Source organism: Erigeron canadensis, chromosome 8 (genome assembly GCF_010389155.1).
Source record: "Erigeron canadensis isolate Cc75 chromosome 8, C_canadensis_v1, whole genome shotgun sequence".
Taxonomy (NCBI): domain Eukaryota; kingdom Viridiplantae; phylum Streptophyta; class Magnoliopsida; order Asterales; family Asteraceae; genus Erigeron; species Erigeron canadensis.
Window position 1 is genome coordinate 40,009,452 of NC_057768.1, and position 144,179 is coordinate 40,153,630.

The 144,179-nt window shown below is 32.1% G+C and overlaps 14 protein-coding genes, 1 long non-coding RNA gene and 1 other non-coding gene across 17 annotated transcripts in view; 12 read left to right on the forward strand and 4 right to left on the reverse strand.

Annotated features, from left to right (window-relative positions):
• Positions 1-12,862: 12,862 nt before the first annotated feature.
• LOC122580052 (zinc-finger homeodomain protein 9-like) lies at positions 12,863-13,945 on the forward strand. The gene has a single exon (XM_043752324.1). It carries the CDS (start codon positions 13,034-13,036, stop codon positions 13,835-13,837), a length of 804 nt encoding a protein of 267 aa, XP_043608259.1. The 5' UTR covers positions 12,863-13,033; the 3' UTR covers positions 13,838-13,945.
• A 12,987-nt stretch (positions 13,946-26,932) lies between these two features.
• Positions 26,933-30,639, reverse strand: LOC122609812 (cullin-3A-like). Its single transcript, XM_043782753.1, has 2 exons — positions 30,195-30,639; positions 26,933-29,444 (listed from the first exon to the last, which is right to left on the reverse strand). Exons 1-2 carry the CDS (start codon positions 30,374-30,376, stop codon positions 27,407-27,409), a joined length of 2,220 nt encoding a protein of 739 aa, XP_043638688.1. The 5' UTR covers positions 30,377-30,639; the 3' UTR covers positions 26,933-27,406.
• Positions 30,640-31,137: 498 nt separating this feature from the next.
• On the forward strand, positions 31,138-31,209 carry TRNAM-CAU. The gene has a single exon. It is a non-coding gene; the product is annotated as a tRNA-Met (tRNA).
• A 3,185-nt stretch (positions 31,210-34,394) lies between these two features.
• LOC122580425 (HVA22-like protein a) lies at positions 34,395-36,174 on the forward strand. The gene is made up of 5 exons (XM_043752693.1): positions 34,395-34,450; positions 34,975-35,001; positions 35,356-35,478; positions 35,640-35,880; positions 35,973-36,174. Exons 1-5 carry the CDS (start codon positions 34,395-34,397, stop codon positions 36,036-36,038), a joined length of 513 nt encoding a protein of 170 aa, XP_043608628.1. The 3' UTR covers positions 36,039-36,174.
• Positions 36,175-38,561: 2,387 nt separating this feature from the next.
• On the forward strand, positions 38,562-41,629 carry LOC122611256 (40S ribosomal protein S9-2). Its single transcript, XM_043784250.1, has 3 exons — positions 38,562-38,682; positions 40,487-40,868; positions 41,267-41,629. Exons 1-3 carry the CDS (start codon positions 38,655-38,657, stop codon positions 41,448-41,450), a joined length of 594 nt encoding a protein of 197 aa, XP_043640185.1. The 5' UTR covers positions 38,562-38,654; the 3' UTR covers positions 41,451-41,629.
• A 3,238-nt stretch (positions 41,630-44,867) lies between these two features.
• Positions 44,868-46,007, reverse strand: LOC122610828 (F-box/kelch-repeat protein SKIP11-like). Its single transcript, XM_043783785.1, has one exon. It carries the CDS (start codon positions 46,005-46,007, stop codon positions 44,868-44,870), a length of 1,140 nt encoding a protein of 379 aa, XP_043639720.1.
• Positions 46,008-53,032: 7,025 nt separating this feature from the next.
• Positions 53,033-61,033, forward strand: LOC122580688 (peptidyl-prolyl cis-trans isomerase CYP23). Its single transcript, XM_043752954.1, has 9 exons — positions 53,033-53,296; positions 55,312-55,425; positions 55,510-55,658; positions 56,451-56,523; positions 56,605-56,694; positions 57,023-57,062; positions 58,485-58,567; positions 60,500-60,549; positions 60,640-61,033. The coding sequence occupies exons 1-8, from the start codon at positions 53,183-53,185 to the stop codon at positions 60,518-60,520; spliced, it is 684 nt and encodes a 227-aa protein (XP_043608889.1). The 5' UTR covers positions 53,033-53,182; the 3' UTR covers positions 60,521-60,549; positions 60,640-61,033.
• Positions 61,034-70,712: 9,679 nt separating this feature from the next.
• On the forward strand, positions 70,713-73,329 carry LOC122579176 (transcription factor PRE6-like). The gene is made up of 2 exons (XM_043751288.1): positions 70,713-70,972; positions 72,980-73,329. The coding sequence occupies exons 1-2, from the start codon at positions 70,844-70,846 to the stop codon at positions 73,130-73,132; spliced, it is 282 nt and encodes a 93-aa protein (XP_043607223.1). The 5' UTR covers positions 70,713-70,843; the 3' UTR covers positions 73,133-73,329.
• An 8,000-nt stretch (positions 73,330-81,329) lies between these two features.
• On the forward strand, positions 81,330-85,644 carry LOC122610829 (binding partner of ACD11 1). Its single transcript, XM_043783786.1, has 6 exons — positions 81,330-81,357; positions 81,964-82,038; positions 82,779-82,911; positions 83,856-83,931; positions 84,319-84,432; positions 85,089-85,644. Exons 1-6 carry the CDS (start codon positions 81,330-81,332, stop codon positions 85,518-85,520), a joined length of 858 nt encoding a protein of 285 aa, XP_043639721.1. The 3' UTR covers positions 85,521-85,644.
• A 4,695-nt stretch (positions 85,645-90,339) lies between these two features.
• LOC122578541 (sucrose transport protein SUC3) lies at positions 90,340-97,648 on the forward strand. Of its 2 annotated transcripts, XM_043750518.1 has the most exons (14): positions 90,340-90,862; positions 91,796-91,861; positions 93,606-93,704; positions 93,789-93,853; positions 93,930-94,014; positions 94,101-94,134; positions 94,260-94,359; positions 94,579-94,654; positions 94,773-95,138; positions 95,223-95,366; positions 95,557-95,787; positions 95,951-96,014; positions 96,117-96,160; positions 97,155-97,648. In XM_043750518.1, the coding sequence occupies exons 1-14, from the start codon at positions 90,587-90,589 to the stop codon at positions 97,320-97,322; spliced, it is 1,818 nt and encodes a 605-aa protein (XP_043606453.1). In that variant the 5' UTR covers positions 90,340-90,586; the 3' UTR covers positions 97,323-97,648. The 2 variants fall into 2 exon arrangements, with proteins under 2 accessions (XP_043606453.1, XP_043606454.1); XM_043750519.1 differs by lacking the exon at positions 90,340-90,862 and having other exon boundaries at positions 91,797-91,861; positions 93,814-93,853.
• A 6,866-nt stretch (positions 97,649-104,514) lies between these two features.
• On the forward strand, positions 104,515-107,170 carry LOC122578097 (homeobox-leucine zipper protein ATHB-13-like). The gene is made up of 3 exons (XM_043749974.1): positions 104,515-104,860; positions 105,089-105,492; positions 106,509-107,170. Exons 1-3 carry the CDS (start codon positions 104,725-104,727, stop codon positions 106,908-106,910), a joined length of 942 nt encoding a protein of 313 aa, XP_043605909.1. The 5' UTR covers positions 104,515-104,724; the 3' UTR covers positions 106,911-107,170.
• Positions 107,171-115,928: 8,758 nt separating this feature from the next.
• LOC122610830 lies at positions 115,929-117,179 on the forward strand. Its single transcript, XM_043783787.1, has 2 exons — positions 115,929-116,087; positions 116,232-117,179. The coding sequence occupies exons 1-2, from the start codon at positions 115,929-115,931 to the stop codon at positions 117,177-117,179; spliced, it is 1,107 nt and encodes a 368-aa protein (XP_043639722.1).
• An 8,394-nt stretch (positions 117,180-125,573) lies between these two features.
• LOC122580365 (transcription factor MYB88-like) lies at positions 125,574-129,903 on the forward strand. Its single transcript, XM_043752638.1, has 10 exons — positions 125,574-125,753; positions 126,020-126,133; positions 126,220-126,266; positions 126,374-126,430; positions 126,517-126,589; positions 126,958-127,013; positions 127,099-127,245; positions 127,330-127,592; positions 127,673-127,818; positions 129,231-129,903. The coding sequence occupies exons 2-10, from the start codon at positions 126,050-126,052 to the stop codon at positions 129,339-129,341; spliced, it is 984 nt and encodes a 327-aa protein (XP_043608573.1). The 5' UTR covers positions 125,574-125,753; positions 126,020-126,049; the 3' UTR covers positions 129,342-129,903.
• Positions 127,609-129,282, reverse strand: LOC122580366. The gene is made up of 2 exons (XR_006320780.1): positions 129,206-129,282; positions 127,609-127,896 (listed from the first exon to the last, which is right to left on the reverse strand). It is a non-coding gene; the product is annotated as an uncharacterized LOC122580366 (long non-coding RNA).
• A 1,437-nt stretch (positions 129,904-131,340) lies between the features above and the next one.
• Positions 131,341-134,184, reverse strand: LOC122578094 (UDP-galactose/UDP-glucose transporter 3-like). The gene is made up of 7 exons (XM_043749971.1): positions 133,968-134,184; positions 132,942-133,039; positions 132,708-132,838; positions 132,530-132,560; positions 132,310-132,413; positions 132,104-132,225; positions 131,341-131,968 (listed from the first exon to the last, which is right to left on the reverse strand). The coding sequence occupies exons 1-7, from the start codon at positions 134,069-134,071 to the stop codon at positions 131,569-131,571; spliced, it is 990 nt and encodes a 329-aa protein (XP_043605906.1). The 5' UTR covers positions 134,072-134,184; the 3' UTR covers positions 131,341-131,568.
• Positions 134,185-143,298: 9,114 nt separating this feature from the next.
• LOC122580308 (probable serine/threonine-protein kinase PBL3) overlaps positions 143,299-144,179 on the forward strand; it is a 2,696-nt gene continuing 1,815 nt past the window's right edge. The window contains exons 1-2 of the mRNA XM_043752584.1: positions 143,299-143,599; positions 143,891-144,179. The exon at positions 143,891-144,179 is cut by the window's right edge and continues 55 nt beyond it. Of these exons, the coding sequence (XP_043608519.1) occupies positions 143,524-143,599; positions 143,891-144,179 (365 nt within the window). The 5' untranslated portion in view covers positions 143,299-143,523. The remainder of the gene's footprint in view (positions 143,600-143,890) is intronic.

The following is a 144,179-nucleotide window of genomic DNA, read 5'->3' on the forward strand; positions in this document are numbered from 1 at the left end:
TCACCTTTAATCGCTCTTTAACCAATATCATTTGAATCGAATTCCAGTTCTAGTGCCACTCGAACATTGCATAAACTAACTTATCTAACATCTCCATAGGTTCCGCTATAGGGTATAAAGCAAGTTACTTGGTCCCCTCACCCCTTTTCCGTGTTTCTCTATCGCACAACAAATACATATTGTGTGCACACGAGAGTGGATGATGTACAAATATATAAATTTTGTAGGTCACAGTTCTGCATATGGTATAATTTCGTAAAAGAGGCTCAAAGGTGGCCGCTATTCTAGATTCTGAATGGCGGCGGGCCACAAGCATTTCAAGCTTTATAAATAACTAATGTGCTTAAATGATTAAAGAGATATATTATAACGATGATATCTAACTTTTGAAAACTAAATAAATAACAATTTATGAGGTTTTGTGGATCTTGAATATAGTTTGGGTGACTTTGACCCGTTAGACCCGTTCAACCTGCTACTATTTTTAAGCTAATATTTAAAACTTGCCCATAAAGTAAAGTAACTCCTAATACCGTCTTCCATGAGTTATGGGTCGCAAAACCGTTTTTGACATGTTTTGAAGAAGCCAATGCCCAAACTGACCCATTTACTATCAACAAGTCAGAATTACCACCTCTACAAAGTTATTACAAAATACTACTCGTAATTACTATACAGACTTGCATAGGTTTGGTGAGATGCGAATTTAAGTTTGGTCACTTGGGCTCAACTACATTTATACTATGGTCATAGCCCAGATGGTCAGATTGGCAAATTGGGCAATCTGTTACATATCATACATTTGCTACAAGTTCCTAGTAGCTCTATGGCTCATTCTTCTTTATGTATGTACTTGTTAATTGGTGTGTGGCAGGGAAGGTGAGGATTTTGATGCCACAAGCCTCAATGGACCCAAGATTTGCATTAAAGTTGGCAAAAGCAACTTCTTTAAGACCAGACCTGAGAATCTACAAGCTGCAAAGCTAACATTCACAAGTTTTTAAACAAACCATCACTTTATTTTGGATGTTGGCTAATTTGCTAAAGGCAGAATCATGCCCATTCCCCATTAGATTCTACTTTGGTAAGTATCTAACAAGTACATTACATTTAAAATCTTTATCTGTACGTACACGTACCATACGCAAAGCCCACGGTCCCACTTCCTACTTTCATCCTAGTTTCACTGACGACGTATAGCATCATTGTGCGCGAACACATATGATGAAAGCCCATGTCATCATGTGAAAATGCATTCAAACTGTTGGAAGTTAGCTTTAAAAAGATGATATAGTGATCAAAGTGATCCCAATGCATGGTAGTTATGTCATTATCATACATTAACACTTGCATTATCATCATGATTAGGAAGTGTAATCAAAAACAGATGACCAATATAGAGAAGAAAGAAAAGTGTAAAGGAACAACTATAAACTAAGACAGTTCTTTTACTACATGGGGAACAGAGCTTGGAATTCTAAAGTGAGATTTTCAAAGTGGCATATAAAGTGAATCCTTGGTTTTTTTGCCACATTTCTTTTTTGAAATTGAACATTTTTCTATCATTTTTCTTAATGATAGGCCTAACATAGTTCCCATATGCTAATTATTTCTCAAGGCTGCTCAATGTCTTTTCTTACTAACTAAGGAATAGTAATATACATAAATACCCTCCATAAATTTGTATATAGTTTCTTAGGCTAATTACTTAGTATTACTATGGGGATGCACATTGTAATTAAAATCTTAAAGTGACACAAACTAATAAAATGTTTAATCACAGTCCATGATTCCCTGTAATTTATTCTAGTTTTTATTTGAATATTTTGCCCATATCAACTTAGAATCATGAGCATGGTTTTTGTCTTTGATCAATGGACAAAAGTAGAGAAGAATGAAAAAGATGCTTGGCTTGTAGTTGGTACTGCTCTACTGCTCCAATTCCCAATGGCCATCCTAGTCAGATTCTTCTTTTTTTCTAACAGCCTTAATCTGCTTAAATAGAAGGCTTATGATTGGGATAATCTAAAACTTATTTGGCAAGTGGGTCCCTTCCTGCTTTATTCTATATCTCAAAGGCCTATATCTAAGCATTGGGTCACAAAACCAAGAGATTTAACTGCCTTACTCTAAAAAAAATATCATCTCTATTAGTCTACTTCTCTTGTTTTACTACTTATAAACTATGACTTATAGTAGTTGTAAACTATTTATAATTCTTACATGTATTGGAATATTAGCAGTTGAACCATACATGGTTTCGGGCTTCAGAAACATAGGCATTGAACAAGTCATGTATCATCGCATTCTAGAGGCAGTTTCCACCGAGGAACTTCAAGCAAAGCCGTCACCTGCATCTTTGAACAAGAGCTTGGATCCTTATGAGTCAAGTAAAAGACCGGTTCGTAAAGGGTCAGACCCCATCCATAACCGATCTTGATATGAAGGCTGAAATGCTACAATTCAAAAGACTTCAGAAGAGACAAAGGTTACGATATTCTTTTTTGTTCCGTTATAGGAGGTATTACTATAGATTGACGTGCATAATCAGATTTTATGGATGACCCGTAAGGCATGCAGTGAACTTTGTCATGATCAGAAAGAGTTCATCAAAGATGTTGCTGTGAATTCTCACAACCCAAAAGGACATATTCTTTCTTAGTTGTTGTTCAACAAGAATGAGAACATGAACATGAACAAGATCAAGAGTAGTGATACTGTTTGTTGCTTTAATTCTTACTGGTGTAGTGATATTGTTTGTCCCTAATATAATATCAGATTGTTCCACCTGTTCTGGTCTACTTAAAAATGTGTCTTTGTGTTGTAATTTTTAAAGCACAGAAACAAGTATACAACTATCAACAAAGATGAACATAAAATCATGGTACAACTCAAAAGGCTCGGTTGTGGTTGTTCATGTTGAATGTAAAACCACTTTATATATTCAACGAAAGTAACATACACACAAAAGAAGCAGAGTAAGCAAGAATTTTATTCTAAGATAATGCCTATTTTTCTACCAAAAACCTGCTCTGAATATATTTCCAGCCCCAAATATTTTTCATCTATGCTGTGTCTAGCGGTAAAGAGCAAGAAGTTCAGGATGCTAATTTGGTATCATAGTACTCGGACCTTTCTATCACCCGTGCCTTTCAAATTCTTCTGCCAAAACCTCTTCTTGCAAACCGTTCTCTGGCTAAAACAAACAGAACGGTCAAAAGCTACTATCTAGTTTCCCTAAGGTCGCTTGTCCATCATAAGCAAGAATGGTTCAAACCAACCATAAACAACTAGCCTTTAATCGAAACATATTGGAGTGTCTCAAAAAGTAGGAAACCTTTTATTAGTGATAAAAATATTGTACATGACTTTAGGATCGTTTTATCCAATCAAGAACGGCATTGGTAGGCGAGTGATAAAAAGCCATCTCTTAATAATGAAGTAGTTTGTCAATCCCAATGCGTTATTATGAAAAAGAAAACATACTAGGATTTGATCCATTTGGAAGCAGGGATATGTTCCTAGCCAAAAGGTAAGAAAGATAAACCCAAGGTTTCATAATGTAACCATAACAAGTCTACTGCAACCACTAGTTACCATATTCATCCAAATATATGAGAAGGGGGATACCAACCTATTCAAGTTTAAAGGACCACCTATGATAAGGAAGCCCAACGGCAACATTGACCCATGCTTTAAAACAGATCTGTGGATTATAATAGAATAGGGTCTGAATTATAGGAGGCTAAAGTGTCATGATTGAACCTAATTCTGCTTGAAAACCAAATAGAAAAGAGACAACCTATCTCTAGGTTCTTTCATCTTGTGATCTTAAGTACTTTTACAAGGTCATACTACCCCTCTGCATTATGGCTTTTCAGTGACATCAATGAGAGATGAGGAGAAGAAAGGTCATTCCCTTCTCTGTTATCGGCTGTTGTTATGTAGCTCGTTTAAGAAATTACATGTTGGTCATTCCATCGCTATGGTTTCCATCTATGACTCCTTTGAATGCACTCTTTATGTGAATCGTTTTCATTTCTACTGGCTCCAGTCACAGTAAAACGAAAGCAATTCTCCACCCAATTAAGTGAGTTGATTATTCTCTGATATATGTTCTATAAACAATAACTCCAATTAATAATTTGTTTGTCTCCTTTTATATGTCCCAATCTCATTATTAGGACATTTAAGCATATCAATTAGTCATATATCATTATTTTCATGTTCTCATTTTGTCTTTGCAATTTTTTCACGGAAAATCGTCTTTAAAATATTCTACAAGAATGAACCATAGTAAACAAGTACTCCTATCAAATAAGGCCATGCTGATCTGTGTATACAATCCCTTTCCAGTTTACATTCCAAATAATCATCCATTTGCTATGTCAGCTAGTACAAGGGCACTTCATGTTCTACTCTACATAGTTTATGTCAGTGTTACCTGCAACTTTTAATTTACGAGTCTCGGGTAAAAATAAAGCATTATTCGACTATGTGAATATATGGAATTGTTCCTGACAAAAGTTATGAAGATACATCTCATGATGTAACCATAACAAGTCTACTACAACTTGACTTCTACTTATCAAAAACTGGTGTAATTTTTAGTGTAACACTAAATTTCTAGGACATTTGGCACCAAATCTTACGTAAACCAAAATTCAATATTCTTCATTTTAATCATTTTATAGAATATTGCATTTTTGTTTATGACAGCGTGTTAATTAATTTGATGCATTAAAATTTGTATTTTGTCTTACGAAAATTTAGAGGGCGGTTATTGATATATAAAGTATTATTATTTTTTTCATACCCTAGTTATTATATAGTAGAATTAATATATCTATATCTATACTATATTATAAAGCAAATCTTCTCTGTTTACATTTTAAGTTTCAACATTTATTTTCTCAAAATGCCTATATATTAATTTTATATTTACCTAACACCATTTCTCTCTCCTCAAATCTCAACCGATCATTTTTTTTCTCTCTCCTCCATAAATCATTTACTCCTCCAATTTAGTCAAAATCTTTTATCTCAAAAACCGTACGTCGATAAATTATCAAAATTATATGGGTGATCTTGAAATTTCATGCTCTTTCATTAGAGATGTCATTCGATATACTTTCGACGAATTTTTAAATCTGAAGACGGAGCCCGTATGGTTAAGGCATTTGACTATCACACTCTATGACCTATTACACTTTATGACCTATCACACTTTATGACCTATCACCTCCACCAATCTCACCGCCGCAACACGCGGGTACTTACTCTCGTAATTCTTAAATGTTAAAATCAAATTTTTGTTCAAGCAAAACTTTGGAGAGAAAATAACGTTGGAGTAAATATTTGGTGTATCCATTAGAGATTCCCCTAGGAACACATACATATGAGAAAGCAAATGTCGAAAATCAACTCATGCCCTAAATTGATCTAAGACTTCTAATATGATACAGTCCAAAAATGGAATTCCCAAGTGTCATGAACTCATGATCGAACTGAATACATGGGAGAAATTGAAGATTGGAGCCCGTTAAATATATCTTTACATAAGAAAACCAAGTAAAAAAAAGGGGCACCTATTTTCAGAATTTTCTTACCTTCTGATCAAGGTAAACACCCTTGTCTCTGGAGACAGAATTTAAGCAGCATAGTTGGATCAGTGGTTAACACCCTTGCCTCTGGAGACAGAAGTCATGGGTTCGATCCTCATCCCATGCAAATGTTGGAGGGTCTTTTCTACCATTTAGGTAAAAACTGGAAGCAGCCTCTCTAAGGTCTGCCTACATCTTAACCTCCCTCATACACCGTCGAGGTATTGGGGCTCAAAACCCGTGGAAGGCAGCACTGAGCAGTTACTTACTTTCTTACATTCTGATCAAGGGTGTTAGTAATTTAGTGTAACGAGATTTAAATTGAGGGTCAAGAGATGAAGGGAGTTTAGAATAAAATAAAAGATAAAGAAAGAAAGAGAGTACACAAATATAAAAAGTATTTAACATTCCATGTAATCATTAGGAAATAAACGATAAAATGACACATAGTCATAGATACGCTTATAAATAAAAATAATATATAATCACACAAGGTCTCGGTTCGAGTCTTGGGTTTCTCAACTCAAGGTATTTTCTATGAGGAGTGAATTGGAGGTCTAGCAAATCGTTGATTAAAATTGTTTTCAACACGTCTGAATCGAAACTAACTTTAATAAAAATAATAATAAATAAATAAATATCAGTTAAAGTTAAACCTCTCGTTTCCTTAACATTTTGTTTGAGAGCGTTTTTATTACAAATTTACGTGTACTTTTTAGATGGGAGCAGATTTACATGTATACATTTAGTCATTTAGATAATAGTAAAATAGTACTCGTAATAATAAAAAGGGAGCCCATTAAGCTTCCGGTACAACAAAGGCCCATAAATAAATTTGAAATGGGAGTGGCCGGGTGGGGAAGTGACAACTCGGATTCGTCAGTGAGGAATGTTTGGATCTTTAATTCTTGAGTTTTTTACTTGAAAAGTACCTTAACTTGTCACTTTTTACTTTATTAGGATCAAAACAAAAATCTGTCCTATTATGGGGAAAAAAAACCGGCTAGGCTAAAACACCTTTGTTGAGTTTTTACCGGCTAAGACATAACATGGAGCCGGTAAACACATACCTGGCAGCCATGTGTCAATAAGACCCCACTTAATCAATCCACACCATCATATAACTTCATCCGGACATTTAACTAACAGATTCAGATAACACAATGTTGTAAGCCATTGTAGTTATAAAGTTTGAACTTCATTATGATGTTTCAGATGTTCCAAAAAACATGTGTGGATTGTTTTAACTTCAAAGAGTTCCCGTTGTTAAATACAATCTATATTCTTCACCTTTTAGTCTTTGTTTCCACTGGAAAAAAAATTGTCCTACCAAGCATGTCCTTCAATTTTATGAACCAATATTTACAACTCCATCTACATCACAGATAAGGCATACATAAATTAGGAAACGCAAGTGGTACTAATTTGCTACAGAAAAGATGAAGAACAACGGCAGCCGGAAATGTCACCACCTCACCGCGAAACTTACAATTCAGATTACTTCTTCGTTACTTCGAATTAGAAAACGAGATTAACACCAAAATGCTCAGAATCAAACCACAAACAAACCCTGACCAGAAATTAATCCGATTGAGACTCGCCGGAATTCTTAATCTCGCCGGGAAAATTAAACTTACGGTAACTTTGTTGTTTCTTCGAGTTATGACTTAAAACTTGGATCAAATTTCTCAGTTTCTCAACTTAGCTAACAAAAAACGATTATGACATTCACCGGAAAACTCAACAGTTCACCTAGAAAAGTTAACCGTCACTAAAACTTGTCCGATCTAAAAATTGAAAACATGATTCTGTTCAGAGTACGATCGTGAGTACAACCTGACATATTTCAGATCAATTCAATGAACAACGAAGAAGATATCGAAGAGAGAAGTTATGGAAGATTTTTGTTGATTTTCTTTCTTTTTCATTTTTTTATAACAAATATGAACGTGGGTGTCTTGTGGATTTATCAAAGATATAGGGGTTTTTTATATTTTTGGAGATGATGAAATATAGATATGTTGGCTTTGATCTTCACGTAGAAAAGAGAAACTAAAAAAAGTATGTATTTTGATTTTGTATTTCCTAGTGGATGTTCTTATGGGTTGTTGATTATAAAATAAATTAAAATGAAAATAAAATTAAAAAATGACTGGCTACCTGATGGAAGACCTAAAAAAGGTGTTTTAGCCAGTTTTTTTCCCCACAATAGAACAGATTTTTGTTTTGACCCCAATAAAGTAAAAAGTGAAAAATTGAAGTACTTTCCGAGTAAAAAGCCCTTAATTCTTTATACAACCATTTATCCAATAATCCATTATCAAATTGCTCCTCGTGAGGAGAGGTTACTAGAGATAATTGTAACATCTGGTGGCATCCGTTTACAGCCCACTCGAGATGCTCTTCAAGTGTTCTTGACCGAGGCCTCAAAATTGGATATCATTGCATATTTTCCACTTCTAAATGAATCCAAACACACCCAACGTTAATCTCACGACTTATATACTTAAAATTGACCTTGTTTAAGGTTCAACTGATGAATTCTGTTGATATCAAATAATTAACGATTGTACTTTGTAAGTTCATTAAATAATGACAAATTGGGTCAAGATTTAATGATTGTACATTGTAAGTTCATAGCTAGAAGGCAAGTATCACCATGCACTAAATGTCTAGAACGTCAATTCTCTTAATAAACCTCTAGGGATCTATGCCTATATAAATCAAAGTAAAATGTCCTAGTAAGAAATTGAGCATTGTTACATCATTACCCCTTAACAGAAACTTCGTCCTCGAAGTTGATCGTTCACACGGTAGTAAAAACGAATAGGCTAAAAACAAGGGTGTCTACACGGAGGCATATAATATGCAAAAGTCTAACTAGATTTCATCACGACTGTCACACCCGTCATTATAAAACCTAGATTTTTCAAAGTTTCTTTTTTCGACTAATTTCAGATAGGGTTTCGGGTTGGGTCGAGATTTGATAACAACTTTTAATTCATAATCATCATCCACAACATCGTTATGCCACAAAAGTGGACTTAGCGTTATGCCACCAATGTGGACTTAAGCATTATGCCGCAAATGTGGACTTAATCGTCAGTTCAACCCATCAGACCCGTTTAATAAACCCTGTATATGTATATGTATATATGAATACTAGATTTAATACTAGTATGATGTACGAATTGATTATAACGTATTTTTGATTGCTTTATTTATAAGAAAAAAAAATTTGAGCATTAAAAAAATTTGTACTGTACGTGGTACTAAAGTCTATTTTTGTGTGTATGTATATCTTTTAATTATATTGAATTTATATTTCCATATAAATAATAATAAATAGTTTTAACTAATAACGATAATTAGGAACATACTTTGATTAGGATTCTTTAATTGTATTAGGTAAAGATTATTACATATTTATTTATAAACAAACAAATATATGTTAAACTAACAAAAATCTATGATGCACCGAAACTCCAAATAGGTAGCCGTACCCGTTTCTGAAACTCCATGGAAACGTTTCCTCGTACGAAACACGTATGAAACATTCCCTAGAATTTTTTATAGATACCGAAACGTTTTTTTTGAAGTTTCCATACGGTTTCTAATTAATATCAAGGTTTTAAAGGACTTTTTCTAATCCCCAAACCCAAACATGCTATATTATATACAATTTGATCAAAATTAGTTTTTTTATATTCCAAAACCAATTATTAAACACTAAACATTAAATGAGTGATCACTAATCAAGCATGTATTATACAGTTCTACATATATAATTATACATAATCTCTCAAGTCTCAAGTCTTTCTTTATGAAAAAATTGATATAATTTATATCTGTATATTTTTTTATTGCCGTACTTGTATCCTGGATTTTTTAGTTTTACCGTTCCCCGTTCCCGTATCGTTCCCGTACCCGTTTCGGTGCTACATAGACTAAAATACACGTCGATCACGCCATGCGTGTCGTCTTAAAAACCTTTTAATCCTGTTTTAGTACTGGTAGATAAATCTAATTGCTAATTAAGAAACTGACAACAATGAATTTCGAAAAAAAATTGAAATTGCAATTACGAAAGTCACATATCAATCACCCCTTAGAAAACGATTAATTCTCTTAAAAATCCTCTTAAAATCTTCAAAACTTGACATGTAGATTATATTAATTCTCTTACATAATTTCATCTCTTGATCTTGACATATGTTATAATTTTGTAATTAGCAGGATTTTTAGATTGATTGATTAGAGGATATACGATTCCTTATACTTTGAGTTTTTATAATTATTTAATGGTATAATATAATATAGTAACCAGGGGCGGATCTAACTGTATAGGACCGGGGGGTAATGCCCCTGATGACTATGGCCTAGACATGTAATAATCTTGTTGTATTCAAGTTGAAAATTTAATACTTATTCAAGATGCCCCCTCCGTATAAAATGGTGTGCCCCTGTGTTTAAATGATTAACTATGAGAAAGCCAAAATAAATTTAAGATGTGGACATTAATGGTGGAAGCTCTGTTATTTAAAGATTTAGAGAACAAGGAAGAAGATAGATATCATCGGCCCTCTTCTACATTTATTTCAAAAAACCTTTATACAAGGTCAAAGTTACAAGTTTCATCATTTACTTTTTGAGTACATTCTTTCAATGCCTTAAACCTTCATTATAAATATGTAACTATTGTTTACTAGTCTATATCCCTATCAAATGACAAAAAACTACACCTAACTTATATAAGTTTTTTTATATCATTTTGAAAAACATTTTAAATAACTACTAATATTTGATAAAAACAACTATTCTAATTATAATACTTATATGAAAGCTAACGATGCATTTCATTCCAAATTTAAAAATCTTATGTGTAATTTATATATATTAAACTTATCATTTGAAGTCATCTACCAAAGTTGTAAAGTTGTTTTTACATAAATGATAAATCAATGTGAGAACGACTCATCTAGCCTAAATACATAGTTTAAGCTACAAAAAATAAATAAGTTGTTCGTTTACAAAACCTAATGGGGACATTTTCAAAGCGTTTCGTACAGGCATAAAAAATCTTATTACCTGCCCTACCCATAACTCATCGCATTCGTTTTATCACTTTTTTCATCGTGCCCCGGTATACAAAAATTCTAGATCTGCCTCTGATAGTAACATGATATAATATAATATAGTAATATGGTATTGTATAACCATTACTATTAATAGTATATTTATTATTTTTATCCATTTTTAAAAATTATGTATATTGTACTAAATGTTAATTTATGGAATTGTGACCCTTTTATCTCATTTTAACATTCTCTCTTGATTTATTTGTTTGAATATAATTATTCAAATTTCAAAAAAGCATTATTTACTTTTTCATTACAAATGTAAATGTATTTATATTAAGAACAACACTTCATTTAAAATAAAAAATAAAAAATTGTGGTTAAGCGGAGCCTCGACTCGATATACGAAGGGAACAAATTCAAAAAGACTATTTATTTTCTAAGTAGCATGAAATTATCACGAGTCAACCTTCATGATAAAAAGGGTACATTATTTTTTTTTTTCTCAAAAGCGGAACTTATCTATACTTTTTATAAAAATTATCACACCTTCATTTTTAAAAATAGTTATACAATAATTACATACGGAATTATTAGATTACCCTTAATAAACACCCACTATGGAAAGAGTTTTTATAAAATACCAAATTTGCCATTAATGAATTAATTTACACTTTAAACTTTGATTATAATAAATAACACTCTAATCCCTTATCTTTTAAAAAATTTCACCATCACAATTACATCAACCTACACCACTTGACACTATCACCACCACCAATTATATCATTACCGACACCACTAGACTGCCTTCCCCATCACTATCGTCGCATTGCGCGGATATCATGCTCGTAAGTTTATTATTTAATTTTATTTGTTGCACTTAATTTATTATGTAATCTTTTATTTATAGCAATATCTATAAAACCAAAGGAACATTAAACAGCTAAACATGCACACAGTATGCTTCATCATAAAAACACATATTTAACTAATTATAGTTATCGGTTTAATTTTATACATATAACATGTGTTTGGTAGGATGATATAGAAAAGGTGTAAAAGGAAAAGAAACACTTTTCTTGTTTAGTTGCATCAAAAGATGAAATTAAATAAGTAGAAGTAAGAATCACTTTCATTCTTATTATTCGTTACCAAATGGTGAGAAATGATGAAAACAAGTTTTTTTTTTTTTTCTTTTCTGGTGACTTTTTATTGTAGTTAATTTTAATTATTTATGTATTGATATATTAATTATATTTTGTTAAATTATTTTCCAAATTAATTTGTTTATTTCTTATATTTTGAAATTCATTTTTTGATTGCATCAAAAAATGAAATCTTTTTTCTTTTTAAATACTTATTCTCTTTTTTAATATTTATATTTTTACTTATATTTTTATTCTTTCTAATTTCCTCTAACCAAACATCCCTATTAAAAGATAAATATGATGTTTTGCACATTCAACTTAGATTAAAAAAGAAGAAGATAAATTTACAATAATTATTAGTCATCTACAACAATTCATGTTTTATGCAATTATAAATTATTTAATAGAATAGGTATATTTATTATAGATGATTAATAATTGTTATAGATTTATAATCACTATCCAAAAAAAAAAATTCACATATTAAATTTTTGATGTATTGAAAATTGATCATTTTTTCACATATACTTAATAAAATACAACTAAAATTGATATGGAAGGGGGTCAAACTAAATATGAAACAACATTGTATTCATATAATTTCCTCAAATTTAATTTTGTAACTTAATTAAGATATATGTCACTACTGTATATAATTATTTGAGTGGAAATCATGTCGATATATATAGGCATAGTCAGAGTCATGTTTAATATAATTAGATGATGAATAAATTCTCCAAGTTTGAGCATGAGAACTAAACTTTTTAACTCTTTCTTTTACTTCTTTTCGCCGAAGGTTTTTCTTTTATAAAAACAGTTTTTCTATCTTTGGATAAAAATAAGACTGTTTATAATTCATCTTCTCATATCTTATTTAGACGGTCTTTCTATCTTTAGATAAAAATAAGACTGTCTATAGTTCGTCTTCTCATATCTTGATCTTGTTTATGGATTGGATCTTGCTGTAAGTGTAATAAATTCTCTACCCCATAACCATATCCAAATTGCTTTCATTTTGAGCATGCAACAATCCTCATGTAATCTCCCATTTGTCAGAAAATTGTCAAAATCCCATTTCCTTAATATATCATCAAACTCATCTTATCTTAGCTTAAACACAACAGATTATAAACCAAACCATTGAAATTAAACTTTCTAAGATTATTTGTATTTGTTTGTTTGTTTGTAACATCAAATAACCATGGACCTAAAACACCCCACCACCAAAATCCCAAACCCTGAAAATGAAACCCCACCTCATCATTCCAAATCATTAACCAAAATATCATCATTTTCAAACGGAAATACCCACCACCAACATCCTCCGCCGCACACGGCGGCGATATATAAAGAATGCCTTAAAAACCATGCCGCCGGTATAGGCGGCCACGCTTTAGACGGCTGCGGTGAGTTCATGCCTTCCACATCATCACTCACATGTGCTGCATGTGGGTGTCACCGGAACTTCCACCGCCGTGAACCCACCACCATCGCCACCATTAGAACAACCCACTTGATAGATTTCCACCGGCCCTCCCCATCTCCGCCGTCACCATCGCCACCACCACCAACAAACCTTCTTCTGTCACTAACCACGGCAGCAGAGCATCCAAACCATGCGGTGGCGACGCCGGGGACTCCAGTGGCGATCAAGATTAGTGGCAGCAGGAATAAGAGGTTTAGGACAAAATTTAGTCAAGAACAAAAAGAAAAAATGATGGGTTTTGCTGAAAAAATAGGATGGAAAATGCAAAGAAATGATGATAAAATGGTTTTGGATTTTTGTAATAGTATTGGAATAAGAAGGGGTATTTTTAAAGTATGGATGCATAATAATAAAAACACTTTTGGTACTAAAAAAGATACCACAACTACCACCACCAACGCCGCCACAACCACCGTCACTGCCGCCGTTGCCGCAGATTTAGGACGTAGTAATGATAGTAGTCATGATCAAGAAACTGCAAGTGGTGCTACTGCTAACGGGTCGTCATCTTCATCTTGAGATGGATATATCTTCTTTTAACTTTTTTATTTTGTTTTATTTGTTGTTGTTATGATACTAATTAACCCAGTTTAGGGTGAATGGAATAAAACCCACTATTGAAGATTTTATTCATGGTCAAATTAATATGTTTTTTTTCTTTGAGGTGTGATTAATTAGTTGTTGGTAGTTATTTTTGTAAATTATTAGTTGTTATTAGTTTCTCTTAATGTTTTGCTAAACGAAACTTCGTTAAGTTGTATTACACTTAGCATAAAATTCAGGAGTGAGGTTTTAATATGAAAATGTATAATCTTTTTATGCACGTTAAGTAAATTTCTAAAGACTTTGTTTAACATTTTATATGTAAAAAATACTAAGATAGGAGACTTGTAACATTGGATTCATTTAGTCAAAGTTAATGATTAATGTGTGTTATACTATTTTAGCTCATTATGATAAGAAATTACTAGTTTAAATTAACTACTAGTATAAACCATGTATTAAGTTTTGTAATTTGAATCATATATTAACTTTATTTGGGATTAATCTAGCCGGAAGAAATCGTTGAATTTTTTTTTTTTTTGGGGGGGACTTGTTCAAAGTTGGAAAGGTCAAAGTCAAAGTAAACAATTATGTGTTCTTGATGCATTAATGGTGGTTTTGGTACTATTTGCAGAGAAGTAATGATCAACACCAACAAACTTTCCTGGCTAAAGATTAATAATCATATTGGTAGGATGACCGTATGAAAAATGAAAAATGGTAGTTTGGCATATAATTAGAGTACCTTTTGAGATTAACCCTAATCTTTTTCGTCCCTTTCTCTAATCATTACTTGTTTTATATATTTAATTCAGTATTCCATATGTGGAAAGTTGTTTAGGTTATGCGTTTATCTTATTTCTAGCAACACCTAATTCGATTTTCCAGTTCCGATATTGCCCTCGCAGAATCTAGTTGTATTTCGATTGCTTCATTCTTTGTATTTAGATGGCAAGTAAACTTAGCAAGACATCTCAAATTCAAGTCTATAGGGATGATGATGATGATAGGTTTTCTAATTTTTACTTATAATGATTTGGGTGAGTTTTCTCCTTTAATCTTTACGTCATAACGTTTTCGGTTTACATTTAAGATTTATTTTGTTAAGAATTATTTAACACGAACTCAGATAAAATAATATATTCTAGACTCTTTCAACATTTGCAACAACTCACACATTTTTTTCTTAGTTTTAAAACAATTAGATATTAAATATAAAGAAAATTCTTTCAAATTAATAAACAATTTCATTTATTATGTTATGATTTTTGTGACCATAGAGCATATAATTATTACTTGGTAAAATAGCTTTAGGCTTTAAGCATCCAGTATAATCTTCATGTATTTTGTTATGTAACTTCCAAGTTCTAACCTATCGTTAGTCTTATACAATAAAAATCTACAATTTTAATGTTAGAAAAATAAAATCTATTATAAAGCTTTCAGATAAGGATAATGATAAATTAACCTAATTGGTGTGCTTAAAGTTGTGCCTAATTGTAGGATGATGAGATGTGGAAAAATCAGGGGGCAATATTAGGAAAGAGAATTAGTGCATTCCACATGTCAACTTCTTAAGGTTTTAGACATATCTTTAAACACATCAATTAGGTTGATTAATCATTTTCTTTCTGATAAATATGGAATTACTCTGTCAAAACTTATTATCATTCATAATATCAAACTATCAATAATGGATAATCATAGTTACCTGCATGATTGGATAATGCTTAGGTCTTAGATATTTTGGGTCAAAAGTCGAGGGTTAGTTTTGGTATATGCAAGAAAATTAAAATTGAATTGATGTGACATGAGTAAATTATATAATATTATCTTCTAATCTGAACTTTAAAGGCAAGTAGTGTAGGACTTGTGCTCATCATCTTATTTAGGGCTAAATATTTAATTAGCATGGATATTTGTACCTTTGACACCTTTCCTCTTTTGGTTGGATGGTGTGGGAGGCAAGATTTCTCTTTTTATTTTATTTAATTTCTTTATTAAATTAACTTGAATTTGGGAATTATTTAAGATACAATTAGATCTAATCCAAACATTTGTATTCATAGATAATTTGATAAAATTAATATATTTTGTTATCTATTTGGAAACTACCAATGAGGTGTATGGCATTTCAAACGACACGATATATCATATGATATTAATTGTTCATTTATTCACTAAAGGGGTATATATGAGTGTACAATCCTTTTTTTTTTTTTTTGTTCTAACAGCTTACTTTTAAATCTCATCATCAAATTAATGGTGTAATTTAACTCAACAGAAAAAAATGAAGTTGTAAGTCCCAAAATTTTTGAAGTGAAAAAGCAAAGACGGAGCCAGAATTTCCGGTTGTAATTTAATGATGATAAATGTACAATTTTGAAGCTAGATTTGTAATTGCGAGCCTGCGAGACACTGACATCTTTTGTTGTATACCGAGCCATTTTCATAATATATTATCAAAGCTAGATTTGCAATTACTCGCTCGTCAGTTCATCATTCATGGTATCTTTCTAATTAACATGATCATATATTACGGAGCATTAGAGATTAGAAGTGGCGCGGTTCATAAAAAGCTTTTGTAGCAGTGGGATATGGCTAGTCTATCAACGGAAACCATGGATGGTCGGTGGGGGCTAAGCGCCCCATCCCCTCCCCTAGCTCCGCCACTGGTGAAAGGCCTATAAGTATCAATCATGAAAGTATAAGGAAATTTAGACACCTGAATACTAGCCTAACTGGGGAAATAGTTGATGTCAAATGGTGCATGAGATTAGGGGTTTCCATTCAATTGCTTTTTTTTATATAACCTCCAATAATAAAACAAAGTTACGGAGGGGAAGGCGACCACCACGTAGTATTGTAGATCAGCCAATGATAATCGGTTGTCTAAACATATTTTTATTATTATGATCCGAGCAACAGTAACAAAAAGAAAACTCCAAAAAATTTCCTAAACATTCAGGGATTAAATAAAGGGAAATGATTAATCTTCCTAACTAAATCTTTTAAAATCTTTCTAACCATAAGATTATGACAAGTGATAAAATTAAGAGTTGAAATTAGAAAAGAAAGTTAATGAGATACACATATCATAATTTGAAGATCTTAAGGGGGGTGTTTGGTAGGATGGAATCATATAGAATGAACATGTAATAGAGAATGGAAATAGCGAGAAATAGAATGAGTATTTGGGAAAAAGAATGGATTCCGTTGTTTGGTACCCATAGAAAATGAATATATAAAAAAAAATTAAAATTTTAAATAATAATACATTTATTACATATAATATCTTTAAAACTTTTTATATTTTTTTCATTCTCACCAATTTTCTACAATTTGTAGAGAATGGAGAGAATGAAATTGATTCCCCTTTCTCCTTTCTCATTCCATTTCTTCGTTGCAAAAAAACAAGAGAAGTCCTTTCCATTCTCTTTCTCACATTTCCATTCCATCATACCAAACATCCCTTATGAGTACTTTTAGGATGATATTCAAGAGAATTAATACTTTTCTTTAAATAAAATATATATTTACTATTGATTTATCATACAAGTACGGAGTACTTATATTGACATTAACTTAGATAGATGACCTGACATTTTGTTAATTAGTAGTGACCAGACATTTTGTTTTGTCTATAATTTAATCAGTAGATCGATACAATAGCTTATTTTTAATAATGATAATTGCCCGATATTACATATTCTCATTTGACCGAAATAGTTTGTTGTTTTAACCGATTATGTTATAGCTACCATGGAATAGGCATTAAAAAAACATACCACAAACCCTCTCGAGTTTACAAAATTCAAACCCTCGTATTACTAGTGGAAATCTGGATAGATTAACTAACGAAGCGCGTAACCCGACCAGGGGGAAAAGTGTATCCCGACCACCCACTATTTGCGGCGACGTCGCCGCTAATAGTGGGTCCCAGGGTCACATCCGTCTGTAACGTTAGACTGTGTCACGTGGTGGTGGTCCCCACTATTTGCGGCGACGTCGCCGCTAATAGTGGGTCCCCCACTGGCAGATTTTTGATATTTTTTGGGTATATTTATATTAAGTATAACTAATTTTTAGTTATTATTAATTTAATTTTCATGTGCTACAGGAGCGGCTTCTTGATACCCACCAAAGACTTTCCCAAGTGTCCAATACCCCGTCTACGCAGACATATGTGGACGCTTTAGGGACACGATCGGGACATACTCGTGTGGTTGGGCGTGTGGTTAGGGGAACACGTGGACTGAATGTCCCCCTCCCAGAGGATATAGAACAACCCTTCCCAGCCCAGCAGTCACCGTCCTTTAACGTCAATGATATGTTCGCCCAGGGTAGCCCTTGGACCCAGTCATCATTCAAAGACGGACCTAGCACATCATCATCCCATGCTGGGCCTAGCACGTCACGGGCCCCCACACAGCGGTTGGGTAGTGATAGTGATAGTGATAGTGATAGTGATAGTGATAGTGATAGTGATAGTGATAGTGATTAGTTTTCCCTTTTTTTATTGTTTGTATTCATCGTTTAACTGAAGTGTGATTTCCTTTTGTAATCTTGATTTGCGTGAAATTTTCACTTGTATTTTTTATGTTTTTATACATTTGTTGATAAAAAAATAATTGGAATCAAATTTAGAAAAGTATTATAAAATCAATGTATGTACAACAGAATAAGAAATTGTTGATTAAAACTTGTTTTGCAACAACAACAACTTAAATACATAAAAAAATATATACAATAAAAAAAGTATACATACAAACAACCTATATAAAACATTGAACGAATTTAATCATTTATTACAATAGGAGGGCCTGGTGGTACTCTTGGCATGTTTGCGTACAACCAATTTTGATACGCATCTTCTTGATTTGCGTACGTTAATGCTAGTCGACGTGCATGATCGGTTGCGTGAAATTCCCATTCCGGATTCTTGTAGGCCATTGGGTAGTCGCCTGCTAATTTCACTGCAACAAAATGGGTTTCGTTGTTTATCAGAGCAATACTTATCGGTTGTTTGAATAACAGCTGATCTAAGCCGTGATGCATCGGAAATACTGTGCGGGGGTCACGTAGACTAACGCAGTTGACTATTATACCCAACTTATTGGCCAGGAGGATATGGAACCACACTTTACTCATCCAATGATGTATGGGCCGGCTTCGTCCATAATAAGATGTTCGCAGCGCTGACAACATTCGGTTGCCCTCTGTTTGCCCAAACATTTGCATGTACCCATCGAGGTCAGATTCAAACTCCGCGAGCATCTGCGTACGAACCCACTCTGCACCCATCTCCTCATCTAGCCCCAAAGCTACAGCGGTAGCTCGAAATCCACAGTTACCGTCTCCTTTGACATTTTGTGCGCCTACAACGTACGGCCTTAAGTACGATGGTATCTCACCTAGTACCCAATCGTAATTTTTGGAAAGACTGGCGTTATACGGTTCCGCAACATACCCAACCCAACTGGCCGATGACTGTGCCTCTGACTCTGGATCTGAAACCTGCGCCTGCCTTGATTCATATATGGGTGCATTTCTAGATTGTGTAGGTGGTGGCCCGAAGATGTCATCTACTAAGTTGGAATATGGTTGGTCATAGTTGAGCCAATGGTCTTGGGACGTATCGCCGAATCCATATAATTTTTGTGTCACATATGGTGTATCCCCGACCCCGTAGGATTGGGACGGGTCCCCGAAAGTATATATATCATCAAGACCTGGATATGGGTGCAGGTTTCCGAAAATGTCAGAGTTATCTTTGACCCATTCTGATTCAGGGTGCGATTGATCGTCGAACAATTTTCGGTTCGGGATAACGACAGGACTGGGACGCCTCGTACGTACTGTGTCTGGCGGGCTGCGCAGGTGGGGGTTTGTTCAAATCTGGCACCTTGTATTCCCTCGGTCGACTGGACTTGGATTTTCGTAGCCCAGGTGGGTTGGTGTTGAGATCCGGCACCTGGACCATTAGTAAGAATCAGTTTCCTTAACTGAGGTAGTTATGTAAACTCTATTTATTGAATAAGACAAATATTTTTTTAGATGTATTATGTATACCTTTGGCGGCTTTTGTTTCGAGCCGACTGGTCTTCCGCGTGTGGTCTTTTGAACAAGAGGATCTTTCACTTGTGTCTTACCAGGCTTAAAGATGTCTTTAATTTTTGACAACCAATGTTTCTTTTGGGCCTTGGGTTGCTGATCCAAGAAATTCGTAAGACCATCAACGACTTTATGGACATCGTCTTCTTCGTCTTCGTCTTCTACGCATGTCCACGGTGTTAAGTCAAGCTTTTTCCAAAACGGGTCTATGACATGAGGCTGTATACGAGTCCCTGCATTTTTTTGATATAAATAAGTGTACGAAATTATGTGCTTTTGATGAAAAAATACAAGTAATAAATCGTACTAACTGCGGTGCATGTACTCGGCAATCTTGCAGGCACATGGTAGCCCGCAACTGGACTGAACCTTGCACCCACATTTGTTAACATGTCTTTTAAGGACTTTGTCTAAGCGTACAATTTCATCAGCCATGATGTCCAAAGCTTTAAGTGAAACCTTTCCCAACAGGTCCTTCATAAAGTTGTAATTATGTTTCCCCTTCCGGGTCCCGTTGCTATACCCCAGTTGGCCCCTTATTTCTGCTTCTTGACTAATCAGGACAGAATCAACACATTGGAGGATTCTAGTAAATGTGCATTTCCCCCTCAATTCTTCCTTCAGTAAATGGTGCTCGGCCTCCACTCTGTTTGTGGTGTGGTTTTGGTAGTTGAGGTGTTCATCGACCCAACAGGACACAAAGTGCTCTCGGTATGGGGACAACCAATTATCGGTCAGGTACTTGTAGACGCTTGGAAAACCCGCAAGTTTTTCCTTTCTCCTTCTCATTTGACATAAACTCGTCAAAAGTCCGAGATTGATAGACTTTTTTCCACCAAACGTTAAGCCTGTCAATGTTAACATCTTTCTTCATCCGCAATGCCGGTTCGCAGTGCTTGATTATGTTTTGCCATATATGGTACCTACACAGCAGATGTTTCGCTTCCGGCATAACAACCTTCAAAGCTCTCATCAGGGCCAGCTCCCTGTCAGTAAGAACGACACGAACGACAGAGCTATCAGCAAGGGTGGACCGAAGACATCGTAAAACCCATTGATAATTTGCCTCCCGCTCGTTTACGATAAACGCATACGCTAAACTGAAGGTCTTCCCCGTTGAAGTCACGCCGACGATCTCAACTAGCGGCATGTTGTAGATGTTAGTTTTGTACGTGGAGTCTATTTCATTAACCCAGGGAAATGCGCGCCATAGGGTCATTGATGTTGGATGAATGAAAAACAGGTTCTCCAAGCGTCCATTTTTGTTATTTGTGGTGAACTGGTAAAAGTACCTTTTCTCTTGCAACAGTGAAAACATAACCTGCGATTAATGACCAAGATAGAGTAAATAAGTCAATTACAACAACGTAGTACAATAGAATATTTAATGTTTGTACCTGCATTGGAGTACGCCCTGCTTGCCCCGACCTTCTTCTCGCTTTTAGGAAGTTCGTAATGTCTCCTTTGCGAGTCAAGTTTCCTGGAAATTCAAGTTTGAGGTTTACCAGGATCTGATGTGGGTACAAACCGTGATCCGATTGGGTCCCCACAAATTCCTTTTCTTCATCCGTCATCCGTCTGGCGTATGCATTCCCTTGCAGATTGGTAGTTGGATCATGATTGTGTCTCCAATCCTTGACAGTTAACCTCCAACCACCATCACGCCCAGGGCGGCCTATTAAAGTGAAGGGACAACCTATCTTACTGGACCGTTTGGGTGGGCCAATTAACCTTGCATCGCGCGCTCCACCGTGGTGACATATAAGTGTCACTTTATTCACCACCTCTTTTGAGTTTTTGTTCGTCCGCCGTATAACTAAAACATAACCCAAATCCATTGCTGTTCTTTGAGCCCACTCCGTTAATTCTTCAAAGGAACCAAACACCTCATCAGTTTCAAAGTCCCCAGCTTCGCATTCATATTCACCGTCTGCATCAGGTTGCTCAAACACATTATCCGGCACTTCAATACATACGTTTTATGGGTCTGCCCAAATATCCTCCAAACTATCCATCTGAAACAATTCAAGTAAACATCAACCTCATTAACTATTAATGGTGTCCATACTCTATATATATATATATATATATTTACATCTATACTCAATATATATATATAAACAAAACGCTTGAAAAAGAAAGATACACAATACCATCAACTACAAATATTGTTAAAATATATATCTTGAAACGCTTGAAACAATACGCTTGAAAAAATATATATCTATACTCAAGAAATTTTTTTCAGAAACTTATATTGTTGCAATATAGTTCCGCAACATATATAGTATCTAAAAATGATGGGATGCCATCATTTTATCCTATCAAAGAATGATTCGGTATGGCAAATTTTCATTCCCAAGGTCGACACAGTATGACATGCATGACTGAAAGCTTGTGGTCGCTGAAAACGAGGTGCCACGTCACCGGCATTAGCGGCGACGTCGCCGCTAATGCCGGTGACGTGTCACCTCGTTTTCAGCGACCACAAGCTTTGTCAGTCATTTCTACAAACACATATATTTTATATTGAGAAAAAATAAATTTAAGGTTGTCTAGCATCCAAGTTTAGGTGTGAAACATCTCACATAATAATATTTTAGTATTTCTTGTTTAATGAATAAATACTTAGGCCTTATAAATTTTGTGGTTTAAAAAATTAGTATGTGAGTGTTCCACAACTAAGCTTAAATATCCGATAGACTTATGTCCTTGTATTACCATCCTCTTCTATCATTTATATTTTACTGTAAAAGAGACGGGTTTGTTTGTTGTCGACTAGAATGAACGCAATGCTCCTACAAAGACACATGTCAAAACAATGATTACTATAATTTATTTGTATTATTAATTAAATAAAAGGAAAAGGAAACTGGAGGAGGTGGGTCAAATGATTCCCTTTAACTAATATTCAATTTGGTTTCACAAAATTTAATATATTTATCTAAAGTTTTGTAATAAAAAGGAGAGCAATGATTTAAAGAAAAACTCCAAAAAATAATACAATATCCAAAATATTTTAGAGAAGATACCAAATGATCTATGTATCTAAAGAGTCCTTGATCAAAAAATCACATTTGGTTTTAATAGTACACATTATCCCCTTTTATTTTATTTGGCCCTTTGATTTATAATTTATTGATGCGTAAAGCAATGAATATTACTGTACTTTGCTATAAAATTAACAAATAATGTTAATAAATTTAAGGTTTTCAGTAAACTAAAACTGATTTAGGACTTAATAAACTTGATTAAAAATACTTAACTTATTAAATCAATAAAAAAAATGTTTGTTTTATTTACTTTTACTTTATAAATATTAAAAAACTGACTTAATCAATACAAACACTATTTATCTATTCAATCACTTGGTTAAAAAAAATAAACCCTAAGTGTATTAAATTTGTACTTAAATGTTTTAATGGATGATATTGAGTTTTTAATAAAGAAATTAAAAGTTGCAGACTTTAGGTGATAGAAGAAGAAGATGCTAAGGCCCTTCCTTATAGCTCTTCTAACCTCCGTTCGCAGCACTTCCGACGCATCCAAGCAAGAAGACGCCAGTAGCACCAGGCGCGTCTAGGTCGGCGTCTAGTGCTTTGTTCGGTTGTTAGACGCTAGGAGATGGTGCTTTGTGGGGCCCGTTTGAGTTTGAATGTTACACAACTAAAAAAAACGTTTTTTTTTAAAAGTAGCTACAGCTAGTTGCTCCCCCCGCTTCTTTTGAATTTTTTTTTTTTGTTTTCCTATTTAAACAATACCCCTCATTCACATTTTACCACTACTTCTTCACATTTTATTTCCATCTTCCAATGTCTTACTCAAAAACTACACTTTCTCTCAACATTTCATCAATCAAAATGCCTAGGAGAATCAACAAAAACCTTCCAAACCAAAACCAAAACCAAAACCAAAACCAAAACCAAAACACAAACCAAAACCAATACCAAAACACTCTCGATGCTGATTTTGATGCGTTTTTAGGTTTGGGATCTCTTCCAGTGGGATCTCCTTCGTCTATGGCGTCGTCTAATATGACGGGGACCTCTACCAGCTTTGGTTTGATGAACCAATCATTTTCGAACTTTTTAGGTTCGCCCTGATTAACGAACAGTTTCAGCAATTCATGTTACTGCAAAAATTTCATGAATATCAAGATGCGAGTCAATCCTACCAGAGGCCAGTAGGTGAGACGTCTTCTCAACCGACACGAACTAGTGTCGCCTCTGCAGAGGAAGAAGAAGTCGAAGAAGTTCCTGCACCACCCAAACGAGTGACAAAAAAAAGGGTTGTTGCAGCGGAGAAGGCGAAGTAGTCCATGGAGGAGGCGGTTTTGTTGTCTAAGGCGTAGACACATGCTTCACAGGACTCAATTGTTGGTATTAGCCAAGATGAGACAAATAGACAATGTTTTGGCGTAAAGTGATCGAATGGTTCAACGAGCCCCCCCCAGCGGGAGAGCGAAACAATAGTCAACTACAAGAGAAATGGAACAAGATCAAGAGTAATTGTAAGAAGTTTGGAGCAATCTTGAAGAAGATGCAAGAGCAGGGACATCAGAAAGGTGCAAATGAGAGACAAGTGTACAATGCCGCTCATCAGCAGTATTTGAAGGTTCATGGACTGCGCCGATTTCAGTATGAGGTGTGCTACGATGAGCTGAAAGATTGTCCCGCCTTTTGGTAAGAACATAGTGTTGCCAAACGAAACGTAGGTGATTATATTGATTTGGGATAGTCGAGTATGGACCCGGATGTGCGCGATAGACCGGTTGTTTGGAGATGACCCAATTCGGAGACCACTGGGTCGTAATGTTGTTTACTCTAAAATTGTTGTTTGTGTTTGTAGTAAGTTTAGATTTAACAAACTGTAAATTTTTTATTTAACTAAAGTTGGAAAAAAAAAGGTAAACTGGAATCAATATTTATATGGAGTTATTTTTCATATGTTTCATTCTTTAGTTTTCATATTGATTAATTTGTGATATTGGTCATAGGGATTTAATGGATTTAATATACTTGAATTTCAATTTTTTAGTTTTGATTAATATATTTTGAGATTACCCGTCCATTGGACGGGCTTGAGCACTATAATGTATATAAAGTTAGGGATGATACTCGCGCTTCGCTACAAATATGTGTTTTCGAATGTGATAGAAAATCGAAAAAGTTTTAGACCGCATGGAAATCAGATGTTGAAAAGCAAAAATGAAGACATGGTAAAAAATTGGAAGCATATTTGTAATAGATTAAAATTAAAGCTAGGGGTAGAGATAAATAACATCAAAAAAATTTAGATGATGAAATAATAAATAGTTAAAATTTAAGATTTATTAAATTTAATGGTAAACACTAGACAGTCCTCCAAAAGATAAGAATATATGGGATGGATAGTGAAAACTTGAAGAAAAATAAAAATATAAGCTAACATGTATGAAATATGACATAATTTTGTTGGATAGTTTCATTTCTTACTTAAAAAATGTAAGTAGTAAGAAATTGCTTAACCAAATGAGTAAAATAATTTATAAATGCTTAAATCTAAACGAGCATGGTACCCGCGCAAATGCGACGGTGATGGTAGTAACAGTGATGTGGTGGCATCGACGGATGGTGACGGCGGCGTCGACCGTTAGTGGCAGCAAATGAGTCAAGTTATGTAGGTATATGATATAAAGATATTTGATTTAAAAGAGTGGTAGATATATATTAGAAGATAATTGAATGATTGTGTAAGTTAATTAATTTAGGGTAAAATGGTAATTTTGCATGTCCCAAAATTGTTAACTTTTCAACACTTTAGGAGAGAGAGTGTTATTTCTTTTATATAACGAGCATGATACCCGCGCAATGCGGCAGCGGTGGTGTAGAAGACGGTCTAGTGGTGGCGGTGATGGTACTGTTGGTAGTGGTGGCGGTGATGGTACTGTTGGTAGTGGTGGCGGTGTCAAGTGGTGTAGGTTGATGTAATTGTGATAGTGAAAAGTTTTAGAAGATAAGGGTTTAAAATGTTAAGTATTAAAATAAGGGTTTATGGTGTAAATTAATTCATTAAGGGCAAAGTTGGTAATTTATAAAAAACTTTCCATAATGGGTTTTTATTAAGGGGCAATTTAGTAATTTCGTATGTGACATATGAGTAACTATTTCTATTTTGAGAGGGGTGCATAATTTTTATATAGGAGTATAGATATATACTCTCATTTTTTACTATTAAAGTAATTTTCTTTTTTTCTCCTTTTCATCCATATGAAGTTACAATAAATTTTCTCTTTTTCTTAAACACGCCCTCTTCATAGCTTATATATGTGCCCCTACAAACATAAGATGCCTTAAAGACTTTTCATGGAAAAACAGACACCACCTTATTTTTCACGCAAGTTAAACCTGCAGATTGATTGTTTAGAATAAATCTGAATATATAATCGGTTTTACAAATCTAATTGATAATATTAAAGGGGAAGGAAATATGAGGCTGTTAGGCACTTAAGTTAGATGAAAACTAAAAAACACTTCACATACCTTATTTTAAAACATAGAAATCATGGGGCTAAACATTTATTCAAAATATTAAAATATTAGTATGTGAGGGTTTTTTACCAAAGTTGGGTGCATAACAGCTTCATACTCACTTTTCTCTAATATTAATTATATGTGACGAAACATGTTGATCAGAGCTTGTAACCCAATCCTCTAATACACAGTTTTCTTTTTTTGTCGTAATATTAAAATTTAAGAAAATGATTAATATATCTAACTAAATAGCCTAAAAATTCTTTTAATTATAAGATACAAGTGGCAATCAAAAAATAAGATTTAGAAAAAAACTATTGAAATCCACATATCACAATTTTATGGTTTTAGGAGGATTTCTACCATCATATATCTTTTCCCTTAAATTTAATATGAAGTATTTAAAATCAAAAAACTTGGTTGGTTAGTTTGTAAAATATATAAATGAACTAACAACAAATATATACAATTACAAGTTTACAACACATTACCTAAAATACGACGATAAAAACACTAACATGCTATGCAAAAGAAACAAGGCTTGTTAGGACTGCTGGTCCGAGACCGGTCCTGCTATTTTGAAAGGTGAGACCCATCTAACTCCAAACCAAGACCAAGGTGACATTGCTAAACAAGTGGCTGGTCGTGATCCAGGTTGAGGCTAGGCTTGTGCATTTGGCAAGTGATCAGTTAGACATCAAGAACAAAGAAGCAAGAGACTAACGTAATGATGAACAGCGCATAGCCCCCATTGAAACTAGCAGAAAGTAAAAATGAAACTTCACTACCAACAATTGGTACAACTTTAAGCATTATATTTTGATATAATTTTCTATCTGAAGTTCTGAACCACCCCTCTCCAAGAAACCGCGTTCAATAAGTTAAAAAAGACACTTAACTACCAACAACAGGTCTAACTTTAAGCAATATATTGATACAACTTTCTATCTGAACCATCCCTTTCCAAGAAATCACGTTCAATAAGTGACTCAATCCGTTTCTTGATCTCAGCAGGGTTCGCCAAAAACCGAGCCTGCAACTGCTTTATAACCTCTGCAATAATATTATTATGGTCCAGCACCCTTCTGGCTTTCATTATTCGCACAATTGCAGCCTCAATTTGGGGCTTCCGGTCCTCCTCCACCCTCTGTCGTGTCTCGTGTTTCTCAGGTTCAGATTCCTTTTGTGCAATCACGGTTCCAATTTTCACCTTATAAAACTTGCTTGTGAACTTTTCATTAACAGAAAACACATCGTCTTCTCCAATGTCTTTAGTCATGGGTTCTTTCTTAAGGACATTCTTACCCTTAACACAAGCCAACGATTGCAGGCACCTTTTTAAGTCTAATGAAGGGATCTCTGTAGCCTGCTCAAGTTCTTTAAAGGTGAGATGATCAGTATCATTGAACAGCATCAAAACACACATCTGGTAAGTGGAAACGGTCAGCTCATGTTTTTGACCCTTCCCAAAATTTGCTTTCACATCAGCTGTTCCCATGTTTGTTTGCCAAGATAGCCTTCGACCTGAGTGGGCCCCTAGGTAATATGACTTGAATCTGTCACATAAAGACGTGAGCTCAGCCGGTAAATTGCATGACGTACTAGGTTGAGTTGGCCATGAACCAGTGGTCAGGACTTGGACAGCCAATGTAGGACCGGCTTCTAAATCGGCACCATGCTTCATATAGAACCCCGCAATTGTGTCCTTGGAGGTTTTCATGTCAGTAAACATACCCTCGAGTTTAGACGTGAATTGGTAGCCACACTCGGTTTTTAGCTTCAGAACGAGGCTCCTCTCTGCATCATCAGAACTATCTTTTCCCGATAAAAGCCTTTTTGCCAAATGCTGTTTGTAGTACTTCTCAAACACATCTTTCTCATGCAAATACCGAAACAATGTCATAACCTTATCAAGAACATCCTCCACATCCTCCTCACTGACTCCCTTTAGACCTTTTCTCAGTTTATCATCCACAAACAATGAGATGAATTCGGGAGATCGGGGGTTCAGATTAATGAAGAATTCAAATGATGAATTCAAAGCATTTTGGAATGTTTTATCGTTGCTGAATGCTAAAGCGATGATTTTATCATACTTGTCCTTTTTATCTAAGAGACATTGTACAAACTCCACTGGATCTTTCAACTTTTCTGGATCACTAACGAGATGCTTTCCAGTTTCCCGTAGATAAGAGGTCATAACTTCCCGTATAGTTGACAGACCGTTAGGAACACGATGAAACAAACTATAAATTCTATTTAAATCTTCATACTTGTCATCAACAAGCATGTTGACCAATCCTGAATCCATGTGGACCAATCGGGTTATGTGATTTGTGATCATCTCTTTCTCTACAACATTAGTTATCTTGACCTCACTTCTAGCATCCAAGTAATGTGACACTCTATCTATTTCTTCATTTAAACGCCTTTCTGCTTTCTGTAGATAATCCCCACATACACAACACTCAATAAACTCCTGCGACTCAACCCTATAGAACTCTCCAGATACTTCTAGAAAAGGTCTTTCGAAATTCTGTTGGTAAACAGACGGTCCTAAATCCATAAGCATTTTTATTATGTTTCTCATCAGCCCTCGGTTTATAACTTCACCCGTTCTTTCTTTATGTATGAGTTGAAGAAGAGTGTTTTGAAGACGGACCTGAATCCCGCTAAGATGTATGACCTTATCCCTCCAAAGATTCAGGCCAAGCTCGTGAACGGGTATCTTATGGCTACTGGGCACGTATGTTCTGTCCATGTACATTAATATGTCACGGATCATCTGCAGTGCTTTATTATGATCATCCCATCTATTGTTAAGTTCTTCCAAAAACATTCCACCGTTGGCATTCTCTATACAATTTGACATAGTCATCAGGTGCGAAGTCATGGTGGATACAAGTCCTACGTATAGCTTTTCCCCAAATTTGTGCAACACCATATTGTAGGCATTTCTATATCAATACATAAATATAATATCAGAAATCCAATATCTAAGCAAACACAGTGCCAAATTAGAAGTTAGCATATAACTAATTCCCCAAAGAGCCTTAACCCGGTTCAAAATTCGAGGTAACCATACAATCAAGAGGTTGTGGGTTCTAGTTCTACCGGGGTAAATATGTGGTGATGTCTATGAATATTCTCCTTTTAAAGATAAAATCTTCTGAATCTTGGGTCTAGGTAAGCTATGACAGGAAATGGCAACCAAATAGCTAGGGGACTGTTATGCCGACAACAACTTTTGGTTATACACAAAAAATACAAGTAGCAGAAACACAAAACTATTGTATATCGCCACAATGCGAATTTTCAATTATGTTGCATGATCTCACTAAAACACAATAACACCGGTGACTCAACAATAAACAAGCATAGAAAATGAACGCAAACGATTTACAGGGCAGGGTACCGCCATCTCCAACTGCCGCCGCAAAAACTATCCACAGTTGACGCATCACACAGGCACTGTTCTATACCCCTTTCGGATAACGAAACTACTTTTGCCCAATTAGGGAACTAAATTATGATTCCACACCCCATTTGAGCCATTAAAATCAATTATTTATTACTTATATATAACATTTATCAGTGTCAGTATATGCAAAACTAACTTGATTGTGCATACATAAAGCATCTATATATATATAACAACAATAGCAACTATAACAGGAAAAGTAAGGGAGAATATATAGAAGACATACCTATAAAGCTCCTCAAAGCTAAGGCCACTGGCATTATGATTATAGATTTCATTAATGGCATGTTGTAAAATCTTCCAAGTTTTATCAGCATACTTTGGATCCACCACTACTTTGTGCTTAAATGCCTCTATTTGAAAGTTCCTTTTTTTCTGATTATTACCACTACTATTACTAATATTCATTTTCTATATCTATATTTTTGCAAATATAACTTAAGGGATAACAATTAACAATATATAGATACAGGGTGTTACTTTGGTATATATTAATAATAAGGATGACTGGATGATTGGAAAGAAGTGGAGATTTGTTGTTTAGGGTTGATGAACAAGGGAAGAATAATGGGTAACAGCCATTCGAGGGCAAACACTCGTAAACCCTTTCCACCAACAAAGGAAAAGAAACAATGAAGGAAAGCTGCTAAACTTAAATCAATGGATTTCTTTTTTTTAATTGTGTTTTGGATTTGGATTTTTACTTACTACCAACTATTTAGTGGTTTTGTTGGACCAGACTCGGTATGATGTGATTGATGTTACAATTTTTTTTATCACTAAATTACCATCTGGTAAAAAATTACTTATGTTTATGTACAAAAAAGAATTGCCAATGTCAACCTATATCTAGAAACTACTACCTATACCATGGCATGGTCGAAGAAGCGAGATATAACATATGTGATGGCAATCTAATCTAATATCAGTGTTAGTTATTTTAATTAGTGTGTAACGTAAAATCAAAACATATGTATATTCTTCTTTTTAACTAAACGTTTGGAATTTTTATTAAAATTAAAGTCAAACTACAATATTAATCCCAGCCAACTAGCCAAACATAACTCTCTGGTTTGTAAAAACTTTAATATAGAATGACTGTACGAGCACAAAAAACATATCCAGATTTGTCGTTATATATATAAACTTAAAGAGAAATACATCAACAAATCAGAGTGGCGCAGCGGAAGCGTGGTGGGCCCATAACCCACAGGTCCCAGGATCGAAACCTGGCTCTGATATTCAGATGAAGGCTTCCCATTTATTTTTCTCCGTTTTTGTTTTTACTTTTTTGGCATTTTTAAGTGTATGATTATTTTGCCCAAATGTTAACATAAGGATCCACTTGAGCCTCCTACTAAAGCTACAGTTGGGCTTGATTTAATTTCATACGGGCCAGTGTCAAGTTGACAGTGAACCAATCAAATGAAGCTAAATACTCGTTCAAAACAAGCTTCTGGGTATTTGGTTTTGTAGGCCATGTTTGTAACTCAAAGTTTGCATTTTTCTTAGTATGAAATATGTGTGTTTAGGACTTTTGGATATCTCCAATGTTAAAAGACGTCCTTAGAAATCTATGAGCTGACACATCATATCCTAACAAATTCTTATACATTTTTAAAAATTCTTCAAATCCTATAATTTTATTTTCAACCATACAAACATCCTTACATATTCTTTTACCACCAACTAAAAACAAAAATATATTAGGTAAGGACAAGTAAGGGCATTTTTTAAAAAATCTTTAGTTTGAACAAACTTCAACGGCAAAAGATATTCAAAGTCACCTAAAAGCACTTAAAAACACCAAAAAACACCTCATTAAACATAACCTTACTTTAGCTAGAGATACCCAACTTTAGACACCATTACATTCATATGTAGGCATATTGTCCCCCCCTCTTCAAGTGTGAATGTGTGAACCTCAATCAGATGCAATTGAATATATATCTCTATACTCTTTTTATAAAAATCATTACACTCGTCATTTTTAGAAATAGTTACATACGAAATTATTAAATTATCCTAATAAACACCCACTATGAAAATAATTTTTATAAAATACCAAATTTAACCTTAATTAATTAATTTACAGCCTGAACCTTTATTTTAATAATTAACACTTTAAGCCTTATCTTTTAAAAATTCTCACTGTTACAATTACACCAACCTACACCACTTAACACCGACACCACCACCAATAGTACAATTACTGACACCACTAGACCGCCTCCCCTCCACCGCCGCCGCATTACACGGGTATCATGCTCGTACTATCCATATATGTACTATCCGTTTAAAAAAACAAAAAAAAAACGACATACTGAAAAGTTTGAAGATTAAGTATCAATCATGCATGTCTTATTTAGCCCAATATTGAGAATGGAAAATGATTAATCCTTCTAAATATTAATCTAAAATCTTCTAAAACCATTTGAATGTGACAAGTGAATTTTACTTAATCTTTTTTTTAATCGTATCTCTTGATTTTTCACATGTCACCATCCTATGATTTAGAAGAATTTTTAGTCTTATGTAATGGCGGCAGAGGTGGTGGCAGTGACGGGTGGTGGAGGCGAGCAACGATAGCGGTGGTGGTGACGATGGCGGCGGTGCGATCGCGATAAGTATTGTAGGTTATTGATGTAATTTGGTTTTAATGAAATGTTAAAACTTATAATATTAATATAGTATATAGATATATGTCTAAATCAATATAATTAAACACATCTTCCATAAGAAATAATACATCATTTTAAAAATTAGTTTAAAAATACTTTTAAAACTATAAGATGATAGACATGTAGATTTAACTAATTTTTTAAAATTGTATTCTTTAATTTTACCGCTTGTTATTAAAGAGAATTTTCATTTTTACACATATAAAATAGTGCCTTTTATATGAGAAAATGTGACAACCCATTTGGTTGTCGTTAATGAAAAAGATTTTTCCGTAACGTGTATACTATCATATTTTTTTATTGCATACTTTCGGTGCCTCTGTTTTGGCGACTCATAGGATTCCCTTCTCCCAAAATTTGCTCCAATTTTTTCTTGTCAAATTCATCTTTACTTGCAATTTTGTTTCAACCTTTTTACTTTATATTTCTGACCTTCCCTCCAACGGTCCAACCATAGTCACCTTAATTGATTGGTAGAGTTTAAGGAATCAATATTTAAACTTCGATTATAAAACTTGTCATAAAATAATCTACTATCAAATACTAGTATGTCCAACTTTTTATGTAAAAGACTCAACTCTGCTTTGAAAGAAAATCTCCCTGTGGTGTAAAAGACTTTAATAATCAGTTTTCCCCAGAAGCAAAATTTGAATCATTTTATGTTCGTAATTCATCATCTAATTAGCATCTTAATTCTTAATATATTTATCCATACAACTACACCACTTCATATATAAACCTTAGAAAATGATATTAGTTAGATATCTTTTTGTTCAACAAAAAAAAGGTGAAAAGATAATAGTAGCCATAACTTTTATATAAAGCAATTCTCGAACTTCTTTATCCCATACTAATGTAAGACGGGTTGTGACATATATGGATCTTAAATCATTTTTAATTTAAATTCCAAATAACAAATTTGGTGAAATACTTAGATTTTTTATATTAACTTTTCATTAAATGGTTTTTCTTTGACATCAATTCTTTCGGCATTTTACACTACTAGATGGGTGTCCGCGCGTTGTGACGACACCAACAAATTACAACATGTTCTATAATTATTGTTTAATTCAAATGCTATTTACAAAAGAGTTTCGCTGTATGTATGATGATAGTTTTGGGGGTTGAAATTTTTTAAGGGTATTTTAGTTTAATTGTGTATATGATATGTAAGTAAGTAAGTAACTCCCAATGCCGTCTTTCACGGGTTTTGGGTCCCAATACCGTCTTCGACAGTGTATGGGGGAGGTTGATATGTAGACAGCCTTACCCCTACCAAAGGTAGAGAGACTGCTTCCAGGTTCCACCATAAGTAGAAAAGGACCTCCAGCCTTGCTGGACACGAGGATTGAACCCATAGAAAACAGGGTTATATAGTCTTTTTAAGTAGGGGTCTAGTTTGTTTTATACGTATAAGGGATTAGGATTATAGATTTTTATTATAATTAAACATCTAACAAAATTATTTAAATTTATTTATTATAATTTTCTAACATCATTTTTTTTCGAGTCTGTAATCAATGCTATGCCTAATGCCCTAATGCACCCATAATGCAATGTACTACACTATATGTCCTAAAATTAATCTTTCTAACCCTTTTACGTAATGGTTTTTAATGAATCTTATTTAACAATCATATATTTAGGGGTTTTACTTTTGAATAAAGTGGTAGCCATTTTTCTCAAATAGTCTTTGTTTCACATTATAAAACCCCCTGTCACTAAATTTTCGAAACAAATTTGAGATGGGCTCTCAAAACTTTTTCTCTGTGGTGGCCAAGAATATTGATGTCCTTGTTGGGTACTTTCATATACTCTTTTTAATATCTCTTATATTAATAAAGTAAAATTGTTATGACATCATCTTTTACTTACATGGCTTCTTAATATTTTATTACATGAATCCTTGATATATACTAATTTTGTTAATGTGATGTCATCCCCCTATTAATAAGGTTTAACTAAATTCATGTTTTTATATGTTACTCTTTTAACCCCATATTTTCAATATCTAAACAAAGTGTTATCGTTAGAGTTTTTTAAACAAAGGGTGTATGAACAAATAATATAGATAATTATGTATTTCTATTTGTAAAATTTTCAATTAGATGACCCGGGTTAAACCCGGGTTTACTTAGCTAGTATATAAAACATTTTTTACGTTTACAAAAAGATCTTACAAATTTTTGTGTTGCATCTATGATGTTCTTAGAAAATTAAACCGAGATACAATAAGTCAATACTCAATAACCCTATTAGAAGTAAACTTTTTTATTGGGTTTCTTTTTGGGCCTAACTTTGATATGTTTATTATTGGTTTGGCAGGCCCGTGATTGCTCTTGTGTATCCTTTGTAAGTACGAGTATTTCTTTTCTTCTTGTTCTTTGGAATATGTTTGAAACTTTGAATTGGTCTTATGTTTATAGTTCTCCATTCGATATTTTTCTATTTTGATTTATATTTTTCTATTTACATCAATAATAGAGGAAGCTGTTGGTGTTACCATTGTCTTATGACATTGTTAAATAATACAAATTTGTTAAATATTTTTTGTTATTTTGGGACAATTTCGTTACATAGTATTATTGGTATTTTCGTGACATGATTTCATCTACCTCAAAAAGGTTGTAATACTGTTTAGAAATTCAAAAGTTTTTTTAATTTTTTGTTACTTGGATTTTTGATGGGTTGTTTTGGTGTGATCAGATATGCTTCAATCAAGGCTATAGAGACCAGGTCTCAAACAGATGACCAACAATGGCTCACTTATTGGGTTCTCTACTCATTGATCACTCTCTTTGAGCTTACATTTTCCAAACTTCTTGAATGGTTAAGAAATATATATGCTATATTTATTGAACTTACATTATAGAACTGAACTTAGATAAATTTCAAGATTAACCATGATTTTATGGCTTGAATCTGGTAACACTTCATAATGACTTTTTATAATATATGTGACATTTTTTAGCAAACTGTCCATGTTTCAGGTTCCCAATCTGGCCATATGCTAAGCTTTTTGCTACCTGTTGGTTGGTACTGCCATACTTTAATGGAGCTGCTTATGTTTATAAGCATTTCATCAGACCATTTTACAGAAATCCACAAGTTCACATATGGTATTTACCGCGAAAAAAAAGTATTTTCAGTAAACCAGATGATGTGCTAACTGCTGCAGAGAAGTATATTGCGGAAAATGGACCCGAAGAGTTTGAAAGGCTTATAAGCAGGGTGAGTTTACCACTCCATTAATCGTGTTTTTTAGTACATGTCATTAGAATTCGTGGATAGGGTATAACAAAGTTTTCGGGTTTAATTTGTAGGCTGATAGAGAAGCAAGATCAAGGAGAGGAGGCTACACCATATTTGATGATAATTATGGATATTAATTTGCTTAATTAACATCTGTTGCAACATTATCCTTTGCAAAAGATTGCATTCCTCATAAAGTGTCTTTGTTTAGTAAGGGCAATCCCTATGTGAGAACTAAATTTGACGAGGTTATAGCAAATGTTTTGTAAGACATTATAGTTGTTGCTACTTGTTGTTTGAACTTGCATATTGCACAACATTAAATCAAAGAAAACCAGATAGTTGTGACATTTATTATACCACATAGCTATATACCAGAATAAATGTGACCATAACAAAGGTAATTAGTCAAAATATACCCAAAAACTAATTAAAATTTTCAAGTTACAAGTCTTAAGTATGATGAGTACCTGTGGATCACCTCCTATGTGCATATACTAAAAGTCTAGCATCTTTTAATTGAGAACATTTTGGGAGAAAATTTACATTTTCATTGACCGAAGACTGTACGAGATAGAAAGTAGTATATACACACACACTTAGTTCTTTCACTTCTATTTTTGTGCAAGAAATGTCATCTTTTATCTCATTTACACTTTTAGAGTTTTAGGCCCTTTCACTTGTAACATCCACTATATTATTTCCCTCTCCCTTTGACATTCAATATTTTTGTGGTACTAAAATTGAAAATCCACAAGCATATAACATGTTGAGCCAATAACCTCTATGTCAGCTTAGAAACCATTGTCAGAGTGATTAGGATACATAAGCGGATCACATTTTACTTGTGTGATGGTCGTGGGTTGTTTGTTTGAACACATTGCTCCGTTGTAGACTTGACATGCACGCTAGAAGCACTCACAAAGGTTTGTGGCTCGCGTCCTACTGAAAAAGATGACACGGTGATTAAAGACACGAATTTGAGTCAGACGTACATACACTGTGTGTTATAGTGTGAAACATAATGCCCCATGGGGCTAGTTGGGCGATATCAAGAACTTTTGACACAACTTGATCCAAAATATGGTATAGGCTCATTACAACAAAATGACCCAAGGGGCTATTGGATGATATCAAGAGCACATAATAAAAAGGATAACTAACTCAAAAGATACTTACAGCTTTCTTTCCACAATTCCACTTCTTTCAATCAACTTTTACACTTCAAGCTTATTGTCGACCTTCCTTTTATCCCTGTCATGGGTAACGGGCTCCCACAGGTGATCGGGGATCCGTTAAGTTTTATTTCTTATTCTTCTTTATGTTAGAATCTTACTTGTTAAAAATAGCCAATATTTTTTTGTAATATACTTGAGGTGAATGGAACACAAGCCTTGAGGTTGCTCAGGTCTGTTTCTTTTTTACTTTCAATTAAAACTAAACTTTTTGTAATGTAAACATATATGTATCAGCTAACATTTGCAACCCATAATTGAGCTAAAAGCTCAATGGTCATGCTGCCATTATTGTATGAACTTTTACTATCTTATGAACCAGCGCAGGAACTTGAACGACAGTACTGGAGGGGTCAAATTTTTTTTTTTTTTTTTTTTTTTTGGGGGGGGGGGGGGGGGGTTTAAAAGTTTCTCGTTTTTGCATCTATGTTTTGTTTTTGAGGGGGTAAAAATACATAAAAATTTTTATTTATCCTTAAATATAATTGCTAAATATTACCCAAAATTTTGGAGGGACTATAACCCCTTTGGTTATGGTCCTTCATATCTTCCGCCAATGTTATGAACTAATCATTAGTTAATTACATGTCATTAACAAGAGCTTTTAACTCTTTTTTTTTTCTTGTCAACAATAATTTCCCGTTAAATTCATCTAGATTAGCTATTAGTACTTTCTAGTTTTTAATAACAATACTGAAAATAGAAATATTATTATTATGTTTAGTAATATATACGGGTCAGGTATATGGGTTTGGGGCATGTCTGCATCCAAATCCGTCTCCGACCCTGAACCAGGAAAAAATATATTAAATTATTCCACACGCGGCCCAAAAAAATAGGTTTTAGGTTTTTTTGTTGTATATAGGTTATTTTGTCATCCATATCAGGTGGTTGACGCATTTAACTTTAATATGGGTCAAATAGTTTAGTTTAACCTACCGAAACTCGTTCACATTAATTTTGTAAATAAATGATTAAGTATGATGCCCACATCTTTATTGAGCAAATCTTATTATTTTGTCCTAACTTTTATTCATTCAATATATTATACCTAATATATCTATAATACCATCAACGATCGCAACAATCACAACCTCTCGTCGTATCCACTACCACCACAATCACAACCATCACACTGCCTCCTCTACCACCGTGGCCATCGCAACCCGCGGAAATGCGTCCTGTAAAGTATAAACATATGACCAATGACCAATAGTTATTTAGTGTTGTTATTAATTTTCAAATAGATAATTAAATACTCGTACCTAAAAGCAATATCAGTCTCTAAAGTCTAAACAAAGAACACCATTCGTGATCCGCCCAATAAAAACAAATCTAGCCCAAATACAAATAACCCAAACCCAGCCCAACAAAGTCATATTTTGATCCCTAATATTCTATATATAAATGAATTAGGGTTTCATAAGGCCGTCTCTACTTCAGAAGCAGTGTGTGTGCGGGGTCGCCGGAAGACAAAAAAAATCACAGTAGCCGCCGCCTGATCGACGTCGAACAACCATGGTTCACGTCAACTTCTACCGGAACTGTATATCTTCATCTCTCTTTTCTATCAACATATACATACATTCTTCTACATATTTTTTTATTTTTTAGCTCCTTATAACTGTGTATTATTTTCATTTCCACATTTTTATAGTTGTTAACTTACATCAGTTGTTGATTGGAGACTTTATATATAATACACATAAATCTGTACAATCCAATTCTAAAATTTTGAAAGTTGTGTACAGTTAGGTGTTTTTTTTGTGTGTATGTTTGGTTTTGTTGTTGATATTCAGAGTAACAGAGATTTGTCTATTTGATTTGTTTTATTTTTTGTTTTTGTTTTTGATTTGTAATACTGTGTTATGAGAAACATTCAATTGATAGTGTTACAAACTTACAATTTCATTAAGATTTCACCTTTTGATGTTTAGATTAGTTTTTTAATTTCTATTTGTATGATAATTTGAGTTATCCAGTGTGAAGAGTTTCAGGGAGACTGTAAAAGTCTAGCTTTTTCTACTGCCTTTCCTATTCTAAGTTTGCTTGTGGATTTGTAATAAGTAAATCTTTTATAAATATATTAGGCACTTTTAGTTAGTGGAAAATGTTTTCAAATTTCAATTATTCCCTTTCTAATTTTTAAGAAAATGAAAGGAGTTTTCATCTCTAGAAAACAAATGCAAATTCTGAAAACGCTTTCAAAACTAGAAAATGGAAAACAATTTGAGGGCGCATTTGGTTGTAGAAAACACCCCTTGTTTTCCATTTTTGTTTTCTAAGAAAACATGAAAATAGAAAACGCCTTCTAATAATAGTTTTCTAAGAATGTTTTCCAAGAAAACAGAAAACAATATTTTTCACTTTTCCATAGGAAACTTGAAAACATCTTTTTCTTGTTTTCCATTTTCATTTTCCATATCCTCCCCCTATCCCCTCACATCTCTAACATGTTTTCTAGTTTTCTAATTAGAACGCGTTTTCAAATTTTTTTTATTTGTTTTCTAGAAAATAAAAATCCCTTTCATTTTCTAAAAAATTAGAAAAGAAAAATTAGAAAATGTTTTCTATAACCAAACGGACCCTCGAGGTTTTCAAAATTTAGAAAATAGAAAATGAAAAATGGAAAACAATAAAAAAGTGTTTTCTAATTTTTCATAGAAAAGAAGAAAATAGTGTTTTCTGTTTTCATGGAAAACATTTTTGGAAAACAGTGATTAGAAACAAAAATGGAAAACAAAGGGTGTTTTTCCCAACTAAATGCATCCTTAGCTGTTTTCTGATACAGTTTTAAATTTTTGAAAGATGTGTACACTTAGGGGTTTTTTTTGTATGTATGTCTGCTTTTCTTGTTGATATTCAGAGTTTTATCTATTTGATATATAATATTGTGTTATGAGAAACATTTAATTGATAATGTTACTATTTCATTAAAGATATTACCTTTTGATGTTTAGATTATTTTCTATTACCTCTATTTATATGATAATTTGAGTTATTAAATTTGAAGAGTCTTAGAGAGACAGCAAAAGTATAGTTTTGTGTACTGTCTTACCTATTCTGAGGTTGTTAATGTGGATTTGTCAGAAGTAAATATTTTTAAAATATAGTAGCTGTTCTAATACCTCAAAAAATATAAAAAGTAATCTACCATATTGTTTTTAATTTTTTAATAGAGGCTTGCTTTAGGGATTTTTTTATTGGTATTTGATTTGTTGATTTAATGGCTGTTAATTTAGCCTCTTATAAAAATGTTTATTTAATGTATGGTTATGAATTTGTATGTGTGGTGATGTATTTTTAGACGTTTTATACTGATCACACTTGGTTGTTAAAATGTGGTTTAGATGGTAAGACATTTAAGAAGCCACGTCGTCCTTATGAGAAGGAACGTTTGGATGCTGAGTTGAAACTTGTTGGAGAGTACGGTCTTCGATGCAAAAGGGAGCTTTGGAGGGTGCAATATGCTCTTAGCCGCATTCGTAATGCCGCAAGAATGCTTTTGACCCTTGAGGAGAAGGACCCACGTAGGATTTTTGAAGGAGAGGCACTTATGAGGAGAATGAACAGATATGGTCTTTTGGATGAGAGTCAGAACAAGCTTGATTACGTGCTTGCTCTTACTGTTGAAAACTTTTTGGAACGTCGTCTTCAGACACTTGTTTTTAAAACTGGTATGGCTAAATCTATTCACCATGCCCGAGTTCTAATCAAGCAACGCCACATCAGGTATATTTAAGTACTCTTATTTAGGAATTAGGATCTTTTTGCTTAATTATTGATTATATTTTCTATTGGTGCAATTATATAATAATGGATCTTTCATAGTATATCTGTGTTGGATGTTGACTTAATCTTTTATGATGTCGTGGATCTTCTGTGGTTTTCATTTGAGTTGATATCGGGCTTCTACACGTTTTAGTTTGGTATTTCCTACTTATTTGTCTTGGGTGTTTAATCTTTATGTTTCTATATTTGTTATGATTACTGATTTTGGTAAACAGTTGTAAAATAGTTTCCAATGGTTATGTGTTTATTGTGAAAATGTTAATATCACATTCACATATGTGCTTCAATCTGTGTTGGGCCTGTTTAGTGTTTTTACATCATGATTTGTTGGTTGTCAGGGTTGGAAGGCAGGTGGTCAATGTGCCATCTTTTATGGTGAGGGTGGACAGCCAAAAGCATATTGATTTCTCACTCACTAGTCCATTTGGTGGTGGTCGTCCTGGAAGAGTGAAACGAAAGAACCAAAAGGCAGCCGCAAAGAAAGCCGCTGGTGGGGCTGCTGAAGATGACGATGAAGAGTGAGCTTGCCCTGTTGGTTCTGAACTTTGATGACTTTTGCAGTTGTGAGGCCTAATGAGTATTTATTATTGTCATAATATCTGGTTGTAGGAAGTTTTGGATGTTTTGCGAAGCTTTATGTTACTATTTTACATGTTTCTTTGTGGAACTAGTTATGAACTTATGATAGATTATTTTCTGGAGTTGCTGGTTTTCTGTGATTTATTATTCTGTCATTGTTGGTGGTTTCCAAACTGTTTAATGTTTTGTAAATTCTATATGCGTTTCTAAAACATTTGTAGCGATTGTCATGATTCTAATTTCAGAAAATTTATACTCGGGTCATGTGACTTTTCAGAAAGTTTCATCTAAGTGAAGAACTAAAGGGCATTATCCATATGAAATAGGTTTTTAAGATTGATAAGAACATGGTTACACATCACAATTAGTTAGCAGGAAGTTAAATTGCTTTAAGCGATCAATTCAAAACAGTTGAAGAATAACAGCAGTCAAGCATGCTTATTTGTTAGATATCCAATCAGTTTTGTCAACTGCATTGCAACTTCATAGGTCTCATAAGAGGTACAACCATGGGATTCATGATGAAAAATAGTTATTTTCAAGCTGTTAGTGATTTGTATAATGATAAAGTCAGATAAATGACAAGTACTTTTCTTAATATACCTTCATGGCTTCATGGTTAGAGGAGTTTTTGTTTCTTAGACTTGTGATTTGAAGAGTCATTTAGACAAACTTAAGTTTGGTTATTGGGTTTTGTGCTTATCAAATGGCATTTTATAGTTGAAGTTTCTTTGTTTTATGGCTTGTTTTGGTAATATTGTGTCCAATGTTATTTTGATGATTGAATAGTCCTTGTTTCATCCGCATCTAACTTTGCACCTTTAAGTTATGACCATGTAAGGAAATACGTGCAGTAATTCTGTAATGTGGCGGTTTTTTCGAGTGTCGTCAAATGTGTTTTAGAAGAAGCCTAGTCACTATAAAAGGAACACTGGCATTCAGAGTTGAAGCTTGCTGGAAAGTATGTATCGTCTATGTTGGACATAGATACTCTTATGACGAAGATTAATGAAAGGTATGATTTGGTACTTGTAATAATGTAATCTGAGTTTTTTGCGTATGGGTTTCAATTTTCAAGTTATATTAGGATAGTGTCAATGTGATGGCTATAACAAGATTGATTGATATATATAAATTGTGATATATGTTATACGGCTCTAGAGTGATTTTAATAGATATATGGATGGTTACAGACCAATAGAACTTGGTTTAGTGAGGTAGCTTTTATTACAGTTCCCATCAACTTGGTTGGCTTTGCTCATTATCTTAAACCATTGAAGCATTATTAGTGATTTGTTCTGGATTTTTTTTTCTTTATCATATATGACCATCACTTGCAATTAAGGTTGTTAATGCTGAGTGCTTTTACCATGCTACATTATATAGTTACCAGGTTTGGAAGGCAGGTCATGAATGCGCGTTCCTTCACGGTGTGAGCACGCAGAGAAGCACTATGTATTTTCACCCACAGCTAGCCCTTTCGGGGTGGCAGACCTGCAAAGGTTGCTGGTGGGGATGATGACGATGAGGATAAAGAAGAATGAGGTAACTTAGCTCGTTCTGAATTCGTTATATCGTCGTGAGCAGAGGCGGAGGGAGGGGAGGGGCAGGGGGTGCTGAGCCCCTGCCAATAAGCCCAATTGTAATGAAACTTTTTCAGCCCATAATCACTAATTAGTTGTCTAGCCACCCCTAATGTGCCTTTCAACAAAATAGAACCAACGAGAAGAGAGGCAGCGAAAATTTTCACAACAATCAACGGTTTCCTTTCTTTGATTCTTTCCTTTTTTCTTTGTTCTTTAATCAATTATGTATATCCTTCATTAGATTACTTCGATTTCATTACTATTATGATAAACAATATTGTAAATAATTGTGCGGGGTTTTATTTGTTACTTGAGATGACGTAGTAGTAATTAATATGAACAAGACATTCATAAACATAAGCAAAATTGGTTGTAGATAACATTTAACAAATCTAAGCAAGTTTCTTTGAAAATCGATGAAATCATCGGATATATGATTCGTTATAAGTACTATTATATACCATATATAAGCCCCCCTCAACTTATAATCCTGGCTCCGCCTCTGGTCATGAGTCTTACGAGTATTTGTTAAAATCATGGAAATTGTTTGAAAGAAGTTTTAGATGGTTCGTTGACTAATTTGTGAACTGTTTGATACATTAACTTTCCTAACACCACAAGTCCACAACTATAGTTAAAGATTTCCAAATTTTCATACAAGTTGCTAACATATATGAAATAGAGCCGTTGAGTCTCTCTAGTCTCTCTCTAGACATCAGAGCTCTAGGTTTGAGATCCCGGTTTTTCTTTTCTGGGAAAGTCGTTGAGAATATTTTTTCAAGGGTAAAACCCTAGGCTGGGGTCCTTTTGGAAGAAGTTTTTCTACTTTTGCATAGGGATAAGTTTATTTACATTATACCTTCCCCAAACCCGGCTTTTGCCAGATTGGGTACCGTTTCCGTTGCTAAAATATATGAGACATGATGACGTACCCCATTGGGAATGAAGCAATAATCTTCGTTCTTATAAAGAGTCTTGGTATAGTATAAAGCTTTTGTCTCTAGACAAGGGCTACCTTAGGGAAATTCGCTAGCCTTTGTCATATTTATACACGAAACCTTACGTTGGTCACATCATCAGTTAAGAAAGTGTTATCCTGAATCTCCAATGAATACTTTGGATCTGATATAAAAGGAAGTTACACATAGCCCTTCCATATATCAAAGCATATCAATTACTTAATTGGGGATTAGATCGTATCTAAAATAGTTATTATTCACAATAAAAAAGAGGATTGCAACAACCTTATCTTTCTCTTCAAGTTTTGGAACCGGCTATAAAAGAGGACGATTTACATGTTGCATTCTCATTCCATTGATCCTAGTTTCATACACACTTATATTGATATCAAACACTTATTCTCAAGTGTGAGGTGATTTGCAGGGATTATATCATCTGCGTCCACTCTAACGGTGTAATTAGTGAATGTGTATGAAGTACTCAACCAATCAACTAGGTTTCTATGTGGAAACTCATATTTGGCAAAAGTTAGTAAGGAGTTATATTATAATTTATAGGAGGATTATAAGGCAACTAATGAAAGCTAGCCGGATACTGTCACGTGAATTCATCGGATTTTCTTAAACTGTGATACATGCATAGTTAGTTTTGTAAAGTTCAGTTGTCATGTTTTTGTTTTGATATAAGGTAGTCATGTATGCGTAGATTGTATTACTTTTATCATGAACTGGCAAATGATTTATTAGCTTATTTGGTACCATTAATGATCACTTATTACAAGATTCTTTTAGTTACTCAAGTTTACTCGATCAATTTAGCATCCCATTATAGTACAATTGTATACAAAGCCCCCAGTCCTTTTCCGGCCTAGCAGTGTCCACTCTGGGGGACCTTTGCTAGGAAGCCATGAATATATCTCCAGGTGAGTGTCTCCATCTCTTCTAGGGCCACCAAGGATGATTAGACGCTCCCCACATCCCCGGAACGCTATCCCCCACCCCTCCGTATGATCTATCCTGTCAGGCAACCTCCCAATAGTCACCCATTCATTACTCTTCTTCTTATACAATTTAAGCTCCATTGCTTCATAATCCGCGGCATATAATTCATTTTCAACTACTGCAAGCAATGGTGGGGCCATTGAACCCGTGCCGCCGCCAGGTGACATATTTGGAATTTCAGTCCAAGTTTTGGCATCAAAATTATACTCTTCCCCACAAGTCAATGCTTTCTTATACTCTTGGGCGCCGCCACCAGCTCCTCCAATAACATAGAACTTTCCATCCATATATACCCCGGAACTCATTTTCCGGGGCTTAAGCAGGCTAGGAAGCGTCGTCCAATTGCCAGTCTCGCTATCATAGCTCTCTACAGTGTCCACTATTCTTCCAGCTCTATCAACGCCACCTGCAAAGAATGCTTTAGTTTTTACACTGGCAGACCCAAACAAGCATCTAGGTACATTCATTGGCCGCCCTGCCAACCATGAATTTGTCTGTATGCTACATTGGTAAATACCGGGCCCAAGCATATCATTCCCCAAAACCAAGAGCTGCGTACCCACCGCGATGGATTCTTTATCAGAAAAATCGAAACATGGATCGTTTGTAATTAAAGGCGGCATAGGGATCCATTTCCTGCTAATGGGATCGAAACCCTCCCAACTGCATTTCTGGTTGCAAGAAAAATGAACCCAGTTTTCGACAACATCTAGACGCCTTCTTTCCTTGTAGAGATCCCCGCCTCTCACAAGTTCACGAAAGCTCCGGTTCAATGTTGCTACACACCCGTAGGTGTACCTAGGGCAGTGAGCGAGACTCTGGACAGTGAGGTCTCGTCCTAGGGTATCGATCAAAGTATTATTATTGTTGTTGTTGGCTTTGGGCTTCTTGGAACCGGATGAAGATAATGGAAGATCTTGTAACATGTTTTCTTTGGTATTATTCAAGTCCATGATCGATGAATTAAGAATGCTAGCTAGCTAGGAACAAATTGAACTTGGATATATCGAATTATCGATCACTGTATTTTGCTAGATCACCGGCCTGCAATTAATTCATAAACAAGATTTTACATGTTAATGAGTAATATTATATCATGTTAATGAATTAACCATGTATATAATACTGAATCCATGTCCATCTTTATTTTCATTTTACATATTAAGAATGTACGTTACGAGAAATGATCATGAGTATTAAATTTGTATACAATGGTCTTTATAATATATACATAGGCAAAAGAAAAAATAAAATAAAAATGAAGATATACATTAATTAAATTAACACCGAAGGTAATGTAGTTGAAAAAGGTATTATATTTTTCTCACATGGATAATAAATGGAAAATGATATATTTAAACAAAATGGGTAATATATATAGTATGAATTATTAAAAGTTTTGAATGGGTAACAAAATTAATTAATCTATAAATGCAGTTCATCAAAGAAAAATTGAAATGAAATTCATAAAAATTTATACCTGAAACACCAAACACAAAAATAAAATTAGAACATGTATTATTTTCATTGAAAATAAATAAATATATAAATTATGTTTACTTAATTGAACGGAATATGACTTACCAATTCAGCCAGAACAAAGCTAGCTAGCTAGAACCCAAAATGTGTAGAGTTTTATTCAAGATAAGAAAAGCTTTTTCTAATTTAATTGTATTTGTCAGTCTCTACCCTTTTTAAAAATTAGACAAGGTTTAGAGAGAAAGTGGTGAATTTTCTATTTTTTATGAGCATAGAAATGATGAATTAATATGTATAATGCAAGAATAAAGAATAGAGGGGGTTAATTTATAATCGTGAAGTAGTAAGACTTTTTTTCATTGCCTATGTAATATAAATGTGTCACATTTATTCCTTACTATTTATAGATAAAATAGCAATATATCGGTGATGACTGCCACTTTTTAAAAAAAAGTTAACTTACATATATCGTCATATAGTTAATTTTTGTTGACAATTTTTTTTTTGTTTTTTTTTTTAACAACTAATCAGTATTCGACAGTGGACACTTCACTGTATAATAGTGAAGCTCGTCACATACTCTAGACTACGAGATGTAAACCATAAACCGTTACAGGTGATTCACAAGAAAAACCCCAAGACATGTCACTTTAGAGAATCGAACTCATAACTTGAGGCAACTCAAAGATGACAATATTATATTCAGATATTCAAATAAATTTAACTAAGAAAAATTTATTTTGGCATACCTTTTACAAGTCAAACCATACTTGTACAAATGTCATTTTCTTTATATATACTAGCACCATATCTGTGCAATGCGGTGGTGGTCATGACGGCAACAGTGTGGTGGTGGAGGCGACTATTGGTGGCGGAGATGATGTTGAGTGGTGTAGATAATTGATGTAAAAGTAATTGATTTAAAGTGTTTAATGGAGATATTTTAAAAGATAAATAATAGTTAATGTAATTTAATCATTAATGTTAAAGAGATAATGTATATGAAAATATTTTAATGGATGTTAGATGAAAATACTACATATGTTTTAACACTTTTCCAAACTAAAGTGTTGTTTTTCTATTAAAATAGTATAGATGATATTTTGTTTTTTTCTATTTATGAGTGCATGACGATTTGTTGTCCTTTTATGAGAAAGAAAAAGAAAAAAGAAAGGAACTGTCTAATGACATCTTTTACGGGTTTTGGATCATAATATTTTGAAGGAGTATGAGAAAGGTTAAGATGTAAATAAAGCTTACCTCTATTTCCAGGTTGTATATAAATGGTAGAAAAATGTCCTTGGCACTTTTCAAGATATGAGGATCGAACCTCTAAACTCTGTCTCTAGAGACAAAGTGTTTATCACATGCAATGACTTTTTTTTCCCACTTATGAATTGTCTAATTAATAAATAAAAGGTAAATTAAATAGATCGTTCGTGTGTTTTCGTACTTTTGAAATCTGAGAATTTAATTACAAGCCTTGTGATTGCCGTTTTCTCTCAATTACATCCTTTTGCGCATTTGAACGAAAAATATCAACTATAAGTACATGCTTCAGACAAAAAAACAAGGACATCGGCGAAATTGGAAATAAATACCAACTACAATAACTTAATTGAGACAAATCGAGAATCACGAGAATTTCCTAATATAATTAGATTTTTGGAGAAATGAAAACTGAAAAAAGCAACAAAGTATGTGGACGATTCATGTAAAAAAATGATAATGGGAGAAACCCTAATTCCGGTACTACAATTGGATAATCATCGACTCACCCCGTATGAGTCATGTGATGCCGATATTGTATCTCCATCCTAATCCTTACATGATTTGGGCACCCGAATGATCAAACCGACACCTTTAGACCTTCAAATGTTAGCCTATGCTTCATTGGTACAGGCATGGTTGTAAAACTCGGCCGATACAGCCGAGTCTTGAGAATCGGCTTGTATATCGGCCATCTGACGATATGAGTTTGTGAGACTCGGTATGAAAATCGGCCAAGGTGTATGACTCGGGTCAACTTGGTCAAGACTCGGTCGGATCGGTCAAGACTCGGCTAGATCGGATCGGTCAACCAAAGTCAAACCTTTTTTTTAAGCTTTTATTAACTATCTTATTGTTTATAGACAATTATGTTTAAGTTGAAAAATCATGTTATGTTTAAGTTTGAAGTTTTGTATATATTTTTAATTTTTTGTTATATATAATTTCAAATACTATTATTTTATACATAAAAAACCCACTATTTACCGATCCACTTCCGATCCAATTTTTAAAAAATCATGTCTCCCCTCCCCCCCCCCCCCCCCCAACCCGATCCTGATTCTCGAGTTCCACAACCTTGAGTACAGGTACTTTAAAAGAGTTGTTTTTTGCGCCAAGCAAAGTTCTAAATATAATTTGCCATAATGATTTCATGAAAACACTATGTATAAAGTAAATGATTACTCAACAGCGATCAGGCCTTTCACTAATTAGTTAATATGAACGTATATACTTCAATAAAAATTTTGCTAGAATATACAATAAAAATACATATCTTGATGCTTAACTAATATCGCTAAATAAATGAGGCAAAAATCGTTTCAAATGTACAAAGTTTGTTGTTAATGTAGTTAGAATCTAGATAACAAAAATGATTACATGCATTAAAACAAATTGGCATCTTATTTTGCACGGGCCGAAACCCGGCCCTTGAAGGTTCTAGTCGTGTTGGTCACGGTTTTTGGCATCACCCAAACCGGCCGGACCAACACGTGACCCACGAATGCAACAAAAACTTGACCCGTGACCTGACCCGTTAGGGCTTCAAGCGGGTCGGTTCGCAGGTTTACGGGTCATTTGCATCACATCCATTATCTATAATATAACTAAAAGGGGGATTGAGGTATACTTGGCACCCTTAATCCCCGTCCTTTAGCCTAATACTCCCTCCTTATTAATCTTCAATTTTTATAATAGTTATTTAATATAAACTAGTAGACTTTTAATAAAAAAATCTTTAGTATTGTTATATATATACACCACTTAAAAAAAACCTTCACATATTCTCAACCCTAAAAAAAACCCTACGGCCAAAAAAGCTACGATCGACTAGCAAATTTTTTTTTATTTATATATTTTGTTCATATTTAATCATTATTATTATTTAACATTGAATTCTTATGTTATTGTTATTATTATCTCTTTTTATTTAACTAAAGTAAAAAAAAAGGTATAATGAAATTAATATTTATATGTAGTTAATTTTTATACGTTTCTTCTTTAGCTTTCGTATTTATTAAGTTGTGATATTTGTCATACACTTTTTGTTTCACAATTATTATAAGATATATATATATATATCTTAAGAGTACTCGTCCTATAGACGGGCCTGAGCACTATTATATATAGGATAATGATAAATCAACCTAATTGGTGTACCTAAAGATGTGCCTAATTGTAAGATGGTGACATGTGAAAAACCAGGGGGCAAGATTAGGAAAGAGAATTAGTGGAATCCACATGTCAAATTCTTAAGGTCTTAGGTATATCTTTAAGCACACCAATTAGGTTGATTAATCATTTTTCATATATATATATATATATATATATATATATATATATATATGTTAATGGTAAAATGAAACAACTATTAACATAAATTAAATAAGATAGAATTAGAGAGTGACACTTGTCAACTAGGTTTAATAATAAACATAATATCATAAGGGTAGTTTAGGCATTAATTATAGTGTTTTTTCCTCTCCTATTATTATTATTATTAATTTATTATAAATATTATGAAAAAATAAAATTACATCAAATTAAAAACTAAAATTTCATCAGCTTATTTATACTCCTCCCGTCCCATTTTAGTTGTGCTATTTTGACTGATCGTCTTTTCTTCCGACTTTGACCGTAAATATTTTTGTTTGTGTTATATATTAGTTGATGAAAGTTATATCAATGAAAAGTACATTTAAAATTCAATCAATTTCTATATGTTATATCAAGTATTATATAGTACAAACAAATATATTCACGTTCATAATTGAGATAAAAAGACTCAAAATGTCAAAATAAGACAATTAATATGGGACAGAGGGAGTAATTTCTTATCCCGGCTCACCTTTACATCTTTATTAGTATGACTTTTATTTAATTACATGTCGAACTAAAATATAATATAATATAAGTAACTATACTACTTAATAAAACAAACCTACCTTTTTCCCTTTAAACTTTTCGCCTTTGATAAGACCAATATACCTTCAAACATCTTTGTATTCTATAAACACTATTAATGTTTCCTTATAATAATGTTAATAAAATAAATTACGACATACTTTTTACATTAATAACTTACATTACACGGCACCCCCACCCCCACCCCCACCATCACCGTTGCATTGCATCATGCGGGTATAACTCTAATATATTAAAACTCACTTTCACTCTAATAGAAAGGGAATTCTATTCTAGATCTCACTTTCCTTTTTTTTTTCACAGACATAAATTTAATCTACATATAAGTTATTTTTAAAAGTAAAAATTTATGTGTTTTTTTATTAATATATTACATTATTCTCTATGCTTTTTATTTTTTGTCTTCTTCTTCTGCTATAATTTCCAACTCATGCATCTGGAAAATATTTATTGTTAGTTTGTCCTTCATATTAAGAATTAATTATGTGAACTAAAAATATCACGATGCATCATTTTCTATATTAATAAACATCTTTTTTTATGTATAATAAAGAAGGATTGCTTTTTAAACTATTTTTAGAAACAATTATGATGTGTCATGTTTACAAATTTTTTCAAAATGTTTTTATCTATTTATGATGTCATATTTTAATCAAAAATCTTTTTAAAGATAAATAGCCCATTAAATATTTTTAAAATGTTTTCTTTTATTTATGATGTCTACAAATTTATTCTTTTATTCGAATCAAAGTAAATTCTTTTTAATATAATATTATAAAATGTCTTTTTATGTTTTCTTAATGCAATATATACTAATATATATAAATTATTATGTTAATTAATTTAATATCTCCAAACCGAGTTATAATATATCAATAACAAAAATTATATACACTTTTTAAGATTTTTTTTGCTTTTAAAATTTTAGTAAAATGCTTGAGTTGAACTCGAGTTGATTAACTAATAGTTACATATTTAGATATTTAATATTGTTAGTTGTGCATCATATTAAGAGCTTTTTTTTGAACATTCATATTAAGAATAGTTATGTGAATTAAAAATATCACGATACATCATTTTACATCTTAATGAATCTCTAGACATATAATGATGATAAGAGGTGACTCAACAGTACTATGGGACTAGGAGATCGCTTTAGGCCCCTAAATTTTTAAGGCCTCAAAATTAAATCTTGTATATTAGACTTAGTGTTTGAATTTTGGATTAAGTATCATTATATAATTTGCATTGCAGTAACGCCTTTTTGATTTTTGCATCAACATCTGCATATTTTTTTTATTACTTATAGTTCAATTACAAATAAAAAGCTACTTTTTTTTTACTTTAGTTTACATGGTAATGAACTAGGCCCCAAAATTAATCTCGTTTGAGGCCTCTAAAAACCTTAAGCCGCCGTTGATGATGATATGATATAAATATGTTTATTTTAGATATTCAATATTGTTAGTTGTGCATCATATTTAAGGATATAAGTTTTGTGAACTACAAATATATCATTGTACATCTTAATGAATCTCTAGAAACATGAATATGTTTATTTCAGATATTTAATATTGTTAATTGTGAATCATATTTAGGGATTAATTTTGCGAACTAAAAATACAAAGTGTGTCATTTTACATCTTAATTAATCTCTAAACGTATGATTAGCTACAGTACTGGTGCTGACGTCTTATTAATAATAATAATAATAATAATAATAATAATAATAATAATAATAAAAGAAGGACATGCTTAGAAACAGTACCGGTGTTGATGTCATGCTGACATCATCATTTTTAAAAAAATTTATTTAAAAATTTTAACAATAGTATAATTTTAAAGTTTATTATTTTTACCACTTAACTTTTAGGTTTTTTAACTTTAGTTTAACATTTTTATACAAACTTAAGTATAATTTACTTTTACAAAGTTTTTAATTTTTATCAATTAACTTTTGAGTTTTTAACTTTAATCAATAATCATCACATCTTTATTTTTTACTTTCAATCTCTTATTATAAGGTTTCTAACTTTTACTATTAAACTCTTGATTTTTTTCAACTTTGGCTATCCATTTTTTAAATTTTCTACCCTCTTATAGTAAATGTTAAACGTGTAAACTTTTAGGTAATGTTAGATGTATGTTTGCATGATGCGGCAGTGTTGCCCCGGATAAAAAAATTATTAGATGCAAAAGTATTAAATTACTCTTAATAAATATATACCTAGTATGAAATTTTTTTTTTTATAAATTATCAAATTTACATTAATAGAGTTCTAATCTTCTAAAATATTCCCGTTACCTCATTAACCCACTAGCCCATCACTGCTCGAAGAAGAGTGAGTTACATCGAAACTGGGGTTTGACCAACCAACTACACTACGCCAATTTCATTCCCCCACCCAAAGTCAAATCTAATTGTTGCAGCAGTAGAGTAGTACTCGTACTAAATATGAAGAAGAAGTTGAATACGATATTTTTCTTGTTTGCATTTGGCCTCTCCATTATGTTGGCCCAATCTGCCCAACAAGATTCCCTTCTTGGATCAGCCCGTGTTGTATTTCAGGTTCACTTTCACTAAATTACATTTCTTTTTTTCTCAATCTTTACTTTATATACATGTATGTATATGTATATGTGTAAGATTATGAATTCTGTTATTTTGGTTTCTGGGTTTGGTTTATTTCAGGAATGCTGCAATGTTCTCTGTTTTTATCTTAGATTTATCATTTATTGCAAAAAGTCTGATTTTTAAGTGCTACTGGTTTAGCTGATATGATGTGTTAGCTCTTAATTTAGGGGTTGCGTGTAAAAATATTCCTGGCTTTAAGAAACAAAGTTGATTTAGGAGAGTGCTTATGTGATTATGATGCAAAGATTTCTAATTATTTGTGATTGGATTGTTGATATAGCCTCAGACGTGTAGATTAGTTGGTTCCGCAGATAAAAGGGGCTTTTGGAGCCTTGGAGGTATATTAGGTTCAATCGCAACCCGAAACAAAAAAATGTATCTGATTTAGTAGGAAAATTTCTTGCTGAAGCTGGATCAGTTGGTTGGGCCAACATGGCTGCTTGGTTCGCCTTATTTACTTCTCACATGTTGGGCCTCGAGTTGTCTAGCATGGTCGGTTGGGATTGTGGTAATTTCAGTTGGTTGCTATAACTATGTGTTTGTGGTTATTAATGTGTCTATGATATGATATAACAAGCTTCTAGTTTAGGTCTATATTGTCATGTTTTCAGTTTACACTGTGAGTGATTGTTAGTTTTAACTAAAAATGCTACACCTTCTAATCAAAATTTGGTATCCATAGTTGTGATGGTAGGATAACTGGCTTTAGGGGAGGACCAAATGTGCCTTTAAATCGTGAAACAGTTTGGCAATTAAGTATTTGGACCCTGTATATTGCCTTAGGGTTAAACAGTATCTTAAAGTGGGATAATACAAAGCTTTCAATTTCAATATAGGCAAACAAATTTAACGTCAGGAACAAAGGACATATGTATAAAATTCGTGTCTTTTTGAGACCAGATATATGCATTTATAATGCATGAAATGTTGCAACCCTTTATTTAATACAGTTATAAAACTGTTAAACTGAAGAGACATACCTCTTCAAACAGGCAGATATATACCTGCGATTAATTTGGCGGGAAAAACTGTTAAACTTGTTGGAGTATTGAATAACACTTTCAGGCCGAGGCACTGCCCTGAACCCAAATTAGGGGGTGCTCCCCCCCAGACCCGGCAAGGGGTGCTGCCCTTTGAGTCTTTGACCCTTCAAGGGGGCGCAGCCCCCTTGACCCCCTGCCATATTAATGGATATCGTGTTAGCTCTAACGAGCATGCACTCCGCATCTCACCAACTTGTATTTGAGCTTAACCCAAGATCCCCTGGTCTCAAGTGAATCGCAATTACACAAAACAGCTGATGACACTACAATCACCAACAGTATTTTGTGGCATCTTTTTATGCTTGACTGTGTTCTGTATTATATGCCGAGTCCAGGTTATGTTGTCTTTTTGTAGGGTTAATTACACCTATATTTCCATTTATTGTATTGATTAATCCTATGCTTCAATACTATCTTGATTTCATCATTAGTAACGGTTATAATATGTTCAACTGTTATCTAAACTCTAAAGGCCACGATTTAAGAAGATTTGAAGCTTGTCTACGAGTGAATGTTTAATAGGTTGTTTGGCTTGCAAGTGAATGTTTAATAGAATAATAGGAAGTTTGGCTTTCTTTACAAAAATATGTGCATTAATAGAACATCACCAGACTGAGTAGCAAAAAGTCAACAAGTGTTATTAAGTGAGAAATGAGGTTGATGAACTATCAAAGTTCATTTTTTGCCAAAAATAAGTTCAAGTTTGATATATAATATCTCAACTTGAAAAGTAGAAGTAGCTATCACAGACTTGTTGATTACCATTACAAGTCAATATGATTATACAGAAACACAAAGAGACATGATAGACAATGTATAGATTTATCAATTAGATAGCTGTTAGATTATTTCTTAGTTGAAATAAAATACCGTTATAAATGTTATCTTTGCCAATTTTGGATGTAGACAAATTATGGGGACATCGAATTTGGTTTTTACCCTAGCGTGGCTCCACAGACAGTCGAACACATTTACAAACTTGTTCGTTTGGGGTGCTATAATACAAATCACTTCTTTCGGGTAACTTCTCAAACTGAGATATATTTGCCAAGGTATTGATGTATAATTTTATATATGGGTGACTAAAATGTGAGAATGGACCAGGTTGATAAAGGGTTCGTTGCACAAGTGGCTGATGTTTCTGGTGGGAGAACAGCTCCTATGAATGAAGAACAAAGGGAAGAAGCTGTAAAGACCATTAAAGGTGAATTCAGTGATGTTAAACATGTACGGGGAATTCTTTCAATGGGGAGGTAATGCCAATTACATATAATTTATCATTCTTTACTGTTTTACACTCTGCTCCCAGCTGCAGTGTTTTTAGTTAAACCTAGTCAATCATTAATGGCGGAGTTTAGTGGTATTTTGATAGAGTAGAGGACTGCAAGGCTTTAGTTGTAATTTGCAATTGTACACAAATATTCAATTTGATTAAGAGTGATGGTAGTTATGGATGGTAAGGGATCATGATTATTTAGGCCAGATACTAATAAGTCTTTGTCGACCACTTCATTTATGCAATTGGGTGATGACTTGATACCCGCAGTATGATTAATATGAATGTGGTCAACGAGAAATCTGATTAATAAAAATCCTGTTCGTCTATGCTACTGAAATTCTAATTTATTCTATTGGCGATATTTCTCAAAAAAGAAAGATGTTATTTAGTCTAGAATTGATAACTATATTCACAAAAGTTGATAACTACATTGAACTACAAAAGTCTAAGATACAAAACTCAAGGAATTAAAAGACCTGCAAACATTAGTGTGAGTTTGGTAGATTGAAATTCTTTTGATTTAGATTCCAAGATTAGGGAGGTGGTCACCTGGCAATGTACAAGGATTTCGTGCTTAAATTTCTAGACTTTTTGCAGCAGAGATTGAGCAACTTTTTTTAAAGCCAGAACCCTGGACTTTGCAAGCTCAAATATATATTATAGTTCATATTTCAAATTAGCGCAGGATATCTATTGTTTTGTATTCTTTAAGGTCAGTTATTTACACGTTTGACTTATTAATATTGTATCATCATTTTTGTTATAGGTATTCAGATCCGAATAGTGCTCAATCCTCATTTTCAATGCTTCTTGGAGATGCTCCACACCTTGATCATGAGGTTTGCTCATGTAACTTTCTATGAACTGACGCCATGATAAATTTGGATGACTTCTAAGAACTTTTCCTTTGTCTTCCTTAGTATGCAATTTTCGGCAAAGTTACCAAAGGCGATGAGACATTGAAGAAGCTTGAGGAATTACCTACTCGTCGTGAAGGGATATTTGTAATGGTATACATTTTCCAGTATTTTACGATCTCGCTACTGTCATCCACAGTGCGAGATTGATTCATGATACGTCCACACAAAGATGCATAAATTCTAAGTTAATAACACCTTGGAGCTTATATATAATACACACATACACTTACATATATACATGTATCATACACATACATTACTTTAATGAGACCAACAAAAGGCATAATTCTTCATGCTTCACATCAATGTTGGCATCAGTGTAGTATTGCAATATCTGTTGTTAGTGACACTAGTGTGTTTAAAACGGTTTCCGTTATTGACTGATGAGTAATCAATTTTTTTTTTTTGTTCTGTTCAGCCAACTGAGCGCATAACAATTCTGTCAACATACTATTATGGTGAGTATTTTTTATTTTAGAATGACATTCTAATCTACTCCTACTTCTAAAATAGACGCATGCTTGGGATGAAACCCAGGACTCTCAAAAAATCCCTATTAATCCACCCCACAAATGTGGGAAGTGGGACTCGAACCCAGGTGGATCCTCCCAAGGTCAAAGACCTTACCAATGGTGAGTACTTATGTATATGTTTTTCTTTACTCCTTGATTTCAATAAGCTAAAGTAACAACTATCAGGTTTATCATTCCTATTCTCCATATGATATATGGAACTAGCATCACATATTCACATGAACATAAAATTGATAAGTGAAGAGGTCTTACTAATTTCTTTTTTACATATAAAGTTAATAATATTTAGATAAATTCTTTGCAAACTGCTATTATGGAAGCTTTCATTATAGATTTATAACCCCCCTCATCAACCCTTGCAACTGAAATGTAAGGGGTATAAGTGGACTAAATGGAAAAGAACAGGGAAGTACAGGGCGTTCCTCTGTTTGTTTGAGTTTGACTGTGTTGTTTACAGGTGTTTCCCAGAAGCTTATATCATTGATTAGAAAATACGTGCATATAGTATACAAGATATGGGCCATAGCCCGTGATAGCTAAATACTATAGAGCTATTAACATTCATAGACTGGTTAATGTTAATAACCTTAATAATATCATGTTCATGCTCATTTCATAAGAAAATGAGGACGTTTGTGCTCTTTTCAATTCATTAGTTTAAATTTAAGTGCACACAAGCAAATGGAAACGGTCTGTTGAAGAACCGAAAAATCATAAATGGATACACAAACAGAAGGAATAAGCTACTACTTTCAAAATGGAGGGTTCAACTTAATAAATTTATGGTAGGAGGAGATATATGGAGGTGGTGGGCCGTAAGGACAACAAGGTTGTAAGTTGCGAGAACCGAGAATTTAGGATTTGGAAAGTGAAGTGAGGGTGGCAGGTTGAGGTTAGGGTTATGATACTAATACATGTAAAGGGGGTAAATGTACATCAGTACGTGCACATCGGCCCTAACAGAAATATAACAAACATAGGCGGAAGTTAGCCAACAAAAACAAACAAATTACGAAACATTAACAAACAAAAACATATTAATGAGACTTATGTTTTTATTTGCTATTTTAATTAAGCACAAATATTTTGTTCTTGTTCCTTCTTTGATAAATAAACAAACAGAATGAACTTTGCAGCAAACAGTTCACAGATTGTTCTGTTCATTTACACCTACCAACGAGCCTTGGTGCATATTTGATCCGCTATATAATATGAAAGTAAACAAATAGATAAGAAAAACGACATCTAAGCTTCTGTATATATGGGACTAATTTGTAGGAGTTTTGGTTAAATGGCTTTAAGTGATAAGTTGCCTTTAGCTGATGATTTAATGGGTTTAACTGACAGACACCGAAATGGAGACTTGTCAGCAGGATAAGTCAGTGCTTAAGAGGAGACTTGCTGCTTCTGCTGTCGAGATCGAAAGACAGGTACCATCTTGCAGTTTTAGTCTATCATTTCAATTTCAAAGAGATGCTTTCGTATGAGTAACAAATTTGTTTGACCTTACATGGAAAAATGAGCACTTCCATCTTATGAATGTAGCTGGGGTAATACGTGGCTTTTATTCTGTATTGAATGTTATTAGTACTTGCATGAAAAAGATGATAGTCACAATTTGATACTGACATACTGTTAAGTGAGTCTAAGGTTTTTACTTCATCCGTCCGATGAAAGTTAAAATATGTGACTCAGGGGCAGACATACATGGTCCACTTCCTACCTAAATACTCTGATCGTTCTTTTGTTAGTACAAACCAAAGACTTCATTATAATGCATCCTTTGGTAGAAAAAAGAGACAGTAAATACCCTAGTCAGAAATCTGAATCCACCATTGATTTGACATCGCGTATAGTCTAAGGAGATTCTCTGATTTCGGGAGGAAATTGGTACCGGAACTGTACCGAACCGGTTTCTTTTAACGTACCGGTTGGATACCGAAAATTTGGTAGCTAGTGATGTTTGTTATTAGCATTTAGGAGGCAGTTATTTTATTATGGTTGCTTTGTTTTCTTCTTTGTTTTTTTATCACAACTGTAAGTACCATAATCTAATATTATACTCGGCTCTTAAAAGCAAAGCCAGTGCCTTCTTTCTTTTTAGACTTTGGTAATATATATTATGGCAACGGTATTGTGGCATCTTCCACTTTCCCCGTTGTATTTCGGACTTACACAAACCATTGTTCATTCAATTTGTCAATAAAGATGAACCCCTAGTCAGAAAGATGTGAAGATAGGCAAACAGAGTACACTGATCTACGATTCAATGTATCTGTGTTAGATGTTGAATTCTAAACATTACTTGCCAAAAGTAACAACAACCAAATGGTTGCCCATCGCTATATCTTCTAGTGCACGTCAGTTGTCTTTGTCCTTTTACCCAATCAACACACACAAGGTTGTAAATATGGCTTTTGGTATCGTATCAGCCGACCCCCGATATGCGATATATCGGATATATCGGGGATATATCGGATACCCTAAATTGTAAAGGAGTTTATCTATATATATATATATATATATATATATATATATACACTAACAATACAATTTGACATAAGTTTACATACCTTTCAATCTTTCATTCACGCTGTTAAGAGAAAGCAGTGAATGGAAGTCAGAAACCCTATTTTTGGTTTTAACCCGTTTTTTTTTTTTTTTAAGTCAACTTTTTTTTTTTTACCGATATTGACCAAAATGGCCGATATTGACCGACATTTGACCAAAACGATAAGTTCACCCGATAACCCGTATTTCGTATCAGTTGAAGGCCGATATCCGATATATCACCGATATGGCCGATATTTGCAACCTTGAACACACACTCCTTTACACTTCCGGTATTAATTTCGGTATTACCAGTACCGAACCAACTGGTACATTTTGTCCCAACACCAAAACCGAATCCTCATCAGTACCTGTACCGGTTCAGGATCGGCTTTTCGTTTTTTTTGCTAATCTTTGATTTGATTATTTGCCAAATATCTAAATATCATCAAGTAAAGTACATATTAATTTTGTTGTGGTGAACTGGTGATTATAATCACATAGGTTGGTTTTAGTTGGAATATTTTGTAGAAAGGAGATGTTGCAATCCTCATAAGACCTCCAAAATAGGTTAGTTTGCTGGCATTATCCATTTTTTTAACAGCCTCTTGACTAAATTTAATTAACGGTCCATTCTGGTACATACTATTGCTAATATTGATTTGGGTCCACGACGTTCTTCTATTTTCCGTGGTCCTAAGGGAAAATCTTGGGTAAGCATGTTTCAATCATAATGGAAGTATGTAATCTTTAAGGAAAGTATGTTCTTTTTCTTTAGCATGAATTAAGACGCTACTTATTTTTTTGTGCAGAGGATGAGATGCTTCCCATGACCTTTTAATGAAGCAACAACAATTCTTGGGTATATATGTTATTTTGATACCATTGTCTTAGCTCATTTTTAGAAGATCATGTACAAAGTAAGTAGGACTTAAAGCTCTTTATTATGCAGAAAATGAAACAATGTAGCTGGCTAGTGAAGAAATGTCTAATTACTTGAAACATCCACCGATCGTAGATGGTCAATGTGGGCCTGGTTTCATTTACCTGCCGAGACAACCGAACCTTACTTCTCATAGACAGATCCATGTGCATATCACATGCTTAAGGTAAATAGGGTACTCTAGAACTTCATTGATGGCTACTTGAATACAGACACATGTGGATTGCGTTTGTTTGTTATGCTAATAGACAAGAATGAGGTGATGGTTCCTGGTGCTTTTATCGTGTCAATGTCAATTGTGTCTTCTACATTTCTTCACTTGAAATATATTTTTTAGGTGTGGTGTTTTATCAGAAACAAAATATATTATTATATTTGACAGATGTCCATTGGGGTTTGAACACATTAGCTCCCACCAGGCATCAAGATTTATGTTATGGGGGGAAAAGATTTGACTTATCTCTCTCAGGTGGTCGAATCTTGACAAATAAGCATTAAGGATTGTCTTCTGTGTGAAAAGATTTGACCTTTTTCCTCTCCAAGTATTCAAATCATGTTATATTTGCTTTTGCTTATTACCCCAAAACAATTCCCATTGTCCTTGTCAAGTGTACCATTTCCATCTCCATCGCTTCTACTGGTTTACAGCTTTTGTTTCTCTTACATTTATGGTTTTGCCTTAGATAAATATATTGATAAATGTTCATCAGGGTCATTGTATTCATGGTCAAAAAGTTGACTCTTACTTCTCCAGGTTATCAAAGAAAGACATATATACCATACATGAAAAAAACAAAACAAAAAAAAAAAATACACACAAATGCTGAAAATTTATTGGGGATGATATGTCTGAGGCTGGAGAATGGAGAATGTCCCTACAGCATAGGGCTGATTAGAAACACATCACATGGTTGAAAATTAGGTTTGACTTTTGTCTCATTTGACTCTTGCTTCTTCTAACATTTCCTATAGATGCATGAGGATAAGGCATGGTCCTTTTTTGGACATAAAGGGAACAGTTACATATATGTTTAAGATTATGATAACCGTAATCCGTAACCCTTGGGACTATGATTAGCACTTAGTAAAGTGTTGCACATTACGGCTGATTATTATTTGTACGGAGTGGTTTAATTTATGTATAATAGTCTTCTGCGTGTTAACCATAGTCATGGGCAAATGGTTGATAGACGTTGATGGAATTGACCAGGTCAACTAACAATTGTATATGCTGAACTTGTAGACTAATGTTTTAGAAATCAACGGTATGTTTGTAGTTGTACAATGCCATTATTAGGGGGACAAAGAGGGACTGAGATGTTCGACATTTAGTGAGAAGTATCATGTGAACCAAAATTCCTCTCAATGTGTTGTAATAATTAGTTACAATGGATAACCGATATTTCAGATTTAAGTTAGCAGGAAAAAGAAAATATTTACTTAGTTGTGGATGATTTAAAAGGCCCATTTTTAAGATGCACCTCTTCCACTTTAGCCGTTGCTTTTCTTTTGTTATACGTCGGCGTGTCATGATTGTCGTAAATGGTGTGGGCAATGCAGCAACCATGTGCAGGTTTGACATGACAGTACAGACACGCGGATACGGCTAGATCTCCCATACCATTTGCTCTCAAGAGTATCTTGGCAACTAAAGTTCTATGACCATTTATTTTATCTGCTAGGGTCGAAAAGAGGACTCCCCCGAGTCTTTCTTATTCAAGAGCTGGCATCAATGTAGGGAGGGTCACAATGTCTTTGACTTTCTCATTAGCAACCACAACATCCCGTATTTTCAGAAACGATTTCAATAGTTTCAAATCTCTGAGCCGCCATATCAACAACAATATTCTTAATTTCAATCACCACCTCCAATAAAATCCAAAAGAAGTAGTCGACTCTTCCTCTCAACCAATTGTCGGCAAAGAAGTTAGTGCTCTAAGAACGTCGTGAAACAATAATGATAAAATACTTTAATTCTGTAAAATTTGAGTCATATATAGCTAACGCGACCCACATTTGGAAAACTCCAAAAGGGCGAACTTTCAATATGTATACGTATGAAAATTTTGTGACAATTTTCATAGTGAACTACCATGTTTGTTGTGTACAATTAACAGGAAACCAAAAACGAAAACGTCCAAAGCCTATAACATCGTAATGTGTGCATTTGTGTGTGTGTGCGCCCGCATGTATATACGCCGAGTGTAGGTATTTGCGCACACGCTAGGGGACGTGCACACACAAACATATGTGTACGCGCACATGTGTACGTATGTAACTAATTTGGGGCTTCAAATCTTATAGTATAAGAATGTATATTAATTTATTTGAGACAATAAGTTAGTTATCTCGACTACTAGCTACAAACTTATGTCTCCAAGGAGAGTTGGTTAGTGTTTTGGGGTTCAGATCTTTACTAACTACCTAAATTTCAATTCTTCATGTTGCAATGTTGGGGCCAACCTTCAGGCACGTAGTAATGTGGTATGGTTGGTTTCAAATAGAAAAATTCTATGAATATATAAATTGATAGATTTTAAAAAAGACATTGAATCAATATTATAATCATACATTGTCTTTTATAATAATAATGTGACTTGAAAAGCTGATTAACATTGCCATATCTTAATCATTGAAAGCGGATCGGAGGATCTGAGCAAGTGCAGTAAGGATGATCGTACGTATAGCTAGGATCCTGATATTTTTTGTTTAATTTATGGTTGTACATATGGGATTAGGTTATTTCAACTTTATAGGTGAAGTTGGAATAATGATCATTTAAATATGAACTTTTTATCTTAACCATTAGATTTAATCTATTGGTTGAAGTTATTTTAACTTTATCTATGAAATTGAAATAACTTTAAAGGATCTTAATCCATATGTATGGATGTACTTGATCAACATTTTTTCATTAAGAGTTTCCCAAATATAAAAAAGTAGGATATAAAATGTAATATGTTAAATGTACAAGGTTGTTACAAAAACCCCAAGATGAAGTAAATCACAAGTACACAAAAGCCTTAAATTTTATAGTATAGTTTTTCGTTATACGAGGCATATTATTGATCCCTATACTATAATTCATTTCTTCTAGCTAGTCATATATTTTAAAATGTTATAGAATTAATATTTGTGTTTACTATATAGTATACACTTATATCATAACTAAGTTTAAATACATATTTATAAGATGAACATACCATGAAAATGATATAATGGTTGTTATCAGTTATCTGTTAATTTAAAGATTTATATGTGGACCAAGACATGCCTATAGGCACATGAGAATCGAACATGGGTAGACACCCTAATTTAATGTGTTTTTGTTTGGTGCCCGAAATAGATCCATGCATTCACTGTGGTCTAAATTGTATTCTATTGTACTCGTATATATTAGAGCTCAACTCAATAATAAAGAGACAACTTATTTACATATGTACCCCTACACTTGGCATCTAGGGACTATTGGCCTCAAAATATAAAACCTAAAACATTATTGGATCCCCCATTCTGACAGCAATTACCATGTCCCAAAGTCGTTGAAGGTTAACACAATTATTATTAGCACAGTATATTTTAACGTCCTGTCAGAATGATTATTTTGGACCTTCTTATTTCCCAATAAGTATGAAGACCCGTGGGAGAGAGGTCGGATTTACGTCATGTGACGTCATCTAGCAAGGAGCCCTTTAAAAACAATGGAACGAGTCAACTATTTATAGGATGAACTTACGCCATGTGACAACTTAATTAATTAGGAGTGCTAAGTATGTTTAAAGTTGGATAAATATGTGCATATATATATATATATATTACTAGATGTGTACCCACGCGTTACGACGGCAATAACAAATTACAATATGTTCTACGCTTACCATTTAATTCAAAGGCCATTTATAAACGAGGTTCATTGTACATGTGTGTGATGTACTTTTGGGGGTTGAAACTTTTTAAAGGTATTTTAGTCTAATTGTATATGTGATATATATATATATATATATAGATCAAAAAGAAAAAAGAGTAATATAGTTTTTTTAAGTTCTTAATTACTTAAAGATGAGGATCTAGTTTGATTTATAAGAGAACGAGGGTCGTTGGTGTCCGCCCGTTGCGGCGGTTAAACGGCGATGATAATACAAAATAGTGGAGGAAGAATCGATATGCGTGTGTGTAAATAGAAATGAGAGAAAGAAGTGAATGTGTGTTAGATTTTGGCAGGGTGTTTGTCAGTTTGTGTTTAGAGATATATAATTAGAGGTAATGTGTGAATTAGGGCAATATGAAAATATTGAAAAGATTGTTGAATTTCTTAAAATATGGAGTCCAATATGTTTTATAAAGGATTATAGATATAGATATGTGTAAAGTGAATTTAAAGTTGTCTGACACCTAAGCTTAAGTGTGAAACCCTCACATACTAATATTTTACGAGAAACATTTTTTTTATTAATAAATAAATGATTGGGCCCCTATGAATTTTATGATTTAAAAAATTAGTATGTTAATATTTCACACCTAAGCTTAGATACCTGACAGCCTTATATTATCATCCCCGTAATATATATGCTTAAAGTTGGATGAATATGTACGTAAAGTGTGTGTAAACTACGTAGGCCGCCTTCTTCAAAAGGATAGCGCGGAAACTCAGCCATATCGACACTTCAGACGGTGTGGATGGCAACTTGTAGAGAACTTAGGTGCTTCTTTTGGGAGGATATATATCTCACTCAATAATATTCTAAACATTTTGACAGCTTAAAGTTAATTTGTTGCACGCAAATGTACGTGTCTCCAAATTAACAACGTACGTATATTTGTTTTTAATAAGAAATTAGTGAGATAACTAGCTAGTATATTTGTTTTTAGTAATTAGAAATTTGGTCTCAACAACTAACATTCTTTTTATATATATTTTAAAGAAAAAAACATTTTGCTCACAGTTAAATTAAAAGCTAAAACATCAAACTTTCAAGGTTTCGTGGTTGGTAGATAACTAGAATTTAAATAAGGGGAAAAGAGTGGATTAAGAAGATTTGTAGGGTTTTAGCTAGCCACATGCACACCTAGATTCAAATTTAGGAAACTACACATATTTGTAGTAGTATCTATTCCAGGATGTGCTAACACATGCATATACATGGCTAGGGTGTGACGAGACCCTCCCCCATCAAATCAATTAAGATTAATTGTCACGTTGCCATTAGATGTAAAAATAATGAGTATATTGCTATGTCTGATTATTGGCTTGGTATTTTTAAAATAAATATATTATCAAGATATATGGGATAATTAATTCAATTCCAAGCTAGACTCTCACAAACGTACACAAAATTAATTAAGCTTCGATTTTTCTAATTTAGTTTGAAAAGCACAAAAATTTGATTTGATATATATAGATCATCCTTTATATATAATCCGTTTGTAGTAATTAAAGTAACCTTAATTAAAAAAAAGAGCTAGATACAGGACTTTAGTTTTCTCTGGTTAATTTAAAGTCGAGCAAAGCAACAAGCTAGATGTAATGTAACATGGGAGAGTTGTGCGATTTCTCGATCGTACGTACTCTTATCTTGGACCATATCTAGCATCTTGCTACTACGTACGTCGATCGATATTCATATAAGTAATCTACATATTCTCTATATATAAAAAACAAGAAATTAAGTTATTGTGATTTCAAGCTATAAGCATGCATGTTTCAAATTAAGTTAATGTGATTTCAAGCTATAAACATGCATATTCTCTACTAGGTGATACTCGTGCGTTGCACCGGGCTTTTCTATTTTCTTCACAATTCATCGTAAATAACATGTAATTAAAAGATCTTATAACTTCAAATGAATAATCATATATGATAAAATAAATGATCATATACATTCAATAATAAAATGTTTTTAAAAAGCTGAAGTTAATTAGTATGTATTACAAAGAAAAAGTTATAAAATTGATTGGATTTAAAGAACAATTAATATAAGGGGGAAGCATATGTTTATCGGGCTGTACATTTTGTTGGGTACTGTAGGGTTATATTCAGGGGTAGTCATGTATATTTATAGAATATGAAGGTTGATTTGGTAACTTTATGTTCACCGGGCTGTATATTTTGTTGGGTACTGCAGGGTTATATTCGGTGGGTAGTCATATATATTTATAAAACATGAAGGTTGATTTTGTAACTTTATGTTTAATTTTTGTATATGCAATACCTAATGTAGGTACAATTGTGCAGTACCTAATATTTTCCCTTAATATAAACAAAAAAAGAGTTATAGATGACTTAAAAATCAAAACATTCGATCCTTTTTTACTTTTGACTTTTAAAAGAACAACATTCAACTGGCTGGGCATGATCAAAAATTGGATTGTTCATTTATATCATAATAATTATAATTAAAAATAAAGTGAAGAAAAAGATAAAAATAATCATAAATGGATTAAAGCAATTATAAATGAATTTAAAACCACTCTTGAGATCGATTTGGGAGATGGACAGAGGTCATGTGTTCTTTAGTATGCACTTTCTATCTAGTATATTTTGACTTTAAAGATATATATGTATAATAATATGTACATATTTTATAGGGTTATATATATCTAGAGATGTATGTACATTTTTTTAATTATGTGAAATAAACTTTCATCCGGTTTATTGTATGTAATTAACCTCTAAATTTGAACAATTTGTGTAAGAAATTAGTTGGATGCTGACGTGGTACCACCTGACTTCAATCTGAGACGTGACACAATGAGTGTCCTCAGCATCAGCATTAGCTCGTTGCTTACAAAGTTAATTACATACACTAAACCAGATGAAATTTTTTTACATGTGTCAAATTCTTATGTATTTCCCATTTAATTTTTCTATTATTTATACTCCACTCCATCCAATGTAATTCCTAATCACTATTAGTTAGCAACAAATAAATGTTAAATAATATAGTTGATATGACATACTGTATTTGTTTAGTTGTCATTTTTTTCTATTTTTGTTAAATGTATATAAACGTATTATTTTATTTTATAATTATTTTTATTATTATATTTAATTAGTATTAATTTTATGTTGTTACTTTTACTGTTGTTCTTATTACTATTATTATTACTTTCACATAATAATTGTTATAATTAAATATTATGTTTATTTAGTCATGTTTTAACATGTTTAACATATATCACATATTCATAAGCTATAATTTTATTATTTGTATCAATCGTAAACTTATAATTTTTAAAATATCATAAATTAAAAATAATAGTGTATCTATCATAAATGATTCTAGGCCAAAGAAAAAGTTAGCTTTTCCTAAAGATACATATTATTACCCATCAAAAAAGCTTACAGACGTAGACCATCTCCTAATAGGCTAGGAAACCACCCGATATTAGACATAATGTATTCAGGCATAACGACCTTGGTGATGGGAGTTGTGACCATGGTACGTATGACATACATGCCGCAAAGCTAACAAATTCCACATTCTACTTTAGTGGCATTCATGAAGATGATGATGATATGAGAAAAAACCAAAAGCGGTATCACAAAGGTGCAAGCACTATGTGACTCTACTGGTGAGTGGTGGCATCACCCGTGTTTTTGTACAAACACTATCTAGGTGAAACTTGTGCATTGTACGACCTATTTTGTTTCTTAGTAAATTCAACACAATAACATGCAACAAAAAGGATGTTGTACCCGTTCGTTGGACGGACTCGTTAATACTAAATATTACCCATTAGTACTATTCTTATTACTTTTTACTATTAAATATCGTGTTGTAATGAAATTGAGAAAATGAACGTAAAACAATAACGACAACATTGGGTTAAAATATAGTTTATCTTTATCAAACTTAAAAATGTGTTAATTTTAGTGAAGTTAAGTATGATTAAACAAATAACGATGATAATAGATATACGTGGGGTTACTAATAATATTTTTAACTATTACCTAACTTATTATAAATAAATTAAGATGATTATATATAACATAATCAATAACCTGCATAAATATAAATTGTTTATATGACAAGAAATAATATATTTTAAATAACAATAGCAAAATAACGACAACTACTATACGAAACCAATAAATTTATGGAAAAAAAAAAAGATGCACAATATCGGGGGAAAAAAAGAAAAAACAAACTATTATAGTAGTATTAACTATGAGATGATCTAGTAAATATTTTGATGGTTAAAAATGACACTTTTTGATAGTAAAAGTAAAATTACATCTAATATATAATTTGATATTCAAACCATCTAAGCTCATAGGTTTACAAATTATTGCAAAAATATATAATGCGGAATAACGGAAATGATGTGAACTAATATATAAAATTTAGTTGATGATAGCTACAATCTAATAAATCAAAATAAATATAAGAAAATTATGTGTAATAATTTTTATATATGTTAAGAAAAATCAATGTTTCATAAAAAGAAAAAAAGTTCAAGTGAGAAAGCAATTAATTAGTAGTATAATCAAGAAAGAGATGAAAAATTAACAAATGATACTGTACATGTTTTGGAAAACAAAATGCAAAAGACAACTGATATGATATATATATTATAAATAGAAATTTATCAACATAAAACAATAGAGCAATTGGCTAGAGCTCTCTCCCATGAAACAATAGGTCACGCGTTCGACTCCCAGCACAGACAGCTTAATTTTTTATGATTAACACTAATACTTAGGTGGAAGGTGACGTGGAATCTGATGTGGCGAGTGGAATAATATGGTGATGACACATCATAAAATGCTGACATGGCAGGCTCAGAGAGTGCCACGTGAGCACTTTCTGATAGCCTTTTATATATCTACTAGAATTTTTTTACCCGCACGATGTGCGGCTGCTTTAAAAAGGTGCTCAATAAAGTGAGATTTGAGTTAAACTTGCTTAAAAAAACATTTAATGAAACGCTTAATATGAACAAATGAGTTAGTGGAATGGATCAATAATGATCGTAAAAAAAAACGTATGGACGAACAATCTATTTAGTTTCAGTTAATTAAATTAGCAATAACGTATTCATTATCCAATCATTAAACTAATTGTTATATACACTTGTTTTGAACTAACTCTTCGTCTATCATCATAATATTTTTCTTATCATCACAATGAAAAATTGTATTGTTAAAAAACAAAAGAAAAAAGAGATTATATTAACCATTATCATAAAATTCAAAAAAAGATAAAAGAATTAAACCAAAAGTTGTACATAATTTTCATAGTGATATGAACGAAAGAATTAACATAACTCTTTCAGAAAGTTATGATATTATACAAAGATCTTAACTCATATAAGATGAATATAATTTAGTGGTGATAAAAAGCTTATAAACTTTAAATATTGCCACTAATGATTAATGCGATGAGAGTTACAACTAACCAACGGCCTGAACAAACTTTCATAAAATCACCATAAAAAAACGAAAGGAACCTCATATAAATGTTGAATAAAAAAGATAATGAAATATCATTAGGTATAGACGTGATTTTTTAAACTAAAGAGAATATATCATTTTATCTAAAGAGAAGATCTTAGATTCTTACAATATATATATTTATTTATTTTAACATATATACGTTCATTTGTTTTTTAAATATATAACTTATTTAAAGAAAAATATGGAGTTGACACATAGGATAAAATCTTATGTGGCAATTTTTCAAATTAGTTTTAGATTGCATGAGGGCTTTAAAATGTTTGGTTAACTATTGTTTTATAACAGTTATAGATATAGATTTATTTTACGAGTTGTGCTTATATAACACTTGATATAACATATATGAATTGATTGAGTTTTAAATGTATTTTTCATTGATATAACTTTTATATATATAACACAAGCAAAGATATTTACGGTTAAAGTCGGAAAAAAAAATTTAACAAATCAAAATAGGACAGACGGGTTGAGCTGATAAAATTCCCTAAACTTCGCATTGTTTTGTACTCGTATTTGTGAAAATATTAAATTAGGAAAAAAGAAATATCTTATTTTTAAAAATTAATTTTTTTTTAAGCCTTAAAGATCATAATGCATATGTAAGGAGGCCCCTCTCCCTCCCCTTTGATATCTTCCTGTTTAAAAGCCAACCTAAGTTCACATCTTTCTTCCCATGCAAACTTTGTCATCAACTTTTGACCTCTACATTAATCCTCTTAATCTATCGTTGAACTCTTTCTTTGTGACCGATCGATAATGTCTAGCAGAAGATCTCGCTCTCGGCAAGCTGGCACGTCGACGATTAACGACGCCCAAATGGCTGATCTAGTTTCCAAGTTACAACAACTTATTCCTCATGACATTAATCAAACTAAGAGTTCCAAGGTAACTTATCTCTTAATTATTGATCACCTTTCTTAATATATATAGACCTACTATACATTTTGAGGTTTATATGCTGCAAGTGATGCCATCAAACCAAAATTAATTCCAACTATAAAGTATTTAAAAAAAAAAAACATAGCCAATAATTGGGCCTGCCAAGTAGTGTTACACTAATTACTAAATTACTACCTTCAACTAATTTGAAGTTGATTAACTTGGCCATAGGTTCTTGTGTGGTTTTCCTTGCCTTTAGGTAGATAAGTAGTGTGATACGGTTCACATTTCACACAACACACATCACACAAACACATTATTTGCATTAAATAAATTCTTGTGGTGCGCACCTAACGCAAGTAGCTAGTAGTTTACTTCCTGTTGGGGTGCATGTGACTGTGTTGGACTCATTCAACCATATACAATATGTGTATGTTTAAACTTCAAAGATACTAGCTATGTGGATTCTCTGTCACAACAGTTAGTTTTAATGAAACAAATATATTTTCATCAAAAGGTATCTTTTACAGTGTTACGTACGTTATAATATACATGGAAAACTGAGGATGGTATTATTTCGTACTTAAATCGGATGAAATACACCCACACATCTTAAATTTTTAATATATCTTGTCCAAGAAAACAAAAGTCACGTACATGTTGTTTGAGAACCATTAAATTAAATATTACTCCATAAAATAATTTGGGGAGGATTTCACCCAATTTAATTGTGTAACACCATCACATTCACTTCCTGTTATAATATTATATCTTTATATATACTAAAAGTCAATTGATCAAACCCCAATGGACCAATCACAACCTTCGCTTTTTCTAAATTATCAAATTAAGCATATGACTTAATTCAATTTATTAAAATTAAGTTTTGTTATTTATACTACTACTACGTAATAAAGAAAATATACCCCGGTGAAAGTTACATAGAGAGAATTGTCTAAAATACCGCTCCCCATAAAAAAACTCAACTATTTCCATTTGCAGTCATTCACACACACGCTCTCAATATCTATTGCTCTTTCTTTCATATCCAATCATTAATGGTATCATATCCGCTGTAACACGCGATTACCATACTAGTATATATATATATATATAATAAAATGATATTACAAAAATGTTCTTATTAGTGTAGTATATGTGATTTGGCCGAATTGATCTATTTTTATTTTAATTGGTACTTAATAATTTTATATAGTGTATACATATATATATGTTTCACTTTGAGTATATTCGTACTAATAATAAATAGTATAGTGAGTTATGAGTAATAAAGATAAAATTGTACATTTGGTCGTTTTGTCGTAAGTCGTAACAAATTAAGTTAGGTGAAAGTTGAAAGTACGTATCATCGTCATTTTGTGATAAAGAGCAAATATATGGCTAATATATATCTATATTTTTTTATAATCCCTTATAAAGATAATTGGGATTAAGAGATTATGCATATTTTTTTCTTTCTAAAATACTCCTACTTAAACATAAAATCCTTATATACCATCATTTGTCTCATTCTATCTAATAATCATTGCACACTCTCATCGACCTTCTATCACCATCCGCCGCCACCCTCCTTCTCCACCACCTCCCTCGATCTCCACCACTGCCTCCCTTTTATAATGTTGTTCTTACCTTCTAGCCGTCGCAACGCACGGACACTATGTTACGTATTTTAATTAGACTTTATTTTTGGTTTCTTTGCCTAGCTAATTAAAGTCATATTAAGATATAACGTAATTTATATCTATACTACATAATAAAAAGAATAGTCTGCATGTTAAAAGTTATATAGAAAAAATGTCTAAATTACCCTCCACTCCCCTTTTCATTTGTAGTAATTCACACATACGCAACTCTCTCTTAATATTTCTCTCTCTCTCTCTCTCTCTCTCTCTCTTTTCATTTACAGCATGTTAATGGTATCCGCTGCAATGCACGAGTATATATCATGCTAATGCGTAATAATTAAAATATATTCTTAATTCTTGTGTGTAGGTTTCAGCTTCAAAGGTGTTGCAGGAGACATGCAATTATATTAGAAGCCTGCACAGAGAAGTCGAGGACTTAAGTGAAAAGTTATCAGAGCTTTTGGACTCCACAGACACCAACAGTGCTCAAGCAGCCATTATTAGGAGCTTACTTATGTGACCTATATATATTATAGTAGCTAATTATTACAACAATACATTCTGATTCTGTATTAGTTAATTTAATCATATAATTAATATGCATTTCTTCCTAATTACGAGTAGTTTTTCTTCTGGGCCAGGTTTCTTATTAATCACCGGCCATGCATGTATTACTATATACTTCTACCATATTTAATACTATATATATTTTGGTTATAACTTTATTTGATTCTATAACTGTTTATTCTTTATGAGTGATCCACTTTTTCTATACAAAATATATAGGTATATATCATTAAAAACCATTTTAGTTTTATTTTAAAGTTTATGTGTAAATAATAGTATAATTAACTCTTTAAAAAATATTATTTCCTAATATCTTTTGTCACATTTACTTGGTTTTACATATATTTTTTTTATTTGACAAGCAGAATGATTTATTTCAAGTCTAAAGGCATTATGTACATACCTTCCAATACCAATTTATACACAAAAGATATTATTGGTTTTACATTTTATTGGTTCTACATATAATTTGATTTATCATTTAATAAAATAACACTCATATAATACTCGTAATTACTTTTTACGTATGGTGTCCCCATCCATCATCCGAGTATAATCTAGTTACTTATAATATATTAATTAATGTAAAATATTAAATGAAGCTCTTAGGTTTTCACTTAACGTGTATAAAAAGATTGTACATTTTCATATTAAAAGCTCATCTGAAAATTTTATGATAAGTGTATAACTATTTAATGTACAAGGATTTTTATATTTAATGAATTCTAACTTTTCAAAACTATGAAAGTATTTGTAACATCCCAATATTTTAAGTTAATATAAAATTAACCCTTGTCATAGTTTTGACTTTAAATTAATTTCCTAGTATTTTATTTTGAGATAAGGGGTTAATTTGGTTGAAACTTTAGTGGCTAGCGGGTATTATACCCATTAAATTGAGAGATTGTGGTGGTTAGTGGGGGCCCGAATTTCACAAGGAAAAAAGAAAGAAATTTGGGATTTCAATTGTGTTATTTTTCCTTTGAGGTAAGAATTCTTTCTAATTGTTGAAATAAAAAATTAGGGTTCTAGATTATTGAAATTATGGTTCTTGAGTATTTAATTTGGGAACTTTGTCATTTTGGGGGATTTTGAAATGAACCCTAATGGAATTAAAAAGGGAGAATTTGGGGTTAATGAAAATGAAGTTTTTATGGTAAATCCTCATAGTGATAAACTATGTATTTTAGGTGTTTGGCTAGAATTATATTATGATATTGATCATGAGATTTGTGATGAAGGATTTTGTGAAGCCAAACACCATAATGATTGAGTTCATAGTGAATTCAATTAGTTATTTATAAAAGAGTTAAGATTTGTAAGACTCATATATATATATATATATATGGGTGGTGAAGATTTGTAAGACACATATATATATATATATATACTGTATAATGTATAGGTGGTGAAGATCATCTAGTTGAGCCTAATAGCTAAGTTATGGTGAGTGTATGCATATGATCATGTTCTTGTTATTTGAGGTCATAGGTGGGTAAATTCCTATGACCCATATATTTGTTGAATATAAAGACTAGTGGGTGGGTAAATTCCCACTAGTCAAATTATTGATTTAATGAAAAAAAGCTAGTAGGTAGGTAAATTCCTACTAGTATAATGATGTTTGATTATAAAAGCTAGTAGGTGGGTAAATTCCTACTAGCATAATGTGATGTTGATTATGCGAGCTAGTAGGCGGGTAAATTCCTACTAGCCAAATTATATGTTTAAGACTAGTAGGTGGGAAAAGTCTTACTAGCAAATGTCCATGACCATGTTGAAACGATTTGTGATGAATTTTGTGTTTATGTTTGTTATGATTGAAAGGGCTATCAAAAGATAGGCTATCAATGTTGTTTGATGCACTAAAGGTTTGGAAACTTGATTATGATCATATGTATATGCATTCACTAAGCATTGCTTATATTTTAGTTGTTTGACCTTTTTATAGGAAATGTAGTAGCAAGGAAAAGGAATTGATCAAGTGAAGCTAAGGTTGAAGATTGTAGATCATTGTTTTTGAAGGTTGGCAACTTGGGTAAATATGGTAAATAATCCCTTTGACTATTGTGGCTCTTGATACAAGTCTTTTGGGTAAACATGTGGATTGATATGCAATTTATGCAAATATGTCATAGTATGGGTCATTGGATTTCATAATGTTGTCATGATGAAGTAAATTAGGTTGTTGGTTTGGTTAATGACCCGTTTTGTTGCGTTTTGGTGCTTTTGGTCAAACAATTGATGTAAGTATCATATATCGTGTCAAATACTTGTTTGAAATATGAAATGTAGTGTTATGAAGCTTGGAATTGAGTTTGGGAAGATTACAAGTTGAGTCAAGTGTCAAATTGGGTCATTTTGTTTTTCAGCCCAGATATGTGACACGTACAGAAAAGGTATGAAGCACATTTTTTGTTCTGTTCGGATTTAGGTCATTTGTGTGGCACATAGACTATGGATGTGGCACATGGAAAACTGAAAGTCAGAATATGTGGCATGCAATTTTGCATGTGACACATATTTGCTTCTATTCTGATTTGAACTAAAAAATGTGACACATGCTATAAGCATGTGGCACACCTGGGTAAAAAAAAATTTCTTTTAACTTAATGTTTTTATAAATGGAGTTTGGTTGTTACAGTATTCATACAAAAATTATAATTATTAGATTGAGTTAATAAGATTTAAATGTACCTTTTGAGTATTTAAAATTTACGGGGTGATTTTATATCACAACTTTTAATTTATTTATCACATTTTATAGTAGTGTTACACTGACTTGTATAAGGATTTCTGGATTTGTATAATTAATGTACAACTATTCAATGTATAAGGATTTGTATATTTAATGAAGTCTAATAACTATGAAAGTATTCATATAAAAATTATAATTATTAGATTGAATTAATAAGGTTTAAATGTACTTTTTAAGTATTTAAAATTTAGGGGTGATTTTATATCACAACTTTTGATTTATTTATCACATGTTATACTGACTTCTATCAACAGTATAATATGCTTTAATAGGTGTACCGTGTGATAAATATATCAAACTTTATATGGTAATTTCTTTTTATAAAAAAATGTTTTCCATTAAATGCTTGATAACAAATGCCCTAAGAATATTACTTAGCAAATCTCATTAATTCTCTAGTTAATTATAAAAAAACATATACTATACAAACTAACAACATGTTGTTGCTAGCTTCCCCTTCACTATAGTTTCATAACATGATTGAATAAAAAAAAGTCTAAATAAAAAGAGTAACTCTAAAAACATACTGTGAATAACATGAATGCTAATCTCATCAATTATGGGAAATGATATCTTCTAAATAATCATCTTGAAATCATGACACATAGTAAAGTAAAATAAAATGATAAGATCAAGGAAATTTGTGAAATTTACATGTCAAAGGTGTTATGAAATATTTTTTTAGAAGAATCCTCATAAAATTAATCATTTTTCATCAAGACATTAATTATATATGTTTTAAGTAAAATAAAACAGGTGTTAAAGCAAAACAAATAAAACAATAGATTTTTTTCAGTGAAATCACAATGTATCATGAAAATCATTGTGTATCAATTGCTTCATAAATATTCGTATAATAATTTAAGGATCGAAACCTTGTCTTGTTTATTTTACTTTAATATTTGTTTTATAGTACTCCACCCTTAATTATGTAACTGTCACGAATTTGACAATTTCATTGATCATTGGCAAATTCCAAAAAATTACCCAAACATGTGACTTTGACCCCACATGACACAAAATCGTCAAAGATTCCACATTTCCACATGATCCGATAATTCATAAAAACCTTAAATTCATATACCAAGAATATTTTAGTTACTACCACGTACCAAGATATTTCCGTTTTTACTGTTGCTTAGTTGTTACGAGTACTTGTTAATGATGATCCTAGAAAATCATCGACTCTTAGACTATGAGGAGCAAAACTTTCTTTTAAAGCTCTTCATGAAGGCATTTCATGTCATATGACATATTAGTCATTTCTTGGAACAAAACTTTAAAAACAGAAGCTCCCTTATTTTGTCTTTTTATGTTTGACTTATTTTTTTTTAAAGTTTGATGTGTGGTAGTGGCAAGTGGGGTCCACAAAGAGTAGAGTAGAAAGAGATGTTCATTTCTTCACGCCATCTCTCCTTTCTCTCTCCAAAACGCCCCTTGGGCAATGTTCGAGACTTTCAGAGGCTTCCCGAGGCGTTTCCAAGCAGAAAAAGTGAAAATGAGCGCCTTGCTCCGTATAGCCTTAAAATACACTCAAATCAAAGGCTTCTTTCAAAACAGGTGATCAGTGTGTTATTAATTGATATAGAAAAAATATAAGTAAGACTGTAAGGCTTATACAGCCTTTGATAGGAGAGAGAAATAAAAGACTACATTGTTATTGATTGTTATTCAAATTACATTGAGCTATGCCCTATTTATAAGAGAATTTGTAAGCTAAATAAGGAAACTAAATCAATGCTTTTCTTCTTGTCCAAGTTGAGATCTTTTAACGAGCGAAGTGATGATGTTTATTTTGATCCAGTGATTTCTTTCTTTTCTAACACTCTCCCTCAAGTTGAATAGTGAGATTTCAAATATTCAACTTGGATAAGTTTTGAGTTTGACTTGAAGATTTTGGTTTGAGCTACCGCCTTCTTCAGACATGGTAGTTTTGGTTTGATCTACCGCCTTCTTCAGACATGGTAGATTTTGGTTTGAACTACCGTCTTTTCCAGACATGGTAGTTTTGGTTTGATTCACCGCCTTCTTCAGACATGGTAGATTTTGGTTTGAACTACCCCTTTTTTTAGACATGGTAGTTTTGGTTTGATCTACCGCCTTCTTCAGACATGGTAGATTTTGGTTTGGGCTACCGCCTTCAGATCTTTATATACCTATATCTACCCCTAAAAAAAATACGTACATATTTCTTTCTTTTGAGATACTCTCCCTCAAGCTGGAACGTTTGTTTTTCTTGCGGTCTTCTCTTTTTAAAGGCAAGAAGCCTTTTTCTTTTGTCTCTTGCGGTTGTTGCTGAAATACAGAAGTAATAAAATTAAAAGATGACTTATTGTTTGGCTGCTACTGGTCACGAAAGCAAAGGCAAATAAAAGCCTTAGCCTTTTTTCTCTTTCGGCTGCTCTCTTAACGCACAACACTCTTACGAATTAAAAGTCTAAACACCTCCAAATTAATTGCTTAATGGCTATAAACCTTTTATCTTGGTTGCTGCTCCACGCCCTCCTCACTAACCGACCAATTCCCTTTTCCTTTTGCAGCTGTACGACACTACCCAAATTCAACCTTTTTTTTTTAATTCGATAACTCGATTTTTGTTTTTGTTTTTTTTTTTGTTTTGATGATAATTATTTATTAAGATTTTGTGGCTTTGATACCATGTTAACAATTGATATTGAAAAAATAAAAGTAAGACCGTAAGGTTTATACATTGTTATTGATTGTTATGATCAAATTACATTAAGCTACGTCTCTATTTATGAGAGAATTTATTAGCTAAATAAGGAAACTAAATCAATGTTTTTCTTCTTGTCCAAATTGAGATCTTTTAACGAAGGAAGTGATGACGTTTACTTTGATCCCATGATTTCTTTCTTTTCTAACACAGTGATCATTGATACTCTTTGGTGGTTTAATCATTGTAGGAGGAACTTAATTTGATTTTTTTTTATAATAAAAAGCTAACTTAACTACCAATCTCAAAAAAAACTCATGTGGAATTGTGAAAGTCAATAGTAACTCATGTAAAACACCAAATATATTAAGCATTAATCAACAACAATGTTAAAAAAGTACTTACCCATCTCCGCATCTCGAACTTTTGGATCCACCTCTCCTAAAGCTGCATTTGTAAAGTATTAGACATATTAATGTATACAAATACAAATGTATGTATAATACGTCCGAGCTTTAATTGGTTGTGTTAACTACTCAAAACTTAGAGATGTCGTGTCAATTAATTAGTATCAACTATAACAATAAACTTACTAGCATGATACTTGCACAATGCGACGGTATTCGTGACGGTGACGGTATGATAGTGGGGACGACTGTTGCCTGTTGGTGGTAGAAGCGGCGTCACGTGGTGTAGATAACTGATGTAAAAGTAATTGATGTAAATGGTTAATGGAGATAATTTAAATGCTAAAGGATTAATAGTGTAATAAAATCACTAGCGAATTTACCCGGGTTCAACCCGGGTGTTTTAATCAAAATTATAAAAATATAAAATATGCATGTAGTTATTAATATATTATAAATCGATATGAAGATGATGAATTGAATAACATAATAATTATAAAAAAAATTTCTTTGTTTATAATAAAAGATTAGGAGCTTTAAATAAGTATTTATTGAGCTATTTTTAATTAAAAATATTATAAATTATTTATGACATCATAATTAAAATAAAGACCCTTTAAGAAAAAATGTAGACTTGCCGTATCATAATTTTTCTAAAAATACTTTTGAAAGACAATTGTCTTTTATTTAGTATAGAGATAGAGATTACGAGTATTTTAGACTTTTTCTCCATGTAATTTTATGAAAATCTAAAATTATAGATATAGACAGATTAGATATATATAGATATATAACATTAAACTTTTTTTTTTCTTCAAACGCTTTTGCAGCTAATAACATCCGTTTGCAAGTATTACAAGTTTTGAATAGTAAGAATAAAACAAGAACAAATCAACAATTCCATTAATAATCTATAACCATTATTGATATATAAAAGGGAGTAACAAAAGTACTAGTAATACCTAACTTAGTCCTATTAAAACAAAATTTGAAAGAAAAATTTATATTTTAACTCTTTTAAATATTATAAACCGTAAATATAATCCTTTATTTACATTTAAAACCACCTACTTTAATAGTTCTTGATAGCATCTATTGTATTTTAGATTAAATTAAAAATTATAAATAAGACTTTCCTTATTTTAAGAATTTTTTTTTTTTAAGAACTATAATAATTCTTAAATTATATATTCAATCATGTTTTTTTGTTCATTCACATATAAAATGATATAAAAATGCATGTTGTAGATAAAACTTTTTTAAGAAACCTTCAAAGTAGTTTTTTATGAATTTGTGAATGAATTTGTTCACCTGTGACAAATGGTTATATATAAAGTGTTGAAATTTTTTTTTTTCTGCAACATATACTTTTATAACATTTCACATATAAATGAATAAAAAAAATATGTGATCAAATATGAAATTTAAGAATTATTACTATTCTTAACAAAAAAAAATGAATGGTCAAAACAAAGGTCTAATAGAATAAATTTTTTTAATTGTCAAATTCTTTCTAGCCATTCAACTTATACACTCAAATCATATCATATCATATAGTAAAATATATGAATTTAAATTATCTTAGACAATCTACTGAAAACCCATATAAAATAGCCATATGACGTGAATCCATTTAAGTCGGGCCTAGTTATTTTAATATGTACCTTTGCCAACCTACTTAAACTAATTCACCCACCGTAAGGAATATGTTATTTTCTCACACTTGTTTTTTCATATCTTTAAAAGGTGTAAAAATTTTGGTTAATTTATTCACATTTAAAAGTGTGTAAAAATAATTTACATTTCAAAGTGTGAAAAATTTAGAAAATCACTATATTTACACACTTATACATGTGGAAAAGAAAGTTCACACTTTCAAGTGTGTAAAAATATATCAATTGTTCACACTTTTAAGTATGAAAATATTTGACAATTATTCACGCTTTTAAGTGTTAACATTTTGTTTACACACTTATAAAGTGAAAAAATTATAACTTTTGAAATTTATTCATACTTTTAAATTTAACTTTTTTCAACACATTTTTATATGTGATTAGATTCATAATTTTTTCACATTTTTTATAACAAAGTGTAAACAAAATGAACTTTTTTTTGTAGTGACCGTACACACGTAGAGCTAAAAAGTTTCGTTTTCAGGTGACAAAATATGAGGATAACCATAACAATATCGTTAACGTGTAGAGCTTGCCTTTTCTTACACTTTATGTTCTTGAAGTAGGCATGAGTTTCATTTTTCTTCTTTAAAGTAAAAATACCCTTGAAGTTGACATTTTTTTTGTTATTTTTTGCAATGGCGGAACTAGAATCAGAAGTGACCCGTAACACAATTTTTTTTCACTAGCCTTGTATCGGCATAAAGTAACAATAACAACGCTAACAACTAAATTGTTACGAATTTTAGCATTTCTTTCACAGATTTTTGACTATTTTTAATGACTTTTAAGAATTTTTGGCACTTTTACTTTATCATTTAGTTGTAAAGATACATCTTTATAAGTTTTATTGATAAAAAAAAATGTTTCAAAAGTTTAAAGTTGATTACATGACCGGTATCCTATATTTATTTTACCCGTAGCACCAATAAAAAAATAATCATTTTTCAAAAAAATTGAACTACGTGACCCGTAGCCCGGACTACCCCTATAAACAATGTAGTAGTTCCGCCCCTGATTTTTTGTCCCCACAACTAACGTCATTAAATTTTACCCATTAAGTTCATGGTATTTTCGTTCTTTAAACTTTCTTCTTCCCCATACCCATATTCTACGTTAAATCGGGAAAATTAAACGACATTAGTTGTAAGGACGAAAACTGCATAAAATGCTGATTTCAAGGTTTTATTTTGCTTTTTCTTTTACTTAAGGGATGAAAATTGTAAATCTTTCTTACATCAAGGACAAAAAGTATAAGTTTGTTTTTTGTAGGTGTGTGTAGATCGAACATCAGCTCAAAACAAACTCTCTTCTATCCATCGCCAAATTTCGATCCCTTCAGCTCAGGTACGTAATTAAAATACATCCTATTCTTTATTTATTTAATTTAACTGCAATTTATTTAATGTCTGTGTTTTCTTTATTATTTAATTATTGCCTTTCTTTTTCCAATTAATTAGGTTTTATATCTTAGAATTTTAGCATCATAAATCTTTAATTTAATCTTATTTGCATAATAATTGGTAGTAAGGTTACAAAATTGAACTAGATAAATAGTTAATGTGTATTTTCACCTTTTTTTGGAAAGTTGGAGTCAATTAAATACTCATCAGTTTACCCATAGTTATATTGTGTTTAGTAAACCCTAATATGTGATTTCCAAGTTATCGTGTCCATGTTTGGTTCTGGCATCGTTGTAACTTTAAAAAAAAATCAGTTTGGTTGGTATGATCATTGTTTGTTATCGGTCGGTTAGTGTGATTGTAGTTTACTTGAGGTCGAGGGATTTTGGGTTAAGCTCAGGTGCCGACTTTATAGAGTGCTGGCTCATTTAAGCTAAATCGGTTACACTTACAACTGCGGGTCGATTAATACTTTATTGATAATTAGAAAGTGAACTTACACGATTTATAGGTTTATCCAAGAATCCTCAATCCTAATTTTCCAGCAGTTATTTCAGTGTCGATGTAAATGTAATTTATTGCCTAATGCTAGTTTTTATGTATCTATATATTATCTATTTGATTTACAAAATGAAAAAAAAAGGGTTTATTTATGAATATAATGTATTATTACTATTGTGGCAGATTTGGATCATATTATACCCATGGCTTTAGAACATGTAGTGGAAGTTACCAGCTTGTCCCCCAGGACTACGGAGCAGGATGTTCATGATTTTTTTGCATTTTGTGGAACGATCGAACATGTGGACGTCATCAGGTTGTTTTACTTTTTTAATCCTAATAATAACTTGTTTATTTTCATCGTAAACTTTTCCATTTGACTGCTACTCTCCGTTTAATGTTGTGATAGGTTAGTTACTTTAGTGGAGCCAAGACACCAAGATATAACTTCACATAAGGTCCATTTTAAAACCAATTGTTTATAGAAGGAATAACCCCGTAAAACTTATGATTCCATCTCATGCTAAGTAATTTTTTGGGTAAAAAGGTTTACCCTTGTAAACTTCTCAATAATATTTCTGAATATAGGGAAGATATACTAAGAGAAGACCATGAAAGTATTAGTTCAAGTCACGAACTAATATAGAATAGGAAATGGATCATTTCAAATGATGAAAAATAAGGTGAATCTTCAACCATTACATCGTACTGATCAGTAATATAAGGCAACAATGACTTTTGTATGATTTAAACTTAAAGTAGCACATAGTTCACAAAGAGAATAGAGATTTTCATAGTCAATTTAGCCTTGATTGACGTGGGTGATGCAGCCGATAAAGTGAATCTGTGAAAAAAGTAGTAGGAGGTGAAGCTAGAAGCCGAGGCTTCTCTTTATACCTTCCTTATAGCAACTTATATATTAGGGATTTATAGAAAGATCTTTTTGAACAGAAACTCAAAAGATTTTAGCTTCAAAAACACCCGTCTTCAATGTGCACCTTGGGTTTGTACCCAACATGTGGATCCTTCACCTCTTGTCAAAGCTGCACATTCTTACTTGTATTGATAATATTATGCATTTTTATCTTTGTCTTCTGCAACTTTATCTCATTTCATATGTGGTATAAACGTGTGTTGATTGTATGTAAATTTATTATTTTTCGTTGTTTTGTTGGTTTTTGAATTAAGCTCTTTATGTTTGTATTGACTTTAATTATCACTTTCTCCTGACTAGAAGGTTTTTTTTTTGCGCTTATACAGAGCCGGTGAAGACGCATGTACAGCTTATGTAACATTTAAGGATGCTTATTCTCTAGAAACAGCAGTCTTGCTTAGTGTAAGCCATTCGCAAATCACACTATTTCTAGACCAATTATTTGCAAAGAGAAAAAAATAGTATATGTATAAAAGATAACACTGATGATAAATCAAACGGTTATAAAATTTGAATTATTTGCAAATGCAAGCTGTATTTTTCTTCTACCATGAATGTATCTCGAGCTAGTTCAAGTAAATTTGTGTAAGAACTAGTACCTCAGGTAACTCTATTAAATTTTTGCAGCAACATAATTTATTATATCTTTGTAATATCATAACTCTTTTAGGTAAGTAATTTCATTAATTATTAATACATACTTTTTTGTTCTACTTCTACCCCATTTTGCTGCTCAATATTCTGCTATTATTTATACGTAAGATTGATGATCTGTTCAATTTCTTTCAGGGAGCAACTCTTTTGGACCAGACTATATGCATAACACGATGGGGAGATGTGTCAGAAGAGCCCGGGTATTGGAACAGAGCTGCATGGACTCATGAAGATGGATATAGTTCATATGTAAATCATCTTTCTTTCCTTGTGATTTTCATTTTCTTTACCACAAACAAAAAAAAACAAATCATTTTTCATAACTAAGAAAGAAAATTGACAAACCTTTAAAAACTCATGGATTTATGTGTATATCATCTTGGGTGGTTGCTGAAAAGGCGATGAACAGAAAATGATAAACAAAATCGTGCATTTTAGTATCTTAAAGGCCTAGCAGTCTAGCACTCCAATTATGAACTCTCAAGGTGGGTATTTTATAGATGTTCCAATACTGGCATCTTGGGACTAATTGGGTAATTGATTAAAATGTGTTCTGGCTAAACAGCTGATTTCTATGTGTTCCTGCAACAACATATGTGTTAGTTTTTGTGAATATTGTATGTATAACTTATTATATTAAATATAATCACGGATAATTATATTTACTAAAACAATGATATAATCACTTCTGTAATTTATGATTTCGTACTTTGTAAGCATTTGAATACATGAGAGGAGCCTATACCCCATTCAAACCCGTTTGACCCGTTTCATCATAGCAATTTCTTTACTTTTACTCGTTAAACCATTTACTGATAAGATACTTCCTGTATACAAATGGTGTAAAACTTGCAAATCATTCTGGTTTTTATCGACTATGCTTATGACTCACTCGACTAATGCAGGCTTCACACCAAGAAAACCAATATGCCTTTTCGGCTGGAGAAGCAGTGACTGTGGCTCAAGATGTGGTCAAAACAATGTTAGCCAAAGGATACATTCTGGGCAAAGACGCCTTGGGCAAAGCTAAAGCGTTTGATGAATCTAATCAAGTATCAGCCAGTGCAGCTGCCAAGGTTGCTGAATTGAGTGAAAGAATTGGGCTCACTGATAAGTTTTGTGCTGGAGTTGAAGCTGTTAGATCCGTAGACCGGAGTTACCATATTTCTGACACTACCAAAACAATTATGTCTGCTACTGGGAGATCAGCTGCAGCTGCTGCTACAACTGTCGTAAACAGTAGTTATTTCTCTAAAGGTGCTCTTTGGATGTCTGATGCATTGAGTCGAGCTGCAAAAGCTGCTGCTGATTTGGGTAATAATGGTATTAGTAAGTAAAGTTTTAGATGCGTGAAAGTGAGAGGTTAATCCAAGTTTATGTGAAAAATAAATAAAGAAAAGCATATGAAAACACTATTTTTAAACTCCTTATATTTGATATAAAAGTTACGTGTTGATATCATGATATGTGCATGCCTGTTGCTCTCTTGAAATACAAAACGTGAGGTAGAATATTTTTGACACGGGCAGTGGAGCTACAAATATATACTCTGAATTAAATTTACAAATTAGTCTTAGGTTTTAAAATACTCGGTTATATATATATATTTACATTGGGGAAGTTAAATTGTCTCTTTCAAACTTTGGTGGTTAGGATCTCAGCTTTAGTTATCAATATCAACAATGGCCATCAACTAATAGGTTGAGGAAATATATATTGAGAAGTCGTTACAGAGAATGTCCCATGACGGTTGTATCTTTTTAATTTATAGGAGTTCATAAGTAGGTTGTGCCAATCCAGAACTTGAGAGATTGTCGTTGTGAGCTTGTTCTAACCTGTCGTTGTAGCAATAAAGGTTGGTAAAAATTATACAGGTAAGATGGAGGGAGTTGCATCTGATGCTCCATCAAGGTAAGAATTTTTTCAAAAATTGTTGAATCTTCCCTCAATCATGAATCAAGCAAAATCGGGGTTAGTGTCCGGATGAAAGTACATAGTTCATAGTTGGGTATTCATGCAAATCCTTGCTATGGGAAGCAATTGTATGTTTGCCGGTGGCATCAATGAGGTGCGCTTCAGTTTAGATGAAACTATGTTGAAGTGCATTTTTTTTAGTTAATTTTGAAATTCCATTGGTTCTTATGTCCTTGGCTAGATGGGGAGATGTTTGTTATTAATCCACCTTGGAAGATTTTTTTTTTTTTTTTTTTCCTTCATCTTTTGGTGACCAAAGGAAAATTAAAAAGAGCAGGACACGAGAGCTGGTGTTAAATTCCAAAAGAAAACTAATAAAACTATCAGTATAAAACCATCTAGGTTACAGCTTAATGGCCATTTGACTCCTTAAAAAGTGACTTGGTAGGAATACCAACCATATTCGACTTCCTGCAAAAGTATATATAACCGAGAAGAAAAATTCCTCCAGACTAAGGGGTTTTTGGGCATTTATACTTGTTTAAATTGTAAGATATCTTTCATGGAAGTTAGTATACATTCTTATAGTACTCAAAATTTTGATATTGATCTCAGTGTAGAAGATAACATTCATTGTTATTTTTCTCTTTCCATTTTTTATTGGTATATTACTCGTATCATGAATAAACCAGGAGTAAACAATTTATAACAAATTTTAAAACTTCTTATAATGTTGACAAGAATTTCTGCCACTCTCTTTTAGAAGGTAATTAAACAGGTGATCATATTATATTTGCTTTCTGTGGTTACGATTCTACCCTTTTAAATTAGGGAAGATGATACCTTTTTGAAGTCAATAAAGAATGGGAAATGATCCCTACACAATACAATTTTACCATACACAACAATATATGCATTAAAAGGTTGTACAGTACAACTGTCTGATACATATATTGTTGTGTATGGCAAAGTTGTGTTGTGTAGGGATCACCTCCCATAAAGAATATGGAGTGTTGTGGGGATCTTTTTTTTTTCTCGCTAAAGAGAGATGGGTAATTTAACAGATTTGGAGTTGGCAATAGTCAGATTGATAGCATCTTTTATTATACTAAAGCACAGTTGCTCTAATAACTTATCGACCAATCACAACTCTCGATTTTTTAAAGTTGACCATTGTTTTTAATTGACTTTAATTTACACTTTTTTATTTTCCATCACAAATTTACACTTTTTACCCAATAATTTTAATATATTAAATAAATAATAATTGTTAATATATATCTAATAAAATAATAGTTATTATTTATCCAATAAAATAAAAAATAATATATATCCAATTGAATAATAACTAATTTATATCCAATAGTATGTTCTATCATAGAAACATAAAATTAATTAATTAAAAATAAATAAAATTTGATGTAAATATATTAACATTTTAAGAACAACTTCGATGAATATATTTGAAAAAAATATTTAAATATAAAACTTAAAGTGTTGATATATCGATCAATTTTTATTACTCAAAATAGTATATTATGTTTTAAATTATAATAAAAACATATAATATTGATAACATCGTAAGCCCCGTGTATTAGACACGAGCCTAAAACAGTTGAACTAATGACTTATTGCCCAATCACATCGCTCAATTTCGTTAAATTGATTCTCGCTTATATCATTATAATCCTAATGATCATTATTAATATTTCTAGTAAAAGTCTCATTAATTTACACTTTTTTCTTTATTGACCAATTACAACTCTCTATTTTTCTCTAATTTTTCACAAGTATGTTTAATATAACATTATGAGTATAAGTGGTTTCAAAAAATTTTATAATATAGAAATATTGTAACATTTGCCTTGTAAAGTGACTATAAGAAACAAATCCATCAATATGTCTTATGTAATTATTTACAATTTTCAAAGTATAAAACTTGGAATCGTATATCTTTAAAATTGTAAACTTTTATGACTTAAATAGTTAATTGTACGAAGATCTGATAATATCGTAAGTCCTGTATCCAGTGTTAGACACGAGTCTAAAATCTAGTATAATATTATATCGAGCGTTTTAATATTGAAGATTTATAAGGCATGGGATGTTGCATACTTGGTATGAATGGGGAAATCCAAAGGTACCAATCTTTGTAGATTTCTTAGAAGACAAAATCTCTTTGAACTATAGTAAAACCTTTATAAATTAATAAAGTTGGGATCGGAATCTTTTATTAAATTATCGAAATATTATTATATCAATAAATTATTAATTTAAAGAGGTTCATGTATCACTTTTAAAATTTTCATATCCAATGTACATTCACACATTAAATAACATAAGAGTCCAAAGCAAATTGTTTTGAACACGATAAAATTTGTTCCATGAATTTAATCGGCTCAAGTAATTTCAACGATGTAAACTATGGAGAAGACATTCGTGAGCTTGAGAACTTGATTACGGGTATGCATTATTAGCAAAAAACCAGATGTGAATGAGTTGCGGGATTATCCTAGTGAAAAGAATGAATGTTATGAGATTCAAAGCATTGAAAAATTTGTGATGGATACTGTTCAAAATTTAGTTGATGATGAAGTTGAGGATGATACAGTAGTTTTTGAAAATTATAAGCGGCTAACAACTCTTCACAACTTTTTATTGCGACAATGTCTCAACTCTTAAGTGCAATGTAGAAATTTAAAAATATATATTCAACATAGATATAAAGTTAAAAAAAAAACAAGTGAATATAGATTCATTTTATACTAAACAATATTAAAATTTTAAAATATTTAAGGAATTATCAATTTATAGTTTTGATGGGACCTATTTTTTTACCTTAGGGTTTCAAAAAAATTATTATCTTATTATTTTATTGATTGGTGTTCAATTTTGTACTGGTCCCAAGTTGGGACCAGACAAATTATTAGTTTTATCGAGGTTATTAATTTATCGAGTATTAATTTATAAAGGCTCTACTAGACTAAACGTGCGTACAGTTTTAAGAGATTTTGAGAAGAGTGAGTGCGCTTTCGAAAGTTTCGACTTTTTGATCTTTCTTCTCTTATGTCGGTGTAACGTTTTTATTAAAGTATTTCATTATTTTAGTACTCAAGCTTGATGTACATCTTTATAGTCATTATGGAAAAAAAAATTCTTCAAATGATTTGCTTACATTATATCATATCTGACTTATCTTTCGTAAGATTAAATATCGCAGTTAAAAATGTTATGTTTGATTGTTAGTCCTTAGTTTTATTTAACGACATAAATTAAGTTTTTCTTAAGAATATGGTAGCGCTAGTTGTTACAAACTTACAATTATTGTTAAATTTGAGTTGTAAACCTTATTTCTCTTTGTGGGAAAGAAAAATATCTTAAAATTTTAAGTGAATATGAATAGTTTGAAAAGATATAATGCAAACCAAATATCAATTAAAAGTAACTCCCAATGCCGTCTTACACGTGTTTTAGGTCTTAATATCGTCTTCGACGATGTATGAGGGAGGCTAAGATGTAGACAGTCTTCCCCTGCCAAAGGTAAAAAGGCTGCTTTCATGTTCTATCAAAGATAGACTAGGACCTCCAACTTTGCTGGGCATGATGATCGAACTCATTACCTCTGTCTTTAGAGGCAAGAACTCCAACCACTGATTTCAGAGGGAAACCAAATATCAATAAGATTTATGTAATTAGATGTATCCAAAAATCCCTAATGTAGTAATGCATAGTTGAACACCCAAAAACACACTCAGATATAAATTATGTTGATACATTACGTGTTTATGTTTTAGTACTACTCGTATTACTTTTCTTAATTAGAAAGTTACCTTGAAAACACTTTGCGTTGGACTAGCAATCGCTTTATAACTAAGCCACCGACATTATACTATCAGAGCTCAGATTATTCCATTTTAAGTTTTGTATATTATATTTTCTTGAAACAAAGATTTGCATTTTACTGAGAAGCAAGTTTGTTATTCATATATTTGGGTAAAAATAAAATTGTTTTCAAGTGACGGTTATCTTTTGGGAAATGATAATTCTACAACAACTTTTATTCATCTACAACAAATGATGCATGGTATAACATAATACATTTTATATTTTTGTTATAAATGAATAAAACTTGTTGTATGAATATCAACTCCTTTATCTTTTATAACCCCGGTCTCGAAACTATATAAATTGTTAAAAAATTAAAAAAAGTTAACTATCAAAGTCAAACATTAGTCGGGTCAAGATCATGTAAAATATTCCTCCGATCTGTAACATCAAATTCCTCCTCTTGTTACCAACTTTGAGCTTTACGTGAATCCTTCCTCCGATCATCACCATTTCAAAATCAAATCTGTGTATATATATATATATATATCTATATATCCATAAAATCTATATCAATATCTATTATAGATATAGATATACAAACCAATGTTGTGTGTTATATACTATATAATAATATCTGTGTAAAATTTAGCTATCGTTTCAAATGGATAAATTATCAATCCGTGTACCTTACAAAAACCTAAAACAAGATGAGGTTGAAATGATGAAATTTGAACAAGAAGCTGATCACCTAATTGATTCCGGCAAAGGAAACGCGTCTATTTCTTCTTCCTCTGCATCTCCCGCGACGGAGACGGCGACGGCGACTGAGGAGAATAAGAATTGTAGCTTGATTACATTGATTTTAAGTTGTACTGTTGCCGCCGGTGTTCAGTTTGGCTGGGCGTTGCAACTCTCTCTCCTAACTCCTTACATTCAGGTGTTTTTTTTTTTTCATCTAATAATTTTTTAGTAGATTTATATGTATATATAATAATAATAATGTATCTATATGTATAGTGTTAATAGTTATACTTTATTTATATATGCATAGATAATAATAGGTTTGTAAGAAGTTTGCGTTATATTGTGATTTAGCCTGCTGCTAACTGAATAAGAGTGAAAGTAGTTTTTTACGGAATGCTGCATTTTGTTCGTCTCACCTTTGCAATGCGGTTAGAAGCCTGATAAACGCTTGCGCTTTTATTTTATCAGTCTCCTATGTATCATATCATTGTTTAAATATGTTAGAGATAGAGATGATGCAGTTTTTGGTTATGTATGTGTAGTGTGTTGGTATTTGAAGTTCGAGGGCCTATGTTGTCTGTTTAATCATCAAGTGTTGTATGCATAGAGCGCGTGATGGCCTGTCTAGATGAATATAGTCTGTATAAATTAAGCAACATTGTTTGTTATATATGTTGGATGAACAATCTGTAAAAGAGAATGGGTGAAAGTCAGAAACTTAATGATAAAGCAACATATTTGTGACTGTTCTAAGTTACGGAATCAAGTCAATTAAGTGCAAATTAAACACCACCAATGTCTTGGTTACTTGGTATGAGACTGGGGTTTTTGTAACATGTCTCGATGTGTTAGTGGTGGTTTATTACTGTTATTTGTTAAAAATTTTGAATTTTTCTTTTCAATTGTTTGTTTAACAATGGATTAATGAAGGAATTACATAAATGTATCTAATATTTAGTGTTAATGATGTGTGTGTGTGTGGGCAATCATGCAATTGTTTTTGTAGGTAAAATAGTAGTAGTGGATGATCTTGTATATGTCAATATTGGGTACTCATGTTAGCTGTTTTTTTCTTTCTACTTCTGGTTATTATACCATTGATGCATCTTCTTTCATTTTGGTACAGACACTTGGAATAGGGCATGCATTCTCTTCGTTTATCTGGCTTTGTGGTCCTATTACCGGTCTTGTGGTAAGTTATTATAATTTATAGTATCTTTTTGCTTACTGAATATCATTTTAAAAAGTCAGAAGTCTTACATTTCTTTGTAGCACATGATGTTTGTTTTATTTGTATGGTTGATATTTGAATGGCAGCATTTATTTACTTTGCTTAGACTGTAATCTATCTAGTTCAGAACAGTTCTTGTCCCTGCAACTCAAATTTTTGCCTCCTTGACAGTTCTCAACTTCACGATTCTGAACTCATTTGTAATTTAGGTATTGCTCTTTCTCAGAAATTAAGGTGTAATGTAAGCTGTACCTGAAATCTTTTAAGATCTAGTGTCTACATGAGAAGTGCTTGAAAAAGAATTAAAAGGGAGTTAGCTACTTAAATATGTCATTCATTAGTTGTTGAATGAAATCTCTTGTAACAAATAAGCACTTCACTTGTCTTATCATGAATGGTATATGTATTGATACGTATGACATAGTAGTGACAACTCTGTTACTTTGGTGCAACTCCCGATCATCATAACCATCCGTTAAGATTTGTTAGAAGAAAGAAACCGTCGAAAGAGGTGTGCTTTGATTGTAACGGTGACGCTAATGGTATTTTATTCCTTGACTGCCGGACTAGAACCTGTCCTTACTCTTTATGTCTCGAGCGTTTTCAAGAGATATGATATATGTACCATGTGTTTTGTTCATCTATTACAACTATGCATTATTGACTTTTACAGGCTGCTATATATATTGTACATAATGAGATATGTATTAGTAAGGTTGTTTTAATTTGAAAAAGAAAAAACATCTTTCTTTTCGGGTTGAGTCCTTTCAAGTGAAAGGACTTGAAAGGACTCAACCCGAAAAGAGGATTTTTTTTTTTTATCGGGACTTGACCAATTCACTTTGAACCAACTTTTGGATAACCCAAGTTTTGTTTCATCTATAAAAGACATTATCATTAGAAAGTAGACTCTAACACGTTTTCGAGGATAGCTTAAACGTCAAAAACGGAGTTACAGCTTGAAAGTTATGACCGTTTGAAAATTGGGTTTTTTGCTGAACCAGAAAAAGTTGCGTCACACCCTCCAAAAGTTGCGGCGCAACTTTCAGGTCAGGAATTTCAAAAGCTTTCACAGTTGTGTCACACCCTACAAAAGTTGCGACGCAACTTTGCATCTGACAGCATGAAACTTCATTTTTGACACTTGAAATCATTTGCAAACATCCCTGACTCATTTCCGTAGCTTATACTCTTAATCCAAGTTCCAAATGGATAAAAACTCATATTATGACATAAAAAAGACCTTCATTACGTTAACACTTTGCCATAGGGAATAACCACTTTGCTTGTAGGAAGCTAATGGGCTTTGCACGTTGGGAGGCATCACTCTGTTGGATATTAGTACCTTTGTTTGCTAGTATACAGTTGTAGGCAATTAGATGTGTGAACTTGAGCTCATGGAAATAATCATTTGTCTGACAGGAACCCGTGTTGAATTTTGCAAAATTATCTATTAACTCACATCAATAACCACATAACTTGCTGCAAAACTAATTAGGGTGGGCCAAATAAGAAGCTGAATAGTAATCATAAAGTGGTCAACAACTATGATTGTGTACATGACCAGCACCCTTCAAAGCAACATGATATGCTAACCTCAGTTTTAGGGCTAGCATGAACTATCAATTTAATGAAATCTTCTATGTTGAAGTGTGATGGTCGTTGAAGCTTTGTAACCAAATGTATATGGTTGTCTGTATGGCAGGTTCAACCTTGTGTTGGTATATGGAGTGACAAATGCTCTTCAAAATATGGCAGAAGACGACCATTTATTTTACTTGGATCTTTAATGATATCAATCGCTGTGAGCATTACATTCTAAACTTCATGTTTTCACTTCTCTTAGTGTCTGTATTTTATCTTCACTAAACCATAATTTGCACTCTAGGTGATAATTATCGGGTTTTCTGCAGACATTGGATACTTGATTGGAGATACCGAAGAACATTGCAGGTCCCTGTTTGCATCTTATATCTCCTCTTTAATATTTTGATGCATAGAATTTGTATAACCGAATTGTGTAGTGCAGCACGTTCAAAGGTACACGTACAAGGGCGGCGTTTGTGTTTATCTTAGGATTTTGGATGCTGGACCTTGCAAATAATACCGTTCAGGTACGTACTTCTTTATATCTTATTTGATCATTAATCTGTGTGTAGTTGTCAAATTTACATCAATGTAATTATGTTACTACTTATAGGGCCCTGCAAGAGCTCTTCTGGCTGATTTAGCAGGTGGGTATCCAAACTCTCGTGTGTGACATTTGATAATTTGGTGGTTCTATTGCAGTTCCCTTCTAAGTACTTTGGACCTGATGTACATATATTCAGAAATGCTGATAAGTAAAATTCATGTACAGGTCCTGATCAGAGAAACTCGGCAAATGCTATATTTTGCTCATGGATGGCAATTGGGAACATTTTAGGGTTTTCATCTGGCTCTAGCGGAAAGTGGCACAGGTAAGACATCAATAAAACATCAATATGCCATCTGTGGTCCTTTCCAGAGTTTGTGGAAACATGCATACTAAAGACATGATACTGAGTAATAACTTGCAACATTTTTTTTGTGTGTATACATCTGCATGTCAATCTCCGATATCTTTGCTTTCTATGTCTTTGTTCTTTTTGAATCATGTTTGATTGTAACATCAACATTCGAACACTTCCCATGTGCAGTTGGTTCCCTTTCTTAACGACTAGAGCTTGTTGTGAGGCATGTGGAAATTTGAAGGCAGCCTTTTTAGTTGCTGTGGTGAGTCTTAAACAATGTCATGATAGTTTGTTGATACGTCAATTATACAATTTAGCTTAGACTCTTATGCCAGATACCACATTATATAATATGAGAACTTATGTTGGTGCTTTCACAGCTTTTCCTTACATTTTGCACAACGATGACACTCTACTTTGCTAAGGAGGTTCCATTGCCCCCAAAGCAGCATCTGAGGTTATCAAATGTAACTCCTCTTATGGAGGATTCTCAGGCTCAGCAGCATAGTCCTGACCACACAGAATCAAAGCCTCATAAAAGTGCAGTCGATCACAAGGTTGGCAATATGCCTGAGAGTGTTTTTGAGTTGGATTCCACTAAGAGAAGTGCCGACCCAACAGCTAAGGATGATCAAGTAGAGAGTTTTAGCGACAGTCCTGGAGCAGTCCTGGTCAACTTGTTGACCAGCTTACGCCATTTGCCAGTGGGAATGCATTCAGTGCTTATAGTAATGGCTCTTACATGGGTGAGTTCAATGGGTCTAAGCTTTGTGGATTTATTATATATGAGTCACTGGGCTCGCATTTACGTATAACTTTCACATGTGCAGTTGTCCTGGTTTCCCTTTTTCCTGTTTGATACAGATTGGATGGGTAGAGAGGTTTATCACGGTGATCCAAAAGGGGATGCAGCTGAAGTTATCGCTTATGATCAAGGTGTCAGAGAAGGTGCATTTGGTTTGCTGTTAAACTCCGTAAGAACTCAAAATTGAGCACCAAATACTATTACATTCTCACTAATCCGTATTGAAACTAAATTCCCTTTAACCACGAATGTCGAATAATATGCTGTGGAGATAGGATTATGCATACAAAATCGATAATTTTGTTTTATTTTTACTGTCACTTATCGTTTCTCACCACAGTCTCCTTATTTTGGGACAGGTGGTTCTTGGGATCAGTTCTTTCCTTATCGAACCTATGTGTCAGTGGATAGGTCCAAAATTTGTGTGGGCAATAAGCAATTTTATTGTGTTTGCCTGCATGGCAGGCACTGCCATCATTACTGTAATATCTCTTGAAGAAACTCGAGGGACTGACCGTGTAATTGGAGGAAATGAATCAATAAAAACTGCTTCTTTGGTTGTTTTTGCCATTCTAGGTCTTCCTCTTGCAGTAAGTGTCATCATATCATACAAATCAAATTTTAAACACTTAGATTACTCTGTTTTCCCTTGATATCTGCTGCAAGTATCATCATATCATGAACTTCTGCAGTTGCACACTTTCTTTTGTGATTCTTTTTCACAAGCTGCTGACCTGTATCTGTTTCTTGCAGATTACCTACAGTGTTCCCTACTCTGTCACAGCAGATCTAACTGCAGATACAGGAGGTGGCCAGGGTATGTAGCTACTCTGTACATAAAAGTAAAACTATCTTATCTAACAATGAAGCTCGATTTGCCCTTATGGGTTTTCTTCATTTGTTTTGTTGCTCCTTGCAGGATTGGCAATTGGAGTTTTGAATCTAGCAATTGTAATACCACAGGTATTTAATTTTGCTCTAGTACAGATACTAAAGTAATATTAGGTATGTATGGTAACTAAAGTAATATTAGCTATGTTTGCATACCAAAAGATTACGTGTGAAGAATAATGCTAACGTTGACCCACAATCCAATCACCTCATAACCTGCAACAGAAACTGATCAAACGGCATTTTGTCCTCAATGTTCCTTTCATCGCAGATAAGAAACGATGCATCTTTTTCTTAATTGTCTAGACCAAAATAAAGAGCACAATATCTATTGAAACAGAGAAACTACTATAGTGCACCATGTTACATACGTCACTTAAAAATTTTGAGCATTATTCAAGTTATAGTTTGGAAGTATCCATTGCTAACCAAAAAAAAGCAAATTCCATTCTGGATCGACCTTTATTCTTTATCGTTTCTTGTATAACATTGTCGTGCCCTTTTGGTTTTTTGGGATGGAGATGGATCACTTTCTTCACTTCTTGGTGTAATTAATGTATATGAATATTCAGTGGTGGAGCTATGTGGTGGAAGGGTGGTCGTGACAACCCCACTATAAAACTCTTTATTTCTAGTACCACATTTATGAATTTATTTAGTTTAAAGGCAATTGGTAACGCAACAAAATGTACACTTAAAATCTCATATACTCAATTGTATCCTTGTTAGTATTTTGAAAACTATTCAGCAACCTTAGACTTGAAATCCTGACTTCGCCACTGTGGATATTTTTAGTGTATTGGATCAAGCTATTTTATTAATGGTACAAAGATCAGAGGATCATACATAGTTATATAAATCAATTTAATATAACATCTGCTTTCCTTAAAAGATTTATATTTCGTCATGTTTGAGTGGCAGTAATTTCACTTAATTAATTTGAATTTCATTCTGTCCAATCTGTATAATAGCGATACCTCTGCCCTGTTGATAATTGGCTGGTTCAAAGTGTGAACTTTTTTGCTTTTGAAAAGATTGTCTAACTTTTGGTAACCCTAATCTGCAGATGATTGTGTCACTTGGTGCGGGCCCATGGGATGCGTTATTTGGTGGAGGGAACGTACCAGCATTTGTTCTTGCCTCTTTAAGTGCCCTTGCTGCTTGCATAATTGCAACTTTAAGGCTTACAACTTCCAGTAGTTCCTACAAACCAATTGGTTTCCACTTTGGATGACAACCATCCCTCCTCGATAAGATAATCCTACCAACCCGTACATATTACTTTGGCACCACCAAAATGTACTAGTTCGGTGAAACTCCTACACATGGTTTTACAAACAGTTAGCTTGTTGTCCAAGTTCATTTAATTTGTACCTTAATGTAGATACAATAGCGCTTACACCAAAGAGTATAATTGGCTTTAGGATATTCATTACCTCTGTGTATTATTTGTGATCCTTCAGAACTCTTCAAATATTTGTTTTTCACGGGCAGTCTACATTATGTTGTGTCTGCTTGTGTATTGGATGGATAGATCTACACACTAAGTTTTATTATTCAGACTTGTGGGTAACGTTAAGCAACACAATTAGACTATATCTTAGTTTGCAACTTTTGATCAAGCTCCTTCATGTATTCTATAATTTCTTCAAATTCACAGGATGGTGAAACTAAGGAAACTAAGTACTGAAAAGTTCAGGTGTCATAGCTAAGAAAGAAAGGTGGCGTTTAATTACAGAGAAGAGTTTTCCATGGAATAACTTCTTTTTCTCTTAATTTATGAGCCCAAAGCTTCCCATATGCTTTGGAAATCAAAACAGAATAGGAACATGGAATTACAGAGGATTCGTCTTGCTATGCAATCATGTTTTCTATCCACCCCATTGGTGGGTTCTAAACCTATCGGTTTCGTTCACAAATTTTGATCCCAAATCCGTCAGCCAAATATTCTTGGATTAAGGTCTTGGAATGCAATTAACAATGAACTATTCAGGTGTTTATTGTATATAATGAGTTTTCACATAGATACACCCAGCCAATTAAAACTTCCAAACTAACAAATGAAAATGGACATGACAACAATGAATAGAAGAGTAGTTCATTACACAATATATACATAACACTCGTGTATAATTAATTATATTTGGAGACCTTAAACCTAATAGTCATAAACCAAACTATATATATATACTTCATTCCCTTAGCATGTGGTATTGCCTTCAATCATATTGGAATGCATGTACGAGGATAACTTCCATGTAGGAAATCCTAGTAAAAAAGCTCAATCAATGTCAAGTAAGATAAGTATATATATAATATAATAATAATAATAATAATAATAATAATAATAATAATAATAATAATAATAATAATAATAATAATAATTGAAAACGAATATGTATGTATGATGGCGGATTTGTTAAGTTAGAAATAGAATCAAATCAAAAATAGTGTGTAAAAAGAAATACTCCAAAAAAAAAAAGAATACAATGAATCCAAATCCAAATCTGAAAAAGCATCTTAAAGAAGTGATGGAGAGAGGAGAAGGCAAGTAGCAGAAAGCTTCCAAAATGGACAGAGTTAGTGATGGGCCTACTTTTTTTTTTCCTTATTTCTTTTTTTTTTATATACTTATTATAATTTTAAAAATAAATTTAAATACACGTTGCAGACATCAAGTGGTTCCTAAGTCACTATCAGATTACAAGAAAACACTGACGTCAACCAAGGAAACCCACATGGGAATCAGTTTTCCATTCATCTCTTTCTGTAATTGAAATTATTTTTCTTTCGTTGGAGTATATATTTTGTAACAAAATTTTCTCTAGATTTGATGGCTTGTGTCGGCTGTCGTAAATTTTGCTTTTTGTAAATCATAAAGTTAAGCTTGACATCATGCTTTAAATATATTTAACCTTAAGTTTAAAAGAAAATACTTATTTTTAAAAAACCCCAATTTTCATTTTTGTGACCATATTGCTCATATCAAGATTTAAGTTAAAGATTTCAAAGTCTCAAGTTCTCCTTAGCAAAGTAGAGTATCAACATAACATGTAATATGTTAAAATCAAATAATATATACAAAACATAAAGCATGTCAATATATTAAGAAGAAAATTAAATAAGAAACGCAAACAAATTTTTATAACAAAATTTGCGGACATGAGAACAAACTACAAAAGGCGTTTTTGTTACCAGAAATAAGAAGGGAGGGGAAGAGTTCAAAATCACACTGTCGTGTTTGAAGTTCCATATCATTATCATTTATTCGATTGCAAAGCTCTTTTATAATTAGAATATTATTATTATTATTATTATTATTATATTATATCTAATTATATATTTATATTTATATACATGTATGTATATCTACTAAATAGTTGCATATTCTATTGTAATGCTCTTTACCGATACAACAGAAGCATGGCCATAGGAGCATGTGATGCACAATTTGCGTACTCATTTCCTTAGTGTGATATTGATGATTACCAATCATTAAATATTGCATAGTTTCGAATAAACATGATTCGATTCGAGTCATAAAATATCCTAAATCGTTCTGTGAAACATGTAAGAATATAAAACATAATTACTATTGATTTCGGGTTCCCATAACAAAATGATTGAGTAATAATGGGATGAATTCGGCTGATGTTATGCACGAATTAGATGAAGAAGACACACGAAATTAATGAGGGATTTAGATGTGTTTATGTGATTCTCCATTAACCTAATTTAAGGTTAATGACTCTCTATTTATAATGAGAGTATTTACACATTCAACCTCTCTGATGTTTAATGTGTGTAACATTAGTCCTCATAGTTTCAATCATCTAATGGGAAACCCTATACAACATCTTTAAGAGTAAATACGCTCATTATATATTTACTAGACATGGAGATTTCAGTTATCGTCAATTATCATATCAGGAATGATACATGATCGATCAGTGATGGTCACACTAAGATGGTTCCAACATAATCATCTAATTAATTTGGTTGTATGGCAGATTTAGTTTATCGGTACATAAATTCACGGGGTTGTATATAATTATCTTGACATGCATACAACTAAAATATTATGCATATATATTTGAGGTAAAATGGATGATGAATACTTAAATTTAATAAAAAGAAACACTAGCTAGAATCGTTCTTACGTAATGTGTGACACTGTGACAGTAGATCAGTTTATAATTAAGTAACTTAGGTTAATTATGTTATATTTCATGTAATATTCAAATATTAATGTTAATACTCGTATATATTAGTAACTAAATAGCGTATAAGATAAGGAGGAGGCCGGATTGGACATGGATCCACCCCATTCCAGTGGTAATATGTCCCAATCAATAAAGTCATGTGTGTAGATAGGGACATCTTGACTTGTAGCCATTAATTTTAATCAAATATTACCCTACACTATAGTCACCATAACAAGATATGTGGAACCCATCCTTCTTATTTTATCTATGCATCACATTTCTATAACAATTTTTTATTACACACGGATATCAAAACGGTGTAATTTCGCTGTCCTATTAACTCATCGATTGATAGTAATAATAAACAATTAAACATTACTTCTAATTGCTATAGTTTTTTCTAGCTTTAACCCCTCAAATTAAAAACAACTCGAAGGATCTCTACCCATTCATCTTAGCATAACCAAATTATTATCAGTCGGATTCTATACTATTGTTTAATGAACTACTATGAAGAATATTTGAATATTAATGTTTTTTAGTTGCATCAAATTCTTGGTATCTATATGAGATGTCAAATTACATAGATAAATTAAAGAAGAGCTACATAAAACTAACTCTTAGTTTTTATATATATGTTGGTCATAATCTAATTAAGATAAATGTTTTGACCAAGTCTAGCTTCAACACCAAAACCATAATTTTCATGTATGTAGATGTAACACATCCATGCAAGTATTGGATGTTGGATAGTGACGTGTGAACCCCACGTCCTTTCTTTCACTAAATCTTGCAATACATAATAATTATAAACCTTTAAAAACCCTTTTGGTGAATCTCCAAACTTGTATAAAGTAGACTAGTGCACATCAAGATACCACATTAACTATTGGAGGTTAGTACCAACTAATTAAGGAGTCATCCATGGTTTTCATGAAAGTGTCTTCCCTTTAAAAAAATTTATGACCTTCAAAAGAGGAAAGAAACTAGTCCCAATTAAGACTGATTCGGTCTTGTTTGAGACTTACTAGAAACGATGTGCTTACCGCCACCATGTACACAACATTTAAGAAACAAATAGTATCCGAAGTTCGTATTCCAAGCTATGTTTTAAAAATGCTTCTATAATTGAATCCCAAAAACTGTTCAACCATATTGGCTAGTTAATCTATTTTTGTAAACATGTCACAAAATTGTTACTTTCTAACAAAATAAATTCGATGGAGGCATTTTATCAACAATAACACTATCATCACTAGCTATCGATTTTCTTGTAACACAATTTTATTTATTTTTTGACCATGTTTCTTTAATAATATGTATTTCGCTAGCTAGTATATATTTTATTTTATATAATAAAAGTCATATCATTTGCGATTGTAAAAACTCATTAAAATCTTTTATGAGTATGATGAAGTCATTATTAATTACTTCAGATCTTTGAAGAAGAAAAAACGTCACGAAACGGCGAAATAAAGATTGTGTGTTATATATGCGACTATGCGGGAAAAGGATGGTGATGAAGTGCATGATATGTGTTGGTGGATCAGGTGGCAATGCCTGTCCCTCTTATCACCATACTTCCATTAAATTAATTAATATGGTAAAATAAAGTGGATGTGAGAATACGATTTTTACTTTTTTTTTAAAGGTAAATTTCGTGAAAACTTCGCGTCATGATTTGACAACAGGAAGTCTAGCATATGTTGTCTAAATTGGGTCCGCAAGAGTTCACTCGAAGTAAAAATGTTAATTTCAAAAATACCAGATGGGGGAAAACCTCCTACTAATCCGTTTGAAGTCACGACGATTAATAGGGGTAAATCCTGCCCTTCAGACATAAATCTGGGTATACCCAAGTCAAGCCCTCATAAAGAGACTTAATTCGTATGTCCCCCAAGGCTTGAACACAAGACCTCATGTAAAAGAAGATGATCTTTCAACCATTGAGCTAAAGCTTAAGGACGAATACGATTTTTACTAATATTTATTGTTACTAATAATGTATAATCTAATTATTTTTGTATTATAGCTCTCTGGGTACAATTAGATCGAAGTCTATCAATTAGACATGTTTAATAATGTATATGTATATAGCTACCACACTACTAAATTTCTTAATTTTTTTATGAACTAGATTAATCGCGTATCAAATACATGACTTGTTTACAAAATATTTAACATAAATTAAATTATATAAAAAAAAAACCTTGTAAATCCGAATGTAAAAATAGATATCAAAAAGAAAACTGGTACAAAACTATTTACGAAAGTATTTTATATGCTCGTCGTCTATTAATATGATGTCAAAAGTTTGATGGTTTAGCCGCGTTTTTGTTATATACAAGGTTAATGTCGAAATACAATATTAAGGGACGTACGGAGGTCAAAAATCAAAGATAAAAAACTTAATTTATGATATGTAAGGATGAAACATACAACTTTTAACAAACCACTATACATAATCGATGTTTGATGAAGCAAGACGCCATCAACCCAACTATCCATCCGGTCGTCGTACATTAATTGTGTGTCCTGTTCTGGCTTAAATTGTAGCATTATGGCAACACATCATATCAAAAAGAAAAAATAAGAATCCAGAATCATCCATTGGATCCTTTGAAATGATCTATCTCGGAAGGAAAAGAAAATGTGGTAGATCAGGCAACACTTTAAAATTTGGAGATATAAAGACTAATTCATTTTCCACCCTAGCTTATGATATCACCTAATGTGTTAAAAGATTTTCGAGTGGTTTAAATGTTTCTAGAAAAATTGAATATCCATATGTCGCAGCGTACTGGAAAGCTTTTCCTTTTAAGGAGATTTTAGGTTATAGTCTCTTCAATGGGTTTTTCTTTCAAATTGGTATCCGATCCTCAATGGTTTCCTTTGCTTGGTACCACATGGGGTAAAAGTGACAAATGCTCCCCTCAAAATTTAAATTTTGTCATGTATTTTTAAATTTTTTATCGATTTTTAAAAATTTCCTATAGGTTTTTAACCTTTTGACCCCTTCTATATATATTTTTCACGGATTTTTTATTTTTGCCCCCTCTGAGATTTTTTCCTGATACCGTCTCTGTTTGCCTGTATTGCAGGTTTATATATTGTCTGCTTAGATGTCACTTGTGGGTATTTGATCGTTAACAACTAACTTATTGTTGTTTTTATAAAAATAAATGTTTCCAAAAAAGAAAACTTATGTGGAGAATTAAACACTTAACTGTTTCAAGTATAACATTGACTTAGGCCATCAAAGCCAAAGAATCTGCAAATAACTTTGATATAAATTAATCACTCTTCGGTTAACCCTTTATCTCAATGAATTGTTCCAAATTAAACATCCATGAATCGAATAAGAATATAGACTACTTGTAATCGTTTTCATGGTCCAGTCGATATACATAACTTGATCTTTTATTTAATATCAAATGGTATACCAACTATACCACATGAAGGAAAAAAAAAAAAGAAAAAAAAAGACATAATTAAACTGTACCCATGATCTATCGATCGATCATCTGGCATAGGATCCAATCATGTATAGTAGCCTATATATATATATATATTTGCTCCCCATTTTTCTTTATTATATTATATTAATTCACCTAAGTATTTTCCAGGAGTATATATTAACTAACCTCGTCATTGATTAATTTTTAAACATATTACACATGCCATGTCTTAGACATCAAATTAGATCAGAAATGATCCTGATAGCGCGCGTATAGTATAAAATTTACAACTTGCACTAATATACTAATCAGAATAAGTAAGTAATTCCAAAAGACTTTACAAACATAACACGTTTTTTTATTGATAATGAAAATTAAAGGTCAAAATTCAAAAATTATAATTGAATTTTGGCTCTTGATTTTCACATAAAAGTCAAAATTGTCTTAACATCTAGCTAGATAACTTGAGGAAATCCCCTTTTATGTATGGAAATATTGGTTTATTGCCTTCTATTAATTAGTTTACAGGTTAGAAAAATAAAATTAAAAATCTTTTAGACTAGAATGAACGAATTGATCGATATGATATTTTTAAAACGATAATTGTTAAGTGACAAAAAAGATGTTAACACCTCAGCATTATATCTTGTTTATTGTAGAATATATATATACATATGTATATATGGGGTGATATTTGATAGTAACATATATATATTGTTGCTTATTATTTATCATTTTCCTAAAGGTGTGAGTCATATATAGTCTCTCCATTATACTTTCTTTTAGCACAATATCCCCTTCACATCTCCCTCCCTCTCTACCCTCCCTCTTAATATCTCTCTAGAACTTTCTTTATATTTCTCCCTCTAATTAAAACATGATGATGATGAGGCCACAACAATGAATTATTGAAATGTTGACACAGGTCATATAATTAATCAAAGGTGTATGTATGTAGTAGCTTAAATAGCTGATGACTTGCACTGGGATGGCCTTTTTCTCCAATAATTTCATGTTACAATCCTCCCAAGAAGATGACCATCATGCCACTACTACTTCTCTTTCTCCACTTCTTCAACCAGCTTGCACTACCACCCAAGATTTTAGTGGTAACTTAGCCTAGCTACTTACATCCTCTCCTCTCTCTTAAAGATCATGATGCATTATGTTTTAGTTTGCATGTTTCTTTCTCCCTTTGTGTAAAAGTACGACTGTCTACGTCTTTTCTCCCTCAAATATAGTCTATATATGGAATTAAAGAAACAAAAGTTTGAAAATTTTGATTAGATAACATACTTAATTAATTGAAGTTAAATTAATTTGTGACATACATGCAGGTGTTGCATCTTTCTTGGGGAAAAGATCCATGTCTTTTTCGGGTATGAACAACATGGATGGATGTGATCAAGAAGGAAATAACATGAATGGAGAGGATGAATTATCAGATGATGGATCACAGCTTTTGGCAGGAGAAAAAAAGAGAAGGTTAAATATGGAACAAGTAAAGACACTTGAGAGGAACTTTGAGTTGGGGAATAAGCTTGAACCTGAAAGGAAAATGCAGCTAGCAAGAGCACTTGGGCTACAACCGAGACAGATTGCAATTTGGTTTCAAAATAGAAGGGCTAGATGGAAGACTAAACAATTAGAAAAAGACTATGATGCCCTTAAGAGACAGTTTGATGCTGTTAAGGCTGAGAATGATTCCCTTCAATCTCAAAATCATAAACTGCATGCTGAGGTAATTATTACTTGTTATTATCAATCATTGCTGGCCTTTTTCACTCACTTTGATGCCGTATCTAGCTAGCTGCCTAGCTACCTGCAAAGACTGATAACTTACAAATTTTAGGTGATCACAAATTAAAAAGTTATGACCGACCACTTATCATATATACATGGTTTGTTGGGCACAAAATTTTCATAACAGTTATCATGACCATTTAGCTAGAATTGATTTACAAAATTCCTCACGTATTTAATTATCACTAATACCACATGAAACTAGAACCTATAGGTTGATAGGTTATCACTAATACCACAAGAACCATGGATAAAAGATCAGCTAAAAATGATTTGTCTATCTAAAATCGTTATAATACCACATATATACCTTTTACATCCCACTATCTTTTCCTCCTCATCCATATATAGTAAATTTGTCCGGTGCCTTGACTATATAGTTAGGACAACTTTGAGACATTACTTTTATCTAATAGCCATGTATGTCCATACCGTTGATATAAAGTTATAATAATTTAAAATGATAAAATAAGTATAGTAATTATTTAATATATGTTGAAACTTTAATTGATTAACATGTTTTAGGATAACCAAATTAAATGGGGTGGGCATAGGAATCTAATTTTCACTTATTGTGGGCTTTATGTGAGTTTTTTTTCCTGGATTTCTTAATGATAAAGGTTTTTCATCGAAGAGTGTAAATTGGGGATCTATTTTGTGAGGTGGATCACAAGTGCAAACCCGGTTAACGTATGCTAGATCTCTCAATTCAATTCACGAGTAATTCAAACATTTCAAAAAAAAAAAACATTTACACCGTATTAGAATAATTAATGGAAAATACAATCGCTCATTGCCCATAACGATCCAAGTGATGCATTTAGAAAGGTTGGAAAGATGCCAAAAAAATTGCTACAATGAGATTGTTGAAAACTTGATCGATATGCCCCTAATATATACAGTTTAGTTTGTTAATGATTATTTAAGTGACCATCAAGTTAAAATTGTTTGCAGATAATGGCACTTAAAAATAAGGAGTCAACAGAACTAATCAACCTCAACGTTAAAGAAACAGAAGGATCTTCTAGCAACAGAAGTGAAAACAGCTCGGAAATCAAGCTAGACATCTCAAGAACGCCGGCCACGGATAGCTCTCTATCATCACACCATCAAAACCAACAGCAGCCCATCCCTAATCTGTTTCCATCATCGAATATCGATAGGCCTAACACTACCAATAATGTGGCTTATCAGCTTTTTCACAACTCGTCATCAAGAGCAACAGAACATCAACTCCATTGCCAAAAACTCGATCAATCAACTGCCATCAAGGAAGAATGTTTTAGCAACATGTTTGTTGGTATGGAAGATCAATCGGGGTTTTGGCCATGGTTGGAACAACCACAATTTAATTGATGAAATCATTAAATTACAAAAAAGGGGAAAATCAAAAATGGTTCTCCAAATTTGCCTTCATTCTAGGCTAGCTTTGGTTTGATGATTATATTAAAGATGGAGATCGATCAATCTGTTTGTTCTCCAGGCTTTGAATTCTTGTTTTTGGTACTTAAATTTATAGAGTAAAAATTAGAACAAAAAGGTATTATTAATTTATATTCAAATTAGTGCATGTTTGTATTCAAAGAAATAAAAGGTCATTCATCATATTCATTCTATACCTCTATGTTAATTAAACCAAGGTAATCAGCTAGCATATTAGGTCGCGTTGGTTTCACAGAATTTGATAGAATCTGATGAAATTAGAATTCAATTTCATTCCTTAGTGCGTTTGGTTGTTCAAAGAAGGAGGAATTTCATTTCGTAGGAATGTAAACATTATTCCATTATTTGATGGAATCTCCATTCCTTGGGGATAGAGGAAGGAATTTGATTCCTTCCGTCATTTGAATTTTCAAAAAATCAAAAACATTCCGTCAAATTTCATTCCTTCAAATTCCAATTCCTTCAAAAGATTTCATTTTCTTTCATAAATATTCTGTGAACCAAACACGCCCTTAGTGTCACGTTAACACCACCAAACAACCATTTACAAACTTTACCACATCCACGAGAGTGTTTATATATTACCCAGCAACCACATCGATCACTTCTGTAATGATAATTACTTCCTACAATATTCTTAATTTTAGATTAAAATATATAGCCTATATAATTAGTTTTTTTAGTAAGAACATAACAAACATATTGATAGGATAATATAGATTAAAATATATTGTCAGTTCTAAAAAGAACACACCTAGATGATTTATTATTAAAGTAAAATAAACATTACATTTTTAACAAGATAAAATACTCTAAAAACATAAAATAGTAAATAAAAAAGTAGTTGATAGGATAATTAAAATAACAATACAATAAATGAAAATAAGTACAACAAAATAGCATATTGGTGTCTTTTTCTCACAAAGTCGACATACGACTATACGAGTCCAATTTTCCACATCACTACTTGCTCGGAAAGTGTTTGACAAATATTACGAGCCCAATGAAGTAGATGAACTCGAAGCCCCCATACTTGAATTGCGTTGGCTTTTATATTGGTCGGCGTGTAAAGGGTCTTCCTAACCATCGATCGTCTTCATCATTAGCAAGATCCAGTGGTAGGTCTGATAAAAACCATCATTCGCATCCCTTGAACGTTTTCTTCGTCCCAACCTGAAGATGTTAAAGCTTGTCCCGTTTTAGCTTCATACAACTCCAATCACGATTCACGGTGTCAAGGTCTCTTAGCTCAATCTCTCCTCATCTTTCATTAGGTTGTAGATGACACAAAACTTCTGAAATGCAACACACATTTCTCTTCGATCTCATTTCTTGCATCATGTGTTTTCTCTTCGAATCCTTAATTGTTTAATATTATATATATTACAAATATTAAATGAAAGATAATATTGTTATCTTTAAGAGTATATTATGTACTCCCTCCGTCACATATTAAATGTCTAATTTTGACTTGTCAAGTCTAATACTTTAAATTTTAACTGTGAAAATATTTGTCTATATCATATAAAACTTCATATATAAATTATATGAACAGATTAAGTTTTCAATGTAATTTTCATTGATATAACTTTTATCAAGTATTATATTACACAAATAAAGATATTTATGGTCAAAATTACAAACAGAAGAATTGACAAGTCAAAATTGGATATTTAATATGGGACGAAATGAGTAATGATTATAAGAATTGATAATCGTATCACAACTTTTAATAAATTCACCATCATTTCGCATTATATATTTTTTTTTTTAACATTTTTTATTCTACTCCTACTGCTAAATAACACGTATGTTTGGAAACCAGGATCCTCGAAAAAAAAACCCTTTTTTATCCACCCTCATAAATGTGAGAAGTGAGACTCGAACCCATGTGGATTGTCTCAAGGTCAAAGACCTTACCAATTGGTCACCAACTCTATTGACATCATTTCGCATTATATACTTTTATTGTGTGTTATTTTAATTATACATTTTTAAAATTTGTGATAGATTAATAAAAATTTATGGTAAACTAATAAAAATTTGTGGTGTAAAAATTTGTGATTACACTTCTAAGAAATTTGGTTATATTTTTTCAGTAAGACAAATGATTATACTTAAGTCTCGATCTTTGCCCACTTATCCCAGTGAAGTTATTACACATAGGATAAATGTTGATAATGATGAAAAGAAATCTAGCAATTGGACAAATGTGTGTAAAAGGATTTGTGTGTGAGAGAGGAAACAAAGGGTATCAAACACACATTCCAAGGTAGAAAGATGACAAAGAGATGGAAAGTGTAGAAGAAAAGCAAGAGTTGGAAATGGTCACTTTCTTGAAGGGAACATTTGGCAAACTTTTATCCTGCCATTTTTGTCAAGAAAATTGGGTCATTGGCCATCATCACACTCCTTTAGTTTTTGTGCCCCATCACTTTTTTTCTTTTGTCACTTTATGTATGTTATAGCTTTTCATCAACTCTTTTCCACCGTATCATATATATTACCTCCAAAATAAAAGAACGGCTGGTATCCCGATCACTTTTTTGATAATTAAACCAGACTATTTGCAGTGATTACTAACAAGCGTCCGCTATTTTTTTCCAGATTTACCATTACAGACAGGGGCCCACACTATTTGCAGCGACTATCGCTGCAAATAATAGGTGTGGTCTAGATACCAAAAAAACTTGGTTGGGATATAAATGGTGAATAAAAATTCAGCATATTAGAATATACACTTTTTTTAAATGCAAGTTAATGCATAGGTTAGGCTCAAAGGGTGTTGGTAGCAGGAGTTTTGACATTAATATTTTAGGTAATTTTCTACATTTTATATATTATCATTTCGTTTTAAACATTTTGGTGCATATATTAACAGAAGTTGTGGTCGTTCTCACTTCACCCCTTGTTAGCCCTATTCTACACACTGTGACCTTGTAGCCCCCATCCTACGCAGTGAGTGATGTAATTTCCCTCTCCTAAACTGGGATGAGCTGGCCTTCGATTTTTACTTCAATTTCTAAATCTAATTAATATTGTATTATACTTGTGCTCACACACAAACATATATATAATGTAATAAGAAGAAAATTTTCATTACATACCCTTGGGGTATGCCATATTATTAAGTTTCGCTCCTCTCGTATCATTGCATATCCCTATGGTACTTTTTGTTTCATTACACACCCTGGGGTATGCCATATGTTGATCCTTTATTTATCTTGCAAAAATTGGCAAACTGAAAGCACGAAATTCCTCCAATAAAAGTATAAAACATTAATAAAAATGAAAACGTGATGAAAAACATAGTTCGTTTGCAATCTATGAAGTTGGGGGAAATAAGTCGACCAAACTAGCTAGTCTTCGCTCTGTCATTGTTCACAAATTGATGATGGCTTGGATTTTGGTCGTTTTTTGCATTTTGCCATCTGTTCCTATGCTCAAATGGGCCGAACATCGGTCCCACTGTTCAAACCTTGTTCACTTATGTGTTTGTGGTGTGTTATGTCCCCGATTGACATATATCCATCAGTTGGAAACTAATTCTGACATTTGGCCGAATTATCCTTTAATTAAAGGAATTGGTAGGTGTTTGGATTAATACTCAAAACTTCCTTCTTAAGCCAATCCATGAATTTGGTTCTTAGTTGTACGTTTTTCATATCAAGAATTGAGTCTATCTCTACAATATTAAGCTAGCTAGGTGTTTTCAGTGTACGCACCAAAATGCTGGATCTAGTATTGGACACACCCATTTCTTCTTCAATATTTTGTATAAAATACTTTCTTTAATAAATAATGTTTAATACTTGGAACTTGTTAAAATTTGTAAATATATTTATAACACGTGATTTGTAAATACAACGTGAAAGACTTCATTTTTTACAACAAATATGTACTAGTAATATTTTGGAAAAATATGTGAAATCCCACCTCGTTTTTAAGCACGGATCTACAAATAAATTTGGAAGTGATATATTTACATCACATATTAGTCATCAACCGTATATATTTTATAGCACAGTGTACAATTGTACAATGCATATCACTTCCCAATAAACTTCTCCTAAAAACTTATGGTTGCTCACCCCTCATGTCGCGTGGTAGAGTTTAGAAACTTGGACTTGAGAAACATTTATAATTTGAGAAACAGGTATATTGTATTAATTTTAATCTTATCTTATTCTATCTTAATCTTGATTTTAATTTTAATTTTTATTATACTAAAGCACAATTGTTTTAATAATTTATCGGCTAATCACAACTTTTGATTTTTTAAAGTTGGCTTTTGTTTTCAATTTTGACTGTAATTTACACCTTTTGTTTTCTATCACAAATTTACACTTTTTAGCCATCAGTTTTAATTTAATTAGCTAATATATATCCAATAAAATAATAGTTAATGTATATTTACTAAAAAAATATCTAATATATATATCTTAATAGTACGTTCTATCATATAAATATAAAATTAATTAATTAAAAATAAATTAAATTTAGGGTAAATATATTAAGATTTTTGAAAGTAATTGTACTATTATCTTTTTTTGAAGTTTTATCATGACACATAAAAGAACAAAACATGTAAAATTGTAAAACTCAAAGTTTTGATATATAGATCAATTTAATATTACTCAAAATAGTAGTAAATTAAATTTTAAACCATAATCTTAATATATACTATAGAGAGTTGAACTAATTACTTATTAACCAATCAAATCGCACAATTTCATCAAATTGACTTTCACTTATGTCATCATTTAGATTAACTTTAAATTAAAAATCATAATGATAATTATCCAAATATATTATTATATTAGTATTTCTATTATTTTGTAGAAAAAGTCTTATTAATTTACACTTTTTGTTTTTCATCAATAACTTACACTTTTTAGCCCTGAATATTTAATTTATATTTATTTTAGCCATCAACTCAGAGAAAATTTTTTAAATTTAGAATCATTTAATTAGTTAAAAAGAATCTCAATATATTAATATTGTCTAGAAAAATATTTCAAAATCTAATGACTTATTAACAAATATAAGAATAGATTTTTATAAACTATAAATATTATATTTAGTTTAATATTTAATATAAACACAATTCTAACTCTAGATATATATATATATATGTGACATCTGTCACCAAAACTGGTAATTTATTATAGTCTCTAACTTACATTCCAAATTTCTTGACTAGTCAATATGCCTATATAGTATAACAAGCATAGAAATGTGGTGATCATTTCCAATATGGGATTTCTATTACTTGAATTTCAATAGTTTAGGATTGAGATATTTGATCTTCCTAAACGTAGATGACTATAACTATCCCCGTAATTTCTAGACTTGTAATTGTTAGTCATATTTATTTCTAGACATTGATAAATTAGTATACGCTATTTAGTGGTGAACGAAATCAATAATTATAAAAGTAATATATAATTAGTATAAGTAGTAAGATGGTAATAGTAATAGTAAAATATCATATGTTTAGTAAAAAATTTTAGTCATATATATATTACAACAATTTAATGGTGAGCAAGGAATTTTAATTCCATTAGAATTCTTATGATACATTAAGTCTAATCATAAACTAACTAAAACACTTATCTCCATATATATATATATATATATATAATAACTATACCCTAAATAATAAAAAAAAACCAAAACCCTTTTTGATTTTGCTTCTCTTTTGCCGATCAACAAACAAACATCACAACATAAAATATATTTTTTTTATTATTAATCATCTCATTGTCAAAGCAAACTTTGGTAAGTTTAATTATAATTCTATTGAATCTTGATTTAAATTACAATTAATAATAAAATTCTTAAAGATTATATTCTATTCTTCTTTTCAAGGTATCTAAGAAGAAGATCATCAATCTTGGGGTAAAATCACTTGTCTTCTCTTTTCATATATATTAGTCTTTTTAATTATTATATATATATATAAGCATATTTTTTTTATTTATTAATTTTTATTTATAAGTAACCTATTTGATGAATATATATTATGGCAAATTTATAATAATGAATGAAAGGGTTTTTTTTAGGGTTAAATCAAAAGCTTGAAGTATAAATCATATTAATGTTAAAAGTTTAAGTATTTAATGAAGCATAATAATTAATGTAATAAAAGAAATCCAATTATGAAGGCATGAAAATCATAATAACAGATTTAATTAGGTGTTGGAAAGATTTGAAAGTTTATATATAAATATTAGTTGTAGTAGTCTTTAAAACAGTAAGTTTGGGTTATTTCAGAATCTGGACAGATTCGTTTTGTTAACTTTGAAAGGTCGTATCTTGGTCATGGGAGATGGTTAAGTCACGTTTTTGGTGTCTAAAATTAAGTTCAGGAAGTCTACTTTCTGGTGGAAGCAGTTTCGTGTCAAAATATGAAGTTTAAGGTTGTCAAACGAATTTTATAACAAAACTGCGCAAAGCTGAGTTTTCCGAACAGATTTTGGTCGACTTCAAATAGTCATATCTTGGTCGATTTTATGAACTGGACAATTATTTTTCTCCAGAAATTTTTTTGAGATGTTAAGATTGTACAGTAAAAAAATTGGATTTTTTTGAATCTTCGAAGGCCCTTAACTTTTATAAAACTTTTCTGTGTGCGAACAGTGATTTTTCTGACTAGTCTGTAATCATTGAATTTTTAAAAATAGTTAACGTGCCAAATAAATTATGTAAAAATTCATGTAAGTATATAACACTCTAAGGTAACAGTAGTTAAGATTTGGAATCTTGAATCATTCGTTTCATCCTAATAAAAAATAGATAAATTTACCAAAAATTTCAGTTAATATGAACTTGTAGAATTTAATCTTAAATCAGTAAAACAAATATTATATATTAAGTTATGTGACTTGTAACTTAATAATATATGACAAATCAGTTGTGAATATTTTGAAAATAGCCATATGTGTATTTCATCAAATACGGGTTACAATGGACGGTTCTTGACCATGTCCATAATTGTAACATGTTCATATTTATATGTTGTGTAGATTCTAGCGACCTTGTTGGATTTGCATAACTACTTGCTTGTTGAGGTGAGTTTCGTGGCCCCTTTTTATATTATTTCTTTGGGGGAAAATGATGCTCAAAACACTTTTCATTTCTTTACTAGCTATGCCAAAACTTGTTTGTTTTCATGGACAAATACATGTAATTATGAAATTGTGTATGCTAGCTTGCTTGTATTGATTTCTTTGATGCAATAGATGTCTTTTGATATCTATTGAAGACTATTGGAAAACTATCGACCAACTTTATACTCCAGCTGGTAGTTGTTGGTATTTAAAGCATGATTGAGTTGTTGGCAGGAGTGATGAGGATTTTGTTGTTGGATAACTATGATGGCATTGATCATTATTTAGTATGCTACTACATGTTTATATTTACGCTATTGTCCAAAACTTGATATATCATGCACAGCAAACTCATTTGTATTCCTTTAAACCTACGAACTCACCAACATTATGTTGACATTTTCGAGCATTCATTTTCAGGTAATAACAATGTTTAAGAAGATTGAGCTTATGGACTTTAGGAAGACCAATAAAGAGATCCTTCATGGACTCCTAGATTGCATGTGAAACATTGAACGCTATTTGCAATTATTACTTCTTTGCTATTTGAGGCGTGTTGCCTAGACTTTCCGTTTATGGAATTTACATTTATTTGAATTTCATTTAGTATGACTCTATTATAAAGTCCATGTGTCATTGCTATATCTTTTAGTCATATCCTACGATTCCGTCTAAGGTGGGGTGTGACAGATTGGTATCAGAGCCGTGGTTATAGAGAATTAGGTGGTTTGGCCTAGACTATAACCTAAGTACCCTCATATAGTGTACATTATAGGAACTATTTGTGCATCGTATATGTGTGAGTACTTTCATTAGATAGCACTAGTTATGTGAGCCTTATATTTGCGTTTAATTGTTAATTATGATGAAGCCTTATGTGCTTAGATTAGTGCAAAGTTTCAGCCTGTAATTTTAACGTAGCTAGTTTTACTTAGTCATGGCACGTACAAAGAAAACAGCCCGTAAGAGTTCCGCATGGAGGGACATAATCATCCGTCGACAACTTAAAAGGGACGCCGCAGTTAACAAGGAAACCCCCGCTCAAGAACCATCTCAGAAGCCTAGAGTTTCCTCTGAAAGCGAACCGTCAGAAGATCCTAACTACTACTCCAAGACAGTTATAATCATCGATTCTGACAGCGAGCCGGAGGAAGAACCGGACTATGATTCTAAGGCAGACCCGAAAGCGTTCATAAGGGAAAGACAATGAAGGCTACGATAAAGGACAACAGAAGCTATAGTCCTACTAGCTCAGTAAGCTCTCAAGAGAGCCGGATCGGACCAGCACGACAACAAGCTCCTTATCCTCCCACCATTTCCTCCAACTCCCCTTATGACGCCACTTGCACGTGGGAGGGCTAGCCTTTAAGGACTATCTAGGAATCCTATCGAACTTGCATTAGCTTCTTTTTTCTTACTTTCTTAGTTTTGGATTTTATTCTTATGTCTTGGATTCCTTCTTTCAAATTTGGAAATTTCTTGGATTTATAAATTTTTTTAGATTGATTGATTAATCGAAATGTCGTGCTTGGTATATGGATCTATGTGTTTTGTGGCAATTATTTATGAAGGATGTGCTGAATTTGTGACATGTGAATTTGGACGATAAAAACATGTGTGGTGGGATGTAGTTGTAATTACGGTGCGCAACGTGATTACAAATACATCACAACACACATGCGCTTATATGACCAAGTTTGCTGATCAAACTCAACACAATTAACAAATTGGACAAGGTGTAAGAATTTTGCCATGAGTAGTAGTTATTCATTGAAAGTCTTCATCAAGTACTTATAAATCCTTTCTCTTTGTGTAGAAAATGAATAGAGGAGGAAGAAATGGAGGACGTGGAGGTAGAGGTGGTGGTCGTGGTGGAAATAATGGGGTTAATGATGGAGAAGGTGATGGTGGCAATCCGGATATTGCAAACATGATCACTCAGCAAATAGCTGCCGCTATTCCTACTATTGTTACTCAAGTGACCGCTGCTGTTCTTAATGCAAACAACAATAACCCTAATAATAATAACAATAATGAGAATAACAATAACAACAATGAGAACAACAATAACAATAATGAGAACAATAATAACAATAATGAAAATAACAATGATGGTAATCAGAATAACAACATCATTGGAGGCAATAATAATGGATGCACCTATAGGGAGTTTCAATATTGTAAACCACCAGATTTTGATGGCAAGGGAGGAGCATTGGCAGCCACTAGATGGATAGAGAAAATGGAAGCTGTCATGGATATTAGCAACTGTGCAGAGAATCAAAAGGTGAAGTATGCCGCAGCTTCACTGACTAATAAAGCATTGACATGGTGGAACACTGAGATACAAGCTAGGGGTAGAGTAGCAGCTGTGGGGATGACATGGGACGAGTTTAAGGAATTACTACTGGAAGAATTCTGTCCGAAAAATGAAATGCAGAAGTTGGAAAATGAATTTTGGAATCATTCAATGGTAGGAGCCAAACATGCCGCTTACACTGATCGGTTTTATGAGCTTGCCAAACTAGTACCTCATCTAGTTAGACCTGAATCAAATAGGATCCAGAGGTACATCTATGGTCTTGTTCCCCAAATTCGTGGGCTTGTGTCAGCAACTGAGCCAACCACGATTCAAAGTGCTATTCAGAAAGCAGGATCTTTAACGGATGAAATGGTGAGAAATGGGTCATTGTCTAAGGTTAATGAGAAAAGGAAGGATGGTACTGAGACAAGTGGGTCAAAGAATACTGATGGAAATAACAAGAAGGCAAAAATGGCAACGGGGTTGATGGCAACGGATGCGACTAAGATCGGATATACGGGTTCTGCTCCAAAGTGTACAAAATGTCAATTCCATCATTTCCAAAATTCACCTTGCCGTTTGTGTACAAACTGCAACCGATTTGGACACCTTGCTAGGGACTGTCGAGTGGGAGTCAAGCAGGTGGCTCCGGTGAATGCTGTTAACCCGATAAATAACCGTGGAACGTGCTATGAGTGCGGTAGTCATAACCATTACCGCAACACGTGTCCAAATTTGAACCGAGCATGGTTTCAAAAAGTTATATAATATATAAATTATTATAACATGTGCCTTGTGGAATGAATACGACGAACAATTTAATCGATATGTCTCAGCTAATAATGACAGTAACGAACATATGATTATTGTACTACAACTTGCAAAGTATAACACTTAGAACCTCATATCTTCAAAATTATAAGCTTTTATGACTTAAGTGTATGAAAATCTAATATTGATAATATCGTAAACTCCGTGTCCAGTGTTGGACACGGGTCTAAAATTTAGTTTTATATACTATAAGAAAGTTGAACTAATAACTTATTAACCAAACAAATCGTTCAATTTCATCAAATTGACTTTAGCTTATGTCATCATTTAATTTAACAACAAATTAAAAATCATATCAATCATTATCCAAATATATTATTATATTAGTAATTACTAGTCCTAATACCCGTACGATGTACGGTAGTTATATATATTTTATCATACAAAAATTTAAATATTCTTCATACATGATTCGTGAGTATAAAATAAATTGTGAATAAGGTAAATCGATGACCGAAGTTAATTATAATAAACAGTAATGATCAATATAATATATGTTTTGTTATAAAATTTTGATTTACCTTAAAGTTTTAGAACCACATCAAAATTGGAACTTGTAATCATAGTGAATGATGGCAAATAGCCTTATGATTTCGGATCATAAACTCAAAATTTTGAAGTCTTCATGTTAATAACTTATCTTTACTACATTATAATGCATTTGTTCCCTTCAAATTTGTTCAACTTTCAACCATTCATTTTCATCTCTCTCTTTAATTTTCAACCACTCATTTTTTTCTCTGTCTCCTCCATATATCATTTTATCCCTCTAATTCATTAAAAATCTTCTATCTCAAAAACTGTACATTGATAAATTGTAAAATTTTTAACGATATACTTTCAACGAATTTTTAATCCGAGGACGGAGCCCGTACGACTAAGTCATTTGGCTATCAACACTCTATGACCTATCACCTCCTATGAGCTATCACACTATATGACCTATCACCCCCACCATCTCACCGCCGCAATGTGCGGGTACTTTCTCTCGTTATAATTAATATAAGCAATAGGAGTTGAAGAATCGAGAAAGAAAAAGAGACAATTTATTAATTAAAAAACAATCAATCAAATAAGGTTATAATGTCTTTTGTATTTATAAGGCAAAAGTTAGAGTTTATTCTAAGTCTAATAAGAATATTGAATTTATATATAACTAAAAAGGCTAATTTAACAAAATAAATAAATTAAAAGGACACATGTCGATAAAGGATTACGTCACGTGTCGTTTCAATAACATGTCAATCCTTTTTTAGTTTATTTGTAGATATAGATATTCTAAACTAATAATATACAACTACGTAGCCACTTTAGATACAAAGATAAAACCATAGGAACTTACGAAGTCTTATGAAACTGATATCTTAGTGTAAATAATAGATTTATTAAATAAGAATCCTAGTTTAAATATAAATAGGATCGAGAGATTTAAAAAAAAAGTTATTAAATAGGTTTTCATAATGAATATGACTAAAAAGACACTTGTCGCATTAATATAGTTCCACGTGTCAATCAAAGAACTATATAATCCTGTTTTAGTTTATTGGTAGATATTAATTTGTTGAAAAATTTACATTAGTTTACATTTTTTTTATTTTCCATCAATAATTTACATTTTTTATCCCTACTTAATTTATATTTATTTTTAGTCATTACTTAAAAGTTTCAATCATTATTGAAAATAAATTTATTCGTGTTATACTGTTATGGGTCTGTATCATGATCAAATACGTATAATGACTAAAGTGATTGACACGTAAATAAGAGGTCTGAAATCGATCAAGGTTTATTTTAACTTTTTTTTTATAATAATAAGTTAAATTAATGGTCATGCTATATAAACAATTGAACACCCATTTGCTAGCAAACACCAACCGTACGCGTTTGAGTGTATTTGGCTGTATGATGTTGCCTGCTGTTAACAGGATGGCGATCTATTAACAGATTTGGTCCCTTTTTTTAACAAAAATGTTAACTAATGTGTTTAAAGATTTGGTCCTTTTTTAACAAATTCGGTCCTATACACTCCATGTACACTGATACGAGGAGTATGGTGTTTTCTGTTTTCTGGTTAATGTGAGTATAAGAGCATACTTATTGTATAATGGGTGTTTTTACTGAATTGGTGAGTGCATGGATACACGAACCCTAAATTAATCTATACTACGTATTAAAAAACACCCTCCTCCCTTTTGAAAATTACATGTAGGAAAATGTCTAAATTGTTCTTCCTTATCTATACTATCTAATATTTTTATCTACCACCCTTAAGATATTTTCATATATACTATCCCTTTAACATTAATAATTAAATTATACTATCAATCATTTATCTTTTAAAATATCTCTATTAACTCATTATTTCATTTACCTTTATATATTAATAATCTACACCACTGAACGTCGTCTTCACCACCAACATTCGTCCCCACCACTACGTTGCCGACATCAAAAACATCGCTGCATTGCGCGGATATGATGCGAGTAATTTAAAGCGATTGTTATAACCGTAGATTCATCTCATAGGCATGAAAATATAAAATCTGAATTATCATACACTAGACTAGACTATATTGTAAAGGAGTGTATAATGTATGCTATAACAATTTTTGATATATATATATATATATATCATAAGAAGACATTGCTAATCTATCATAAAAGTTGTATATTGTGAAAAAATAGTCAAAAATTGTGATAAATTTATAGCTTTTAACTTTTAAAACATGTGTACTTTACATGACTCAAAGTATAGAATGGAAAGTTAAAAGAAAAAAAAAAAGAGAAGGAAATTAGGTTCATTCTGGCAAGTTCATGTGAGCCACTGTCACCCACTCCCTACTATCCAACACAATTTTCAGGACCTACATACATACAAACTCGTAGTCATACATCTTTTTCTCACTTAATTACTGCCTCCCAATACACACAAATTTATAATTTTCACATGTGTTAATTCCCTTTCAATGTCTCTACATTCACCCACACACACATTTCTAATGTTCTATTGGACATATACATATTTAGTGCTTTATCGATCTTTTATGGTTTTGGTACATATATATGAATAGATGATGATCAAATAAAACTTGCATAAGATATATTATATATATATAGCATAAGAATATGAAGCTGCTCCTAGCTGTGATACGTCGTCTGATATCAATTTTTTGGAAGAGACACACATCTACGAGAAGACTTGAAATCCATTCGATCATATATATATATATATAGAGAGAGAGAGAGAGAGAGTTCTTTTTGTTGAATACTCGATATATAGAGTAGTTTAGCCACATATATATATATATATGTCTTAATTAGGATATTATAACGATCTTTTTATGTAATAAGAGGAATTGTGGGCATGACTTAATTTGTTTCTGATAAAATAATCTCTACGTGAGTTATATTCTTTTCATAATTAATTAAAATGGGAATTATATTATATTGTGCAATCATTTATCAAATCCAATTTGTTGTCAGTAGTGTACGATAAAGTACTAGTAAAGAAATATCACATTAGTAATCAAATCACGCATAAACTGATATTCAAAAAATAAATTTTTTTTAAAAGAAAATCCTGATATCCATTATATTAGTATTAGAAGTTATTGATCTTTAATGTTCATATTCCTTCTTGGATCATGTGAAGATGGTATAAATCTGCTACCGAACATGGCATGAAACCTTGGCAAAATGTCCTTTTTTAATATTTTATAATACGAAATCCAAATGTTTAACGAAATATAAAGCTTGGTATTGAAGTGCCAGTAATTTAATAATGTTGAATTAAGTAAAGCTTCTTAGTGGCCACGTGAAAGACTTGTAATGTTATACACTACACTCGATATCTATGTCATTTATTGTTATTAGATTTTAGAAAATTTAAAGATTGGATCATTGGGTCTTCACTAGAAATATTTTAATTATTATAAAAACATTATTAAACAAGGTTTGTTCTAACTTCTAAATATAAGTCAAAGTTTGTTTTTGTATTCGTATTTATTTGAAAGGCAAAGTTTCTTTTAAGTGTAAGTCACGTTTCAATTTTTATTTCAAAGAAAAATAAAGCAAAAGATATATGTAAATTTGGTATGAACTTATTTTTAAAGATAAACTTAGTATTATTTGAAAGCAAAATTCGACACTCTTTCATGAGAGAGACCCTAAAACCACACGCATAATAAGTCATTTGCATTCACCATATACACTATACGTTGGTCTAAAGACATTTTATAGTTTTACACACATTTTATCTTATATTCATTCTTAAAAAAATAAAATCCAACCACTTTAATTTGGCCGATTCTAAATTGTGGCTAACAAAAAGTTTAAATTGCAAATGTAGTTTTGGTAATTACAACAGAAACGCTTCTCATGTATTTCAAACTTCATAACTCAAGGAAAATGGGTCCAAGATATCGGTTAATCCGGATTCCGGACCTAACCAAGCCTGCAGTAGTGGGCCAGTGGCTTATGGACTTGAAGTCTTGAACCCATCGGCAATTTACGTCCATTCTGAAATTTTTTTTAAAAACAATATGCATAAGTATGAAGGAAAGTAACTTCGACATTTTTAACTCTATTGTGTCGACAGTCTTTTCTATGGATTCTTCACCGGGAAAGGAAGAGTAATTTGACATGGGAAGATTCAAGATTGGAACACGAATTTGTTACATCGTCGAATCGAATCCCTTTGTTATCTTTTTTCGTTGAAACTTGTTTGGGGTTGCAACAGATTGAAAAGCGAAAACCGATAACTTGACCTCGTCGATGAGGTTTTTCTTATTTCATGGTTTATCAAGTAGATAGGTTAAGTTTTTTCCAATCTCTTTTGCAACCTTAGCTGGTTAAAATTTCAAAAAGGGTTTAGCGTGTGTGTATATTTGTATTTCTATCTGATCACTAGTATCTTGGTAGTTGATACTTTCTTATTAATATATTTTTATTTTTATGGTGGTTCAAAGAAAACATACATATTATATCTCTATATAGTTATTCCATACATCACATTTTCCACATTATTATTAGTTAAATCAAATGCTTAGGGAGTGTTTGGTTCATGGAATTCCTAGGAATTTAATGGAATTGAATTTGGAATTCCATTCTTTTCCTTGTTTGGTTGGAAAAATTATGGAATTGAAATTCAAAACTTTCCTTTAAATTCTTTGAAACAAAGAATTCATAATTCTATCACTAAACCAATGGAAAGTTTTCAATTCATTCTTAAGCTTATAGTAAATGATTATGATTATACGGGTGTTTGGCTAAGGTTTTTGTAGAGCTGAAGTTTATTATATGGAAACCGTTTTGGACCTAATTAGTTATTAAAATACATATCTTTAATTAGTAAGTGAGTTAGGTTATAAACTTACAAAGGTATAGCCCATAAGCTTTTGCGAATCTATAAGACAATAAGGCAATAAGCCCATATGCTCCGTATTCTAGAAAAGTTAACAATCGATATAATAGTGGTGATGTCAGCGGTGCAAAATGGTTTCGGGTAAATACCGTTAAAAGATTAACTATGGTTAATAAACTTTTAAATCAATTTTTATGTAATTTGTTGAGGGACTTATTCGATGAAACAGTAAAAATGTAAGTTTTATATAGAAACTAGTAAATTTGGACCCTGCGTTGCGGGGCCTCAATTGTCTTGTTAAAACAATTACGTTATCTTAGTGTATGTTAGTTGAACTTTCAATCACTTATTAATTAAAAAATTTTTTGTCACGAAAATGTTTGTTTAAAAGTGTGCAATAAATTAAAAGTAATTTGCAGTGGAAACTAGAATAGGAAATGATATAACAAAAACATTTATATATTAGTTGAGAATATAAGCGGGTCCAATGTAGCAAAATGAAAATAGTGGTACGAGGTGTGCCACAAAAAGTTCGGATGACTCAAAAGGAAAACCAAAAAGTAACCTGTAGTAGAAAATCGTAGACGGATGTGATTTGGCAAAGTCCGAATAGTGGTACGGGATGTGACATCAACGAATAGTAATTCGTCATGTAAGCAAGTTACTATTCACAAAAAGAGAAAAAACTTAAATGGGATCTGATATGAGGAAATCTGAATAGTGATACGGTTTGTAAAATCAACCATTGATCTGGTGACACATGGTGGGCGTTGATTGCTGACACATGTCGGAAGATTAAACGGCATGGCACTATTCATAGCCATGCCCTTCAATATATATTGAGTGAAATTGTTGCTCCGGAATTCTTTTTCGCTTTTATGAAGCCTGGAACCATATGTAGCTTGTGCGAAGGAAGCCTAGACTGGAAAGGTGGGATCGATTCCATCCTAAAAAAAGAAAGAATTACCCTTCATCTCTTGAGCTCAGTAGGAATACCCTTTTTTAGGTGTAGCTATACTAAAGTAGTTGGCCTAACCTTAGGTTCCCGTAACCAAGTTTTTCTTTCTCATTCCTTATGTACTTTTTCTTACTCCGGGGAAGCTTAAGCGGAAATGAAAGGGTAGGGTGAGGGAAAAGAAAAGGGGGGAAGCAACTCAATTTAAGGCTTCGCTCCCAGATTGCTTCGTGGGTACTGACCCCTAATCGAATAGTTTGGGATTCAGAAGTGAAAGAAATCATTTTTATCTACTAATAGTGGGCAAATTGGCGTATTACCAAACCACGCTCCAATTGCCACAGTAGTAGACATAGGTATTTTGAGAATGCGCCTTAACGACCAATGGCTAACGGGGTCTTTCTCATTGACGATTTTATGCCATCTTCCTTCGTTTTCCCCTGCCTAACCAAGACCCTATTAGGTTAGACTTTTTCTTGAGTCATGATGGTATTACTGAGGAACGTCTTTATCAGAATATTTTTGCTTCTCACTTCTGGCAATTAGCAATATTTTTTCAGTAATAGTAATAACACTGGGGAGAGTTTTGGACGAATGATACCAAAACCAAATTGTTCGTTTATTCATTGTCAAAGTAAGCAAAAAGACATAAAACGGTAAATCAAATAATTCTTCTTTTTATTGAATAATTTAAGGACACAACTTTGTTTCCTTTTTAAACAAAGGAATTCTCTAAAAATCAAATGATATAAAAAGGTATTAAACTTTTTTCGTTTTTCAATCAAGATAACTTTTACTTTTAACTTAAAAGCGATATTTTATAAACCAAATATGTCAGCCAATATAAACAAAGTTCACGTGTATATGTGTAAGATAAATTAGGGTTACAAAAAAGCACCTTCATAAAAATTAAGGTTATTACTAAATTCATTTCGTTTATGATATTATGGTCTTTAGTAATTAACTTATTTTTTAAAGTACATAATGATTCCTTTATATTTTTCACAAAACAAATATATGTATTTTGATGCCACAAAGTTTTGTCGTTAAGCGTACACCGTCCAACTTATCCCAAAAGACCAAAAAACTAGTGTATTTTTAATAAGTATAACATTTTTATGTACATATAACTTTTAAGCTGTATTTAGTATTTTTCAAGTTTTTGTTTTACTTATTTACTATCAAATTTCCTAATCAAAATGTTCTTTTTTTTGAAAGGTGAATTTCGTTGAAAAGTTCGTTTCATGATTCGATAGCGAGAGGTCTAGCATACGTTGTCTTAATTGGGTCCGCGCTAGAGAGCTCTCTCGAAGTAGAAATGTCTATTTCAAATACCCGATGGAGAAAATCCATACTAATCATCCCGAAGGCATGATGATTAACAGGGTAAACCTTGCCCCTCAGACCTGGGTATACCCAAGTCAAACCCTCATAGAGGGACTTAATTCTTATGTCCTCCAAAAAACTTGAACACAAGACCTCGTATAAGAAGGATGCTTTTTTAACCATTGAGCTAAAACTTAAAGACAATCAATATTTATCAAATTGTTCGGATAAATATAAAAATTTAAACCACGAGTGAATGCTAATTTTTATTAAGGGAAATGATGGATCTGTCTAAAAATTAGTCTAAAAATCTTTTTAAAACCTTAGAATTGTAACATGTGGATTTCATTAATTCTTTTTTTTAATCTTATCACTTGATTTTGCTACTTGTCTACATTTTATGATTAAGAAAATTTTTAGGCTATTTAGTTAGGAGGGTTAATAAGCCTTGTATCCCGATCATATTTTTGGTAACCCGACCAGACAATTAATTAATGACAGGGGGCCCGCTTTTACTCTATCAGATTTGCCATTACAGACATGAGGTCCACACTATTTTGAAGCGATATGGTCGAGATACCAAAAACTTTTATTGGGATACACGATACATTAATAATTTCCTTTTATTACTAATATTTACAATGTTCGAAATTAGAAAATGCATTCTTTTATTTCAAAAAGACTAAAACGGTATTTAATATTTGAAAACATTCACTCCGCAGGTTTGACCGTTGACCAATTCACCAGACAAGTGACACAACACCACCACTACCGGCACGACGGAGCTCCGAATGATAATATTCTCATTACAATAAAACACAAAAACTTTTGTTTGTGTGTCGTGATATGCCCTACAAATAAGAAAAAGGTAATCTTTTTAATTTCTTTTTTAATCATATATTGCTACTTACATTAATAATTTGATTGTACTTATGAAGTTATGATTATAAATTGTGTTTCATGTGTTTGGAAGTAAACAGTAACAGCTGTGAAGTTTTAAATTAAAAGAGGGACATTTTAAAGTTCCCCCTTTTTTGAAAACAAGTTTTTTAAATGTTTTTATGTAAATATAGATACATATATAAATTGTATAGAATGTCAAAAGGGTGTTCATTATAGCATTTTGTATTTTAGATAAAAGAAGATATATAGTGGACGCCGAATATGAAGAAGAAAATTTGTGATAGTAGTGGTAATGTTGATAATTTTAAGCCGAAAGAGAGGCACATCGTTTCGTGGTCTAAAGAGGTTCGGTTTCATTAATTTCTTTGATCGAACATTTGTGCTAGAATCGATGAGAGCTTATTGCATTTGATACAAATTTACGGTTTCAGGAGGATGATATATTGAGGGAACAAATTCGTACTCATGGAACCGATAAGTAAGAGTTTGGTTACTTTGGTTTTTTTTTTTGTTGTTTTTGATGTGTTATTAAATATTTTTTCAATGTTATTTTGGTGGTTTTTGATGTGATGAAATGACTTGCAGTTGGACTATTATTGCATCCAAGTTTGATAACAAAACTACCAGGCAATGTAGAAGAAGGTAATCCGGAAAATATTTTTTTGCTCTTTATATTGTAATCTTGTCTATTATAGAATTAGTAATTTTGAGTGAGGGTGTGAATGCAGATGGTTCACTTATTTGAATTCTGATGTTAAGAAAGGTGGATGGTCACCCGAAGAAGATATGCTCTTATGCGAGGTAAAGTTGTACAAGAGTCTTAAATCATCATTGAATTGGGTCCCTTTAAAATTAACATTAATACTGTATGAATACTCATTGTGATATATCTATTCCATATATGAGTTTAGATAGATTACCACAATCACATAAGATTAATGGAAATCGTCTTACTGACAGTACTTGTTGCAAGTCAATAGAGTACGTACCGCTGTAACTCTATAACTTGAGATTGTGGATTAGGTATTGATTAGTCCTTCACAATTTCACATGGTGGAGCTTGGGACCGAGGTCACATTTTTGGGGTGCATAGTGGGGTTGGGATTTATACTTTCATTTCAGTTGGGGTTAATGCACAGGATCAGCTGATATCTGAAGATGATTTGCAGGCACAAAAAATGTTTGGAAACAGATGGACTGAGATAGCAAAAGTGGTTTCAGGCAGGTAGATAATGTTCCTGTATATTGTCAGTTTTGCGTTGAACAATGAACAACCTCGGTAAGTTCTTTCGTTTCTCTGTGTGAAACAGGACGGACAATGCTGTGAAGAATCGGTTCTCTGTTTTACGTAAGAGGAAAGCAAAGCATGAAGAATCAACTAAAGAGAACAATGTCTACAAAAGGACAAGTATTACTGTAAGTGGAGTTTCAGAATCTGTGCATCCTATGAAGATGAGGTATGTTGGCATTTAGGTTTTTTCTCTGTAGAAATGGAATCAAAGATTAGACTTTTAATCATGGTACTATTTATTCTGATTTAGGAGGAAACATATTGCTACTACTTCAGAAGCTTCTAATATAGAAGGATTGATAGGAGAAAGCATAACTGCAAACAAACAACTAAGACCTCCACTTATGGTACTCATGCAGAACTGCAATAACACCAACACGTCACCTGCTCAGCTTCATGCCAACAGTAAAAAGGCCTCGCTAGATGATACAAGTGAAGTTGAACCAACTTCATCTGAACCTATATATCCAAAAAGTGTTGTTGATGGTAGAAATATAGGAGCAACAAATAAAGGTAAGTTGAGTTCTGCTAAAATAAAAGTACTAGTATTATAGCTTTCTTATCATGGTAACATACATTTGTCTGTGTTACAGATATTTTACCATCTACAAACGAAATGAACAATGATGTTGGAGGTGTATGTCCTTTACCAAGTTCAGAGTTTAATTCGCCTCTTCAAGTAACTCCATTTTTCAGATCAATGGCACAATGCATTCCGAGCCCACACTTTTCAGAAAGCGTAAGTTCTTTTAGCAATTTCTTTGTGATTATCCACATAATTTAAGCAGTAGGATGTTTTTTAAACTTCAGTGAAATCCTGATGATTAAGAAAAAAGAGCTTAAATGCACAAGTTGAATGCTTATATATCTGAATGGAATACAAATGTATAGTTGGTATGAATGTTTAACATCAAACCCACTGGTTAGCAGTTTAACATTACACGAGGCTTCATAGGTAGTAAAGTGCATTTGCATGGAAACTTTAAAGCGTAAAAACTCTCATTACATATACACAATGCCTTACCATGACCTGAGAGCCAAATCCAATACTAGTTTCTAATTACTGGCATTTAAAGTTGTTTATGCTTTCCTGGGGTACTGAAGTGTGCTGTTAGTGAAAACTGAGTTTGAATGATAAAGTAAAGCATGGGTTTGTTCTCTATGCTGATTTTAAAAGCAAGGTAGCAGGGGACTTTGTTAGAGGAGATGAAGTAGCTGCTAGTTGAAACACATTCTTCGTTTGTCCCTTGAAAATTGCAATTATTTCCATATACTGATGTACCATGGAAAATGCAGCATGTGCTTCTTTAACAACTTTTAAAGTGGGAACTACATATCTTCCTATTGGTCACTCTTAGTACTAATTGAGTAAGTGGTGTCATTGACTCTGTAAATCTGGTATGTAGTATTCTCTTGTTGTGTCACGATAGGAGAGAAGAAATTTGACTGATATCAAATTCTATCATAGAAACTAGGTGCTGGGTCCAAAGGTTGCAATTTTCCCAGGAAGAAAGACTTCGACACTTAAAAGGCAGGTGGCAAACTGGGTGGGTCAGACAGGTTGGGTGATGGGTCCTATAGGTAATTGTTAGTCTAACAAGGCCTTGTTTAAAACAAACAGCTTTTTTCCACAAGTTTATGTAAATGATATCTGTTGGATTTGTTAAGCAAATATGTTTCAATAGCTAGTTATCAAAATAAAAGGATTTAGTAGGTTTTAAGTTCTAAAGTAACACTTTGAGAGACTTTTGAGCTGATCGCCTTCGACTCAGTAATTTTTTTGTTGTTCAATTTCACACATTTGACCCATGGGAAATAAAAGATAACCTGAATCGGCCAGTTCTTAAGGAAATTCATAAGTTCGAACTCTAGTAGAAGAATCTTGTAAGTCACGTGTCTCCTTTATGGGGACTGGGCAAGGTGGCTAGCAAAGTAACGTTTCCAAGAACAAGTTCCTAAAATATGTGTATCAATTCCCCTACTTATTTCATGTAAGCCATTATTATCTTCTTAAAAATAATGTCATATTTTCACTCCACATGAAAGATGGCTCGACTTCAATTACTCTAAAACCGGATACAACATAGTACCTACCAGACATGCATAATAATACAAGCAGGACTGACCAGATATTTCGGTCTCCTTTTTCAGGAAAAGAGCTTCCTACTGAAAACACTTGGAATGGAATCGACACCGCCCGATACAACCGCTGGAACTTCACAATCCCCACCTTGCAAAAGGGCCCTTCTCCATTGCCTTTAAACAAACTTCTGAATACCTGCAAACTCTTGGTTCTTTTCCAAAACCGGGTTTGATAAAGTTCTGCTTGCAAATCTAGAATGTTCGGGTACACTCTAGAATGAAAAGCAGATTTGATACCATGATAACTTTTCTATGTGAGTGGCTCGTCTTATTCTTTTCGGTGTGTTTACATTCCTGGGAGTTCAAATCTGGGCACTTGACATTCCCCTTGACTACTTGGCCTAATTCCAAGTTTTGTATAGAACATATTCTTGTGTGTGTTTGAGAGTGTAAGAATACATCGGCGTGCAGCCGCTATCTGCATTCATGCCCCCACTTATACGCATAGTTAGGGAGTGGGTGGCAGGTAGTAGAAGTATAAAAGAGAGTGAAGGAGGATCAATATCAACTTGGTGAATTGAACTCCTATTTTTTTGTTTTTTTAGGGTGTGTAGAGTGGGTTATGTTACAAGTTTTTGTATTGGCTTCTTTTGTAACATTTGATTCATAAAATGTTTGGCTTTAATATAAATATTGATGAATCTTGTGTGCTTGACAATAGAAGTGTTTTGGTTGGAGAACATACCTGTGGTGAATGAAAGATTCGTGTTGTTCTACATTTTTTCTCTACTCGTCTCTTTTGTATGTGTTGTCAGTCTCTGTGAATTGTAGTGAAAGAATGTTGTTTAGTCACCTAGTTGATGAGGAGATTGAAAAGCAAAAGTTTTTACGAAATGGGACTGAAGATTCATAATGTCTGGAAGTGAAAAGCCCTCTAGTCTTATTATTTTTTCTACTGATGTCATGGACCCATTGCAAAAGTTTTGTCTAGTGGACTTTAATGGATCAATATTTAGAGATAATCGATCCAGTATTGTTCTTTGATCACTTTCACTATGACAGCGGTAAATTGTGTGATACTAAAGGGACACGGGGGGTGGAATTTTAAATCCCGATTTCCACGTTTATAATGCATGTTACTGCACTACCGTTGACGGATCAATATATGAATACAAGCTACCACTTGTGAATGATCAGCATTTAGATTCAAGAAACTGCATCTCGAATGGACTAAAATGTTGCAATGGAAATTGAGAGAAAAATTTGAACCAAGCAAAACACATAAAAGGCTGAATGACTACTTTATTTGCTTTTCTAATTCTAAAGTATGTCTTTTGCTTTTTTGACTCTCTATTGGGGTCCCAAGCAATCAATTGTTAATACACAACATTGTTCTCTTTTTCTTTTTTCTAACCAGCAAAAGAGCGCCAACATATTTCAGATTTTGCAAAGCTGTAGCGAATTGTACTCAATGTTTAATCTGTTCATTGCAAGACTTCGGAAAAAGTTCTAAAACTTTGTGATGGATGTAGGTAGGGGATGTAAACGAGTCTATGCGCTCTTGAGCTCGCCTAAGTTTGAGCTCCGCTCGTTTCTAGACTTATGAGCATAGCTTGAGCTCACCCCGAGATCGACTCGTATTCAGCTCGTCTTATAAAGGGCTTTATTTTTTCATTACATGGTTTTACATATAACTGTTTTTAAATAAGTTCAATTATGGAAGTACATAGTAAAAGTTCTGTCTTGGTGGGGAATTATTTCCCTAATACATATATATAATACTCCTATATAATACTCGTATGTAACTATATATTGTACTATATATTTTTTTGTATACATACATCTAAGTATATATTGTACTATATTTTTTTTTTGTATACATACATTTAAGTAAATGGGTTGTTGAAGTTCGCGAGACTAATCAAGGTTGATATCTAATAACGAATTCTAAAAAGTCCCGAACTCTTAAAATTTGGCTCGCATTCGAGCTTTTAGCATTTGTGCTGTTAAGTGATAACTGCATACAATAACCATTGGAGAAAGCAAAAATCCAACTACAATACGACGAATTCGATAAGCAAGAATTGTACAAACAGCAAGATTATTGAGAATTGCAAGTCACAACATACATCCATGCAAACAAAGTTCAACAAACTATACCTTCATATGCATATGTCAATAACTATGAATCAAGATTTTGACATTTTGATTTCATTTAGAAACTTTAGATTCAGTATGTTACATTGGTATTTTTGCTATATTTCAAGTGGGTTTGGAGTCACAACCTAACATGATCCCTGCTTAAAACCTAACCAACTATACTCCTCTAAATCAAAAAGTTCACCGCCACAAACTCCAGTTACAGTAGGTATAACAAATTGGAATTTTAATGCTATATGTATACACTTCACACAGTCTTCCTTTTCTTCTGCACTTTCTGCCATTTAAGGTAAATCTGGTATGACAATCCAGTAAATACCATAAACACACTCCCCCATTGCTTTCTAGATAAAGGATTGCCACTAAGCAGTGACGATACCACAATGCTCACAAACTTTCTTGTTGTCGTGATGGTGGTGTTAGTTAGAGAACCAAACCTGCTAATGGTAAAGAATATAAAGTTTTGACCAATGGCACCACACAAACAGTAAGATAATATATCCCATCCTGCCTCAGGGTGGTGCTTGCAGAATTGAATAGCTTGGTAACCACTTGCTTGTGGCCAACCGAACATGACCACAAAGTTGTAAATAGTACCCCATAAATTCATTCCTAGCATTATATCCCATGCACCTGTTTTCGGGTACCTAAATAACACATAAATGCAATTTCTTGTTAATATCTTTATATCCTTTAAATCAAGTTTTATTTATATACTTAAAAGTAACAATAAAAACCCAAAAAGCTAACTGGGAAACATATAAAACATATCAGTTGAATACCTTGCAGAGATTGAATCTTGTGTTGCGTTTGTGAATCCATCAAATGCCAAATTTAGGAAACACAAGCCGTATCCAAGTGGGGCATTTGGATGAGCCAGTTTACTTAATGTCTTTGAGCTAGACTGAAACAAGTAAAAACAATCGATTTTTCGAGTGAGGATCAAAATCGAACTTCAAAAGTGAAGATACATAAAAGAGACATTCACCTTAGCCAATGCAAACGCAGACACCCCGCCTGCAACAAGGAGAGTACATACATACTCTGGAACCGTGTATCTTATACCATAAACTAGTGCCCCCATCAGCATCACTGCATAAAAATAAAATCATATAGATATTTAAAGTTTTGTTGTCCACATCAGCATCCTAAATATAAGCAGGATATTATTAGTATAAACTAGTCATACTTATCAAGATAAAATTTACCTGGAATCATTTTTGAGGATTTTGCTAGGACCTGCAATTGAATACACAAATGAGTACCTAAGTTGCACATAGTTGTTTCATAAGGAACATTACACATCAACTTACACCATTGAACTATGTATGCATTAACTTACGACATTCAACTTTGTACAACTACATTGTGAGAAGCAAAAATCACCTGAGCAGGATAACTGATGTATTTCAATGCTTCAATCCCCATAGCAGGACCAATAGTGTTTGTAATGCCAGCACTCCAATAACTCCACCAAGGAGCACGACCAGAAGCGCTACTAGGCCACAACTTTATCACTATTCGAGAAGCGGCGAAGATCAATAACCATATTCATCAACAAAATGGTACATATATGAAGAATTAAGAAAAAGAAAGACAACATATACAAGAAACACTTACTCATGAATGACCATACTAAACAAACAGCACTTTGGGCCAAGTTTAAGAATGCCAGATGTTCAAACCTCTCTTTGTCAGGGCCAAATTGTTTAGTAGACCTGAGATTCAATTACGAAAACCCTCATAAGTCAAATACCATAATAAGCTTAACAAAGCTCCTAAAAAGGTGAAACACACGTTCCGTAATTCACAAAAATGGGAACCAAAATTCACTTAAAGATCCTTTCTTGGTAACTAGGGAAATTTCACCAGCAGAAACTTTGTTGGCAGGGCAGGCAATCCCAGGGATTCATGAATATCTCACAAATCACAAGCCTCCACAAATCAACATAATAAGGCTGGGCGGGTGGTCCTAATGAGTTACTGCTTACCACATACCAACTTGGGAGTTGGGACTTGTTTCAGAAAATCCCAATCCCATAACGCCCCTGCCCTGCTTTAGGGTTCTCGCTTGAAGTAGTTAAAAATCCATTACATCCCCTTACTTGGAAAGTCACATTTTCACTCTTCCATAAATCAAATGTTGGGTTTTATTTCATTTAATACAACTTTTAAACTAAAATGCATATGCTATTTCCATTTATGCATATTAACTCACTAGATTAACGAATCTACTACAAACTGTTTTCCAAGAAAATAACCTACACTATTTTATGCCATTGTTGTGTGTAAACCAAAACATTATTATTATAATTCGATACCCACCAGCACCCGCTTGTGTTGTTTTTCAGGTTAAACTTTTTTAAAGTTTGCAATTGTAGCTGAAAAAGTAGCATTCTTTCTAGCATATTCATCAATTTAACTGAAATAAAAATTCACTTGCATAAAACTATATATGTACACACAATTTGTTTCTATAGCTTCACTAATCTACATATCATTAACATCTAATCACTACTCTGTTAATATATATGCATTAGCACTAATCACCACATATTAATCTCGCCACATTTCAAAACATTGTTAAACATTTAAATACAGTTTCATACATATTCTATACATACACATATATAATATGATACTTACACGGTCTCTTGAAGAATGCCTTGATAAATATAAGCAGACCAAATACCAGCAACGCAAAATGCGAGCTGCAGAACACGGCGGAGACCGAAGCCGTGACTTTCCATCGCCGCCGTAGATATATTATTCAATTATCCGGCGCCGGAATCACAGATCGGAGGAGTTACAGAGGATGGTTTGATAGTTTAACTGGTAGATAGTTTATTATTTATTTAAGCAGAAAAACTTAAAAAGGATTTACTTAAAAAGGATTTCTTTTAATTTTAAAATACGAGTAATTTCTAGTTTATGTTGTGATGCTACGTTGTGTGGCTGACGTGGAAGATTCTAATTGGTTAGTTGACATGAAACTAAGTTTTGATTGGACGAATGAAACGCATGTGACGTGATTCAACTATCTCTATGATATTTGCTATACAAGTCCCTTATTCTTTTCATATTTGAAAGATTTACCTTTTTAAGTTACCATTGGAGTTAAAGTTTTCTGTTACTTATTCTTCTTTTTACATAAAAACAAGTGAATGTTTTTTGATATACACGCTGCTAAAAAAAAAAAATACAAATAAACACGCAAAATATAACATTGTGTAAATGATTGATGTAAAAAAATTTATAGAGATATTTTTTTAAAGATAAAAAATTGATGATGTGATTTAATCGTCGAAGACAATTTAAACAATTTACTATATGATTTGATACAGATAAGAAAACTTTTAAGAAAGAGTATAAATATAGCAACGTAACATTATTATAATTATTATATGATTTGATCGCGTTTTCTGTTTTCCTGAAAAATAAAAATGAAAAACAGTAAGTGTTTTGGCTTTGCCACCTTAGGTATAGGATGGGTCGTAGCCCGCTTTAGACTTTGATTTTTTAACATGCAGCATATGTGTATTAAACTTGATATATGGTTTTTATATGGCTTTTGATTTATTATTGTTGATTTGACACATTCCGAATAATTTTCTAGCTCTGCCACTGTCTACAACTAAACATGCCCTAAATAGTAAGTATTTTACGATACAATATTTGAGGAATGATCTCCATAGTATGTGTACGTGGTGCTTATGAATTTCCTACTCACTACTTTGTAACGACTAACAAGGTCTGCGCTCTGGACACTAGTTGTGGCCGAAAATGGCATGACGTCGCAAACATCCCTCGTTTCCTTGATCGTTCCAAAGCAAAAGGGCCAACATCACATTGCATTCCCTTTTTCATTGGTTGTTCTCCAACAAAATTGGACCTACACCACACAAATGAGTGAATGAGCCATTTCTTTGGTCATTGCTAAGCAAAACAAACCATCACCACACACAAACCAAATTATCTTGACTGGTCCCATGCAAAATTGACCAGACAAATATTAAGGACATTGTTGTAATAAATACATATATTGTCCCTGATAGTCAAACTATTTATTGTGAAAAGGAAAATAGTCGTGATGCACATGATTGGTTTGGTAATTTATGTACTATATACATGTATAGATTTAGTTCTATTGATCCAACGGAAAATGATCTTTATTGTTGGCTGCACATAGCCTTAACCGCCGGCTTTGAGGCAAGGCAGGAAGGACTCGTGCCTTAGGTCCAAGTTCTAAAGGAGTCCATAATTTTGGTCTTTGTAGTTAATTATACTTTGACGATCTTCATTGTTTTTAGTCCAAACCAAAAAGTTAAATACCATATTTTGTAAGAGTTGACATATAATTAAAAAACCAACAAATGTTATGGTAAATATTTTCTTATTTTGGGGGCACGTTATTTCTTTTTGCCTCGGGCCTAAACTTTTTTTAGCATTTTCGGAGACGATCCTGACTGTAGTAAATGTACAAATGGGAGATATAGAGATATTAAGAGTGATAGGGCAAGAATGTAAACTTGTAAGAAAATTTATTAACCTCTACAACTTTAAAAATTAGTACTGTCAAATGCATCTATGTTTTCCCTTTGATATAAAGTTAAAATTGAGTTCAACTTTAAGACATAATCTCCTAGTTACAAAACTAAAACCAAATCGCCCTTCCCACAAGATGGTAGACAAGAGAGACCAACCTCATTTTCCTTCCATTATTGCCATTAATTACAAAAAAGACTTACACCTGCTCAATTGTTTATGTCAAAATCAAAATGAAACTTATATAATACGGAGTTATATTTTTTTTGCTTATGTTGTGTAAGTAAAAAAAAAATATCATATGTGCCCAAATACAATATTAGATATTATATATAAGATCATTATTTTCGAAATATATAACATGCCATTAAAATATATCAAATACTTTAAATTTATCATTAAACTATAAATTGCATTTATCCACTTTTTTTTTAATTCATGAGTTTTTCTTGCACCAAATATCGTGAATGTTAACTACTATACAAGGATAAAAGTATCACATAGTTAAGTCACTTACAAACCAAGATCTTAACACTTAATTATATACCATGAATTGAATTAAATAACGGATTTAAGAATATCAATGAAATTAATCATGTCGGCAACATTGAAATAAATTTACACGGTTAGAGGAAAAAAAATATGGATTGAATTATAAAAGCAAGAGAAAAAACGTGTGTAACTATGATTTCTAAATATTTTATTAATAGTTTTAAATAATATTTATGTTTTAATTTAGACAAAATGAGTCTAATTGGGCATATTGGGTATATTTCAATGACATATTTTTTATGTATTTCAAAATTAACAACAAAATATATAATATTTAAAATTTTATTTCGAGATATTTAATCTTTTTTACTTAACAATTACATATTTGATATATTGGTTGATCATGAATGACATATATTTGATATATTTCAATGACATATTAGATATGTATTTCGGAAATAAAAGCCTCATATATAATATATAATAATGTATTTAGGCACATATGATATTTTTTTTACATAACAATGTCATGATATTCGATGGTATTAGAAATAACATATATGATATTTTAAATTTTAATTGGGCAAATATGATATTTTGTAGCTTAAAAATGATAAATATGAAATTTTCCCTTTCATTAACTGCTAGTAGAAAAGTACGTACCGTAGATATTCAGAGTATTTATCAATATATTCATTTGGAAAATGCTAAAATTAAAGTTTATTCAATTTTATATATAACGAGATATGTCACCCGGACGTTGTCCCGGAAGACATTACATTTGTTAACGATTTACTCGTAATAGAAAAGAATTATTCAAAAGATAATGCGTTACAAATAGGTATGCGTTCATGGACCGAGGTTAAAAAACCACAAACTTTTTGAAGAAAACATGTATTATTCAAATAATTAAAAATAAAAAAATGGACATTTGTCAGTTAGAAAATGATCAGTAAAAGTTTTGTGCGAGTAAAAGTAGTTCGCATAAAAGTTTAGTCTAAAAGTGTAAGAGGCTTAAATGTTGTGGTAAAATTAAAAGAAAATCAAAAAGTACAAAATTCAGTGCTAAAAGTGTAAGGGGTTAAAATGTTTTAGTGAAAAAAAAAAGAATAAAAAGGTTACCCTTCTTTGCACTTTACAATTAAAAAAACAGTAAAAGTTTTGTGTGAAAGTAAAAGTAATTCGCATAAAAGTTGAGTGCTAAAAGCGTAAAAGGCTAAAATGTTCTGGTGAATGTAAAAGAAAATAAAAAAGTATAAAAGTTTAGTGCTAAAAGTGTAGGGGATTAAAATGTTGTTGTCAAAATAAAAAGAATAAAAAAGGTATTTTTCTTTGCACGCGACAGTTAAAAAACAAACTGTAAAATTTTTGTGTGCAAGAAAGTAGTTCGTATAAAAGTTTAGTGTTAAAAGTATAAGAGGCTAAAATGTTGTGGTTAAAATAAAAGAAAATCAAAAAGTACAAAATTTTAGTGCTAAAAGTGTAAATAGTTCAAATATTGTGGTGAAAATAAAATAAATAAAAAGTTTATTATTCTTTACACGTTTTTCCGTACATTTCTTTTTAATATATATTTTAAATAGTTTGTTGCTAAAGTGTAAGAGGCTAAAATGTTGTGATTAAAATAAAAGATTATCAAAAAGTATGAAAGTTTAGTGCTAAAAGTATAAAAAGTTAAAATATTGCGATGAAAATAAAAAGATTAAAAAGTTTACTAAAAATTATTAAAGTTTAGTGTTAAAAGTGTAAAGAGTGAAACTTTTGTGGTGAAAATAAAAAATATTAATATTTACACGTTTTCCGAACTTTAAAATAAAAGAAAATCAAAAAGTATGAAAGTTTAGTGTTAAAGTGTAAATAGTTAAAATATTGTTGTGAAAATAGAAATAATAAAAAGTTTACTAAAAAGCATTATAGTTTAGTGCTAAAAGTGTAAAGTTTGAAACTTTTATGGTGAAAATAAATATAATAAAAAGTATACTATTTTTTATTAAAAAGTATTATAGTTTAGTGCTAAAAGTGTAAATATTGAAACTTATGTGGTAAAAATCAAAAGAATAAAAAGCTAAAAGTGTAAAGATTGAAACTTTTGCTGAAGATAAAAAGAATAAAAATATACTTACTAAAATGTATTATTGTTTAGTGCTAAAAGTATAAAGATTGAAACTTATTGGTGAAAATCAAAAGAATAAAAAGCTAAAAGTGTAAAGATTGAAACTTTTATAGTGAAGATAAAAAGAATAGAAAGTATACTATTCTTTACTAAAAAGTATTATAGTTTAGTGTTAAAAATGTAAAGATTGAAACTTATGTAGAAAATAAAAAGAATAAAAGAATAAAAAGTATAATATTATTTACTAAAAAGTATTATAGTTTAGTGTTAAAAATGTAAAGATTGAAACTTATGTAGAAAATAAAAAGAATAAAAGAATAAAAAGTATAATATTATTTACTAAAATGTATTATAGTTTAGTGTTAAAAATGTAAAGATTGAAACTTATGTAGAAAATAAAAAGAATAAAAGAATAAAAAGTATAATATTATTTACTAAAATGTATTATAGTTTAGTGTTAAAAGTGTAAAGATTGAAACTTATGATGTGAATAAAAAAAATAATAAAAAATATATTATTCTTTACACGTTGATTATGCAAGGATTAGGATGAATGTATTGTACCGGCATCATATGACTCATACGTGGTGAGTTGATAGATATTCAATTGTGGTACTGTGGCTAAGATTCCCTCCATTACCCTTATTTTTAAAATAAAATAAAAACTTAAAACTTAAAAAAAGAAACTTACAAACCCCAAAAATTTAAAAAGAGAGATGGGTAAGAACAAACATTTAAAAACCAAAAAAGTAGAAAAAAGATATAGGTCAGGAAAAAAAAAAAGATTTAGTTACTATTATCTTATTTTTAAAGAGTCATTTATGTGGTGTTGGTTTTAAGAACCGTCTATTTGAAATGCAGTTTTCTTCTTTAGTTATCAATATTCCAATATTCATTTCGGAAATGTTTAGTAAACCCACAGCAATAACGTGAAAGAAACCACCTAGGAAACATATTTGGGTGATAATTCAATACTCACCATGGTCGTACATGATGTCCTCAGATCGCGTATGACTTTGTTAATGTGGTGATATATATATAAATTGACTACAAGTAACCACTAAAGTTTTTTTGGACGGCACTAGAAATTTCCGTTTCATATATAATGTGAATGTGAAAGAAACCAGCCTAGAGAGGACTAGCTAAAAGCTTGGAAATATACATACCCTTATGTAGTAACAAAATTACATGTATTCCGCTCTAGATTGGGAATAAAGTATTTACGTGTTTTGGTGTTGGCCCAACATAGTCGATCAAGTCAACTCCCGATTGTCTATGTCAATGTTTGGTAGGAAAATTCGATATTATACTCCGTAACATTTAGTAATAAAGTCTCTAAGTTTTTTTGTATATATCTATAACTGACCATTATGAACTAATTAACTTTAAACCTTAAGCATAAAAATATGAAACATTTTCCATATGTATGATCTCTTTTTGGGGCAATTCGCATTTCTTTTTCAGCTGCTTTATTGTTGATCGCTTTGCGGATATCTATCTAAATAGATGAATAATGAATATAAACACTTTGTAATACAGTACTAAACAATTAAATTTTGTTTAATTATAAAGAATTGTTGTAAACAAGTCACAAACTAGATCATTTGATGAAGAATATGTGCTTTATATATATATATATATATATATATATATATATATATATATTGAAAAGTTATTTTGAGAACCTTTAAAAAGGCAATAACTTTTAAGAACTTTTTAAAATCAAGCTTAATCAATAATTATTATTTACATGATAATTATTTTTTTGATTGTTTTTGAATTGTTTATATGAAGTTTAATATTTTACAATTATGTAGAAACATGGATTATCATCCATTATGCTATTTTTGGAGACATGAACTTTATGATCACATGTGCACGAATAATGTTATGATCACATGTATGCAGGTTGATCATATGTATGTAAGTATTTTTGTAAAATAATATTTTCATGAGATTGATGATGATCAATTGTATATAGATGGTTATATGAATATTTTTAAGCAATTATATAGTCATTTGAACATGTGTAAACAATCATATAATGAATAATTTGAATTTAAAAAGGGTTCTTAAAGGTTCCTGCCTTTTTAGGGGTTCTTAAAATAACCTTACCATATATATATATATATATATATATATATATATATATATAATTGGTTTAATACAATTATAAATTTGTCGTTAATCTTACAAGTTATACTTACTTATGAAGATTAAGATTTTGATATTTTACTCATGTGTTAATAAGAGAAATTTCAAGGTGATGCATTTGTGTTTTGATAACGAGTAAAAAATATGAGCAAATGGAAATTATCAATATAATAGTGACGTACGTGTTGAGTCTATGATTGGGTTTAATTGTTAAAATAATTATTTTGGCTTAAAAGTGAAAAGTAATTTGAACAATTCTTTACATCTCAAACCTTTGATATAAAATGAGTTAATTATATATACTATGCTCAATTCTCAATTTTTTTTTCTCTCATATATACACAAATCCATCTTCATTTTCATCTCTATTCATTTTTTATGATTCATTTCGTTTATGCCAGCCAACGTGAAAGTATTGTGGGTCCGAAAGAAATACATTATTAAATACGTATCTCAAAGTTGAATTTTGTGACCAAAAATTCCTTTGCTAGGTAGTTATATATTGACTATATATTATATATTATATTGTATTATATTATATGTATAAGAGTTGTATATTGTAAAATAAGTATTAAAAAAAATATAATGCATAAAGTTTTATAAAGCATATATATATAGGTTTTAGGTAAAATAAAATAAGTATTAAAGTTAAACAAATAAAATAATAGGTTTCTTTTTACTAAAAATCACCGTTCATCATGAAAATCATCGTGTATCAATTGTTTCGTGAATCTTCGTGCATCAATCTAACCATGATCTAAGGGTCAAGATCTTGTCTTATTTGTTTTACATTAATATTTGTTTTACAATACCCAACCCCTATATATATATATTGATGCATGATGATTTTCAGTAAAAAAAAAAACCTATTGTTTAGTTATTTTATTATAATACTTGTTTTATTTTACCAAGAATCTATATATACAACCATATGTATATGTATATGTAATATATGGGAAAAATGAGTATGTGGTTGTCAGACAACTAAACTTGGGTGTAGAATCTCTCACATACTAATTTCTTTTTAATATTTATTATAATAAGGGGTGAGTTATTTTGAGAACCCACAAATAAAAAAGAACACAAAAACTATTTTAGACCACATATTCTTTCTCTCTTTCTCTTTCTTCATTAAATAATAAAATTCACCCAAATCATTCAAAATACTTTATCTCACAAACCGTAATTCGTTAGATGAATCAAAAAACATTGGTAGTCTTAAAATTTTGTCCTATTTCATTAGAGATTCAATTCGATATACTTTTGACGACTTTTTAATTTTCGTTTTCATTTTGGTACTTACACATAACTTACACATGCGTAGGTTGAACAAAAATTATGATTCGGAGCAGGCTTCGCCTTTAAAGATATTCACCAAACCAAAGCTGGTGTGGGTGATAGGTCATAGGGGGTGACCGATGATGGGTGATCTACCTAACGGGCTCCGCCCTTAGCCGCTATGGTTCCGCCATGGACTGACGGGCTCCGTCCTTGGCCACCATGGCGGAGGCATGGACTGACGGGCTCCGCCCTTAACTTTCATCGTTGTGTACATATGTTCATTTACTAATTTACATGTGAAAACAATGATCTTACACATTGGTAGGTACACAACTAGAGGAAAAAAACGAAAATTAAAAAGTCGTCAAAAGTATATCGAATTAGATCTCTAATGAAAGAGGACGATATTTTAAGACTACCCATGCTTTTTGTTTCGTCTAACGATTTACGGTTTGTGAGATAAAACATTTTGAATGATTTGGGTAAATTTTATTATTTAATTGAAGTGAGAGAAAGAGGAAAAGAATGTGTGTTTCCGAATGGTTCTTGAATTCTTTTTTATTTGTGGGTTCTTAAATAACTCTTCATCTATCATATAATTATAATATATAAATAATTGTCCCTCATGTTTATATTGATTAAAAAATCAAGATGTAAAAGGTTCTACACGACTTACATTCCAACTAGGTATCTAACAACCTCCCTATAGTATACATATAAGATCTAATCTATATACTTTTATACTATATTATAAGTACATGGCTTCAAGTTGAAAGTTATATTGGAGAAATTATCTAAAATACCCCTAATAATTAAATTATACAATTAATCTTTTATTTTTTAAAATATCGTCATTCACTTTTTTTTCCCATCAATTATCTACACCATTTGACCCGCCTCCACCACCACACCCTAATCGGCATGACCCATGCCGCATTGTGCAGGTTCTGTGTTAGTATATATAATGAAGAAGATACGTCATGAGGGGTTCAAAAGAACTTCATGTCAAAGATCGTTCAATAAACCAATTCTTTTTTCAGATTGTTAAAGAAAAGGTATATATTGATATATTGTTAGGTGTGTCAATACCAGTAACATATCATCGGTAGTGGTAGTTTGAAGGCACACACGTAGGAGTATATGTTTTTCTTTTAAGGACCAACAACAACAACCACAACAACAAAAACGTTGTAGAAAAAAAGGGTAAAATAACAATAGTACTAATTATTACTCCGTATTATATTTGTATCGTGAGACCAGATGGTAGTAGATGCCCTATACCAAGTCAAAGAAAAACAATAAAGTACATTATTTTATTAATAATAACTATGCGTAGGTAGGTCTACGTCTCTGTGTCATCTTCTTCTGTCTATCTTTCTGTTCTCTGCCCTTTTATCACTTTTGGTTGATGATTGATAGACTTTTTCATTTTTGTCAACCTTACCATATGTGAACACTACCTTTTTATTCTTCTTCGATTTCTTTATACTATTCCATAAAATTTTTATTTCCATCATATCCTAAGTTTCATTTACTCTCATAATTTACACACACACACAAACATACATCATATTTATGTTATAATTACTGATTTTACCCATTAATCAACAAAAAAAAAATGGGCAACTGTGTAACTTCTTCTGCTAAAGTAGATGCCACTGTAACTACTGCTACTATTAGCTCTCGAAATTCTGGTAATTTTCTTTTTCATATTTTATTATTGGGGAATTTGAAGTTATGCAATTATTCTATTGATTATATATCCGGATATAATATATATTAGCCATTTATTTAGATATTTATTATGTTTCAAAAAGTTGTGGTTTTTCAGTTGAAAACCAAGCTAAACAAGTCTAAGGTTAAATTTATATTGAGGGAGAAATTCTTTTTTGACCAAAACATGTTTTTATGTTTATTAGGCAAATCTACATCTACTTATAGTTGAATAGGTGAGAAAATTTGTTTCAATGGTATTTGTTAATTAGGGATTTCAAAGGTTGGTAGCAAAATGAGTTCATCTTCGGGTCCATCAAGCATGACAATATCAACTTATAGTGGTGGAAGTAGTACTATTGACAGTATTAGTACACCAAGATCAGAAGGAGAAATATTATCATCTTCAAATTTGAAATCCTTTACCTTTTTGGAATTAAAAAATGCCACTAGGAATTTCCGACCCGATAGTCTTCTTGGTGAAGGGGGATTCGGGTACGTTTTCAAAGGTTGGATTGATGAGTCTACTCATTTGCCCTCAAAACCTGGATCTGGTATGGT

Excerpts from the sequence above, each read along its gene's own strand:
- LOC122580052 (XM_043752324.1), top strand. The coding sequence starts at position 13,034 with ATGGACCTAAAACACCCCACCACCAAAATCCCAAACCCTGAAAATGAA.
- LOC122609812 (XM_043782753.1), bottom strand. The coding sequence starts at position 30,376 with ATGAATATTAGTAATAGTAGTGGTAATAATCAGAAAAAAAGGAACTTT. Across the intron at positions 29,445-30,194 it reads AGCTTTGAGGAGCTTTATAG|AAATGCCTACAATATGGTGT; the intron begins GTATGTCTTCTA and ends GTATTGATATAG.
- LOC122580425 (XM_043752693.1), top strand. The coding sequence starts at position 34,395 with ATGGGCTCTCAAAACTTTTTCTCTGTGGTGGCCAAGAATATTGATGTC. Across the intron at positions 35,479-35,639 it reads TTTTCCAAACTTCTTGAATG|GTTCCCAATCTGGCCATATG; the intron begins GTTAAGAAATAT and ends TCCATGTTTCAG. Across the intron at positions 35,881-35,972 it reads TTGAAAGGCTTATAAGCAGG|GCTGATAGAGAAGCAAGATC; the intron begins GTGAGTTTACCA and ends TTTAATTTGTAG.
- LOC122611256 (XM_043784250.1), top strand. The coding sequence starts at position 38,655 with ATGGTTCACGTCAACTTCTACCGGAACT. Across the intron at positions 38,683-40,486 it reads CGTCAACTTCTACCGGAACT|ATGGTAAGACATTTAAGAAG; the intron begins GTATATCTTCAT and ends AATGTGGTTTAG. Across the intron at positions 40,869-41,266 it reads ATCAAGCAACGCCACATCAG|GGTTGGAAGGCAGGTGGTCA; the intron begins GTATATTTAAGT and ends GTTGGTTGTCAG.
- LOC122610828 (XM_043783785.1), bottom strand. The coding sequence starts at position 46,007 with ATGGACTTGAATAATACCAAAGAAAACATGTTACAAGATCTTCCATTA.
- LOC122580688 (XM_043752954.1), top strand. The coding sequence starts at position 53,183 with ATGAAGAAGAAGTTGAATACGATATTTTTCTTGTTTGCATTTGGCCTC. Across the intron at positions 55,659-56,450 it reads GGAATTCTTTCAATGGGGAG|GTATTCAGATCCGAATAGTG; the intron begins GTAATGCCAATT and ends TTTTTGTTATAG. Across the intron at positions 58,568-60,499 it reads CTGTCGAGATCGAAAGACAG|AGGATGAGATGCTTCCCATG; the intron begins GTACCATCTTGC and ends TTTTTTGTGCAG.
- LOC122579176 (XM_043751288.1), top strand. The coding sequence starts at position 70,844 with ATGTCTAGCAGAAGATCTCGCTCTCGGCAAGCTGGCACGTCGACGATT. Across the intron at positions 70,973-72,979 it reads ATCAAACTAAGAGTTCCAAG|GTTTCAGCTTCAAAGGTGTT; the intron begins GTAACTTATCTC and ends TCTTGTGTGTAG.
- LOC122610829 (XM_043783786.1), top strand. The coding sequence starts at position 81,330 with ATGGCGGAACTAGAATCAGAAGTGACCC. Across the intron at positions 82,039-82,778 it reads TTTCGATCCCTTCAGCTCAG|ATTTGGATCATATTATACCC; the intron begins GTACGTAATTAA and ends CTATTGTGGCAG. Across the intron at positions 84,433-85,088 it reads AAGATGGATATAGTTCATAT|GCTTCACACCAAGAAAACCA; the intron begins GTAAATCATCTT and ends CGACTAATGCAG.
- LOC122578541 (XM_043750518.1), top strand. The coding sequence starts at position 90,587 with ATGGATAAATTATCAATCCGTGTACCTTACAAAAACCTAAAACAAGAT. Across the intron at positions 94,360-94,578 it reads TCTAGCGGAAAGTGGCACAG|TTGGTTCCCTTTCTTAACGA; the intron begins GTAAGACATCAA and ends TCCCATGTGCAG. Across the intron at positions 96,015-96,116 it reads AGATACAGGAGGTGGCCAGG|GATTGGCAATTGGAGTTTTG; the intron begins GTATGTAGCTAC and ends TGCTCCTTGCAG.
- LOC122578097 (XM_043749974.1), top strand. The coding sequence starts at position 104,725 with ATGACTTGCACTGGGATGGCCTTTTTCTCCAATAATTTCATGTTACAA. Across the intron at positions 104,861-105,088 it reads TACCACCCAAGATTTTAGTG|GTGTTGCATCTTTCTTGGGG; the intron begins GTAACTTAGCCT and ends ACATACATGCAG. Across the intron at positions 105,493-106,508 it reads ATCATAAACTGCATGCTGAG|ATAATGGCACTTAAAAATAA; the intron begins GTAATTATTACT and ends AATTGTTTGCAG.
- LOC122610830 (XM_043783787.1), top strand. The coding sequence starts at position 115,929 with ATGAATAGAGGAGGAAGAAATGGAGGACGTGGAGGTAGAGGTGGTGGT. Across the intron at positions 116,088-116,231 it reads TTCCTACTATTGTTACTCAA|AATAACAACATCATTGGAGG; the intron begins GTGACCGCTGCT and ends GATGGTAATCAG.
- LOC122580365 (XM_043752638.1), top strand. The coding sequence starts at position 126,050 with ATGAAGAAGAAAATTTGTGATAGTAGTGGTAATGTTGATAATTTTAAG. Across the intron at positions 126,134-126,219 it reads TCGTTTCGTGGTCTAAAGAG|GAGGATGATATATTGAGGGA; the intron begins GTTCGGTTTCAT and ends TTACGGTTTCAG. Across the intron at positions 127,246-127,329 it reads GTGCATCCTATGAAGATGAG|GAGGAAACATATTGCTACTA; the intron begins GTATGTTGGCAT and ends ATTCTGATTTAG.
- LOC122578094 (XM_043749971.1), bottom strand. The coding sequence starts at position 134,071 with ATGGAAAGTCACGGCTTCGGTCTCCGCCGTGTTCTGCAGCTCGCATTT. Across the intron at positions 132,226-132,309 it reads CTGCGTTTGCATTGGCTAAG|TCTAGCTCAAAGACATTAAG; the intron begins GTGAATGTCTCT and ends TACTTGTTTCAG. Across the intron at positions 131,969-132,103 it reads CAAGATTCAATCTCTGCAAG|GTACCCGAAAACAGGTGCAT; the intron begins GTATTCAACTGA and ends TGTGTTATTTAG.